We start from the raw sequence: 140,000 nt of genomic DNA, 5'->3' as shown, positions 1-140,000 counted from the left end.
TCTCTCTCTCTCTCTCTCTCTCTGTGTTGTGTATATGTGTGTTTGTGTATGTGTGTGTGTATGATAGCTAGAGAGAGAGAGAAAGAGAGAGAGGGTCTCAGTGGGGTTTGAAACCTAGCGCTTCCAGGGGAAAAGAAACATATTGTCAACATTGTAAAACCTCCTTCTCCTCTCACACAGATTAAGTCATCTGGGTGAATGTGGTGTGTGTGTGTCTGTGTGTGTGTGTGGGTGTGTGTGTGTGTGTGTGTGTGTGTGTGTGGAGGGGGGATGTTTTTAGAGTCAGCCCATGCCCTGTAACCTACACCAGCGGCGATGGGGGACAACCGCCTTGGCTTCCTAAACAAGCTTGTGCATTTCCTGTTGCTATGTGTGTGTGTGTGTGTGTGTGTGTGTGTGTGTGTGTGTGTGTGTGTGTGTGTGTGTGTGTGGCTGGCACACACAGGGCAGGCCACTGTCATTCGTTTTCTGCTTCATTCAGAGAGATGATTGCCTGGCGTCTCCGTGGGACGGCCTACCTGACACGCGGGACATAAATACTGCCGCCGCTGCCACCGCACCGTCCCGCACGGAGAGCGAGCCGCTGTCATCTCATCTCGCCACAGCCCAGCGCCCGCACACCACATGCTGATTACTGAGGGAGGACCCCCCACGGCTTCCTCGTTCGTCTTCGGAGACGTGACCTAATTCTTGGGAGCCGTCTTTAATAACGGCACAGCGCGGGACGTCTAAACAGAACAATAAATACGAGACCCGCGGCCGCTGATGCTCTAATCTGCTGCGGTCCAGGCCCAGTCGAAGCCAGAACAGGGTCAGCGCAGTCCCAGAGTGGTCTGCTATCTGACCATCTGTTTTACTGTGGATTCATCGTAATGTATTACATGCATCAGAATGGAATCTATACATGCTGCACTGTATGATCTGTGTGTTGTGGCTCCGGTCTGATTACATAGAGACATACTGCAATACCTTTTAGGAATACAAATAGAACTGGAACTTTATAAATAAAAGTAACTGTTATTTAGAGTAAAATTTGGTTTATTTGTTTTTGTAAGATATACAGTGGTACCCAAGCAGTTTACAGAAAAGCAGGATTTATATTCAGAGAGCTATGTTTGCCGATGTGTCTGATTGCAGTGAGATTTAAGTTCTCACTCAGTTTGCAAGCAGGACAGTTGTTTCGAGATGAGTGTAAAAACAGCATGGCGATGTGTATGGACCCTTTCAAGAGAATTCCATTATCAGCATCATAGTTGGCCCCACAAGACTTCCTTTTTAACATTCCATATGTTATCTTAATGCAGAGGAAGTAGATTGGGGCCCAAATAGAACGTTCAAGCATTGTTTTTGTTTTTATTGTTGAAAGGGTCTATAGGCACTGTGTACTGTCGATAGAACATCATCTGCTGAGTGAAACATGTGGTCGCAGGTTCTGTTCCCAGCGCCGGCCTGAGATGACCCCTGCAGAGTGAGACCATTACTATATAAACAGCTCCATGTGTGCAGGCCCAAGGTCAAGAGGGATGTGTACTGCCAGTGGGTGGCAGTTTGTGGATGGAAGTAGGCAGGAGTTTAGTGTCAGGTTGGTGGAAGTGAGAGGCCCAGGGAGTGAGATCTTTGTAGCCCACACCTGCACCAGTGTGAGGTAACATGGCCAGGATCCCTACAGAGACTCACCTGTACACCCTTGTAAAAAAAACTGTGTAAAACAAGTATTCGGAGCGTACGGTCAAGTGACCTATACCTCTGTCGCCTGTGGCGTTGCTCATGAGAAAGTCCCGATGACCATCGAAGAGAAGTGAGGGTAGTTACCACTTAACCTCTGAGCTGCCTCCCGCAATGTATGGCCTCACAACAGGGAGACAATGGGTCGTAACACCGCCATAAACAAGTCTGCAGGGCATCAAAGCCACTGGTTCATGGATTTCAGAGTAAATGTCCTGGCTGACATGCTAGTATATGGGATTCTGCTGCTGAGAACATGGAGGGAATCAGTAGAGCATGTTTTCTCCCTTCACCCTCACCCACACTCCCTCCTCCCATCCCATCTCATCCCACTCCACTCCAAGCCGACCCGGCCCCAGCCCAGGGTGAGAAATGGCTCCTGTCATCCGCTGAGACAGAGACACTCCGCCTCAACACACAGATCAATCTCAGATCACCTCAGGCTGCACAGACTGAGAACAGCTCACCGTGCGTGGACACAGGGCAATGGTGACCATGCTGGACAGCAAAGGGAGTGGTGCTGTCTGTTGCTAAAATGATGTGAGACACATATAGACCCTTTCAACAAGATAAACAAAAACAATGCTTGAACAATCTATTTTCTTCCCAATCTACTTCCGCTTCATTAAGATAACATGGAATGTTAAAACAGAAGCCTTGCGGGAACAACTATGATGCTGATAATGGAACTCTCTTGAAACGGTAACAGAACTATCACATACAATACATCTCATTTTAAACAGGAAGCACACAAAAAATAGAAATAATTAATCAAACAGAGACAAAACCAATTGTCTTACATCAGGATCTGTTGCTTGGGATTACATTTGTGCTTCTATTTCAGTATCTTGAGTCCTCTATACAGAGCCTGTCTATCCATTGCAGAGGCTGGACAGGGGTATGCATTGTGAGTGCATACTGTGAGACATTAATGTCAAGCTGTAGTGTCATAACAATATGCAGAATGAAACAGAAACAGTCTTTACAATTAGGACCCCCTGCTTGGAATTTAAATGTGGATCTTTTCTCTTTCCATACCTCATACTGTCACCAAGCTGTGAGTCTTCTCATGCAGACTGTGCTCCTTAATGAACACAAATGTAAATTTATCTCTGGCAAGCCAGGAACTTTCTTTATTTTTTTTTAATACGCTGTGTTTTCAAACAGACTCTGAGCTCCGTGCTCACAGGCCCTTTCTCTCGGGCCCTCGATGTCGTGGCGTGATTAATGATCGCGCTCACACCCAACATTAAACACTTTGGGGATTTCCAAAAGAAAATAGATTACCTTTAACAAGAGAAAGATGGCTTTGGAGAGGAGAGCAATGATCAAGCATCTGCTTGCAACGCTCCGTGATTGTAATTGCCAGGAAAAGTAATCACTGCCTATGGTCCAGCAAAACATTGTTGTTTTAATGCTCCTTCTGAATCACATGGGCAACCATGAAACCCCTCAGTAGTACTGTGTAATTTGTGAGATATTGTTGAAAAATATTTAATTGACAGTCCATTTATTACTCACAATAAATAGTCCTCATGATTCAACATTAAAGTATGAGTCATATAGATAATATACTGCCAGCAGGGCTATTTATAATCTGATTGGCTTGTTTCATTTGACTGCACAAAACATATCTTCAAGGAAGGATTTTAACAGGCAAGCATAAGGATCATTTGTGACATTTTTACTTTTTACCGCAGTGACACCAGAGTATGAACAGAGTATCTTTTCAATAATGACACAATTGATAAAAAAATACTATGTAAACTGTAGCCTCTCAGTGTACTCAATACATATTGTGGCATTCTAATAACTGTATAAAATGTGACTGCTTTCAATGGCAACAGATTTTGTGCTTTTGATTGATGTCTTTCATATCATTCCGCGAGTAGTCCGCAAGTCGCAAGTAATATGTTGCTACGCAACACCTGAAACTTTCAAACTCTATAGGTACCTTCTGAGCCTACATCATTACATTCACTGGAGGCAAAACAAACAATCACCTCAGCTGGGAAGCTAAACGAACAGTCATATTCGGGAGGCTAAAGGTTATCATGGTCTCATCTTGCTGTGCTGTCGGGTGCCAGAACCGAAAAAGTTATCGGTTAAATTTGAAATAAGTAGGCTACAGTTTCCAGTGAGAACTAGTTGTTCGTTTGACTCACGATAACCCAAGCCTTGTATCGGAACGTCACATATTAGCCTACCAATCGTCCTGTATTTCTAACCTCTTTACATGTAGGCTATGTCACATATTCATTTCTATACAGACTCTAAAGACTGCTGATTCCTAAAGAAACGCAAGCGCCCACACCATAAGTGTATCTAAATTAGCTATGTAGCCTACCAAAAATTAAATTTTACCGTGACTCGAAGAGCTAAACCAAAGATCCTTGATTACTAGCTACTAGGCTACTACTGTGTAAGGCCCAGCACTAAACTCCGAGCGTGGTAAACAAAATTAGATATTTCAGGCAGTAAAAGCCCCGGTAAGAAACAAACTAGATTTTGTTCCAATCTAGACACCTATGACTACTGAAAAATGTGAGGTTCATTTATCAAATGTTATTTTGAAGTATTAAAAAACATTGTTGTTTTAGAATTTTCAAACGAAATGGTTGGTAATTAGCACGTTTGCAATAGCAGCTACATCTTTGCCTTGTGACATTGGCGCTGGCTCGTAAAATTTCGGTTCAGCAAACACAAAACTCATCCGATACGTTATTGTAGGCCTATTGTAAGTCTTGGACATGACCATTTAGGAGATAGTTATATGCATTCAATGATTTATACACCCTCAGCTTCTCCTTACTGTAGAAACTCAGTTTTTCAATAATGTCCGGCCATTCAACTGATGGCAAACCTGTCTTTCCAATCACTGACGGTATTGGGTCTGTCAGGATGGTCAAGTAGCCGTGTAATAAGCGGGATAATGTATTGTCCGCCGGTAATTATCAGAAAATAAGTCCCTTCAGGTCGAAGCAAAACCCCTCCACTGCGCGTCGGGGTTCGGTTCTCCCTGTCGGGACTTATTTTCTGATAATTACCGGCGGACAATACATTATCCCTTACATATTATACATATAATATCATAAATTACAATAGAAAATATTGTCCATTATATCTGCCACAAAACAATATATTACTGTAAATGTATAACATTTTATACAGAATTGTTTATAGAAACAGCTATTTTAGGACTCATTATTCCACAGTGCATGGTATATGATGCAGGCATGCATTGCATTGGAGGAAAAACAGATTCCTCAGATTTCTTCTGGCTGTCGGTACACAAATCCTTCCAGCCAAGAAAAACTACCCTCTTTACCCCTGAGAAATATTCCCCTTTAACTCCACCAATTAAATCTATCGCCTCGCTAACGAGAGTTTGATCACAAACCCATTTCTATTTTTACATTTATTTTTCTTCTTCTATTTTGCCCCTGAGAGTAAAAAAAAAACCCATCTGCAAACTTACAGGAAATGGTGAATTAATCAGACATTTGCAGAGGCTGCACTTTAAGGCAGGTATAAAGCACAGAGTCCATGCAAATGAAGGTTACGGTCGAATCACAGGATCCAGCCCCTGTGTTTAATATTCTGCCCAGTGACGCCCCGTGCACTGATAACCACGCCGATGTTTCATCAAACTTCTGCTTTGACAAATGACTTTGGTCTGCATTCATTAAAAGGCAGATAAGGATCGTGAGAGAGAGAGAGAGAGAGAGTGTGTGTGTGTGTGTGTGTGTGTGTTTGTGTGTGAGGGAGAGAAAAAGAAAGTGTGTGTGTGTGTGTGTGTCTGTGTGTGTGTCTGCAAGAAACACACACACAGTATTGGTGTGTGTGTATGTGTGTATGTGTGTGTGTTTGTGTGTGTGAGGAAGAGAAAGACAGAGATTAAAAAAAAGCCCTGTCTATGCTGAAAGAAGGTCTGTGCAAACACAGAGGGCATTCCCATGCCTGCTCCACATCCCTCTGGGTATTATTCATCATCATTACCATCAAGTGAATTAGCAAGTCAACACGCCAGTCTGGTAAACATCACCCTTAACCCTAAAGAGCTTACACAAGGTGAGGAGAGCACCACTGCTCCCAGATCAGTGTGGCCCAAGGCAAAAATACAGTATTAATGCCAGAGAGAATGAGCTGGTGAGTGTCAGCCTCAAAGCGGAGACAGGAATCTCTGAGTGATGGACCTAATTAAGAAGGTGTCTTATCCTCTGATTGCTAGCATCAACTTTACCAGACCTCCCTGGAAAAAGGGCACCCTGGACTTAATTGAATTCATCTACATTAATGTCCTTGTACATTAGGCTGAAAACATGGCCATTGACTGGTTTAAGGTGCTCTGCGTTTGGCTCAGTGCAGGTTCCGAAATGGAATGCGGGTTTCTTTGCTGAAATGATGGCTGTTGAATGTTTTGTTGACATTCGTGGCTAGCCATAAATGCAAGGTGAGCACCATCTAATTTTTCCTCTGTGAAATAGAGCTATTCATATAACCTCTGTGTGTGTTGTGTGTGTGTGTGTGTGTGTGTGCAGTTCTATTCCTGGTTAATAGTGTGGGTTTCCTTTTGTCGGGGGCCCGAAAAATGCTACTGCTTCCCCCTGCACTTTCTCAGCTCGGCTGTGGTTTCCTTGCAGCGCGGCTCTCTTTCAAGGTCTCTTCTTGTTCCATTTATTTTATTATTTTTCTCCTTTCGGAAGGGTGGATTTCTTGGAGAATTAAAAGCTATCCCCAGTACAAATTGAGTTGCCCTGTTCTTGTGGTTCCGCACCACTCGCTTTCTCAGCCTGAAAAGTACAGCGCTGACTCCTCAGTATTTCTCTCCCCCCGCCCCCCCACTAACAATGGGCTTTCATGCCCATGAGCGTGGCACTGTTGAGGTGTGTGTGTGTGTGTGTGTGTGTGTGTCTGTCTGTCTGTGCCCAGGAGGGCTGAACTGACCATATGGGATGACACTAAAATGCCAGATAGAACAGCAGCACAGACAGCAGGTGTTATCCACTAAAATCACACATCAATCATCTCCTGAATTCTCTTACATCTCTATCTATCTATCTATCTATCTATCTATCTATCTATCTATAATAATCTCATGCCATCTCAATTTCTTTCCCTTCACATCTTCTCTCTATCCCTTTATTTCTGCCTCTCTTTGGCTCTACGTGTCCCTCACTCTCCCTCTCCATGTTTGTTCTCTCACCCTGTCCTTTTCACACTTTCAGTCTCACTCTCCCACACTTTCAGATTGATCGTGTGTGTGTGTGTGTGTGTGTGTGTGTGTGTGTGTGTGTGTGTGTGTGTGTGTGCGTATGTGTGCGTGTGTGTGCATGCGTGTGTGTGTGTGTGTGTGTGTGTGTGTGTGTGTGTGTGTGTGTGTGCGAGTGTGTGAGTGTGTATTTCATGCAGTTTTTCTCTCTCACTCTCAGTCTCTTGCTCTCCCTCTCTATCTATCTTATCTGAACCCCCTCTCACCCCCCCCCCCCCCCTTCTCAGGATGGACAGGTTGATTAGGGTGCTGAAAAAGCGCCTTTAGAAAGCCCCATCTCCTCTCTCTCTCTCTCTCTCTCTCTCTCTCTCTGTGTCTTTCTCCTCCGAGCAGCTGAAACTCTTTGTTTTAGGGCCAGTCTGCAACAGTGAGGAGAGGAGAGAAGAAGAGAAGAGAGGAGAGGAGAAGAGAGGAGAGAGAGGACAACATGAGAAATGAGAGGAGAAGTTAGTAGAGTAGAGTTGCTGAGTTTGGCTTAGGCTTAGCTTTGGTCTCTCTGAGATAAACGAGAGAAGACCCAATGTTTTTGCTTTCTTATAAACTTCTTTTAAAAGAGCACCACCCTGATGTGAAGTTTTTTTTCTGTAATAGTGAAGGAGAAACCACACCAGTGGAGGTCAGCAGCGCAGAGGCTGATTTCTGCACACTCATCCTCCAGAGCCTTTAATTGAAGTCGACCTTTGTTGATATGGCGCAAAATTGCAAAAATAGAGTCCTTCCACGAATGACCCCATCACACGCTCTCTCTACCAGATATGGCTGACACGCAAACACACAAACAAACACACATGCATGCACGCACACACACACACACACACACATTACACATTACACACACACACACACACACACACACACACACACACACACACACACACACACACACACACACACACACATCTGTAGTACTGCAGAGATTAGGTTATTTGATTGCTTTAAAGCTGCAGTTGGCAAGATTTTTTTATCATATTCACTGAAACCGCCACTATGCTCAGACAGAACAACATAAATCAGCTGGTTTTAGAAAAAACCCGCACTTCTACCTCCACCTAGAGCCTGTTATTTGTTTTGCAAAAATCCACAGCTCCCGGTTCTTCTGGTCCAATCAGAGCAGGGCTGTGCACAGTCTGGTGCAGTCTGGTGCGCACTGATGAGCACAAACTTGATGAGAGGGTGCTCGGTGGTAGTGGGAGAGGGGCATGAGAGTTGTAAACATTTACAATTTTGGCTAAGTCCCCTCAATCTGTCAGACTTGCCAACTGCAGCTTTAAAGTAACATGTCCTTTGTCTTTGGTATGACATCTCATTGCCCCACCTGACAGTTTATTTATGATTATTATACGGCTCTTCAGAATGCTGCTGGAAATTCCATTACAGTTTTTCTCAGTCGCTTTGGTGCTTTTTTCAGATCAGAATGAAAATTCTCATAACTATTAGTTCAACCTCCTCAACATTTAGTCATTTGTGCACATCATAGTAGCAATTTCTCCTTCCTCTGAACAAATTGCAAATGCTTTTGGACATGTATCAGTTGCTTTCATACAATTCTCTGCTGTTTTTTAACATTATCATTTGCTTATGTCATGTCAGTCAAAATTAACTATACTTATGGATACTGAATAGTCGTTCCCAATAAAACTAATAGTCTTCATTTCATTGCTTGAGTCATTACATACAAAATTGGTGAACTAGCTATCAAATTCTGTCACGATGCTGTAGAATTACAAAGAGCATACAGTAAAAATGTACGTATTCAGTGTCTTGTACTCACTTACTCCCTTAACTACAACAATGTGTAACTTTACTGTAGTTTTCAAATGGCTGTACAAGTACTGTATAGTGCTGTCTTGAGCATGTTCAGGTAGTGTCACCGAGTTCTGACCTTTTTTTTGCATTGGAAAATACTGAGAGAACTGTCATAATGAAAACATGACAAAGCCATTTGACTATCTTGTTCATAAACGATGGTGTCAAGACTTCTCATTTTGATGACACTGACAGTTTCATTGACATGAATACCTGCTTTTGAGGAATATCCATTTTGAGCAAGTGATGTGCTTTTGCAGGTCATCCACTAGGTTTTGCAGTTTGCACTAATTGTTTTGAGAAATGCACTAACTGCTGTGCAAATGTTAATAGTGATGTGAGAATAGCACCAAAGCGACTGAGAAAAACTGTAACATGAACATGCCTTCTCAATGTTCAGACACCCGATAAATCTGTGTAATGATTGCTGCAAAAAAAATAATGACAGCTGTCAATGGCAACAGGTTTTGAATCTCTGATTCACATCTTTTATATAATTCCTCATGTAGTCTGTTTACTTATCACAATGGAATTTAATTGAAAGTGTAAGTCAGCATGTAATATGTTGCTATGCAACATCTGAAACTTTCAAGTTCTATTTGTGTGGCAAGCTATTTGTTTGTCCGCTTTACATCCGGGTCCAGTTTGCCCTGACAGGACTATCAAATACTTTACTTGAGACACTTCAAAATACATTTGCTATAAAATAGTGTAAGTGGCCCTTGAATTAAATCCTCTTATCATACTCTTTTAAGGCAGTATCAACAAGTAGCAGTCCACCCCCACAGTGCTCTCATACTAATAATCATGCAATTTCAAGTCTTTTCAAGGCTTTTCCTCCATCCATGTTTAAAATGAGTTATAAAAGCTTAATGACCAAAGAGCACATTTCTCTTGGTATTGCACAGAAAATAATCACTTTAAAATTGAGCCTGGAACTATTGCCTCACTTTGAAGACACTACACTGCAAGTTGTAAGGCATAAATATGTAAAAGATCGGCCAGAGTGACCAGTTATGTGTATAGAAAAAAAATCTATAGGAGCAGATTCTGCTTGTTGAAATAGTGAAAGATCTTTCGGGACATCTTCATCCTTTGAATAGTGGGAGAACATTACTGTGAAGAATTGACTCAATTATCCACTATACTTAGATCTTCTTCCTTTTTTTGTCTTTTTTTCTTTCTTCCTTTATTTTTGTTGGAACAATTTGTCCTTATTTTAGTCACTCTGTCATCCGAAGCCTGGATGCCAGGGGAGAGAAAGTGTCTGAATCCTCTTTTTTCTCTCTTTCTGTTTTGCTCTTTTTATAGTCTTTTTTTTCCCTCCTGCGTCAGAAAGGGAAATGCATCTCGTGGCAGAATGAAATGCCACCCAAATGAGAACAGATTGTCAGGCCAGCCATGCAACACCTTGGGCCCCCATTACTGGGCAGACCGGCTGCACAGGGAAGACGGATGGGCCGATTCATTTCCGCCATGCTGCAAAGCCTCACTGCTTAGCTGAGAATTCTCTCTCTCTCTCTCTCTCTCTCTCACACTCTCTCTCTCTCTCTCTCACACACACACACACACACACACATACACATACACAGCTTTTAACATCATCGGAAGCAGAGAGTGATTCATACATGCCACTATACTGTCATTTTCAGAATTAATCAAGAAACACATCTGGTTAAGACATGCATGAAAATGACACGTTTTCCCTGGTGCAGCAGAGAAAATAGATGGCCTGCACCTCAGAGTGTGAGACCCTGAGACACATCAGGTTACCATTTCTCAGTAACACTTCTGATATTCTAATCTAAATATTGAACAAAAATAAATTGTACAGGCAAAAGTGCAACCTATATAAACTCCATTCCGTAATGAACTTCTCACGCTCCCAGTAGGAATGGATCATCTGTGATTACATTGATTGAGTCAAGGCCCCACGTCAGATTAATCTGGGTAAGCTACAGTCTTATATAAACTGTGAGTTTCTCTCTTTGTGCACCATGCCAATGAAACCCAGAGTGTTTACATTGCCCCCCAACCAATAGGTTTGAAACATAAGAGGCAGGTCTGCAGTCAGTCATGGTGACATTCACAGCTACGTATAGAACCTTTAGTATAGCACAGAAGTTGGCACTGGCATTTAAACACAAATACAAATCTGAACCAGGGAGAAGTAATGTGATTGATTGAGAGCGTAGGACACATAGCAGACCCCATTTCCCACAACAAGACCATTTTAATTATCATCTCCTTCAGTCTCTAAAGGGAGCAACCAGGGTCTCAGGAGTGAAACCTACGGTTCAGTCAGGGCTTCTGGAGGAGATGCAGATGTATTTGTAGTGTTGAGTTTCGGCCCCGTTCACCTTTCCAGTGCTTTTGCACAAAGTGATATTGTAAACTGACATAGTGCAACGTCAGCAAAATGAGGGGGAGCTCAGTATAGACAAGAATATGCCTGATTGAATTTCATTGAGCTTTTTGAAATGTGTTATTCCTCTAATTGAGGCACCGGCTTTGGCAGGTTGTGCTTTTTTAGGTGAATGGGGGTATACATTTCAAAGGGATCTCAGAGTGCTTTTGGCGTTTCTCTGCTGTTTTTTCACTAAATGATTTGCAATATCTAGGCCTCGTTTGTGGTTCTTGTAGGCTGACTTCCTCCAGATAACATTAATGCAAGGTGCTGCTGACTGAAATGTTGAGGCTAATCAAAAGAAAGTCATTTTTTTCTGTCAAATAACAAACCTGTAAGAGACAAAAAGCAGACATCAAAATAACATCAGTTTTACATGTGAATATGTCAGGAGCATGAAGAAAGTTAAAAAATACAGTTAGTGCATCACTGTATTGTATACAAATAAATACTTGTACACAACACATACAGTGCACTTATAGTAAAGGTAATCTTGAAGAGTTATTGCATTTAGGTGCAGCTCCAATAAAGTCATTATCTATAGAGCGTTATCAGCAATTTCAGTCTTTTGGACAGGTTTTTTTTTTAAGCACACTGTATTAGAGACCCATTACTCCTTAACGGCCATAAACTTTCATTTTATGGGGCATGACTTGAGTAGGTCTGACCCTAGTTTCCTGTCGATTGTGGCCATCAATAACAGAGTTGGTCTGCAGAGAGACTCAGCTATGGTCGATTTATTGTCCATGGTGAGAGGGCGGGCCGCTAAGTGAGGATAAACAGGCAGGAGAATGGGGGTGGAATAGAGAGCTGCGGTTGATTTAGGACGAACGTCTGGTATCTTGTCCCTGAGATCTCATCTGTGTTCTCCAAAAGAGAGACATGTCACTAATTCTGAGTCTATTAATGCCTATAAAAACCTATCCAAGAGGAAGATGTGGCACAAGAGACAGTTTCCCAACTGCATGCAGGTCCGAATGCCAACTGTCCCAACCCCATCTCCTTCTCCAACTCGCTCTCCATCATTCTTCACTGTCCAAATAAAAAAAAAAGCAAAAACCCCCAGAAATGCTCATAAAAAGCACCTATCCAGTTTGGTGTGACTCACCTTGTTTGCCCCAGACAGAATTACCTGCACTAAGAGAGGTGCTCTCACATTGCATTGGGGGATCGAAAACACTAACCTTGGCCATTAGGGGAAAGTGAGCAAGCTGGATGAACACCCACGAGCACCCTACACTCAGGCCTCTGTTCCTGCCTCACCTCCATTACGTCAGCACCCAGAGGGAGACATCATTTGGATATGTAACCAAGATCGAATGAGCTGTATGCACCTCAAGCCCAATGGCATACATACTCAAAGTTTGTGAGGCACTCACTGCTCGAGGCAAGTATGTAACTAAGACATAATGATTCAGGATTGTGAGGCTAGTCTAAAATCAATCAGACTGTCTCTATAGTTTTGTGTTATGTCTGCTTCCGCTATGCTATAAGTTATCATCAGCAGGCATCCGATTTTTGATTTCTTTGCGGAGTAAAGTTATATACTGTAACTAACAAGGAAGACAAGAATGGTACAACTAAATGGTTTCAAATGGAATGCTTAATTGTGTGTGTGTGTGTGTGTGTGTGTGTGTGTGTGTGTGTGTGTGTGTAGAAAGAAAGAAAGAAAGAAAGAAGAGAGAGATTATAAACCTCCCATGGTAACGCAATTGTTTCTCCCCTGGTTTCTTCCCCTGGGGCTTCCATACCATAGATGTGTTTTAATCACAATCGCATTAAGAAGAGCTGAAAACAAACATGATTTGATTTAGTGTGATCGCATGCCGTTCAATTACATCTCCCCGCACTCTCTGGTTCACACAGGGTCACCCTGACTTTGTAGTTGTCGCCAATCTGACACACAGCTTTTTCAAAGGCGACGTCATGCCACCATCTGCACGGTTCTCTCTGATTCTCACGTTAGTGAAGACTACTAAGTTGAGCCAGGTTGCATCATCCTTGCGCCTGTTGCATGCTCTACATGTGTTTGTCATCAAAGAATCTACAGTCACAGAATCAAACTCCCTAGTGAGGTCTACACCAGCCCCATTCAACCCCAACCACCAGCGTGTGTCTGTGGCACTGAGAAGTTTCCCCTCCCATCCAATCAATTTTACAGAGGCCCCGGAGATGCTTTAAAAATGAAGCGTCTATTTTTCACTAGCAGTTGTTTGTGTTGTTTGCAGACACTCGGTGGTGAGTGACAGGAAGACACTGGTGGGTGTGTGTGTGTGTGTGTGTGTGTGTGTGTGTGTGTGTGTGAGAGAGAGAGAGAGAGAGAGAGAGAGAGAGAGAGAGTGCATATGAGTGTGTGAGTGAATGTGTGTGTTTCAGAGGACTGAAAGGACTAGGTATCAACTTGGAGTGCCAGTAACAATATATATACAAACAATATACAAAGCATTCACACATCAAACACACACACACCCCTATGTCCACATAACAGATACATGAACTTACTCACACAAGCACAACTCAACTTTCAACACAAATGCAATGCATGCACAATTCCCATTGTGAAAATCATAAACCCTATTATGTGAAACTCATATGATACTTTGCTTTGTGTTAACTAAACAAAGCATGGCTCTCCATTGATTCTCCTACCCACCTAGAACAGACGAGGAATGAGCACAAGTTTGAAACGAACCGGTAAACTAACCTGAAGCTATGTGATTTATCCAGCTAGCAGCAGGCTAATGCGCTAGCTCCCCAAAGGTCATTCTCATACCTCAGCAGCCTAATCAGGGGAGTCGTCCTTCCAATTAGACCCAGAGCGTAATTAATTACTCAGTCCAATCACTCCGGACGCACGGCTAATTTAACTCACTGTCTCTCCCCTTCCTCTAGCCTTCGCTAGGCCCTTTTTGCCACAAGGGTGAGAGGTAAGGAGACTGCTTCTGTGTGTATGTGTGTGTGTGTGTGTGTGTGAGAGAGAGAAAGTTGTTGGAATGTATGTGTGCATGCGGGAATGTGTGTGAGAGTGTGTGTGTGTGCATGTGTGTAGTTATGAATGTGAGTGGCTATGTGGGGTGTGTGTGCATGTCCATATTGGTGTGTGTGTGTGTGTGTGTGTGAGAGAGAGAGAGAGAGAGAGAGAGAGAGAGAGAGAGAAAGTTGTTGGAGTGTATGTGTGCATGCAGGAATGTGTGTGAGAGTGTGTGTGTGTGCATGTGTGTATCTATGAATGTGAGTGGCGGTGTGTGTGGGGTGTGTGTGGGGTGTGTGTGCATGTCCATATTGGTGTGTGTGTGTGTGTGTGTGTGTGTGTGTGTGTGTGTGTGTGTGTGTGTGTGTGTGTGTGTGTGTGTGTGTGTGTGTGTGTGTGTGTGTGTGCGCGCAGTGGGGGTCTCTTCATTGGTACACAATATAGATAGAAGAAATGTTTCCTTTAATTGCTAATTTAACATCCACACCCTCGTCTTCTTCCTTGCATTGATTGTAAGTCAGGACAGCACATGTCATCCACAGCCAAGGGCGTCGTAGTGGGGGGACAAGTGGGAATAAATTACCCGGGCCCCAAGTGTGGGGAGGGCCCCTAAGGAGTTGAATTTTATTTTCCTTAATAATAAATAATTTCCTTAATTTAAAGATCTTAATAAATGTTATTAACTAATATAGATGCAAATATTTCTGGTAAATGCATCAGTTGATTGATGTATTAAATTGTGTCCAAGCCAACATTGTTTGAGGGCAGGTAACGTTCGAAGTTGTTTGAAGTAATTCTGCCGAAGCAGCAACGCAGACGGTCACGGTGTGAAGATGTTTAAGTCTAAAAAAGCTAAATCCGGTTCCCAGAAAAGAAAAGAGAGGCAAGAAAGGGAGAAAAAAAGAAATGATGGAAAACAAGTGTTAACAGCCTTCTTTCCCAAGAAAGGTGAGCCCAATGTGAAAGCAATAGTCTACAAATGAAATAAACTCCTGAAGGTTACAAAACACTTCAATACCACCGCGAATCCGCGATTATCAGTGCTAAAACAGCATTAACACAAAATTAGAAATAACATGATGCCTGATTTATAGCCTACCACAACATTTCAATAGCCTACTAATTCGAAAATTATTATGAGCTAATAGCTTAACTTAGTAGGCTCAATGTTATATAGGTTCATGAGGAAAGGCTCTGTTATACAGTACATATAAGAGTTGTTAGATTAATTCAATGTGTGATTAGATGGTAGGCCTAGTTAGTTGTGAACCTCATGCTTCATGCTTACAGCTGGTGGTTGGTTGGTTGGGGGGGGGCCCATGGCCACCACTTGTGCATAGGGCCCAGAATTTGGTGCTACGCCCCTGTCCACAGCTGAACAAGCTCCTCAGTGCCTGCCTGTCTGCCTAAGTGTGAGGAGGTGATGTCCCTTCATCATTATCTGTCATTAGTATTTGTTCCCAGAAGTCTATCACCAGGTTTTCTCCCCAGCAGTAACCTAACAGAGGATAACTACCTACCAGTACCAGCTACCAGACATGGATTGTATCGATGCACACTTTTTATTTTACCAAAGAGCTTAATTATTCTAATTTTACTTTGCTTTAGCTGAGCTCAAATTCCTCTGCAGAGTGTGCAGTGAGATCATTTATCTAGCAGCCGTAGTTTGGCCAAGGGTGGGCGATACTGTCATTAGCCCAATTAGTGCCGTGCCCACGGTGTGGTGGGCCTCACAGAGGAAGGGCATCTTCATTAACCATGCGGTGATCAGCGCTCCCTGGCCAACACACAACTCTCATGGCTTACTGCTCATTATTAAATCCTATAAGGTTTAAGGATTTAAAAAGTGGATTTCCAGGATTTAAAGTGCATGCTTGCACCGGATGTGATAAGTATACTGAATATGAAGGATGCAAACATTTACAAAAATACTTTATGTGCAAAGAGCAAAGAGTTTTAAAATCTGTTGCATAATGTTGTTAGCGTTCAACACTGATAGATGTTGCCCATGAAAGCTCATTTTTTACCTCCCTCCTATTCAGAGGAAGAGAAATTAGATTACATTAACATTGTACCCATATAGTCGTCTAACAAAGAACCCAATGATGATATTAGCAAGGCGAAATCTGCAGTATGGTGTATCTGAATACATACGCTGTCACTTCCAATAGAGACAGGGATTGAGCTCTGACTAATGTTCATGGCTCAGTGAAACACACATCCTGCTCAGATCCTGTCATCAACCATTTTCTCCACTATAAAGGCAAGTCAGGTAGATGAATGGGATGATTCGCTTCAGGCCTGCAGATAGATAGGTGCCCTGTAGAGGAAATCAATAGCACAAAAAGAAGACAAACATGGGCGCAGACATGGCAGAGGGGCCCTTTGTGGATATTGCCACTCTCCAGGGGAAAGTTCAAAGTTTCTCACACTTTATTTCTTTCCTCTTCAAAAGACAAAAAAAAAAAAAAAACATGAAGAAAAAAAATAAAGTGCTGCGTACTAGCACGATCTCGCCTGTCCCCTGAGACAGTGAAGGCAAGGAAGGGCTTGCAATTTATCTGCGCCGTTGTCGTCGGCAGTTGATTCGCACTGGTGATGCATATGCGGCACTGCCGCTTGCCCGTAAACAAATAAATTCCCTGCTCGCCCAAATCAGCTTAATGCATAACAACAAAAGTGCACTTGAAAGTGTCCGCAGAGACTTCTCGCCCACCCCAGCTCAAATGGGCTTACAAGGATGTTTAGGAGCCCTGTGTGTGTTTGTTTGCCGCTCCCTCTCTGTGCTCAGCAGAAAAACTCAATAGAAGGATCTCATCCCCATTAAACAGCAATTAGTGCGTTTGAATTCCCCTCGCTGAAGTGGATGCGCGCTGTTAAGAGCAGGAAGGCGTTGCCACGGAGACAGATGTATGGATGGGCTCGCTGGGAGTGGATGATGCCGCATCCTCTGGGCAGTGCGAGAACGCAGGTGTGGAATTGCTGAAGCAATGTGACTTTTGTGCTTGCACTATAGTGGATAAGGGAAATCAAATACATGGTGCTTTGAGATCAGTATTCTCTATTAGCTAAGGTCTCCTGAAGTTAGTGTGATGTATTTTCAAATGAGAGCTACATGGACAAATAAAACAATACAACGGCATTTAGGTCTTGTGATGACAGCCATCTGCTCCAATGAAAACTATGAGACTATACAATATTTGAGTGACTAGTATATAAGAGCTCTTCATATGTTTACACTTAAGGTTTAATAACATTTAGATTCTAGTGTAATAGGCTACTGTTTTTTAGTTGTGTATAATCACAGTGCCTAATATTATATAACTGTAAGCGAAGTCTAGACAGTATCAGTAATGGTTAAGTACATGCACTTAATGGGGCATAACCGTTTGAATAATGCCCAACTGAAGCAGTGAAGGATTGTGCATGCTCACAGCAATTCGAGTTTTCAAAGTAATCCTGCACTCCTTGTCCACAGTTTATTTGCTTACGTAGAGGTTTCTTTTGTTCAAAGCTACTTACAATGACACCAATAAACATTAAATTAACATTCAAATTATCAGTGTGAACCTAAATAAAAAAACATTAGTAATAGACTGAATTAAATCTCACAGAATAATAACAATAACCATAATCACATGATTATTAAATCTAAAAGAATTAATTAGCTTTAGATTAATTCTGTCAAGAGTAACAATGTTAAGGTTACTCAGAGGCAGACAGGAGGAAAGGATCAGAACACACACACATATATATGATCTGTGACAAGAAAAAGCCCAATGCTGGTCTAAGTAACAACTCCTTTTAACAATGTCATCTCTATCAACATGATTAAAAAACAACAGCAATAGAAAATAAGCACAAATTTGGTGGTGTTAGTATCCCCCTGTTGAGCATATGCTCAGAACATGGATCGGATGATTGCTTGCTGCCAAACAACACTGATTAAGAATGGTCTCATTAATGTTACAGATCTGCGTAATGAAAAATTGATTGGAATGGATTGTCAAATTAGCTTTTTATGCTGGCATGTGAAATTTGAGCTGAAATTATTTGTGTAAGGAAGAAAACAATGTTATTTGCTTACATCTAAACAAGGTTCATGGTTTGCAGACACACAAACCAAAAAAAAAAACTGTTTTGAAGCTCAGGGTACCCCGTCTGTTTCTTTTAACTTGCATGATGTGAAACAAGTACAACTAACATTTTCCAGGCACAATCAATAGTATTGTACAGCTTGCAAAATAAAAGTTTAAATTGCACATGATGTGAGGTAGCACATAATATGAACAAGGAAAGTCATTTAAAGTTTGTGTAGAGCTTTGGTTGGCTGAATATATAGGAGATATTCAACCATCTAAGATGTGGCAAGAGCAAGGCCAGACTAGTTTCAGAGCGTCATGGCAGAGTAGTAATAGGCCTACATCCAGGGATGGATTACCTACCGGGCCCAGGGGCCCAAGGGGTCAGGGGGCCCTGAAGCACAAGCCTTTGCATGGAATCATTGCCTCAAAATCAACAAATCAGGATGTAGGCTATGAATCTGATTGAATTTAGTATTGGCCATCAAAATGCACCAGAATACAGGAAATCACATCAAACAAATTAAAAAAATTCTGGGGGAGGACCCCCAAACCCCCCCTCCCACATATACGACAATTAGTGGGGGGCCCTTAATACATCTGGGCCCAGGGGCCCAAAAGTTCATAATCCGCCCATGCCTACATCATCCTAATAAAGTAATATTTCAGCATTCACTCAAATGTCTCTGATGTTGAGGTTGTGTAAGAAAAAATAGGAAAGGTTTTCTCTTCTTCGGATTGATACAGCAGCAAAGTGGTTTATTCCAGTACAAAATGAAAGGTTCACAAAAGGTCACAAAGGTTCAACCTATGCCTGCCCTTGGCATATTCTCTGGAGTTCTCTCTCCTTCGTCCTGTCTGGGTCAACTACTTTGTCCTGTCTGCGTGAACTACTAAAAGTTACCAACTCAAGTCATTATATGCTGGTCTCAATGCAAATTAATCTGGCTTCTACCCAGATAGCCTTTTGCCATAATGATTGAGTTAACCTCACACCTTTGGCTGGGATGGTTTTCAATGGCTTACCCCCAAAACCCATTCTATGATCATTGGTGTTTCACACCTCACCTGGCGCCAAACCGTCTGGCCTGCCATCTGAACTTTATCTTGGTTGGAGAAATGATATCACTCATACAATTCGGCAGGATTCATTTCTTACAAGTGGCAGTGAATTTTATTCAGACAGGTTGATTTTGTAAACGTTCCTCGTATGGCTGCTCTATTGGCACAGATCTCAGCAGTCCGTGCATCGATCTGTGATATTTATGTCCTATTGATTGATTGTCATCCGGTGACCTTCAGAGGGCAAAATGCTAATATCCCTATGCATGCTTTGGGCATCCAACCACAATATGACAAACCCAATATGAATGAGTTGAGCGGGGACAGAGAGCCCAGGCACTGTGTCCAGGACTGCAGTGTGCTGTGAGCAACAGCCAGCAATGCCATTAAGGATCACAAAGCATTTTAATCACACGCTGTGGGCTCCACCGCCATACACGTCACCTTGACCTGTGATGGGCAATGGAGCCAGAGAGAGGCTATTAACGTTAAATCACATTAACAGAGTCCGAAATCACATTTCCTGTCCGCGTAACAATATCCGCCAAAGGGCATATGCAAAAATGCTTGATCTATTTGGAAGGAAAGGATTTCTTTAGGCTCAGGAGAGTGTTGTGGAGGGGCATGACAGGAATGTCGACGCGGAGCATGTAAATGTCCCTCTTAGCGATTAGACTGGACACACTCGACTTGGTGAACCACTAAGAGTGATTGTTAACTCTCTCTCTCCATTATTAATATCTATGTTATGGGTGCTAATGCATTATACATCCTACCTTTAGCCATATGCTCTATCCACACACGTACATCAATTATCCTGCTCATAAATACTCTGCTGAGAAAGTCCCACACACTTACGACTGCGTGTAAGAGCAGGTGTCTTGTATAGTATAAAACTACTGACTATTAAAGCAGCATATTTTTGAAGCACCGTGCTGACAGTATATTATCTTCCTTTTTATTTCCCAAGCTGCCTTAGTGAGAACTACATATCAGTTCATGTGTCATGAATATGTAAACTAAATGATAAAGTAATGCATCGTCACTATTATTAATGATATTTATATACTGACATTCCTTCATACGGCGATTTCATAGACATATGCCTAGTGATATGTATAGATAGGAGGAGAGATGGCCAGGAAGAAAAGTAGAGAGAGAGAGAGGGAGGGAGGGAAGGAGAGAGGAATAGGAGTTGGTGAGGGTGAACACAGCTAATGGATGACACTGTTGATGGTGTGGAGGAGGGCAAGGTGAAGAGGAAACTGAATGAGAGGAAAAGGAGAAAAAATGAATGTCATGTCTATCCACAGATGAGGAACCTCATTATGGAGGAGAAGCTGACAGCCAAGGAGATGGACGTGAGAGAACAGATGATCAGTGGGACACTGATGGAGACAGATAGGAAGGAATGGCCGTGGAGGACTATGAGGAGATGATCAAGGGCAATGATGATGAAGATGCTCTGGCACAAACAGAGAGGGATGGATGAAGGACGCACCCTCCAACCATCCATGTCAGCTTCATGCCCAAAATAGCATGCCTTCATATACATAAAAGAACAAATTAAGTAGAGAGATAGGCCAACATATATATATATATAAAGAAACAAGGCCAAAAGCACAATATCAGTGCAATGGTAAGTGAATGTGAATATGGATGACTTAAAAGGAAGGACTAACCTTCATTTTGAAGCCAACTAAGGACAATGAAGATGAAGACAGAGGATGTGTATGAGGAGAGGAGGGCCGCAGGAGAGGAGATGGAGGAAGATGACTAAATGAAGATGTGGATAAAGTCACTGATGACATCACTACAGGAGCACAGAGAACAGAGAGGATGAGAGCACCTTGTTGTTATTTACTGATAATGATAGATATTAAAAAGTACTATGGACGTTACAGTAAGTATGAGAGGAACTGATTCACCTGGGAGTAGTGTGCTTAAGTATTTCAGACTTAACATGCAGGTGGAGGCTCACAGAGACACAGGAGGAACTCATTTAGGGAGAGAAAGATTGGAGGAAAAACAAATGATGAAGATGGGGAAAAAACTTATAATGGATGATGATGATGGTGATTGACACTGCTGCAAGGATTTGGGAGAGAGAAAATGAATTACATGAATCAATTATTCATCCATCAACATCTCCTCACAAATTTGCAATATCAGTCATTCTAGATTGAGTAAATAAGTGACCCCACAGTGGCTGAGACAGAGGCCCTTCTGCTGAGGATGCGTATCTGTCTCAACCGACCCATGGAGGGGTCAGGCTGAGTCGCCTCAGGTGTAGCGAGGTAGGGAGGATGAGAGTGAGGAAGTCTATTGTGTAAGAGGAGAACAGCATTCGGTCGTTACTTTCCAATGAGAATCATTATTTTACGGTTCATGTTAGGCCTTATTAGGCATGATCATGATGCCCTGTGTGAGGGACTGTTTGAAAAAATTAAAGAAGTCTTCTAAAATGTTTTTATCTCTCTCAAACGGAACGCTTCAGTTACGCATCCAGTGTAGCCCCCTTGTTACAGAACAAACTGTTGTTAATGGATGGTTTCTGTATTATTAGTTACATACCTCCTGTTGCTAAGCTAGACATCTCAGCAATCTGTAGGGCCTTAGGTTTGTTACATAAATCACAGTGACATTTTGTCCAAATGCTGTGTAATTAGAATAAAAGCATGATGCTACTCTCTGTATTTACGCTACATAACTAATTTGAAACTCTGTCACAAAGCAAGTTCATTTAAATTTCAAATTGGTGCATTGATTCAATCGTATGGTAAAGAAACAGGGACGAGGATATTTCAGGTGTACAAACCATAATCATATTGTATCAATGTTACAATAATCAGATTAGTTGACATTCTAAAATTCATATCACACCACATTCCAACTGTGCTGTGTTACTCCAGATGAGGGTCAGTGAAGGTCAGTGGACAGGTGAGAGGGGGAGACAGAAGGAAAGTGACCAATTACAAGGTAACACTTTATAATAACTACACACAATTCATCATTTGTTAAGCATTTGTAAAATATTAGTAAATGGTTTGTTCATCATTTGTAAAGTATAGCTATACATTATGTATCATTAGTAAAGCATTTGTACACAGTTATATATGGTTTGTTCATAGTAAATAATAAAAAATATGTTTGTAAATAGATGTTTTATACTTAATAAATAATTCAGCAACCATTTATGACATAAGTTTCCCATTATAAACCAGTTACAAACTGTTACTAAATACTTTGTTCATCATTTGTAAAGTATTACTCATATGTTAATTCTCATCAATAAAGCATTTGTACACACAGTTATAAATGGTTTGTTCATAGTAGATAAGCCTATATCTAAAATATGTTTATACATTATTGTCAATACTTAATAAATTATGCAATAATATTTTGTTGATGAAGTAATATTTCCATTATTTAACAGTTATTACATACACATGCACTAATGATTAGTTAGGGTGTGGATACATATTTTACGAACCACTTACTAATACTATAATTCATGATTAACTCAAGAGTTACAAGTGGTTAATTAATTATATTTTGTGAGCTTATCTAAAGTGATGTGTTTGGTAAAATTTACAAAATTAAGTTATTGTACTCACACAAACGGCCATAAACTAAGCTTTCCAACTATATGTATATCGAGGGTATTGCAAAAAGTATCGCTAAGATAACCGCATCCAAAGTTGGCATGGTTCTCCTGTCACGATACGCCAGAAGAGGAGAAAAAAACTCTTTTAAAGGGGTGGTTCAGGATTTTGGACATAAGACCTCATTTCCAAGTAAGCAAGTGTGATATTTATCAGTGGAGACCGTTTTCAACACGTTTCATCCAGTCCTTGTAATTGCAGAGTTCGCAGGTGCTAGGCTAGCGCAAGTCAACGGTATGTGCTAGCCTGCCACTAAAGACAGTCTTACCCACTCCAAAGTACACCCGAGGCAAATTCCAGACAATCGATGTAAATCTCTGTGTTGATAGAATAGTGTAAGAAATACAACTACCCTCGCATCGCGTTGCAATAGTTATACTTTGGTCCCTGAAGTTGGTAGTAGTCATTTTGCATCTCAGCAGCGGACTGATATTACCAAGGCTACTACTAAGTATCCCCATTGGAGTGCGCTTTACTGTTTACTTTTCGGCGCAGTACTACTAACCGGAGCTAGTATAATTCCGTCGTGGTAAGAAACTAGTCCCTCAAAATGTAATGCGATCGTTGAAATGCAAGGATAGAATAACGTTAGAAATAACAGTATCAAAACAGACATTTACATCGATAGTCTGGCGTTATAATTTATTTGCCTCGGGTGTACTGTGGAGTGGGTAAGACTGTTTTTAGTGGCAGGCTAGCACATACCGTTGACTTGCGCTAGCCTAGCACCTGCGAACTCTGCAATTAGAAGGACTGGATGAAACGTGTTGAAAACGGTCTCCACTGATAAATATCACACTTGCTTACTTGGAAATGAGGTCTTATGTCCAAAATCCTGAACCACCCCTTTAAGTAAATTGTCACGTGCGATAGTGTGAGGGCACAGCTATGATTAGCCTTACGGAATGTCTAATATAGCCTAGCCTACTTCAATGGAAAACTTCTCCCTAAAATGACGCCAGGATATTTCTAAAAGTTCGTGCTTTTGACCGTTCGTTCCCTGAAAGGCAAGTCTTTCACATTCATATTCGGTTACATCTGCCAAGAACGATATAGAGCTGACACATTGAGTAACGAGTAATGAGTAGCCTAATAAGTAAATTAGCTCTACCGTACCCTAACGTAAAACCTTATAGCGGCGTGGACAAAGGGAATGACTGCTAATGTGTTGAATCTTCACCTAAATAAAGTAAGGGTTTAAAAGTCAAAACGTATGTTTATCCGTGAAATTTGTTCACAATATGAAAGTGTAGACTGTATACTGTCGAATTATGCCAAAACGTGAAATTCGACATTTTAACCTGTACCTGTAATCATGGATTTTCTCAAAATAGCACCGTGCGCAAAACGACTGGTTTCGCCTTGCAGGGTCACATTTGCATTTATTAATTTAGCAGACAATTTTATCCAAAGTGACTTATGTCAGTGAAATTAAAGGGCAAGGCCACAATGGGGGAAGCCAGGACTTGAACCTCCAACATTTTGGGTTACTGTATGCTATGCTAGCCCTGCTCTTTATCCACTACACTACCTCTGCCCAGTGCTACAACAATCAATTTAGAAATACATGATTACACATGATTTACAGATGAGAATTAATGTAGGAATAATGCTTTTCAAACGAACACACATAATTTAATAATAGTTTAAAAAATGTTTTATAATTGCTTAACAGTGTGTAGGCTAGTAGAAGAAAATAGAAACTCTTGCATGGTTGTAGGTGCTTTTAACTGGGTGGTGGTGTATAGTGGATAAGGAACTGGGCTAGTATGCAGTAGCTTGAAAAGTTGGGGGTTTGATTCCCGGCTTCCACTGTTGTGTCAGTGGCCTTTAATTTAATAGACATGTGTAAGTCACTTTGGATAAAATTGTCTGCTAAATGAATGAAGGTAAAATGTGTTGAAAGGCATAGAAAGTCCTCAGTTTAGATGAGCTCACAAAATATCATTAACTAACCACTTGTAACTCCTGAGTTAATCATGAATATACTATTAGGAAGTGGTTTATAAAACATTTATCCACATCCTAACTAATAATAAGTGTCTATGTATGTAACAACTGTTAAATAATAGAAATATTACATCATCAACAAATTATTATTGTATAATTTATTAAGTATTAAAATGAACAAACAATTTATAACTGTGTGTACAAATGCTTTACTGATGAGAAATAATGTATGAGCAATATTTTACAAATGATGAACAAGCCATTTACTAATAGTTTGCAAATGCTTAAAACGATGTATTGTGATATAAAGTGTAGAGGAAGAACAACGGAAAAACAGAAGTGATCTAATTTTCTGTTGGTCTATAAAACCCTTTCTGTGGGCTATCTGGAATAGGTTTCACTTTCACACAGTCTCTCACATACATTACACACACACACACGTACAGTACACCCATACACAGACAGACCCCCACCCCAGCCCCTGTTGCTTAACAGAGCACGGCGAGCATCACTCTCGTAATCACAGCCCTCCCGCTCTCCTTCATTAAAGTTGTTTGTTTTTCATCCGATCTCATCATCCCGTACAAACGGAGACGACGTGGACGTTGTGTGTGGTGAGGGCTTTGGCTCCCTAAAGATGGAAGCCTTCACTATGCTAACGCCTCTCGCAGAGGAGCCGCCTGTTAACACAAGTAATTGCCTGTGCCGAAAAATGACAGCTTTTTACACATGCAAATACAGGCTTAAATCTCATCTGACAAAGTTTTGTGCTTCGCTGTGGAGCGTGAAGAAAAGATAGTCGAACAGAAGGGGGAGCGTGTGTGTGTGTGTGTGTCTGACATACAGTCATGTCATGTCATGGAAAATATATGTTGATTGATTTGACTTTCAATTGGGAACAAAGTGAGCATATGTGTGCAATATTGTGAGTTTCTCTATAATCTTTCCACTCAAATAGCGTGCACTGAAGCCATCTCCTGCTTTGTTCAGTGGAGAGTAATAGAGCAAATGATGATATCAAATGGCTCTAAAAAAAGCCCGCTCAAATGCATTGTTGTCCTATTACATCTTGCAACAAATGGCTGTAATTACGATAATTACAAAGCCAGCCCAGTTATAATGAAAGCATGTCTGGGGGACATTCTAGAGCTCAGCAGCACCACCCTTATTCTGGTTGAACCTGTATTTTGCAAAATTAATAATATTGGGCTGAGATTTTGGGGCACAACATAAGACTTTTTTTTTTTTTTGTAATTGTATTACATGTGTTACGATACACCAAACTAACTCTATCTATGTTGGCAGGAAGGGGTCAATGGAATACTCTTCATTATTTTATTGCAAGGATGTTGCATTTGCCATGCACACCTTACTCCTGTGGATAGCCTACTGTTGGACCATCTTCAGATTGCCTGGGAAGAATTAGGCACTGATGGAAGATGCCCTGCATATTACAAGCTCCATGTAACACTTTTATTTGAAAAGAAAGGGCTAGTGTAGCAATTTCACTAATCATGACCATGTAGGCTATGTTGTAAAGAGTGACATCTCAAGTCAATTACCCCTACTGCATTGGAGGTATGTAAGAAATGTCCAGCCTTTTCTGGACATAATCATGTCAGGGTTGACTCATATTCCATTTATTTCTTGACATACTGTCAAACAGATGTCTGTCTTAGGTGTTTCATAAGACAAAAAAGAAAGAAAAGAGCCCCACATACTTGTGAGCTCTGAGCTTCTTGCAGGCCAAGATTGTACTTCATGTTGCACAATGATGATATTTTTTAGAAGGGGGGGGTGAATATTTATTCATATGGTGCTATAATTTCTTATGATGTTTTGTACTTTATAAAAAGTCACAAAAGTGTAGGCAGACTTTTAGTCACCCTAGGGGACTTCCACTAGAGGTGCAAAAAATAATTGCAAAATTAATTCCTCTAATTAAAATGATGTTTTCCTTACTTTAATTTATTCTGTTTCCAATACGCAGCATAACATATAATGATAATGGAACAGCAGAATAGGACTAAGCAGGTGGGAGACGATGTCATCGAGGTCTGAAATGAGAGGAATGTGGAAGAAGTGTCTGCCAGACGGGTCATCACACACGATCGTGGTCAGGTGTCTGGGGTGGGAGGAGGGGGTTAGACATTTCTGGTTGGGTTGTTGGGAAGAGGGTGCTTTGACCGGAAAAATATATTTTCTTTTCTTATTGACAAAAAGAAGCTCAGAAAGAAAGACAGGAAGAAAGAAAGAAAGACAGCTGGAGGTATGGCTGGAGAGAGAGTGAATGTCCATTGTTAGAAGAAGATACATCAATAAACTTAAAAACATAATATACTTGCAACAAACAGTTGAATATTAAGCACCCATCCATCCGTCAAGTAAAAGTTAAGTCGATTACCTCTCAATGACTAATATCCAATGAAGTGACAAGCCAACATATCCCTGGACATGGTGGCTGGTGACTAATCAAGTAGAAACACCCACTGACAGTCAGTGTGCATACTACAGACAAGTGGAGTTAACATGATGCAAGGATCTCATCAAACAAATGAGAGAATTAGAACTACTTAAAGTGTTTACAAAAGCACCTCATGAAAACTAAGCTCGGAAAGGAAAACTAATCTAGAATCCCTGTGACCCTAAAGTGGATCTCAGTGTTTTGCTGAACAGTGGGGGGGGGGGGGGGGGGGGGGTGTTCTGTTCCAAATTAATGAAGACCTGATCGTGGCTGGGTTGGACAGGTCATCTGTGTGTGTGTGTGTGTGTGTGTGTGTGTGTGTGTGTGTGTGTGTGATTTTGTATAATGAGGTGTGTGAGAGAAGGTTGGCGTGGCCCAGATTCCTTCCTGTCTCGCCTCTCTCTCTCTGCCCCCACAGTGACTTGGAAGAATATTCTGGAACTAGACTAAATAGCGTCGACCATTTAAAAAACGCCTCTGCAATCCCCCCTGGCACTCGCGCTTAATGAGTAAATTATTTCAGGGACGATGGAGGACAAAAAAATGCAAAGAAAAAGAGAGAGAAATAGACAGAGAGAGGAGTCACACACACAGAGAGAGAGAGAGAAAGAGAGAGGGAAAGTCAGAGAGAGAGAAAGAGAGAAATAGACAGAGAGAGAGAGAAAGAGTCATACACACAGAGAGTCAGAGAGAAAGAGAAAGAGGGAAAGTCAGGGAGAGGAAGAGTCAGAGAGTGAGGGGGACAGCGTAAGAAAGACACAGAGAGGGAGAGGGAGAGGGTGGGTAGAAAATATTCAATAATGTAGAAGAGGGTGCGCACATCTGAATGTTAAAAAGTAGGTGCTGGACTCAAAAAGCGACAATAAAAATGACAGAAAAGTCCGCACACTAGAGCTCCAATAATTTTTTTCTTTTTATTCACCACATGTGACGTTTCGGGATACACGTCACATGTGGTGAATAAAAAGAAAAAATGATTGGAGCTCTAGTGTGTGGACTTTTCTGTCATTTTTTTGGGTAGAAAAGATTGTAATCTAATTTCCCAGCCTTTTGCCTGAAACAAAGTTGAGCGCAGAGTGCTTCCTGAATCGATCGATACAAGCTCCTGTGTGATGGCGTCGACCTCCATCTGTGCTGCCACCCTGGATTCCAAGAGCCTTGCCGTCCACACAGGCAGGGGTCACTTTCAGCGGCCAGAGCAAAGGGCTGTTGGCTCAGCTAAAAGAAAAAAAAAAAAAAAAAACAAACAACAAACAGATTCCCCTTTTTCCTCTGTCAGTCAAGGCCACAGGATGCCACGTCTCTGCGACAGCAAAAACTTTTTGAATTAAACTCCTCACAACTTCAGCCTCCATCTTGGCAGGTCTCCCATTCATATCTGCTGTAGGGATGGGGCCGTGCTTTCGAAAGCAGTGCCTCTTCTTGACACAGCACTCAAACCTGCAAGATATGTCACAGCACAGCAGTCATTTCCTCTTTGCCCTGATAAAGGTGAAAAACGCTCTCTCTCTATGACAAAGCCACACTGACTCAGAGGACCATGGAGACTTCATCATTTGAACCATTTGTTTATGTGAATGAAGATTTCCATGAAGGTCTTCTTTGCTATACACCCACTAACTGTTCTCTCACTTTTGCTTATGACCTTCATTCTTCGAAATGGCTGTATATGCTTTTATTTTATTTATTTATTTATTTATTTATTTATTTATTTATTTATTTTTTTTTTTCACAAAAGCTGCCTTCAGTCCACTCTTATGCCATACAGTAATAGCATATTACACAATACATTTTACACAGAATACACGGTGAGGACGAGAGGAATCAAGAGTTCTTCTTGGCATTCACTTAATGGAGGACAGCTGATGACAATACAGGGAAGGGCTCAGGGTCTTTGCAAGATTCCAGATGTCAGATTCACTGTGTTGTTGTACAATAATCGAAATTTGTTGTAGGCTTCTTCCACCCATGCTGCATCCCACATAAAAGGGATACAGGGAAAAACTGTAGGATCAACTGATCATTAAATAATTATGTTTAGTTGTTTATACAATTAAACTTAATACCACATTGTTCTCTACTACTGTGCTGGACATAGGCAACATTTTTTACACACACACACACACACACACACACACACACACACACACACACACACACACACTCACTCACTCACTCACTCACACAAAAAATGTCTTTCATGCCAGTTAATTACAAATGTACAAGGCTGACTTGGAGATGCTAAATGCTATATCAGGACTTTGCTTGTAATAGTGTTCTATGGTCAGATGAAATGAAAATTTAGCATTTTGGCAACAAACAAGGTCAGTTTGGCAAACAAAGTCCTGACTGTCCTGAAAAGAACCACATGTCTGCTGATGGTGGAGTGTCTGTGATGTTGTTGGGCGGTTTTTATTCCAAGGGCCCATAAGAACTTATTGTTAGAGTACATGATATCATGAATTCCAAAACAAATCTGGCCATTTTAAATCAAAATCTAATCAAAATCTGTCTGTCTCAGCCAAGACAGGATCATTCAATACGTCAATGAACCAAAACAGATCAATACAAAATTGACTTACTTAACACAAAATCAAGCTTCTGCCACGGCTATCTCAGTTATCTGACTCGGACACCACAGAAAATCAGTATGGTAAAATTGAGAGGGCCTAGGAGTCTGGAAACTCTGGAGAGTTTCTGAAAGAGGAATGGTTTCAAATCCCTTGCTTTACATTCTCCAATTCCATGGCATGTCATGAGGATTTCTCCTCATTATTGTCATTGTGAGACTATGATAAATTAAGAACAGATGATTTTTTATTCCTCTTTCATTCCTCATTCCTCCAACTCAATTGTACCAGGGGTGCCAATAAATGTGGAGGGTGCTGACTTACACATATGTTGTTAAGCTGCTCCAATATGTTTGTTCTTGGGCTTAGAGACTGGTTGCTCTGGGATGTTAACTGGCCTTCCACTGGTTCTCCTTCCCTCTGTTTCTGCAATGTGGGTATTTTAAAATCGACACACATTACCTGAGAAAGAATTACCTGGTTCATTCATCTGTGTCTGACCATTGTGCTAGTACTGCTGAAACCGATTGGGAAGGATAATGCCAGCCTTACTGAGGTGCTCTTATTACATGGCTACCATCCAGCTCCACCCTGCTTAGATAAGATACCATAACGTTAGTGAGTGGAATAAGTATTTCTTACTCCATTTTGCTCCATTACTTTGCCACCTGAGGTATTCAACCTCGAGCTAATGGCTCGGAGATAACACACTGGATGGACCAAGGCTCCACATTTCCTGTGCTCCAATGGGGTTTGTACTATAGACGTGTGGTGAGATGAGTGCTCTCTGTTTCCTGAGAGATCATTCCTCTTCGGAAGACTGACGTAAAGAAAGGATCTACCCTTAGAACTAGGAGAACTGTACATCATTACAACTGATTTAATATAAAATGAATAAACAATTATTATTCTGTTGTTCAGTTAGCATTGCTTGTGAGATGTCATAGTTTCACTTAATTGAAGTAAATCTACCAACAAAGTTGGTTAGCAATGTTTTTTCCTTCATACAGTATATCCTCACTTCAGATTCAGTTAATTTCAGTGAAGAACTTCATTGTTCTTTCTTCTATGATATATTACATTGTATGCACAAAGCTATTCAAATAAATGGCAAGGACAGTGCATTTTAAAATCACACCTTTCATATAAAAGGTGTTTAACTCAAACATTTCAGTGAGTAAAAAGACATTATGGCGTTAACAAGAAGAACACTTCTTGCCAAAGCAATATTCCCTTTCTCGCAATGTTAATGAAAGTCGAATTCGAATGTGATTTTCCTTGGCCCATGCTACATCAAAATTGCAGACTGTTAGTGATTTGCAATTCTACCGACAGACAGACAAACAGACTAAGAGACAAACAGACCTGACAGACAACTTCTCCTTGGCAGAAGTAATAATAGAATAAGGATAGGTACACAAGTAATAACAGAATAAGGATAGGTATAGCCTATAAAATAAGTATAATAAGTAGAGAAAGAATGTGTATGATTCATCAATGTATGTTGCACCACGACAGTATCTTATTTATTTATTTATCTATTTATTTATTTATTAGGGGGGGGGGTCATTGTTTCTTCTTCTTCTTTTTCTTCTTCTTCTTAAAGTAAGTAAATTGAAGATTCTTTTTAATTCAGCACGGGTGGGAGGGTTGGCCGAGTGCCATTTGGATTGTGGTCTCAGTTTATGGAGAGGGTAAAATCGATTTTTTTCCCCACAATGTGCTCACTGTTTTCAGAGCTCTCCCTTTCACAAATCATTTCGCCAGGCATAAACGGATGAACAAGCGGTCTCAGCATTTCGGGTAATGTATTATCACTTCATGAAAGGCATGCTATGCTGCACAATAATGGACAGAAATATGATTACCTGCTCTCTCCCTGTGCCCATCAGACACCGATTAATAATTAACGTACATTAATTAAAGTCTGCATTATCATCACGGCCATGCCACGGCGTACAACAATAGCCCAGTGGCTTGATGTTTGGTGAAGAGAAAGCCCATCTGTCAGGCTGGTGATAATTACCTTGCATTAGTCAGTGGGATTTGGAGTTGGAGACAAAGGCCATTGTTTTTCCATGCAGTGATTTTCCGTGACATTTTGACCATGACATTACTCTGGCGGCCTTCATTTTTACTCATGCAGTGACATGCAATTTGTTGGCTCACGTACGGCTCATGTGAGTTTGAGTGAAATGTGTGAAACCGTGGAAATGTACTTATTTTTCTCTGCTTTTACCAGCTCTGTTTTACTATGGCAGCATTTTCTGACAGTGCGACATGTGACATGAACAGGCTAAAAGGATTTTATTCTCCTTCTTCTTTAAGATTGTGCTTTTTAAATCCATCATCTGGTCTGGTCATGGTGGCTCGGACTATGGAAAAAAATATTGAAAAGAAAATAAGGAAATATCTGCCCTGGAAAAAGCTTCCCCAGATGATGCATTGTCAGATGTAGTCTACCAGACATGTATCTTCATTCATTCCTCAAAGTAAAGAGAAGTAAAGAGAGAGAGGGGGGGGATGCTCATCTTTATATACTCAGAATGTTCATAAAGACATTCAGAATGTTCTTATTGGGATTTTTAGGAACACTAGCCCTGTGGTCAGTAACGATACAACCCCTACTTGGACAATACTCCACACACACACCCCCCCCCCCCCAACTCTAGCACAGCCCATCTCCTACTTCACAGAGGCGTTTGGAGGTGGAGGAAGAGAAATCTTCCTATAAGTCACTGACAGCCTTTCAGCCAGACCATGTCAGCGGGTGTGCATGGCAGGGAGTCAAATACTTAAAGTGTGATGGGAAGGGACAGCGAACAGAGAAAAGAAGAGAGGAGGAGGAGGAGAGGAGAAACAGACAAGAGAAGAGAAGAAAGTAGGAGGAGAGGAGAAACAGAGGAGAGAAGAGAAGAGAGGAGAGGAGGAGGAGAGGCAAGGAGGAGAAACAGAGAAGAGGAGGAGGAGAGTAGAAACAGGAGAAGTGAGGAAGAGGTGAAGTGAGGAGGAGGAGTGGACTCTGGAGCAACAGCATGAAGACAACGAAGTGGAAGGAGGAGTGGGCGGTGGATGGAGAGGCATTGTTGGCGTGGCAACAGCGAGGCTGGAGAGCGAATGTGAGTTGTGTTAACACACTCCCTGTTTTCAAATGACAGGTAGCATAGAGGCACAGTCTCTTGCACACAGCCCTCCTGGTGACAGGAATCAGCCATGAACAGCCTCAAATCAGCCATGAACGCACACACACACATACCCTGGACCTCCCAGCAGCAGGTAACAGAATCAGTGCAAACAAGCGTACACAGAAAAAGCACTCTCACACACACACACACACACACACACACACACACACACACACACACACACACATACACACACACACACACTGTCTCTACTTGATCAGTCACAGTGCATTCTTCGTTGCTTAGCACATTTGCCACACCTCTTCCACAAATCCAATTAATCAATCATTTGCATAAGCCATTACGGTTGTCAGAGCTGCAGAGATCATAAATCCAAGGGACTCTGAATCTGTCAGTGGAAGTGTTTTAGAGGTAAACAATTTGTTTGGCTTTTGTCTGACTAACAAGGATTGAGTGGGTCTGCGACGTCCTTACACAATGAGCCTCATGTTTGCTGAGCTGGGATTTTCTTCATTGTCCATTCACACATAGCACTGATATGAATGAGCTGTATGTGCATAAAAGTGTGTGTGTGAGTGTGTGTTTGTTGTATGTGTGTTTTTGTGTATGTTTATGCTTGTCTGTGCATGCAATATTTATTATAGTTTATGGTATGTGTGTGGGTGTTTGTTTGTCATGTAAGTGTGTATTTTTTTGGGTAATGTATCAACATTTCATGAAAGGAATGCTTTGCTGCACAATAATGGACAGAAATAGGATTACCTGCTGTCTCCTCATGCCCATCAGACAGTCATTAATAATTAATGCACATTAATTAACATACATACTGTACAGTATTTGTATTTTTCCCCCCTCTAATATACCCCATAACCATTTGAAACTGACCGGCAGAAGGCAGAAATGATGTCTCTACAGGCCTATGTCTCATTTGTTAGGACAGCCACTAGGGGACAGCCATTGTCTGGGGGTTTGGGAGCGATGTCCCCAAAACCACGGCTTCATTGTGAGGCAAAGTCACCCCGCCGTTGGTGGTGGTGGCGCCTCGTGTCTCGTTTTTGCATCTGCAACGCAGCTCTATTTTCGGACTCAGTTTCCTCTGTGTGGAGGTATCGATGGGAAAATAGGTTACCTCAATAGGAAGGTGGCATGTGTTCCACACAATGCGTTAGTCTTTAAGTCGAGGCAAGGTGAAGGCGAGGCCAAGAGCATCTCTCAGACCTTCAGAGACCTGATGTCCTGACTTATTAGGGGTCTGTAGGTCATGCTATTTGAGACTTGTAATCTATTCAATACAATTTCAGAAAAACAAACAACTTTGAATAAAGGTGGAATAGAGGTTATCACATCAAAATGAATAGGTTGTGCTATGATCTTGATTTTAAATGTGTGTTTTAACTCAGTAATTGTGAAGAAACAATATAAATCCAGTGTTTGTACAGGCAGTCACATACCTCTGATTCCCTTGGTTGCTTCCTGTAAAGTCCAAACACTGGATTGATGTTGCTTCTTCACAATTACTATGTTAAACACTCATAGTGGTGACTCGTAAGGATCCTGTTCATTATCAGCACTTGTAATGATATGAGTCTATTAAAAGGCACAAACACAGTCTAAATTATGCCCCTATGAGACAGCTATGTAGCCGCCTAGTTGTGCTAGCCACTAGCAGGACCTGGGAAACATAGGACCCGGGGAACATAGGGATGACCCCAGCAGTATAACTGGACTGGAACCACAAGGCTCTATGCTGTGATCGGCCAGAGTTCTCCTTTAAGCACAATGCATTTCACTCAGAGAAGAGTGGAAAACTACTGACAAACGAGAGGATGCAGAGGATGCTCAACAGGCTAACATAAAACTGACAAAAGGATTCGTCAAGGAACCAGTCATGCAATATACTGTAATGAAGGCTCATAACCAGCTTGGCTCCTTTAGAGGTGATTACAGTAAAGCTCTGAGACCAATTAAAAGACATCAACAAATCAGTTTTGCACATGGCCAAGTTTGATGAATGACTGAAATATGTGCTGATGTGATTGTTTGCTAGATGAGATAGTTCTGGCAGATGACTTTTGTCACATACACACAGTAAGAACCAGATGGAGGCCTAACAGAGAGATATGTTTGCTAAACTGAATGAGATAGGTTCACTAATGCCCCAAAGATAGGCTGGACTTCAGTGGTGTCAGTGTTTTTTCCTTGTGTCCAGTTGTGTTTGGCTCAGAGGTTGTTTGTGTGGTCCTTTGTCTGGGTAGTGGTCAGGAAAACATTTTTTTTCGAGCCCTTAGCACTTTAAACCTCTCACTCTCTTTGTTAAAAAGTAGTTTGTCGAGGGTCTTAGGGTTTGGCACAAATGGCAGAAGTCAGGCAGAAATGGCATGAATATTGACCTTTATTTTTCCATCACCTAAAGTATGAGTCATCCAGGGATGGATTACTGCACGGGCCTACCGGGCCCAGGCCCAAGGGCCCAAGGGGTCAGGGGGCCCTGAAGCCCAAGCCTTTGCATGGAATCATTGCCTCAATATCAACAAATCAGGATGTAGGCTATGAATCTGAATGAATTTAGTATTGGCCATCCCCAAAATGCACCAGAATACAGGAAATCACATCAAACAAATTAAAACATTTCAGGGGGAGGACCCCCAAACCCCCCCTCCCACATATACGACAATAAGTGGGGGGGCCCTTAATACATCTGGGCACAGGGGCCCAAAAGTTCATAATCCGCCCATGGAGTCATCCACTGCAAACTTATAGGAAAAAATACGAAAATAAAAATAAAAACGAAAATAAAAATAAAATAGAAACAAAAAATACTTGATAAACGAAACAAAAAGGCTATGGCTATATTCAGCCAGAAATAACAGCACTAGATTCAACAACACTAGGCTTTTAGGCTTAGTAAGGTTTTACACAATACCTTGAGCTATAAGCAACAGCAAGCAGTTCTGTTCCTTGAGAGGCTCCCTTCCAAATGACACACACACATTTTTATGCCTTGGCAAAACCCACACCTAATTGGTAACTACCATTAGTCTATACACAGGCAGGGGTGTTTACTCATAATATCATAAATTCACATCAAACACAGTTAAAAGAGTACCGGTACACGATAAGAACACATAAGGCCTACTTAATAATATCAATGCATGGACACATGCCATTACATACAAAGTACAGAGTCGACTAACAATAATGGATTTTGCAAGGACGCAAGTGCGTCGTTCGCGAACGCACCCTTCCATATAGCCATCCCGTATCGGGAGCGCGCTTCCTAGAAGCCCCAGGAAATCACTGGCCATATAGCGACGGTAAGAAGTTGCACTTTTGAAACATCAAATACACAAACACCGTACAACACTCACATATTTTCTCATTACAGAAAATGTATACAGGCTTTGCAGTTTCTAAATCGATGCTTATTTTACCGTAACAAAACTGAGTTTTGCCGTGAGTGAATGAAATAGAAATGAATGAAATGAGCGTGAATGCGTGGGAAAATGTTTGGTGTGATTCAACGTACGTCATGTATGCATCCATCGGCTAAACACACACAAACTCAACCTAACGCAACACAGTCCATGGCAATGAATATTAATAGTTTGACCACATGTACATTATGAACACAAGTAATTACACAAGGAATAGATGTTCTCAGGGCAGACAGCGTGCCTAAAGGCAACTCCACAAGCCAAAGCTTTTATGATAAGGAATTAAGGCCAGAGAAAATACAAGCACAAAACCTCACTCTGCCCAGTGCCTTGCCCACAAACAACCCTCTGAAAAGGGTTAACTTCTTCAACGAATGCTGTCTCTAATCACTATTAACTTGAGATCACAAGTTAATGTTGTAATAAAGTTTTAGATTCACCTTAACCCGAACCCACACACTCAAATTCACCACAGATTTATCCTGGGGACCATCTATCTGCACACCATGATTTATTACTTCTTAAATTCCCAGTAGTCCCACATGAATCATATACATTTGTGAATGCTTTGTGATAACTCATAGACTGACGTTTGCAGTGTCAGTCTTGTGTGCAGTCAGTGCAGTGTCAGTACCTTTGTAACTTTTGTGCTTAATTAACAGTGCATGCACACGTTAGAAGCTGTAGTAGACAAGGAAGAGCTATGAGGAGCATTCCCGCCACAGCTGTGATGGATCTAGACTCAATACGCTTCTCAGACACTCTGAACATTGTAATTAATAACACCCCAAACAAGATAATCACACATGCCAGTCTATCAAGAAAAGTGTGGATTTTTTTGTTGTTGTTTCCATTAGGAAATCTGTTATATCTTGTTGCTTTCTAAACAAAGTAATATGATATAATGTAGGCCTATAATATGATACACATGTGTACTTAATGCGTAATATATTCCAGCTGTCATCAGATGAATTTGCAGCACATCTAGCTCAATACTCATACAGCCTTGATGTTCAGGCCAAAAGACAACATGGCACATTGCCCTTGACCTTTTGTCCCAAGTGTCATCATTCACATCAAGAGCCAGGCTGCCCCACATTAATCGCAGTTCCATATCAATGCTTATGAATGGTAACTATAACAATGATAGTAGGACGACGGTTGAGCCTGGAGGCAGGCTTCGCAACAATGGAATCAACTGTAAACAAGCTAACTGTCCATGCTATTGCTGTTATAGGGCCAACGAAAGTTGTACAACAAGCTGAACTAGTGAGCTTCTTTTTAAACGGAACCGCGTGTTTTCTTTGTTTTACAGTGGCAACCAGTGTTGGGCAAGTTACTTCAAAATTGTAATGTACTATGCATTACTTATTACTGTCATTTCAAAGTAATTTGTTACATTATAATATTACTGTCTCTGAATTGTAAGGCATTACACTACTACTGCATTACTTTTAAGTTACTTTCACCAAAATATCTAGAAATATGGATTTGCCATTCTAAATGCAGTTTATTATGCTCAATGCAGCTCATTGCTCTTCCAATGGAGGGAGATGTGGTATAGCATAATGACTGAGCTAGGCTTAAGGCTAACAACATACAGTAAGTCTGGTAAATTGTGATATAAATACTGTAACTTTAAGGCCTAGGCCTGCTCAATAGAGAGCTTAAATCAAAGCTTAATAAAGACATGTCAAGATGGTGGCCTACTGACCATTTCGGTGCCCTAAGTGAGTGGCTTTGAGTGAGTGACATTTAAATGGTAACTCAAACACCTAAAGTAAAATAAAAGGCCTATTATACAGACTATTACTGTGTGTTTTTTTAACATTAATTTCTGAAGAAATGCTGTTTTCTTATAAATGGTGCACGGTCACTTTAAGAGCATTAATCTTTACGTTCTCATAATGCCCTTTTGCCAGCTCTTGTTTACAAGTCTTGTTTGTTGAGTTACATTGATAGCACAATATTAACAATAATATGCACAATGTTAAGTTGTTTTAAGCAGCCTTCATTGCTTTGGAAAGTATGCAATGACATGTTGCTTCACATTTCGTTTTGCAAATAAAAGTGAATTATGAGCCTGGTATCCACCTAGCTATCTGAATGGATTTTTTGTCGACTTGGCATATCATGTGCTTCATGTAGCCTAAATGCTTGGGAAACGAATTATTGAAGACCCACCAATTCCATTCTACTAGTACTACGTGGTGGAGATTGAGAGAACCCGAAAAGTATCAAACTTCCATGTACCATGGTGTTAGTGCATTCTGACATTGTAAACGTTATTGATGAAGAGTGAAACGCAGTTTGCAGTAAAGCTACTATTCATTGGTTACATTTGGGTGCCCCCTCTGTCCTTTGGTGCCCTATACGCAAAGTGCGTGATGCGCGTGGTGGGAGCGGTGGCACTGCCAGGCTACACAATCTTTTTCTGCATTTCTATCCCTTTATTCTCTTTAATTCAAGTTCACAGCTCAAAGCTGTCATGCACTAGAAGAACATAGTTTGTGTTTTATCAAGAATAAAAAAGATTAGCGTGGCACCACTTTAGATGTTTCATTAATTGACTTGTGCTATTTCGCGAGGCATAGTGAGATCTTTTGGTTTCGCACACAAAGTGCACTACCTATTATGTTCTTCATATCCTTGTCTCTGACAAGCTAAAAATAATGAGCGTAGGCTTATGTCCATCCCGCAAATAGAGTCCGACTTTGAGTCTGCTGCAGCCACAGTCATCTTCAACCAGTATCAGAAGATACGTTCTACTATTTTGCGCGGATCTTTTCTCGTCTGTTGTTCTCGCGGTGGTGTTTGCGAATATGTATACATTACCGCGTTACCGCAAACAGCAATACATTACAGTAATTACATTACTTTTGTAACGCATTACTCCCAACACTGGTGGCAACCGTGTGATAAGCGGGATAACGGCCTTTGAGGTGTGTCCAGTTTTATACGGAATTAATGGACTCAGGAGTTCTTTGCCCCTCGCCCTCGTCCACTAATTCCGTATAACAGGACACCTCGGCGGCCGTTATCTCTTACTTAGTTATTCTACTGCTTGATTCAGTTTCCCATTGTGAAGGTTCTTTAGAACGTGCAATTAAAAATCGGTTATTTGCACGGCTATGAAATTTGCACGGCTATGAAGTAGTAATTTTTTTGACCTTCTTAGGCCTACACAGAGCCATATAAAGGTACCTTTATATGCCTCTGGGCCTACATATTTTGTATCAATTCGCCCGTTCTTTAGAATGTTCAGTGAAAATTACCGTTAATTTGAAACATTGTATCAAGGAAAAACAGCAAAGAAACACTGCTGCGCTGAATATGTCTGATTACGGCCTACCAGAATTACTTTCAATAAACGTTTCCATTATCTGCAGCATAGTTGTTCCCACAAGGCTTCCGTTTTAACATTCCATATGTGAAGCGGAAGTAGATTGGGAACAAAATAGAACGTTCAAGCATTATTTTTGTTTTTCTTGTTGAAAGGGTCGAGCTCAACAGCCAACATGCCTAAATGTTGTGCTCTTGAATTCAGCATGCGGATTGGCCTGAAAGTGTGCATGATAGGTAAAGTCAATTGTATCATCCATTCCTTGTGTTACCACTGCCATAAGGACTACAGTGCAACTATGTGTAAATTTCAACCCTACACATGAGCTTACGACTCCTGAGCTATAAGGCTTTCGTCTAATGACTGTCATTATCTTCTGCATAGATCTCTCTGGTTCATTTGCAGCCTTCCCACCAGGAGAATATATCACCCAAACAACAGCGGACGTAGCGGCCCCAGCTTGTGAGGTGCGGTGATTTGATTCATTTAGATTACTGCTACAGCACGTCTTCACGCAGCCAAGAAAGGCACCTTGAACCCTTTTAATTAGGGAACTGTAATTTAACACTTAATCCATCCTTAATGTTTGGCATCCATTATAGGCGCCGTGGCTGCACACACACACACACACACACAGTGCTGCTTCTCATAGGAGCCAGGTGAGTAAAAACTGCTAACCAGATGAAGGCTCTCATGCAGCAAATGTAAATGTATGTATGCATATGTACCTGTGTGTCATCGAAACATCCAGCATGATGTCAGAGAGAGACATGGACAAATATACTTTGTGTTTGACTTTTGTGTGTTATTGCATTTAAATATGTAATTGTGTTGACTATTCTAACGAAACTGCTTTCCAAAGCTTTTACATTTCAGTCAATAGAAATTCAGCTCAATTCATGAAATTCAGTAATTGAATTCTGTACTCTTAATGTTTGGCATCCATTACCAGTGTGTAGATAGTGTATCTCTCTACACACTGCTTTGAATGCAGCAGTGACTACTCAGGAGGGGGAGGACCATAAAGTAAATGTACCCACTAAAAAAGGGCCCAGCACTCACAGGAAGAATAAAAAAGTGGCCAATTGTAATGTAGAATGTAAAAAGAGGGGGCATTTCCAAATGTTACTTTGACAATGGCAATCCTTTTATAAGCGCCATTGTAATTTATCGTGGCCAGTTCTGTCGTTGTGAGTGTAGATGCCTCAGGCACTGGTGCCTATCCCTACCCACCGCTTGCTCCACTTTATGTGATAAAAATGGGGTTTTATATCTATCTACCAAGGCAAGGCTTGAGTGGGCAGCCATTTCTTATCGCTGTGGTTTTTTGTGGGTCCCAGCATATATTGGTCACAGGTCAGATTTCATTGCAGGGCTTGTGCTGACTGCGGGCTTATTGTAACTGCAATCAGTACAATATATTTATTTGTTGCTGAATAATTTATAAGCGGAAATTTCTCTTCCTTATCAAACTTGGCTCCTTTGGTCTCCTGCGCAAGCTTGAATGGTCCACACAAAGCTTACTGGTGGAAAAAGAATCTCTGTTCAAATTTTTATATGAAGTATGGCATTTGTCCAGCCTTGACCACCAGGACATTCTGTCCTACTGGGGCAACTATTATATTCAAGTGATCCTCCTTCAACGGTCTCATAAGAGTACCTGCATGTGTATGATACCAGAAACAGTCACTTTTAATTTAAAAACTAAAACATCATTTATATTTCAATCAATTATCCTATGTTGTGTCTTCCATGACAGTTATGCAGGTAGACATTACTATAGAGCAGTATTAGCATTGGTGCCTGAGAATTGCTGACTGTGGAATTAAGTCCATGGCCCTTTGGATAAAAGTACCTGCTTCTAAATAGCACACACTTTATAAATATACAATATTCATATGCATATGTATTATTATTATTATTATTATACAGTAATACATAATAGACACAGTCCACTTAAAACTGATATATACATTCACAATGCATCATTTTAGTATAGTCCATTTTGTTTACATTTCTATTATTCTACTCAAAACAAGTGTGTTGTGTCAAACTGATGTGCTTAATTAACATAATAAGAAAACATCTTGTTAGAGCTTACAGAGTTGAAAAACCTCTAGCACTCCTCCTGTCCCTCAGCACGCTAATGGGGGTTATAACATGGCAGTGATATGAGGACCATGCAGCAGACCTGCGCTTGTGAACTCCATTGCCTGCGGGGGTTTGGGATTAGATGCTTATTTGTTCATGATGAACACCTCTCATTACTGCTTTGACCCACTGAAATACTGTCGCAGTGAATCATCCCCTCCTGTCCAGGGCCTTCCCAATGTGCTCAGTGCCCGGTCAGACACTGCAGGTGGATGTGTGAACGGGCAGACTGAGTAGTCCACTGCATGCAGAGCAGCCGAGAGGCTTTTGGATGACAGCTCATTTCTTGTGTGTTGTGTGAATGAGGTGGGATTTACGATCCCTGCACCATTAATTGTACATATCAAAGCTCTATGAAAAAGATTGATTTAATCAAAGCTGAAGTCGAGTGTTTGAACTTAATTTTGCTTTCAGTTCAAATATAGACAGCAGCAGCACCAAAACAAACACCACAACAAAACATCTCGAAGATCAATGCTCTGATGAAGGGGAAAGTAAAGAAGCAAAGTCGCACACTGTGGAAACAGGAAAAAGGAAATGACAGATGAGGAAATTATTCTCTTAAGAAGGGGCCACATTTAAGGGAATAAATAGACTTGCGTCGAGAGGTCTGTTTTTCATGTCAATTCTTGACATTGTGAAATGAACACGAAAAGCACTGTCAAGATATAACCAGAATTCTCCACCTCTGGAGTAGGTCCACCACAAGATGTCAAAACCTCATGTGAAAAGGGAGGGAGAAAGAGAATCTACCTATTCTGTGATTGAAGATCATTAATGCTCATTGACACATGAACTCTTTCACAGCCTGCCTTTTGAAAGGTAACATTTATTTGAGATTTTAGGGCATTTATTGTACAGAGATTCTGCAAATAATTCACTAAACTGTGATGGCCTGCCAAAGTTCAGTTTATACTGGTAAGGACATTATATATTGCATGTGTGGCAGTGACATTACTGCTATCAACTGTAGCCTACTAACCAATATCAATGTCCTTTTCGCTTGCACACTGAAGCCTCTGGCCTGGAGAATAGTCTTCTCACCATGAATTCTGTGTCATACATTACAGTTTATGGATGCAAGGCACAAGTTTGTTGTGTGTGTGTGTGGCACCTTAGTGTGTGTGTGTGTGTGTGTGTGTGTGTGTGCGAGCGATATGCACATGCACATTAATTCTGGCACAAACAAATTCTTGAGTAAAATTCTTCAAGTTTCAAGTCCAGTTTGCTGGAGATCATTATTTCAAACCACTCAACTGATGCATCTGTCTAAGTCATACAGTATGTGCAGTCTTTGAAAGGCAGGAGGTGAGGGAGACAGTGACTGACATCTCGGCCCTTTAAAACTGGTAATCCGTGCAGGCAGTCTTAGGTCAGCACTCTGGGGAGATGTCTCTGGACGCGGCTCAGCTCCATATGTCCTGCAGGTAACGTTTCTCCTCCCTCAGAATGGCTATAGTCTTCATAGCCTCCAGTTTGTCCACCTCCATCTCGGCCACAATAATGTCTACCAGGACATCATTAACATCTTTGGCCATGTTTTTAGCATCCCTGCAAGACAAGACACACACACACACACACAGACACAGACAGGCAGGCAGGCAGGCAGGCAGACAGACAGACAGACAGACAGACAGACAGACAGACAGACACACACACACACATTAGGACTTTAAGTAGGGGTAAAGCAGTGTTAACACTACAGTAGTAGATCTTGAGATTTTGGTTCAATACATGCCCCTTGGATAATCAATTCAGTGTATTCAGGGATTTTCACAATAGTCAGTCACTCACTTCATACTCATCAGCTTAAGCTCTGGTAGGAATCAATGTCAACAGTGCTTGAACAAAGCAAAGCCTGGGTCAGTAAATTACTTTGGGATGGCTACCTATCAGACATACATAATCAAAATCCTTAAACTCACAACAACAGTGAATCTTTGAAAAGGAAGCAGCAATCAGGGACAGTGGTGCTGCAGGCCTAATAATCATAGAGCTCTCTAGTATAATCCCTCAATTGGTCCAGGCTAACTGGACCAATTGAAACACCGTCATCCTGGAAAAGTGCGAGGGTATCTCCTCTTCATAAACACCTCTGATGTTAATAACTATAGACCAATATCGATTATTAATAGCATAGCAAAAATATTTGAAAAACTTATATTTAATCAATTATCATCATATCTTACAGAAAACAACATTTTATCTCAACACCAATCAGGTTTTCGACCAGGCCACTCAACTACTACTGCCCTCCTAAAATTTACAAATGACATTCTGTCAGCAGCTGATAATAACATGCCCACAGGTGCCATATTTATCGACTTATCAAAAGCCTTTGATATGGTCAACCCATACATTCTGCTAGACAAACTATACACTATAGGGCTTTCTACTAATGCTTTATTTTTCTTTAATTCATTTGTTCACCATAGAACTCAATGTGTCTCCTTTCAGGGAAGTCAATCAGAGTATAAGATTATTGATAAGGGTGTTCCACAAGGCTCATCACTGGGCCCTCTGTTGTTCTCAATATTCATTAATGATCTCCCGCAAGTCTGTTCTGATTGTCTTATCCACTTATATGCTGACGATACAGTTCTGTATGCGTCTGGAGCCGATGTCTCCCAAATACAAGATACTTTGCAATTTAATTTCTCCCGGATTCAGTCATGGTTCTCATCAAATAAGCTTCTCTTAAATAAGAAAAAATCATACAATATGTTGTTTTCCACCCGACCTGACTCAATGATGTCAAGTAACTGGTCAATTACCCTGAATGATGGTTCAGTACTCGAACAAACTGAGGAATTTAAATATCTAGGTATTTGGCTTGATTCACGGCTATCCTTTAAATCACATATTAATTATATAACAAAAAAAATACTTGGCTCCCTGAAATCTCTTTATCGTTCCATTGATTGTTTTTCACAAGATGTTAGGAAAAGAATTGTGATGCAATTATTATTCCCGATACTGGACTATGGTGATGTTATCTATGGCAGTACCTTTGATACAAATCTTCGTCCTCTTAATGTATTATACCATAGTCTCTGTAGGTTTGTGCTCCGGTGCCCCTACAGAACCCACCACTGTACAATGTATGAGGCCTTGAACTGGCCAAGTCTCAAAAACAGGAGGCAGCTCCACTGGTTAACTTTTGTTTTTAAATGTATTTACCTTAAGTGCCCGCTATACCTGAAAGAACTATTAATTCCCTTCAGTTCCCAATACAGTCTCCGGCACACAGACCACTTATTCCTAGTTACCCCACGGCTCAATAAGGAAATTGGGTGTCGGGCCTTTAAATTTAGAGCACCGGCAGACTGGAATGCACTTCTTTCCTCTCTAAGGTCTATCACATCTCTCCAAATTTTCAAATCAGCTATAATGATGCATATTGAAACTCCCTGCTCATGTTTTTAAATTATTATTATTTTATTTTTTATTATTATTTGTTTTTATTATTATTTTTATTTTCTTAATTATATCTCTCTCTTGTCTTTTCATGCTCAGAGTGAAGAGAAGGGTATAAATTGTGATTATTTTATTTTATTTTATTCAAGTGCTATGTATAGTTCGCAGGCGTGCTAATGTACCCTATGTTTCTGTTTACATGCCTATGTGCTGGAAACTTAGTGGTTGGTGAGGAATGGGGTTGGGGGCTGGTCTGGGGTACAATGTTTGTTGTGTTGAGTGTGAATGTGTTTGTGAGTCCTGTCTAGTATGTATTTTGTTATTATTTCAAAAAAGGGCATGTAATGTATTGATGGACCCCCTTGAAAACGAGATGATTCATCTCAAGGGGCTATCCTTAATAAAATTGAAATTGAAAATTGAAATTAACTCACCCGCAGACATAGAAGTAGCCCTTCTCTTTGAGAAGGATGTTGGCAACCTCTTTAGCATGAAGGAGCAGGTTGTGCTGGACATATCTGGGGCTGGACTGGGACTGGGCCCCCTCGGAGGTGTCTCTGGAGAAGCTGACTTTCAGGCAGGTCAGGGTGCCGTTGTCCACAAACCGCTCCAGCTCCTCTCTGAGGAGAGAACAGCAAACAGCAGCCTATTGTCTTAGAAACAATGGGGGAATGGAGAACTGAGGTCAAGGTGACTTATTGTCCTTTCTTTGTGTGTGTGTGTATGTGTGTGTGTGTTACTGGGTTACCAAGTATCTGTTGACTGGCTGCCCATGGACAGCAAGGAATATAACTATGCTTCAGTTTAATTATGGATAGGAATATAACTATGCTTCAATTTAATTATGGATAGGTAGATATATTTGAGAGGCATAGCTTGTACACAAGTTATTGACTACATGCTAAATAGTTTAATCAGTGTGATTTTAATTTGTCGATATTGATACCACATACACAGTCACCCTTAATATTTATGCAATATTAACTAATATTATATTTGTAGAAGCATTGTAAACACACAACAGAACGCAATACTATTAAAGTCAAACGTTCTACATGAAGTAAGGAAGAGCATTCATATATGCAGGTTTACAAAAAAGGGTTTTGTATTAAGTTTGACATGAATAGCCATGGTTGGCAGATCTTTGTTCATCTCGGATGACAAAGCAGTATAGATTTTGAGGGCAAGGTTAAATGACTCACTTGGCTCATCTTCTCACAATGCATCATCCACTCTTTTTGTTAAGCCAGTGGTCTGGGAGCAAGAGGAGCATTTGCCAAGCTTTGCCAAGGAGCATTTGCTCCCTCCCTGTTCCTACTGAAGCTTGCAGAAGTAATCAAGCTGAGCTGAAGCAAAGTGGTGTTTGCGAGTTTCAATTATAGAACTGTTTATGAGTTTGTGGTGCACACACACATACACACACCTGCTTCTGTTGTCTCATGGAGTCCAGGGCTAATCATTCAAATGAAAGTTTACTGGGTATGCGATGTGAGGGGCCCAGTCTTTTCTTGAGTTCCCTGTTTAGTGCTTGTGTGCTTGGCTCAAACGGTATGGGTATTTATTTACGGTTGGATATTTACACACAAAACAACATCAAGTGATCCGCAGCACTCCTTGACAAAATGTCTGCACTCTGCTGCAGCTCCCCAAAGCGCCTCTTCCACTCCTTCAGGTGCCCCACCCTTCCATCTGAGCACGGAGCAGCAAAGAAGATCTGGCAGCAGAAAGGCTTTGAATGTCTGTTTGTGTTTTACTGACACAGAGTAGATGGATCCCCCCCCCCACACACACACCCTCCCCCAACCTCACACACATATGTTAAGTGTTGAGTCAGATTAGGAATTATGACCTGTTGTCTTCCCGGGTTGGCTGTGAGTGAAGAATTTTACCCGTCAAAAAATGGGCGGACTGTTTTTCTTTCTTTCGTAACATCAAAGACTAAAATGTTCTTGCATTCCTCTTTTAAGCCTGTGTGCTGTAGATACAAGGCAGTCCTTCTTTGACCCCCCCACCCCCCCCACACACACACACACATAAAAGTGAAGAAGAAAAAAAAACACTGTCAAAGACCAAAAATCCAAGCCCGATAAAAACAGCATGAAATAAAGTAACCAGCTCCCCTTGCAAGGGAGCTCAAACCCCTAAACAATAACCCCCCCCCCCGTCCCCCATTCCAAACATGTCTTCCCTTCCCTCCATGCACGTGGGCAGGACGAACAGCTGCAGCGGGGGGCCTGGGACCTGGCCTTGAATCATGAGGCGTGCGGATGATAACTTGCTGGTGTCGGTGGATTAGCGTGTAGCGCGCGGCCCCCGCCCCACCCCTCCTGCCCACTGCCCGTGTAGTCGTGTCATTACTCAGTCCTGCGCCGAGGTGAGTTATGGGCCCAGAGCCGCCCAGCGCCACATCACCGCATGGAATGTCTTGTTTTGTGTGTGTGTGTGTGTCTGTGCTTGTTTCATGTGTGTGTGCATGTGCCTGTTCTATGTGTGTGTGTGTGTGTGCGCCACGTTCTCCGAGGGGAGCGCTTTAATTTCATGGTCATCTCCATCATCAGCTTCAAGGACGGGCTGGTGCTGTGAGAGGGGCCGGGGGAGCGAGGGTGCCAGGGGGGCCCTCTACATGCTTCTCACATGAGGGAACGCCACCAGCACGGCCCGCTGCTGTTTGTCATCTACACTCAAGGAGGTCCAGAGTGTAGAGAGAACAAAGTGATCACATGCAATTCATTTGTGTGTGTGTGTGTGTGTTAGGGTGTAAGTGTCAATGTGTTGGTGGTACTCTTTAGGAATTGTCAGTGTGTGAGTCAACTGAGAGATGATTTAGATTCACACACCTGAAGAGAAAGTCTCGATCTTTGTGGCGGCAGCCAAAGAATAGCCATGTTTCCCCAAAACAACAGTCTGGATTATTCACCCTCTCCTTCTCCCTGAAAGACAAATGGACAGGTAAATGAAAGAGGGACACACACACACAGCAGGATGCATAGAAATATTTTCCTGACAGCAGCAGCCTTTTCCCAAATGATTTGAAACGCATATCACTAGAAATAGGCTATTTTAACAGTGAAAACCAGTAATTCACAAATGTAATTCACAAATGCACCGAAATGTACACCAACGGGCCGCGCTGTGGATGCTCACACTCTGGAGATTACACTTGATTACTTTTCCCGGCAAACTTAAGAAAACGGAGTAATGCCTTCAACCAGGCAAGCTCCACACCTAAAGCCTGTGTGGATGGATTCAATTAATGTGATTTTCCATGCCTGGCGGGGATCCCAGATCTCGGAAGTGGATGTGTGGGCAGGCGGAGTGCTGTCCGCTATCGGAATGACACACCTGTTTGAGGTGCCAGCTCGGCTCTGATCAGAGTGCAGGATGGGACTGACCCGATATGCTATTGGTACAAGCCAACCTCTGACCCTGTGATGAGTTTGCACTGGCCGCAACATCAGACTCACTCACTCACCTCAATCACTCAGTCACTTACACACACACACACACACACACACACAAACAAACACACACACGTACACACACAAAGCCAAAGCCCGACACTTCTTGCTCCAAATCTCCTACATGAGATGCTAAATCAAATTGGCGCATCAGCGAAGTTAAATCAAATTCCGCAGATTTTCTTCAACTCGGGAACAAAAGACAGAGGAACTCTCCTCTAATCACGGACACCAATAATAACTGGCCTTTGAGAGTGTATGTCTGATAGGGGTCTGACAGAAGCCCATACTAATCCGGTTTGATGAGAGCACAGATTGCTCTCTCTAATTGCAATTAGCATATTGACGAGCCACAACACACACACACACACCCACACACCACTCTACACCACACACACACACGCACACACAGTGACCACCAAGGACTCAGCAACTAGTCTGGTGTTTGCAATCTGTTCTTTCGATCCCTGGATATCATACACCAACTCATCACACTCTCAGCTGTTAATTCACCAGAGAGAGAGAGAGAGGGAGAGAAAGGGCATCAGCAGAGCAGAGACAGAGCTTTGGACCTGGAATCATCTAGAACACCACAGCATGGTCTTAAAACTGACCCAGTCCATCATATCTACCCAGTCTTTGCCCAGATATTATGCAATCTGCATTATGCTGACAGAAGTGTTCAGGTCTGCACTGGCCAGAGCTCGAACCTGTGAAATTGCTGCATCTCGCACTGGGTGGCAGACGAGCTAACAGGAAGGTTAAAAACCCATGGGTGCTAGCATCTGTCGCTAGCACATCTCTTGAGCTGTCATAGAGAGGTTTATTCACTGCAGAGCTACTGTATCCTCAGGCTACTGTTACAAAGACATTTGAGAATGCTTGAGAATCGAATTGCTCTAAGTTTCTCCCTGCTAAAGGTGAACTTTCAATAATCGATACTGATAGAATTTGGAGTATTGATAATCTAGCTTACAATCTTTGGTTGAATATGATTCATCTTTCTACTGTTCCTCTAGCTAGTCTGTAGAGGTTTCTTCCCCTTAAAGTTCCTATGTCAAATCCATGCAGTGTCTATTTTAGGCTGACAGTTTCCCTTTAGCATTTGGGAATCGGCATAAGCCTCTGATTACCAGAAAGAAAAAAAGGGCACTTTATTGATGTGCCTATAGCATTCAATCGCTTTCCATACAGTTTCTGGACAGTTCCTGGAGAGATCTGGACTAAGTATCCCACAGTGTCTGTCTTATTGGCTAAGGTCTGTGTGTCACATCCTATTCCCTACATGTGAAATCCCTGACAGTGACCACAGAGCCAACAACAAGAAAGGGCTGTTCAGCAGCATGATCTGAGCTGTGCTCTACCGGCTCTGGCATCGGCTCTATTGGTGTCTGACACTGGCTCTGCACGCAGCAGCACCATTAGCATCTGGAAGCCTAGCATCCAATCTGGAAATGGCCTTCAGCTTTAGCCCTGAAGGGATCAATACCAATATGAAAAACCTGGATTCCATTTTGCTATACCGCCCACTGTGGCACAGACGGGCACACACACGCACACACACACACACACACACAGACACACACACACACATACACCATAAGTGACTCCATACTGAATACAAATAGCTTGGAGCCAGCTGCACCCTGTAAAATATAACCCTTTAAACACATGCACACAGGGCTCAATCATAGGTTCTGTTTGGCCATGAGAAGACCTTGCCTCTTGGCTGGATGTGTTCTACGCCTCCTCTGACGAGTGACAAACAGTGAACCCTTCCACAGAATGGCAGTATTGGAAAGGAATCGCCTCGCCATCGACCCTCTCCCACCGTCCTGGGTTTGGCTTGGAATGAGGCTGCCTCTCCGCACATTGGCATCGCCCGTCAGTGCCATCCTGGGCACTCGTACACTGCGTACCTTCAGAGCACTGATAAACTACTACCAAAGATTCTATAGTTAACTAAGATGAATCATAAGACGATTCACCAATGGAACGAAATGGCACTAGTTCCGGACTCCTAAATAGGCGTGTCAAAACATAAACTTTTCTCTGAATAAGCAATAATAACATATACATATAGTTTTGTATACTATTTTACAGTCATTGTTTGTGTGTGATGCCAATAAAACACTCTTTCGGACACGGAATGAATAATTTTATTTTGCCCCGTTAACCGAGCTAGCTAGCTAGCTAGCTAGCTAACGTTAGCATAGTAAACGGAAAGTGAATGGGAATGTTCGCTAGCTAGCTAGCAGCTAAGAACTTTGGTTAAACTTATATATTGTTGAAAACAAACCTGAAATAACATATGTTCAGCAACTTTGTGGTAGTCTACTAGTTCTAGCAAAAAATATGTTAGGTTAGTTTATCAACCATCTCTGAGTCTAGAGCCTCTGAGAACAGGTGGCTGTGCACCAGAGCTTTGAGGAGACAGTGACAGATCACGAACAAAGCTATTTTTGTCTTTATTTGTTTCGTTGGAAAATACAATTTCAATGTCGGAATGTTAGGGAGACATGTGGCTTCTAGAAAATGGGTTCAAAACTTACATTGCTGAATGTAGGGCTAAGGGATTGGTCATATTCCGTGAAAATGTTCATTTCTCCCATAGGAATACATAGACACTGGACCTCCCGCTAGACTCATGGGCGTGACAGCTTCGAACCCCACGTCACAACGTGCCAGAATTTACCCTCTTATGAATCGTCTCGCTTTATCAACCGTCTCTGCTACTACCGTACTGAGTGCTGAAAATACTGCATGGCTACACTTACCACATTGTGCTGTGAGCTGTGCCTGACTTTTCCAGCATCTTCAACCTTGAAATGTTTGTGCGTGTGACAGAACAGGTTTATTGTTGGTGGCCTTTAACAATCTTTCATTTCAGGTTTCCATCTTAAGGTTTCCTCTCTTCGGCAGCCATGCATGTAGGCAGGTAAGATGCGTAGGTCCTGACTGACTCACTAACTGACCTGACTGAAGGTCTCTCGCTGTTTGCTCCTTCAAAGAAATCATTCATTTCTGCGTGACCCCGGCAGCATCCTGCTGACAGAACAGCGATTGTTATCTTTAACCAGTCTGATCAAAAGCAGTGCACTGGAGGCAGCACCGCTGGCAGAATCTCAAGTTGAAGGCCCATGTGCACCTCCCACATACAGACACCGCACCCCAGTGAGATGCTGCTGAGATCCAGCCAGCTAGAAGAAACAGGGGTGGGAACGGCAGGCATCCGGCCTGAAACCTCCTCCTAGCCCTCTGGGGGGTTAGTGGCCTGCTTTTGAGAAATAAACAACTTCAAAATGTTTTTTTTTTTTTATCTTCCAAGAAGACACACTCGAAAGCTGGAGGTACAGGAGCAACACTCTTCTGTGGCCACAGTGGTAGTTTGCAAGCTGACGGATGAATATGTATCTTTAATGTATGCAGCACACTGACATGGTGGACTGTTATTATTTTTATTTTTAACTGGGCATAAATTACAATCACAGAGGAGGAGCAAGACTCATAGTGATTCTAGAGCCATGGTCCTCTGTGTGACCAGTGACGGTGTTGTTGTGTTGCTGTCCGGCGCGGGGCGGAGCCGCTGTGATTAAAACCAGTTTCCAGCACTCCGGGCCGACGGAACAATTCGGCAGCGACTGTCGGACCGCTGCCATGACCTTGACAGTTTGGAAGCTGCAGTGGCGCCACGCAACTTTGTCAGCGCCTGACGTGGCCCATTCATCAGGGCTGTCACAGCACACAGGTGCTCGCGCTCACTCTCCCTCCCTCCCTCTCTCCAAATCTATCCCTGAACTACGTTCTGTCTAACTCTCTCGATCAGTCTCTCATTCCGTCTCCATAGCTCACTCACTCCATCCCACATTTCCTCCCTCCATTGCTCTGTGCTGCACTTCTCTTCCCCCCCCCCCCATAATCCATATAGAGCCACAGACATTCATCTACATCAACTCGCCATTCAGGTTTGACACAAGCCCCACTGATTAGTACCATGGCACCATCTGTGGTGTCTTATGTGTGTGTGTGAGTGAGAGAGAGAGAGACATAGAGAGACAGAAAGACAGAGAGAGTGCTTACAGTATGTGTGTGTATGGGGGTGGGGGGGTGTTTGAGAGAAAGTTGGTAGAAGGAAAGAATGAATCAAGATCCTTGTATGTTGTCTGTGTGTGTTGTTTTTTTCGGTCTTCTCTTGCTCTTTCAGCTCCATGCATCTCTCTTCCTCTTCTTCCCTCTGTCTCTCTCTCATCCAAGTATATATATGCTGTACAGGTATGTGTATTTGCATTGCAATGAATGTGTACAGGTATCACATTCATGGCAATGCAAACCCATCAGCTATTCCTCCTCCTCTCTATGCACCCACCCCCTCTCTCTCTCTCTGATTCATGTATCTCTCCTCCTTCTCCTCTTCTTTCCCTCTCTCCAAGGGAGAGGAAGGTAAAAGAGGTACGTGGGTCATAACTCCCTCCCCCTCCCCCTCTCTGTGGCATGTCCACCGCCCGTCATCCAGATGGACATCTGCGTCTGCGGATGCGGACAGCTTCATTCATATGCGGCTGCCCCTGCCTGGCTTGAGCCCCTGTGCCTCAGGGCCCTGGGCCTCTGAATCATCCTCTCAAATTTGACAGGGGCCTCAGTGAATAGCTCCTCCGCCTCGTTCACCCCCCCCCCCCCCCCCCCCGCATATTTCACACAGCCCACCTCCGCCTCCACCCCCGGCCAATCAGATGCAGGGGTCTGTGGGAGCTCTGGCAGGTTGCGCTGATGATGTGGGAGGCGGCCGGTCAATAGCGCATTTCTGCCTCCCCGGCATTTAACTCGCATGATTTATGATTTGCGCTCGTGAAAAACAGCGGCCGCGTCGCTCTCGCGCTCGCTTTGCCTTCCCCCCTTTTTTTCCCCTCCCAGTCAAATCGATCGTGCTCCCTCAACCCCACTCGCTCGCATGCTCGCTTCGCCTCGTAATGGCTTGGAACAGTCATAATCAAGAAGCAAGGCTTCAAAGGGCATTTCCATACCTGCACGGACTTGGAATGTCAGAGAAGTGAACAACACACTGTGAGACATTATGATAAATCTGAGTTTCAGGACTTTTTAACTTTTTGGCACTGTTTTCCCATGAAAGTCAGAAGTTTAGAACAACCTTTCATTGTTTCCATTTCATTGTTTCTTACTTATTATTATTATTATTATTACGTATTTTTCTTCTATCTATCTTTTATCAACAGAAAAATAAAAGTCTGCAACAAGCTACTTATTATAACTTGATGATTGACACCAGTCTACCCTTGCACCCTCACCTTTGCTGGAGGAAGCCGATGAAGGGAGCCACCCCTGTGCCAGGACCCACCATTACCATGGGAACGGAGAGGTCAGAGGGCAGGCGGAAAGTGTTACCTGGACGCAGACCCACGTGTATCTAGGGTAACACACACACACACACACACACACAAACAGACAAACAGAAAAGGCATGCAGTTAAGTTTTTGCCCCCCTGATGCACCACTACAATGAACAAGGGTTGCTTGCTGAGATAATAGTAAGTATGGAGAGAAAGCACATTCAGAAAAGCAGGCTGCAGGGGATGCAAAGAATGTTCCTACTCCTAGTGAGCTCTATTCATAGTGAGCAGTAATGCCCTATGAGTTATAATGTGGATGTACAGCTTCTTATACTAACCATAGGCGGTGAGGCACTAACGGTGGTTTCTACTGGGCCCTGCATGGCACTGTCGGACTGGAGGATGGGGGAGACCAGGCCGGACAGCCAGCCCGTGCACACACCTCTCCTGGCCACCAGTCTCTCAGGGCATGCTGGGAACTCTACGATGTTGAACACAAAGTGCAGCTTGCCTGGATGCCTCTGGCTGGAGCTGAGACGGAGGGGGAGAGGGGTGGGCAAGAGAGAGATGTTCCGTTGCTGTCACCGATAGGTATGAATTATGCAATGGCAGTTGCAGTGAGACCAACACAAACTGTTACTTTTGCTTACTTTTGTCTTCATTAATCCCATGAATACAAACACTTTTCATGAGAACTTTATTATTTTATAACCTAGAGTTCAATCATTGTACAATCCCTACTATGCATTACAAGTAAGAGACTCTGGGACACATGAGACAACAGGTCTGGTTGCTGTCTGTGTGTGTGTGTGTGTGTGTGTGTGTGTGTTGGTTTGTTCTCTTTCCTAGACATAAAAACATGTTATATGCATAATAGAGAAAAAAACCCTAAGGCTAAGCAGATATTTTATGGCATAACATATCATTTCATCACATTCAGTAGGCCTTTAGGACACACATACACACAGTTTGTTCTGGTAGTAAAATCTATGTACAAATAGATGCTGTTAGTTTACATCAGCTTTATATTTGGTACACTGTCTGCTGGTTGCAACATCAGCTCTCTAGGGACCCCTGCTGGCCACACCATTAATAATTTAAGTCTTAATGCATTTATGGCCTCTGATAATCGTATATGTTCATCATACTCTATATATTGAACAGATTGCAACCAAGGTCAGTAGGCCAATGAGAATACTGGAGAAAAAAAAAACAGCCCTGCTCCACCTCGAATTTGGTCATTTTCATGCTTAGTGTGTGCTTCCAGCACTAAACATATGCATCACAGTCTGAAACTAAAACTATGAAATCTTTTCCTGTGCAGGAGTGCATTGTGGACCGTAACCATAAGAGACTGTGGCATATAAATGAGTCTCAGCAGGGAAAACCTTCAGGGGGGATTTTTCATTAGAAAACAAAGTGTTGATGCAGCAAATGTAACAGAAAACATTTTACCTCGCTGCTGAGTAGGACCTTGGCTGCAGCTTCGGCAAGTGTTCTGCATGAGGAGGAGAAAAAAACGAACCCAGCACACAACACAGTGGTTACAATAGACTAGGCACACTTCATATACGTATACATACAGTACATATATACGTATACATACAGTACATATATTCATGTTGAGTACGAGTCCTGAACCATTCACGTAGTATTCAATTCCCTCTGTGAGCGAGTAGTCCATTTCTCTTCTTCGCTAGCGTCACTTTTTCTTGTGTGGTGTGCACTCATTAATTCACTAGCCCAAATCCCCTGTTTCTAAAATTCCCCCACCAGAGGGACAGGGGCTACCTCTATCGCTAGCTGAGTGCACAACCTCCCTCTGTGTCTCATCTCTCTTCCAAACAGAAAAGGAACTGGCCAAACTATTATGTTGTATATTTACAGCATCTGAAATAGGTGAGAATTTAAATTTTTATATGCATGTCAGGATATCGGTTGTCTGTATATCACCAGCATGCCAGTTATTTTTCATAAATCTATATCAATATTCATTTAAAAATGTATATATTTTTTATCTCTATACAATAAAGCAAGAGACAAGTGAAGTGTGTGTGTGCGTGTGTGTCACGATAACTTTTGCAGATCGCGATTACATAATTATCATGGTCCCCAAATGTGACCCCAGAGTTCTCAGAAGTATCCACTTTATTTTCATGAATAGCATATGTGTTTTTCTCTGACTTTGTCTTAAACAATAGACAATACAACTAACTTTAAAGTTCATCTGAAACATCACTACACCATCCAGTTCTCTTAGCTAGGACTAGAGCACAAGCAAAGCTGCAGGTAGAGGGGCCTTGTACTTATTTACGCATTATTATGTGCTTACATTAACATTAGGCTATAATAAAAAGGCTATATCAATAGAAAAGGCTATATTAACAAAAATGCTATATTAAAAACTTAAGATGGACTATATTAATAAAAAGGCTATATTAATAGCATAAGATGGACTAAAATGACAATAACATTGTTTTTCACAATATTTTCTGAGACAATATCTCGTTCAACAAAAATAGCTATTGTGACAGGCGTGTGTGTGTGTGTGTGTGTGTGTGTGTGTGTGTGTGAGAATGTGTGTGTGTGTGTGTGTGTGAGAGAGAGAGAGAGAGAGAAAGAGAGAAAGAGAAAGAGAGAGATAGAGAGAGAAAGAGGCACAGTGAGTGAGTGAGTGATTGAGAGAGAGCAAGAGAGAAAAAGAGAGATAGAGAGAGAACGATGCAACTAATCATGATCAACGAGCCATTCAAGCCGTTTGAGAATTCAATCAAGACACTTCCATTTGATTTAGGATGGAACCTGCGCTGTGGCAGATGGCATGCTGACCATGCAACAAGAGTCTCAGACCATCCATATGCACTGAACATGTCCTTAGTGTCAGTCATGGAGTCTACAACAAGCTCCATTAATTTCACTGCCTCAGTGAGGGGGCGCGGGGAGACAGGGAGAGGCTGAATGACATCACGCTCAGCGTGTTGGAATAAAGCAGCGCATGAACCGCAGTAATAAAGGGGTTGTCTTCTTGCTGTCAAAAAGTGACATTAAAATGGCAGGCTGCTTCTTACAGCAGCTCAACAACAAAATAAACTATTTTACAGGTGTTCAAACTCTTAGCCAAACATTTTTTTTTTGCTTTTAAAGCTTCCTTCTCTACTCCCCTTCTTCATTTCATCTTTTCAATGGATTACCTTTATTTCTCTGGCTTATTTTTTCCATCTTAAATGGAAACCACCACTCTAGTGTGGTTATGAACAAAATATTTTTAGATATACAAATACCTCCAGAATTTTTTACAAAAGCTCTTCCTGACTGTGTATTAATACAACACATATTTTTCTATAACACCTGCCTAATTATATTCATAATATCTACTGATGTTTACATAACTGCCACTATAGTTAGCATGTGAACAGGTATTCATGCATAGAAAGCATAGCCTTTGGGACACAGACTATGTCTGCATCAGTCATCTGAGTGCATGATGTGCTGAACTTGTGCAGGAATGCACCTTTCCCTCAGGGTCCAACACTGCTATGGGCTATTAGAGACAGCTGCTCCACCAGACTCTGCTTTGCATATTTTGCAGATTTGGGGAAATGATTGCCAATTTTCATCATGACCCTCAACTCTCCTCAGCCCAGAGAGGGTCACTGCTCAGCAGACCCAAAAATAACTCTGACATTGGAGATGCTCTTAACGCAGCATTTTTCAGGACCACAAACGCATACAAAAAGAACCTGTCATGCAAAATATGAAAGGCTTTCCCTTTAGAGGTCTCTTTGTCAACATTCAGAGTTATAGGAGAGTAACCAATAGATACAAATGTGTTTACACACACAAAAGTTATTCTCCTGCATTGGATTCTGAGCCTTCAAATTCAATCTTTCATTTCCAGATGTTTATTGCCCCCTAGTGGTATGACAACATGTTGCAGTTATACTTGATGTTTTTGGGGACTTTAAACATCAGTCATATTTCCAGAATGAACGCTACACATAATTCCTCCCTGAAGTAATGTCCCTAACTAAGGACCCACTTTTTTTTATTATAATTCATGTTATCTGTTTTGAGTTTCATTTGACCTTAGGTTTCATTCTTTGTCAAGTTCTCAAGAACAGGCTATAATTGTGTAACTGAGTGTTATATTCACTCTGGATGCCAATCGTGCTGTAATCTCACTGACCTATGAGTAGGCTCAGAGGCGGATGACATGATGGGAAGGCTAGCAGGAGGTCCAGCAGACAGAAGCTGGTGTCCCTGATGAAGCGGTTGTAGTCGGCCGTGCCTTGCTTGCTGCACAGCTCCTGCAGGCGTCTCTTCTCAGGGGCTGCGCTGGTGCACTCCACTAGCGCCCTCAGGAAGGCCTGGGGGGTACAGGGACCGGGGAGACACAGATGGAGCATAAGCATGGATATCAACTCATTTTTCACAATTGCTAAAGCACATTTTTTGAAACCTTTCACCCGTTTATCAATACTCTAAACACAAACCCTCAATCTCAAACTAGATTCACAAAACCTCTGCAAAACTGAACAATCGCCTCAAAACAGTTGTACCTGTGCTCAAAACCAAACAATGTCTTCAGATCATTCACAAAGCAGTCAAAATGAAAATACTTCTGTCATTACACACTACATCATGAGAATGAAAAAATTTGAATACTTCAGTCATTACACACTATATCAAAAAAATGGAAAACACAGTGTTCAGGGCAGGGCACATAGCCACAGGAGAAACATTCATTGTTTACAATTCAGTAAATGCATTTTGCATTTCATACCTCAGTAGGGCTGTAACGATTTACAATTCGAAACCGAAACCGAAATCGCGACATTCATATCCACGATACTGTGTCGCGGTGTGAAAAGGCAGAATCGCGACACACCCTTTCTAGTGTTTCACGCAGTGCTTTGCAGCTTATGCGGCCGCAAAAGCAACCCACAACTCCCGCTTTACTTATCGGTAGCCTAGCCTACGTTGTCCAAAAACAAATAAATAAATAAATAATCATTTCATACCTCTCCTTGCTTTCATTGTAGACTATGTGTGCAACTTTACCAAACAGTATAGAAGTAAACCCCCTCTCCTTGCCCCGCTCTCTCTCGCGCTCCCTCCCTCTCACTCTCCCTCCCTCTCCTGCTCAATGAACACGCGCGACTTAAATAAAACATTCACAATTAGGCTTATTCGATCTACGTAATAATCAGGTAATAACGTTCGCAGCGGCCATTTTGTTGATATAGAAAATGCATAGGTAGGTCTATTTAATGCAGCTGTCAATTGACAAGCGCGACAGCGCCGGTATGATCGCTGTAGGCTATTTATTTATTTGTACAAAATTTAACGTGATGGTAGGCCTATGTTGTGCAATAGGCCTAGGCTACAGGGCAGGCCGTTCTAACAACAGCAATACAGGCCGTTCTAACAGCAAATAGCTCTAGATTCACCCACTGTCAGAAACATAGCCTACCTGTCAACTTTTTCCCAGCTGTCTTCCTGTTTTAATATTTTCCCGTAAAATATCCCATATTTTATTACTTTCATAACATTAGCCCCATCGGACTTGGCCGTCTCTTTACTGTTGTCCTGTACCCCCTGCCCTTCCAGCGAAAATATGTTTTTAAAGCATCGTTTTGCTTGAGAGTGATCAGAACAGTGTGGGAGAGAGCACGATTTGATGCCAATCTCTAGCTTAGCTTCACACCTCGTTTAATTAGTGCAGCAGTTTTGTAGTAGGCCTACGACTTCTTGCTCTCAGCAGAGGGATAGCAACAGAAAGACGAATGTTGAAATGCCCCTGTATTTTGGGTGAGTAACCCGGAAAATCTCCCTTATTTTCGTTGCTCAATGTTGACATGGTCAGAAAACGAGAAGAGAATGAGACTGAGAAGTAGTCAGCGCAGGAGAGACTTGTGGCTACATAGGATAAATAGCCTAGGCTAAACTTACAGCCAACTCCTCACATCGCCATTATTATATTTGTATTATTAATACTATATTATATTGTCCTCTGTGGGCTTAAGTTAAATACGTTTTAGACAGCGCAGACAGCTGCCCCTATGCAATGCGGAGAGATCAGCAGTAGCCTGATGTAGTCGCCTACCATAGATTACCTTTGGACATAATTGCATTTGCATAGATAGCATTGCTAGGTAGGCAATGTTAGCCAACGTTTACAGTAGCCTAAAGGCTAATATATTTATTCATGATGCGCCCTTTTCAGCTTGTCTTAGTGGAACGGCAAGTGGCAGATAGTAGGAACAAACTCAGCGGAGAAAGATATCAGTAGATACTTCTGATTTGTATAGTGTTTTGTTCACTTGGATTTTGGAAATGTTACAGAGAATATGTTAGGCCTTTCTGCCAGACATGTAGTTGCATCATAGATCCTCCTGTAGAAGTTATCAGACAAAAACGATCACTGGCTAACCCACTTTAAACTAGGCCTACTTTAGCAAAGTCCTTGGCTGCAGGTTGTGAGCAACAGGCAAACGCAAGATACAATTGCAGTCCAATGAGATGCAACTTTATTCTCTGCGATCATGGCAATGTTAGACGATGTCGTTGGTGGAACAAATACAAGTTCGCCGACCTTGACTCAGGCGACTTGAACGCTTGTCCCCTTCAGCTGCGACGTGTGCCGATGTATGAACAAGACAGTTAGGCTATAAATAAATATCGGGGTAATTTACAGTTGACAATAATCGATAATAAGCGATTGTCACATAGAATATAGCCTATAGAACTGGAATGTCATATCAACAATATGGCCGCGGCGGTGTTTGCGAATAAGCCCTATAGTGAACGCAAGGACGCATAGACGACTAGCTAAATTACTATTAAATCCGCTTAGCATCATTAGCATGCTGCACATATTTGTTTAAAACTCTTGCATTGAAGTTGACTGATCATCTCAATACCAACGTTTCCCAAAAGGGCCTGTCCCAAGTAGAACAAGTAGCCTATTACCTTGAAACTTAAACACACATGGGGAAACTGAACAGTCCAATCAGTAGACTATGATAGGCTAAGCTATATGCTACTTTGTTTACAATATTTCCAGGCTTCAACCAGACAGCTGAATTAAAGAGGTAGAGTTGTAATAAAAAATAGTAGGCCTAGGCTATAGGCTAATCTGCATAAAGTGTGCTGTCATAAATATCAGTCATTCAGAAAAATATTTTTATATCAGGATATAAAATAATAGATATATTATATTGTAATCCTCTGGTGTTCTAAGGGAGGATATTAAAATGTTATTTAATAAAATGTCTAGCCCCCCCCCCCAAAAAAAAAAAAAAAAAAGAAAAATCGATATTCGTATCGAACCGTGGGTCAAAAATCGTGATACAAACCGAATCGAGAGGTTGGTGTATCGTTACAGCCCTATACCTCAGTGAAGTATTGAGAATGGGGGTTTGTGTTTACAGTTTTGAGAAAAGGGTGGCAGGTTTTTAAAAAATGTGTTTTAGTAATTGTGAAAAATGTCATACTGGCAAAAGACAGGCATTTCAGTACTGCAAATGAGAAGTACATTACAATCTACAGCCTTCAATGCACTCTATTGCCTCACTAGTTTCTGTGCATTGTTGATACGAGCCTGCACTGTTCAGCAACCTGTTTACACTCTGAACTTGCTTATATATTGGTTGTCATATCATTTGAAAGTGTGATCAATTTTGAGTCGTGTTTAACATATGACATCTGTGTTTTCTTGTTTACCTTTTAACATTATGCATTACAAGTGTATCACAGTGCAAAATTAGTTTTATTGCATGAGAATGTGTTTTGAGTTTTTGTTCAGGCAACTGAGCATTTGGTTCAGAGAATGGGGTTTAGTGTTTCAGCAGTTGTGAAAAACTGTTAACAGTGTGGAAACAATTCATAAGTTCCATAAAGAGCTTCATGAGCGGGAACTCTCTTTTACAAACACACACACACACACACCATATGGGACAAGCCGTACATTCAGAGCACTACATTTTATATTTAGACATCCACATTGGGCACAGGCATAGTTCTTTTTTTGATGCAGTGAGAGCCATTATTAAAGATGGTCATTTCAAACCAAATCATACCTTCTTCGGAACACTTCTGATCTCCAAACACCAGGTGAGCAGATACAGCAGGGTGCAGGCCACTGGAACGTACGGGGGAAGCTGGGCAGCTGTGAAGACAGAGGACACAAGCTCTCAACTCCAGTGGATCTGATACTAGCAGAGTGACACGCAAGCTCTGTGAGGGATATGAGGAGGGGGAAGAAAGCACACACATCCCACACACAGGTGCTGGAGCAAAAATAAGTACAGAATCATATCAAAGGCATTTTGAATCCTGGCTGAACTTACTCGCTCATGCCTTCTGAGGTGAATGAACGAAGACAGAGGGTCTGCCCACCATCAAATGCTGTTGCAAAAAGATTAATACACGTTTCAGCTGGTGGCCTTATTCAAGCTGAAGTAAAAAGTGCATTTGTCCAAACACCTGGGGGGTATTCCAAGTACTTGGTTTAGTGTCAAACCTGGGTAAGTTAACTCAGAGTAAGTGGTAAACCTACAAAAAGAGCCCATTGGCATTGTTTTGTTAGGAGAATGAAGCCATACAGCTCAGGTTTAAAACTTACTATGAGTTAACTTACCCAGGTTTGTCACTAAACCACGTATTGGAATACCCCCTGATGAAAGCTGGTGGACACATTGTGCATTAAACTTTTTGTAAGGTGATTTGGCAGTGTGCAAATCCTCGGTCTCCACTCTAGTCACCTCAGATGACAGGACAGTGAGTTCAGCCAGGAAAGTGCCTTTCATAAGTAGCCACTCTCTCCCTGTCTGGTCAAGCACATTCTAATGGGGAGCAGTCTGTTTAAATAAGCTCTAGGCTGGTAGGTCTGTGAGTCTGCACATTGCTACATCTTTGTTTTCAAGAAGCTTAATTCTCCACTGTAAGTTATTCTTTAGTGTATTCTTGAAAGCACACTGTAAATATAGACTCACTCTCTCTCAAATACAAATGGAATTGAGTTGTCTTGAACGCAGCCACACTGCACTCATCTATTGACTTGTATTTACGTTTTTTCTAAGTCATTTTGGTGTATTCTCAAACAATGTGTACAAACTGCACCACGCAGTGGATTACCTGCAAAAGTACATACCGTAAAACTTCAAATAATCGCCGAGTCCCTCAGGCGCGCGGGAACCTATTTTTGACCAGGGGTGCTGAATAACAAAAATAATGGATGTCCGACGATTTCTCCCCTCCTGGACATGTTTCAGATTTTGACTGCTAAATACGTCATTTTAGCGCGGTGTGCGGGTGATAGAGAGAAGTTTTAGAAAAGTCCTGGGCAGCCACAAATTCCAATGTTCCGCGACAGCAATCCAAAGCCACCTCGCCCACCCTAACCCCACAGAGGCGCACTTGACATCATTAGCCTATTTCAGTATAGCTAAGGAAAATTACTTTTCTGATCGTCAAAACCACACCTGAGATGTTTGGCTTTAAATATAGGCTAATAATCAGGCTGCAATGATCTTGCAAATAATTTCTGAATAGCCTAAAGTGTGTCGTCTCAACAGCAAGTGTCCTAATAATTTCTATCTTAGCGACTAGGATAGTGAAATGATTTCACTAGCTATACATTTATTAATTTAGCAAAACCGTAAAACACAATTAAAGTTTCTTTCAGCTTATCCATGCTTTGTTGAACGTGTAAATCGCATAGAATATGTAGACCTATATCAACCGTAGATCGCTATCACATAGGCCTAGCTGAAACCACGCTACGGTTATTACAGTAACTGACTCACGTTCATGTTGATCTCTATAACTATTCATTTTTAGTAGCCTATATTCGAACCTATCCATAACCCTTTTTTGTTATTTGACTCATCATTTCACATACAAAAATATAAATAATGTCAGACAGCGAATTAGTAATTATTTACAAATCTATCTCCTGCCAGCAGGGGGTGCTGCAGCACCCTCAGCACCCCCCTTCCCGCGCCCTTGGAGTCCCTAAGAGACGCCTGTCTCTTTTAAACGCCTGGCGTGGCTACAGGTTTGGGTTAAAGGCCGGTCTCCAGGTCTGTTTTTTAGTTTCGGGTTGTATCTAATGTTCTAAAACCCGTCAGATCGTCTGTTTAAAGATTCGCAATGACACGAAACCGTTACAGAAAGGAGGTTACATCAGTGTGAATTAGATGTTGCACGTAGTTACAAGCCGTCGCATAGCATTCACATGTCTGGTCACAGTTGCAAGGTTTTAGAATGTTGCATCAAGTTGCTGCTCATCTCGTTGCGACTGCGCACGTTATGATTAGATGGCATTAAAAGACTACGGCGGGGAAAAGCTAGAGTTCCAAATTGTATACCTTTTTTTCCCTGAACTATGCCTATATGTCCGACTTCGTCATCGTTCAATTCATCCCTTGTGTTAATTTGCGGATAGGCCGATGGTAAGCTTGTTTTTATGCTGGCAACAAAACCAGAACGGTTCGCGAACGTTATTCTTTATTCTAAATGCCATGGCGATAAAGAGAAAGAAGTCAGAAAAGGAATTTACCTAGGCTATATCAGAGCCCGTCTACGGACATTATCTGGCTATACTGAAATAGATTAATGATGTAAAGTCAAGTGCGCTTCTATGGGACTGGTGTGTGCGCGCACAGTTTTTATTGATGAGTCGGAGTGGCAAGTGCTGCGAATAGTTGCAGTGGAATGTGGCTGCCCAGGGCATTATAAAACTTCTCACTCTTAGACCTACTCATACACGGCGGTGAAATGGCGTATTTAGCTGTCTAAATTCGAATCATATGCTGGGGTCGTCGGACATACATGATTTTTTGTGATTTTGTTATTCAGCACCCCTGGTCAAAAATATGTTCCCGTGCGCCTGGAAGTAGGCTATGATTTGAATGTAGACTGTTGTCAAATTTGGCAAATACAAAACGGGAGAAACAGTATGGTCAGTGTTGGGGAGTAACGGAATACATGTACCGGCGTTACGTATTCAGAATACAAATTATGAGTAACTGTATTCCGATACAGTTACAAGTTAAATAGTTGGTATTTAGAATACAGTTACATTGTTGAAATCAATGGATTACATGACGATACTTCTCTGTTTCATAAGTTTATTCACTCTCTAAATAAATTAAGGCAACTCCATTTCCCAGAAGCTCCTGAAAGCACACTCTAAAAAATACTGGGTTATTTTCTCAACCCAAACGTTGGGTTGAGGCTGTCAGGGCATTTTGTGGGGTTGTTTTTACTCATGTTGGGTTATTTTCTGTAACCCAGCTTGTTGGGTTGATAGTTTAGGACAGCGCCCCTCCTCTCTCCCACCTGACGTGGAGTACACTACCCAGCCCCTGGGTGACTTTAACACAGCTGCATAGTTATTTGAGAGTTCGAAAAAACATCGTTATTCTTCCAACCGTCCAGTCCACCAGCTGTCAGCATGCAATGGAAATCAGGCGATTTCGTAAGGTATGTATCTTTAACTTTTTTTAAAAAATGACTGATTTTAAAAGTCCACCCAGAGATGTAGAAGCTACCCTTCATGATATGAATGGATATTCTGCCTGCCAATTTCGTTCAGCCTCAAACAGGTTAACAATTGTGTCATTCATGCTAACTAACGTTAGCTAACATTAACTTACAATTACTGTTCATGTTAAATATACACAAAGACAGACTCATAAAAACATAGTTCTTTGTTCACTGGGTATGAACTGCTGACAGAAACAAAACTAACTTTTACAACGAACTAAAATGAGCATACCAAGCTGGTTGACATTAGCAGACCATATAGCTAGCATCAATGCTAATTAAATATGCTTTGTGGTGGTTGTAGCCTAGACTATGGTTGCAGCTAACGTTTGTCAGCTAATATTAGCCAACACAGTTGAAGTAATGTTAGTCTCTTCACAAGCCACACATACGGTAATAATAATGGCAAACAACATCTTATTAATTCATTCAGGGTAGCTTCATATTATAGCCATGTAACTTAACATTACTGGGTGTTTTTGGTTGTAGCAGAGAAGACGGGTTCTGGTTGTAGTAGCACTATCAGACAGTCTTTTAGATAACGTTACCCGGTAACGTTAGCATCTAGAACTAGAAACTACAAGTTATTATAACTGCATAGGTGGTCATGGTTTCCGAGTGTGTTGCGCTAATTTGTCTCCTGGTGAATTTTTAATGTTTGTCAACATCATTCAATGATAATGGTTCATGAAAATCTTGAGATAAAGTTCTGTAAATAACAGTGATTAATATTTTTCTTTGATTCACAGGGGTGATCCCCAAAACGGACGGTGGAATCTGCCTGCCTTCATGGAAGTATCACAAGCTTTTTCTAGCTATCTGTTCAAAAAATAAACTGCCAAATAAATAAATGTCGAACTGTTTTATTTCATTGCATGGCTATTGTTGCCCATTGGATGGATTTTAAAACATTATATTGTAACATTAATGATTTGCAAACATTTATTTGAATTATTATAAATTAATAGTGATTGGATTAAGGAGAAAAATAAGATACTTAGAATAACCCATAAATTAGGTCAGCATAACCCAGAGATGACAGTGAAAATAATATAAATCCTGGGTTGTATAAGATAGCCTACCCAACAATTATGTAGGTTTAACCTAACAGTTTTGTTACGATAACCCAATGTTTGGGTTAGACTATCAACCCAACTCATTGGGTTGACCGAACAACCCAATTTTCGGGGCTAATATAACTCAGTGCTGGGCTCGACCACTATTTACCCAGTGGATGGGTTGAAATTGGGTTGTTTTTAACCCAATGTTTTTTAGAGTGCAATCTATGATGAAATTGTTTACATGATTAAATCCAAGCCCCGCCGTCTTGCACTAGCATCAAAACGCAGTCAGCACGCATTATGGACGCGTCATCGGAGACCCTGAAATGACTGTTTGCACAGCAAATTAGGAGTAGCCTAAAGTAAGTGGAGGTAACTCCTGTTCCTCACTGATCGTGGTTCCTGATGTCTGTTCAAAGGATATTTTCCCAAGTATTAACAGCTCAAGCTACTTCGACCAATCGGTTACACAGTTTGCTAATCAATAAACAAAGCCTAGTTCACGTGTTGATTTAGACCTAGGCCTACAATAAAACCAATCTCTAAAATAGGCACTGCATTCTAAGTTTTTTATTCTAACTTAAAATAGATTTATGGATTATTTTTTTTCTAATTAGATCTACATTTACGTTTTAAAAAGAATTATATGGTGCAGCCTCTGAAGAATTATTCTTGCGAGTAGGCCTAGCATATTAGCGTGCGGTTTTTGATTGTCATTACGCGATCACGTTCATTTTGAGAGCCCTGATATACAGTAGCCTATAGTGTTTACATTTACAGGCCATTTGCGTTCCACCTGCATATGCGCCCCTCACTTGTACTGGGTTGATGCCACCGGCACATCTTAATTATAATTTCTGGCTACCCCCTTAAAGTAGCCTATTTATTTTGTTTGTTTTAATTAGCCTAGTCGCCTGCTGTAGTTTTAGTGGTCACCTTGCTATTTTAAAGTTGTATCAGGTAGCTATGTGGGCCTAACACTTCAGCCATTTACAGACGAACACACCAGAATAGGCCTTGATGGCCGCATTCCTACACTTATAAAATGCAATTCAATGCGGAAGTAATCTAAGTATTCAGAATACGTTACTCAGATTGAGTAACGTAACGGAATACGTTACAAATTACATTTTTGGGCATGTATTCTGTATTCTGTAACGGAATACGTTTTGAAAGTAACCCTCCCAACACTGAGTATGGTTCATGCTCTCTCATGCTGTTTCATTCCTGCCGAAAAGGAGGGAGAATGAAACATTAAGCACGTTCCACTTTTGCATAAATAATTCTTGAACGGTTTTGGTCAGGGCTGATAATGCAACTGTATTTGACAAAGGACCGATATAGGCTATTTGCTAGTGACAAAATATGAGCTTTCAGTGTGATACTATCTCTTTGTAGATTACTAAAACGTGTTTCATCTGTTCTGGCTATCCCAGCTATTTGGATCTTACTGTATCTCACTCAATGAACAACATCTCAACACTAAATGAATGATGATCCGTAATTGTCATCAGATAGCCTAGTCATATAGGTAGACATTCAGTGTGTTTGAAATAATTAATTCGATAATCTTTGCAGAGGAAAAGTTTTGTGTAAAGGGAATTAAAGGCCTGTCTCATATAGACGCCTGTCTCTAATACTAGCCGGTGCAGTTTGGCGATTTGGGAAAATAAAAGCCCGGGCTATTATTTGGAGTTTTACGGTAGCTTACCCAAACTGAAAGGCGATATACAGTATAGGTAGTGGGAAGCTACGTCAAGGCGGGGACTTTGAAATGGGCGTGTGGGGAAATTTTTCAGTAATTAGACAACACTTTAGCTGTTAAATTGCTACTGGGTGGTTGTTGTCCAATTGGCTACACTTTAAAGAAATGTAGACATTACAAGGATATAAGTTATTTTGGTTTTCTCTTAGATGTGACCTCTAAGGTCAACCTCCCTTGGGAGTCTGGAGTGATTCTCTTGTCCATGACCTCTGAGGTCAACCGCCTTAGAGAGTCTGGAGTAGTACCAGCTTTTCTTTTAATTCGTTTTTTTCTTTATGATGACAGCTCTTTTTTCTTTATTTTGCGTAATCTATCAAGAATACCCTGTTTAGTTCTATAAATAACAGTAAGACTTTGTCTATGACAGACTTGTTGCTCTCATGCTTGCCTAGGATGCTTGTGTGTTTGTAACTTATCTCCGGCGTTGTGAATAAAGCTTTGTACACTACCGTACGGTCGGCTTGCCTGTGCGTTACTTTTTGCCTCTCTGTGGATTAATACTTTATTTTTACCACAGGCGAGACCTCTCTGGTGAAGTTAAAATTGAATATACCAATCACATGCAACCAGTGTTAAAATTCTGATCTATCTATTTCTTTTATTAATTAGCTTCGGCCTGACTTCGCTCGGGCCACAGTGTGCATAGTCATACCTGTCGGCAAGATAGGCTGTCAAACTCGCACCCCTTGTCTCAAAAGAAAACATTTATGGCATTCAACATGTCAAGTACTTGTGCTATTGTTTAAGAACAAGATAATCAAATAATGATTGATGTATGTATATGTTGTCCATATAAAAGTTTACTCAGTAAGTATTTTATAATGCAATAAATGTCTGAGGTTTTGATGACAATAACTAAAATTGCACATGGTTACTCTTTTTTGTAACTACAGTAGAACTATACATGCAGTACTACTCTATATGTACTTGACTATTGAAGGTTCATGATATGCATTTACACTTACATGTATTTGTAGTGTAAAAAATAACCAACTACCGGTACATAACAAAGTGGAGACCAAACCGAGCAGTGGCAAAGACAAAAAACTCGAGGTTTATTAACGAATCCGGGAGTTGATATAGAACGTAGGCCATCCCAGCGTCACAACCGTACCAACTCAAAAACAAAATACAAATTGTCTTGCTTAAATACATTTCTAGTGATTCCCCTTCCGTCGCCTCACTTGAGCTCTCTCTCCGGTCATACCTTGTCTTGTGAGGCGCAAGCATTATGTTAAAGCAAGTAGCACTCTTCAATGATTGCGTTAAAAAAAAACAATGATTAATCGCCCCCCATCATGTGGCGTGACAAAGGTCACGCATGCATGCGATTTGCGTTGGCTTAATCAACAGGCCTTGGGTGGCGATGATCAAAACAAATGTTAAAATACATACACTCTGGAATGTTAAAATACATACACTTTGGAATTTCTCACTACATATTCATTTGGCGGACACGTTTATCCAAAAGCGACTTACAGCAATAGAATAATATTTCAGCTATGACCATTTAAGCATTTTACCATTTAAGGTACAGAACTTGCAATTGCCACTGCATCTGTCAATACTAGTACTAGAGGATAGGAGTGCCTACATATTAAGTACTAGTCAAAGTATGGTAGGAGGAGAAGTGGTAGAAGAGGAGAAGTGGTAGTAGAGGAGGTAGATATGCACTTGTGAACTTAGAGAATTGATTGATCAAAATTGACTTGGTGGATGCAGAATTGTTACCTTTCTTCTTGGTGTCTTTCCTGAGCTCCAGCTGAACGCGGTGATGGCTTTGCTGCTCCAGCCTCAGTGTCTCGAGAAGCTTCAGTACCTCGCTGGCATCATTCGGACACAAGACGTCAAAAGAGTCTCCTGGCTGATAAGGCATGTCCTTCCCCTGCACACACAATGGAACTACATTACATCTCCAAAAATGACAGGAACACACCATGGTAGAAAGAATTTTAATAATAAACAAAATGTTTCTTTGCATGCTTTTAAATAGTGTAAACAAAATGACATTTTGACAAATCTGTAGCTTGCTATAATAACTTACTGAAATGTCCAGCTCTAACATGATGGCTGTTTTGACTGCATCGTCCCGAGTAAGCTGTACTGTCTTTGAAATGGACACTTCTTGATGGTGGTCCAGACGCACTGGGCCAGACAACTGTAGAATGAGAGGAGAGGAAGGACTGTCTGCAAATCAATCTATGAAGGACACTACAAAGTATGATATAGAACAGTGTACTATCAGTCTACTGCATGACATCTTCAATAAAAAACATGCAAATTCTTGATTCTGGAATCCTGAATATTGAGATTACCAGAATAACATGGAAAATGAAAAATGGCTATGGTTATGCTTCATACTGCACAAAAACATTCAAATGAACAGCTGTTCACAACCACCACAATGTTTACACAAAACTCATGTCATCAAGACACATCTACAGGCAGAATGTCTGGACATCCAGCACTGATTACAACAACATGGAAAGACAGACTACCTCTTGGGCAGGTGCATCCTCTAGAGAGACATTGAGAAATGGAGGGGGAAGAGAAGGCACATTCAGCGCGGATTCTGACAGTGGCGGCAGAGACTGTGTCAACGACACTTCCAGCACAACAGGTTTAGGCTCTCCCTTCTCCACCTCAGAAGTGGACTTTGGCACTTCTGATGCCTGGGCTGGCTTGTCCTTGAGTGTTAGAGAGGCTACACCAACATCTAATCCAGATGCCCGTGTGTTCTCCTGGCTCGCAGCAGCAGTAAGATCAGTGGTGTGCAAGCTCCTAGCAGAATCAGTGTCCTGTTGTCCTGGGGTGGCCATCTCTGCTACGGATTTCTTGATTGCCTCCCACACTCCTTCAATCCACGGATCAATGACTATTTCAAGCCTGGCAAGAAACAAAAAGTGGTTGCTATCTGATCTGATTTAAACATCAATTTAGGACATGACTCAAAGACCTTTGTTGTGAGCATTCAGTTGATGGCTATACATGTAGTCTGTAGTGAATGTCCTCACAAAATGTCATATCTTTTGTGAGAACATTTGTAATAAAAAAAAGATCAATTTTAATCCAAAAAGTTCAATTAAATTGTCTAAAGGCAACAGAATGATGACAACAGCCTTCATACCCAACACCATCATCTGCATATCCTGTGGAGTAGAAATGTTTGGCTCCTAGTTCCTCTAGACGGCCATCAATGGTCTTCCCACAGTTACAGAAGTTTGCGTAATTTGTGTCTCCCAAAGCTAAATGGGACAATAGAAGAATCACATACTGTAAATTCATCATATTTATTAAGAAGAGCAAAATAACATCTTTTCATGGTGCCTTACCTAAGACTGCATAGTTAAGATGAGCAAAGTAGTCTCGGGGCAGGTTCTTATTCTTGATTGTTTTCACAAAGGACAAGGCAGTGTCAGGAGGCTCCCCATCTCCAGTTGTAGAAACAATGAAAACCACTGGAGCAGTTTCCTTCTCCAAGTTGTACTGGAAAATTAAATATTACAGAATCATCTGTTTAGTAAGATATTAGTTATCTTAGCATTGAGATAACTATAACTAGATGAATATCTCAATAGTTACAGACAACACAACACAATTCAGCATATCACCTCAATCAAGTTTACGACAAATTTCTCCATTCATTTCTATGCCGTATATCCAACCAAAACCATTTGATGCATTATAATTTCTGATGCTTCAAATGTTACCTTCTCCTTCTTACTCAAACAAAACAAATCAGCTACTAATCCATGTTCTGCTGCCTGATCAGAAAGTTCTTCGGCGATAGCTTGTGCTTGTCCACGCTGAGATCCGTAGAGAAGTACGAACCTACGCTTCACCTCACAAGGCATGACATAGGTCCTGCGAATGAGAGGTGAGGTTGTTCATTTGACAACTTAAGAACCTTGGCTTCGGCCAGTGGCTAGGACACCAATTATCATAGTACTACTATGCCTATTATACTACTGCTACAAACCGTAGATATCAAGGGGTTTTATTAGCGAAGACGATTTCAACTTACCAAGTGAATGCATGCAGCGACCAGGGGGAGTAGTGTATCGTAGACTGTAAAACATGTAATGCGCTGCGATACAAGCAGAACACATGAGTGAGCCCACGAAGGTTCATTGACCGGACATTACATCACATCAGGAAGCTACTGCTAAAACCCAAGAACCATGACCCTAGATGGAAGACCCTGAACTGTTACTAGTGCCCCATTTCTGAAGATCTGCGGATGATGATCGTATAGTGAATATTAAATCATCAGATAAAGAGAATAAATAGTGATGTGGCTTGAAGTGTCCCTGACCTGTCTTTAGAGAAGAGTATTAGATTCGATAACTTCATACAAGAAAGTAAGGTGTGAATGCCTTAGAATCAAGTTCTTCGCTGACACAACGACTGCTTGACTGTCGATGTGTCACCGAAATGTTGCTCAGAAAGCACTGTGTCACTTAAATTAATGTAACCATGTTTCAAAAGTACTACCAGGGCGGTAGTTAAAACAGAGACATTTCTGACAATACACATCCTGTGCACGAATATTATGACAATAAAGCGAGATTTGGTGTATGATAACGCGATATTAGACTATACCATTTCTTCCAGAGTCAGTATGCACAATTTTAATTCAACCCAAAGGCTAGGAGCTGTTACGGTAACATAGTTAGAATATTTAGAAGATTTATTCAATTCGTTTTTTTCCATATTACACAATATAAGTCAAGATGTTCAGAAATAAAGTATAAAACGTCACCGGTCATATTACATGGTTTCGGCCACCCCGCCCCATGATCCTTCCAGAACTCGCCGGCAGATCAGCGAGGCCAGTTCTCTACTGCAGCATCAACTAACAACACTGAAATAATCATTTATACAAGTATTTGGACTGCGTACTTCTCCTGCAAAGATGTCCGCTTTGGGGACTCTCGCATTCGATGAATATGGCCGGCCTTTCATCATTATTAAAGACCAAGATACGAAAACTCGCTTGACGGGCCTGGATGCGCTGAAGGTAGGCTAAGCACAATGACTGGGTATGTTAGCCAGCGTTGCTAACATCACCATGAATGGGTGCATCGGTTTAGCCAATTTGGTAGCATATTAGCTATCAAGATAACGTTAGCCAGCTAACAAACGCAGTCTAATAAAATAAGAACAATCAAAGCATTAACTTAACGCAATGTCCGTAGTTATGCAACTAATCATATCGCGAACAGTGAAGTAGTTGGCATCTTTTCATAATCCTAGGCTAACTCTCATGTGCGTTAATTAACGTTAGCTTGTTGCTGCCGTTTGCCCATGTGCTTAGACCAGAGGAGGATGTAACGTTAGCTAGATGTAGGGGAAATCTCAGAAGATGAATGTGTTGCTGAAAGTAACTAAGAACTGAAGTGGCAGTTGCTTCTGTTTTACGACTACATAGCCTAACATACCCTGTGTGATGGGGCATCTGTTGATATAAATTACATTGACGAAAAGTCACCACTGTGTATTAATGTTAACCTCCAATGGAATGTTACGTTAATGTTATAACATTAACTGATTTCGTGAGAGCCGCTGTTGTGACATGATCATGATTATTGACACAAATTACGTTGTGCTAATTATGAGTAAATCCACTAAAAAATCTACTTTATGTTCTTGTAATCTTCTAATCAAAATTAAATTCGATTTATTTGCAGTCTCACATCATGGCTGCAAAGGCAGTGGCCACAACGCTGAGAACATCATTGGGCCCAAATGGTAATAACTTGCATTCTATCTTAACTTATTTTCTGTCTTTTCCACCCCAGTAAGGTTTTTGCATACCTTAAATATTACATATTTTAAATATTACTCATTTCTGGTTTTCAGGACTTGATAAGATGATGGTTGACAGGGATGGAGAGGTAACAGTAACAAATGATGGTGCCACCATCCTGAGTATGATGGATGTTGATCATCAGATTGCCAAACTCATGGTAGAGCTCTCCAAGTCTCAAGATGATGAAATTGGAGATGGAACCACAGGTGTTGTTGGTAAGTGATAGCAGGACATGTCACTCACCCCCTTTTCTCTCTCCAAGCACAGTCTCAAAGAAGTGCGGTTGCATCAGATTTTGTCCATTATTGTGAATAACGTTGTCTTATGTGTAAAATTCAAGTTACAGGCCTAGTTGTTAGAGTTGATGTACTACTTAAGTAGCCAATTATGCATGGATGTATCAATTCATTGCAAGAAGCTGCTTTGAATGGATTTAAACAAACATCTGGTACAGGTGTGCTCTGCTATGTGCAACAGGTGTCAGTGTCATGTAAGGTTATTACAGGTCTACATTTTATGTTTCTACTTCCTTCAGTACTGGCTGGTGCTCTTCTCGAGGAGGCCGAACAGCTGCTGGATCGCGGCATTCACCCCATTAGGATTGCCGATGGCTACGACCGCGCCGCACAGATTGCCATCGCACAGCTTGACAAGATCAGCGACAGCTTCCCTGTCGACCTCAACAACACAGAGCCCCTCATTCAGACAGCCATGACGACGCTAGGGTCCAAAGTGTGAGTCTGAGCATCCTCAGGTTTACCATCAGAATGTCATGTTTGTAAATTAAATTTGAAAGACATTCTTTGTTCTTGAGTAGATTTTGTAAAGAACTCTCTGAGAGTTTGAGAAATTTGACAGTTTGAGATAATTCAGGATCACACAAGAAATTAGAATGAAACTGTGCTTGGAATGTCCAGTGACAGTTATGCTATCAATTATTCATCCCCAATGAATTACATTATCACAATTTCAATCCATGTAATTTTTTTTCCGTCTATCCATCAGGATTAACCGTTGTCACAGACAGATGGCAGAAATTGCCGTCAATGCTGTCCTGACGGTGGCAGACATGGGAAGGAAAGACGTCGACTTTGAGCTCATCAAGGTGGAGGGCAAAGTCGGAGGCAAGCTGGAAGACACCCAGCTCATCAAGGGCGTGATTGTGGACAAGGAGTTCAGCCACCCTCAGATGCCCAAGGTATACAGGCTGATTCCTGCTGTTTGAGCTTTGCTAATTATCATGGAAAAGTTCTTATAATTTCATACAATTTAGATCCATTACACACAAAGTGAAATATTTCAAGCCTTTTTTTTTTGTTTGTTTTAATATGGATTATGCTTATCTTGATGATGACAGTTACAGCTCATGGAAATCAGAAATTCAGTGTCTCAAAATATTACAATAAAGAATTTTATAATGCAGAAATATCGACCAGGGGCTGTATTCACAAAGAATTTTAAGGCTAAAAGTAGCTCCTAAGTGGCGAATTTAGGAGCAACTCCTAAAAATAATGGGCGTGTCACTCCTAACTTTAGGACTCCTAATTTTTTTCACTAAAAGTAATTCACGAAGCATTTTAGACCTAAAAGTAGCACCTAAGTCTGGGACAGCCTAAAAGAAGTCGAGAGGACTCCTGACTCACTAAGACCTATTCACAAACAGCTTTTTGTGGCATTTCGCGTTGCGATGTTTTGGGTATACGCAACAGGAGCTTCCAATCGCGAGGGAACAATTTTTGCATAGGCATGAAAGGGATGCTATAAGCCACCAACAACAACCAAAACTAGGCTACTCATTGTCAACATGTAAATTAAATGTAACGTTTCATTGTGAATCAAATTAAAAGGTTCTCTTCTTTGCAAACGTAATAATGTTGCAAAGATAGGCCTACGGATTGATGCAGTAGGCTAGGCTATGTTTTATTAGGCTAATAGGCTATTTGTTTTGCCTTACTCTTTATCCATTTAGGCTAGGCCTTTTTATTCAGTTATTCATCATCTTCCGCCCTTCGCACTACTTGTGTAGCGCACGCATTCTCAGGCCTGTCACTCATCATCGTAAGGGAGGTGTTTGGAATCATTCCCGCGTTACAATCATCAGCCAATCAAGGTGGTCACTTCAGTCAAGCTCGTGCATGAGTAATGACGTCATCCATAGCAACGAAGACTCGCTCTTAGTTTAGGAGTTGTCATTTTTCCTTACTAAGAGTAGATCTGAAAGGCTTTGTGAATAGCTTTTAAGAGAAAACTCCTAGCTAAAATCTTTTAGTGCGATTTAGGAGTACTCCTAGTGGTAAGATAAAAGGCTTTGTGAATATGGCCCCTGATCAGCTAATTAAGTCAAAACATGAACAACAAACTTAAAGTATAAAGTATATCTATCTAAAACATCAGCAATGGTTTCCTTAGCCTTTAATCTCAGTCTGGGCAGGTCAATGGACTTTTCCACGATATTCTAATTTTTGAAATGCACCTGTAAGTGGAAAGATTTAGGGCAATATTAAAAATGTAAAAAATCTGCATCCTGAATCCTTTCAGTATGTCTCCACCCATGCAATGCTCCAGATGTAGTCAGTCATTTGTTTCATCAGGTGAATGCATGTTGGCCAACTTCAATGCCGACTGTGTATGATCCTTTAATGGGGACTGTCAGTGCTAGTTCACCATTCTTGCTCACTAAATACAGTGTGCAATATACCTACTTCTAATGAAGAAGTAGTCCTAAGTCTTTTGGTTTGGGAATAAATGAAAGCGGCTGAGGGGGAAAAAAGGGGAAACTGCTATTGGATCCAGTCATTCAGAGGCCAAACTTTAACTACCAAGATTGTATATCTCCTATGGGAATATCTGATGATTACACTTTGCTTCTTGGCAACAAACAAACAAGCTAAACAGCCAGTTAGAGCAACCATTTTTTAGATGGCTCTGACATCAATGCAACACATTAACCAGCCATAAACCAGTCGACAAAGGACCATCAGTAATGGTGGAACAGTGCACACTGCACTGATTAGAGCTACAGATGTTCAACGATCAGCCAGATGTTATCAGATGTCCAACCATCGGGTTTATCGACAGTTCCTATTTTTCAAAAGTCTACATTTTATGTAGTATTTTTGCTTCATGCGAATTTGTTAAACATTTAATTCTGAGCACAGAGCTTATGCTATCTGTCTTTTTCTAGGTCTTAAAGGACACAAAGATTGCCATCCTGACCTGTCCGTTTGAGCCCCCTAAGCCCAAGACCAAGCATAAGCTTGATGTGACCTCTGTGGAGGACTACAGAGCTCTTCAGAAGTACGAGAAGGATAAGTTCAAGGAGATGATCCATCAGGTCAGTGTGAAGAACTTTGATACATTTATAGAAGCGACGCATTTATCAGCAATTGTTGATAAGCACACATTTAATGCAAGCTTTTTACACATTTTTTGTGATGTAGAAATGTGCAGTCATGTGTGTGTGGAATAAGTCACAAATCATAGTCGATCATACATTTCGGTTCATGTTTGTGATTTCGCTCTTAACCTTGGACTAATGCATCATATGAAGCTTTGTGCCAGATATTTTAGAGTGCTGTGTGCAGTCTTTGTATCTTGTGATCTGAATAAATATAGTTATTAACTGTGTCTTACTGATTACTCAGATCAAGAACACTGGGGCCAATCTTGCCATCTGCCAGTGGGGATTTGATGACGAGGCAAACCACTTGCTGCTGCAGAGTGAACTCCCTGCCATCCGCTGGGTGGGCGGACCTGAAATTGAGGTTGGTGGGCCATGGCCCGACATCTAGTATTGTTACAGCGGAACATCCATAATGCTGCTCTCTTTTTTTTAGAATTGTCTTTATAGTTGCTTTTATTTTATTCCCTGCTCTTTGTTTTGTTTTTAATTGTTTGTTTAAAATGTGTGCATATTTTGAACTTGCAATTTTTCTGTCCAGCTCATCGCCATTGCAACCGGTGGGCGTATCGTGCCACGTTTCTCTGAGCTGACCCCAGAGAAGCTGGGCTCCGCTGGCCTTGTCAAGGAGATCTGCTTTGGTACAACCAAAGATAGGATGCTGGTCATCGAGGAGTGCAAAAATTCCAGAGCTGTTACGATTTTCATCCGTGGAGGAAACAAAATGGTAAGAGGGCCAAGTAATGGTGGATATTCTAGTGTTTTTCAAATTATGCGGTCTGCAACGAGGCTGCTGGTCCGTGGTGTCATTATGCCCGCTGCTTATGTCACTTGTCTGCTAAGTTGTGGCATAATTGATCATGAAATCATGCTGAGTAATGGAATGAAACCATTGTAATTGCGTTGGCAATTTTACATTTTAGTGAAGCAGTCCTCTGAAGAGCATGATTTCACTAAAAAACTTTTTGTGAACAATGTTTGCATTGAACACATTGATTGTTTTACTATTGTCTTGTCCGTATGTGTACAACAACTATATAGCTTAACAATGATGATCATTTTATTTATCCATGTATAGATAGATTTCTTGGCCTACCTTTAGGCTTGGGTGGGATACGGGGGAAACATGTGGGTTGGCCCTAAGTCTGACATGACGGCCTCAGGCCAAGAAGTTTGAGTCAGGCTGTTTGTTTTAGATTGATGTGGAGCCCATGTTGTTTGTCTCAGTCACATACTTATGACCAGTTCTGCTATGATTGCAGATTATTGAGGAGGCCAAGCGTGCCCTTCACGATGCCCTGTGCGTAATCCGTAACTTGGTCCGGGATAATCGTATTGTGTATGGTGGTGGTGCTTCAGAGATTGCCTGTTCTCTTGCTGTCAACGAGGCAGCTGATAAGGTAAGGCTAAGCTGTGCACATTGCACATATGTGGGGAACTAAAAAAATGTTTAACGTCTGTTATTGCTGTTGTGTGAAGGGAAGGGGACTTGTACATCTATATTTAAAGAAAACAAAAAATTAATTGCAGTGTAAATTGTCAAGCTCAATTGTCAAGTGTGTATATATTTTTTTTATTTTTTTTTATATTATTTTGTTTCATTTGTCAAGAGGACGTTAAGTTACTGACTCTGGTTATAAATGTTGGTTACTGTTGATTAGCTCACGCTCTATGCTCTTGACATGTTTCACTGAGCACACTGGTTGTTGTGTCTGCAGTGTCCCTCTCTGGAGCAGTACGCCATGAGGGCGTTTGCTGACGCTCTTGAGGTCATTCCCATGGCACTGGCTGAGAACAGTGGCCTGAACCCCATCCAGACTATGACTGAAGTCAGAGCCAAACAAGTGAAGGAGAACAACTCTGCGCTCGGCATCGACTGCCTCAACATGTCTACTAATGGTACGTTTCAGGCAGATGGGTCTTTGAATGTGTGTTGTGTATGAGTCTTTTCATTACATGCGTTAGCTCTCGCATCTTATTTCAACTTCTAATGTTATTTACCGTTTTGGATCTGCCACACGTGTTCAGTTGTGGGGCAGATCGTGGGGGCAAAAAACAAACTTGATGGAATTGGTCAGTTTATTGGCAACATGTACAGTTTTAGTAGCTGTTTGATTTCAGTAAAATTCAGAGCTGCCATGCAGTTTAATATGCATTCTTATTGCTTTACATGTATAGTTTTTCCAATGTGCCCTCTCATTGTTTTGCTCAGACATGAAGCAGCAGCACGTGATCGAGACACTGATTGGTAAGAAGCAGCAGATCTCCCTGGCAACCCAGGTGGTGAAGATGATCCTGAAGATCGATGACATCAGAAACCCGGGCGAGTCTGAGGATTGAGCGCTTTCTCACAAAAATGTGTAGTGAATCACCTTGTGCACTTGTATCGGGAGAAATGTGTCCAGTCTTTCAGTATGTTATTTATCCTTTGATACGTTGCTCTTAACAACTGTAGTGGGACCGAAGTCATTAAAGTCTTCATCTGTCACGTTTCGTACATTTGAATTCTTATTTGTTTCTAACCAGCATGCATAATTAAATTTAATCAACTTAATTATTCCAATGTTCAATAGTCAATATGATGGACTACGTACCATTGTATAGTACAACTTCCAGGTACATTGGACATTGTAAGGATTTAGCATATTTTAGTCATTAAGACTACCACTTTAGTGCACAGCATTTGGTCCTATGAATGAGTCAACTATACATTTGTAATGCATTCGATGCTAACTTGGTCTTGTTAACTTTTATGTGTAGGAAAATTCTACATATACTTTTTCAGCCAGTTTAACATGTCTGTTCTAGCCTCCTGAATGAATGGTTTGTCAGCTGGGTTGATGTCCTCTCTCTTGCGATGCACAAATCCATGTGTCTGTCCAGGGAAAATCTTCACTTGGAAATGAACTGTGCACTTCTCTTGCAAGTGTTCTTCTAGTACCTTCACCTACATTAACACAATTGTAGATAAGGACATTTGAGCCATGGTAAAAGGACTTTTTGTTTTTAGATTTTTGTGGAGACAGTTACTTGAAACAATGAAGTAAACACAGACATGCCCCACCTGATCAAGTGGGATGACCGCATCATTCTCCGCAAAAATGAAAAGAGTGGGACTTTTCAACTGGTATCGGTCCTCTCTCTCTCGGACGATTCCTGTTTTAAAATCATCGTCATCATGCAGATATCTCAGTTAACACAGCTCATGTGCATGAGTGGAACAAAAAGTGTGTGGGTGTGTGACTCCTACAACGTTCTACTTACAACATCAGAACATGATGTTCAGAATCATCTAGACCAGTGGTTCTTAACTGGTCTGGCTTTGGGACCCATAATTTCCCATGTTCATCAAGAAGTGACCCATATATTTTTTTTAGCATTCAAGACAACAGATAAGGTGAGCTACATGCTAAGACATGTTAAGTGCCTGTAGGCCTACATGCTGATGATGTTTGGCATTACATTTGTGAAGTCTTCAACTCCTGATGTAACCTTTCAAAGTAGGCTACAGGTTTGTTTTTGACAGGGGTGCTTGGTTTCCATGTGACATTTTAGTTTTCATGGTCATGCTTTCATGTGCCAGCAATTTACTGCACACCACACACTAGGGTTTCTGTGCCATTTTGTCCTCAATTCCAGTGAATCCATATCCTACTTCAAATATTCAGGGCCATAGCCTACTTGTGTTTACTGCTAAAATTATGTCTAACATGACCTGTCGCATAAACATTGTCTATGTCAGCAACTGACATACGAATTAATATCAAAATAAAGGTCCAATATTAGATATAATAAGGTAGAATTTTAAATGTTTTTAGATTTTTTGAACACAAGCTTCACGACCCACCAGTTAAACACTGATCTAGACCACAAACTAAGAGTTTACCATAGGTGGGGCTATGGTGTTGTCAGGGGCCTCCCATGTGTATTGCATCTAAGATAAACTGCAGAACACTATACAGAATATTTCATGCACATATTGTTGACTTGCCATAGACAGATACTCCAGCTTGGATGTCAGGGTACTGGAGAGCCAAGTAATGTGTTGCGACACCTCCCCAGCAGAAGCCCACTGATCCAATCCTAATTGCTCCACATTGCTCCCTCAGGTATTTCATGATGGCATCAACTTCTCTGAAAGAGGAAGTGGGGTAGTGGTCCTTCAGGGGGTCATTATGTTAAGAACTGCTCTAGACTTAAAAGTAAAGCGAAGTGAGTGAACTGGTTTTAAAACTACCAAATGTTGACCTGTTCAAAAATGGATCTATAACATGTCTGGAGACATTTGCTAGAATACTTTAGCATACTTGTTGATGTTTGTTGGCTTTTTATCCTCGAGCCATTCCTGAAACTTTGACCAGTCATGAGATGGACTCCAAGGCTCTTTACCCAAAAAGAAATCTGGGACAACGGCTCTGAAAGGAAGAAATATCTATCAGTGCAAAGGACATTTAAATAATAGAATCCAGAAATAATGTAATCACTGGAGACTTACATATATCCATTACTGGAAAGCATGTCAGCCATGTATCTTGTGTTGGGTAGTTGCCATCCATAGATATCTTGAATAACAATGACCGCCTTATCTGTTTTGACAGCTGGTTTTACAACATAAACCTTCACGTGCTCAATCTGCATCTCTTGACCCAGTCCCCCATATTCCATCCGGTCTCCTATGTCGCATGGACATGGCTTTTCTTCGTTTGCCATCTAAGATAAATGTTTTGGTACAATGAATTAACAATAGCATTTGTTGTGGTTAATTTATTATTTATTTTCTTACTTTTTTTTCTTATTGTTTTCTTACTCAAATGGCCATTTGTTTCCCCAGTAGGCCTAAAGTGACCAACGTTTTCCCTGTAACCACCCCTTGCAGTACTTCATCACGTGACCTTTTACATAACTTTCAGCTTTGAACTGTTGGTATGAAAATGTCTTTGCACCTTATGGCCTCATTACATCAAACAACTTTGACAAGATTTGGGAAAGATTCTTGAAAGATTGTAGTCTTTTAACTAATGCCCCCCCAGTCAAGCTTTCCTCAAAAGACTACGATCTTTCAAAAATCTTTCCCAAATCTTGTCAAAGTTGTTTGGTATAAGGAGACCATTACATAACTAATTTACAGGCACGTCTTTGGCATGTTAGTTCACATACAACAACGTAGGCTATAAGATGTGCGGCATGCTACTAACCTCTCACTTCGACTTGGATGCTTTTCACTTCTCGATAGCCTGCAGCCTACTTTTCGGTTTGGTTACCGACTGATGAAAGCGAGGAACATGCTTCCAGTTCCCGATTGCAGCTCGCTGCTGTAAATGGTCAGCAAGGTTGACGCCCCTTTAATGAAACACGGAATCATTTTCAAATTCAGTGTTGTAGCTGCCAAGGCGTCCTGATCTATCGAGCACGCATATCAATCTTACAGCTTGCAATCCTTAGCCTACTGGAGCACGTTGTCCCCGCAGTCAGCAACATAGACTATATTAAATCCATACAAGTAAAATGCACCGCTGAGATTCAAAACCACGATCTCCCATGGGATCTCCTAGTCACTATAGGCTAAGCCAGTGGTTCTTAAACTTTTTGTCTGGCGACCCTACAAAAAAGTATGACGAGGTCTGGCGACCCCACTTTCCCCAAACCCATTCTAAGTCCTTACTCAAATACCCCCCTCAAACGTTAGGCTAACAACTAAATCAAGCAAAACCTATGGGGTATACTACGAAGCACGTTAGACATTTAGGCTATGTAGACATAGCGAGGCTTGACAAAGCCTTGACTCAGGGGTATACGTTATAGTCTGAGCGAATTAGGGTTGAAGGTGGAAGTAAATACAGCAAAAGGATATTTGGTATCAATCGAACCGTAATTTCATGTAGATTAAGAATTTCAGGTGCCTACAGCGCAGAAAAAAGATATACAGCTTTGAATGGACCATAATGATTATTGGGCCAAAAACGTATATTATAACATATAGATATTAGCTGATATCTCCCATACTGATAAAAGGATCTTTACCAAACTTGGTGTACTTACTCACCATAAGTTCTTGATTAAAATTAGTAGGTGTTTAATGTCTTGGGGTCAAAGGTCAAGGTCACATGAGGTCATACTTGACATGCAATGTTTGTTTTATACCTCTCAAGCAGATTGAAGGATCCTCATTAAACCCAACACAGTTAATTAAGCCTAAATTAACTGATAAGGCATTAAAGATCATGGGGTCACTGGTAGAGGTTAAAGGTCATGAGGCTATAGCTGGCTGAGGCATAGAATCAACTATCTGAATTGACATTAAAAAAGATTAAGACATTCATTAAAGCAAAACAAACTTTATTTTCTGTATAAAAACAGTTGTTTCAACCTCCACATCGTATTTTAGTATTGTAGTAATAGCCTCTCTGAAATCAGGGGAAATCTAAATAATTTGCTGTTTTAAAAATGCAAACATCTGTGTGAATACCTGTTTTAAAATAACTGTTTTAGTTCATAAATGATATTGGAGTAAAAACAAAGTACCATTACATAACATTCAGTACATCAATAACAACATTGTAGTTCATTTAGACAAGCTGAATAGCAGAAGTTTTAGATTAAATCCAAACCATTTCTGTCAAACTTCTGATAAACATTGTCATCTTGAGCTATTTCCTTCAACTTAAATTATAACGCCAGACAGTAGAAGCGCTTCAGCCTGGTTGGTGCTCACGGAACAGGACGCAGAAGTCAAAAAGGGAGATCCAAGGTCTAACAGGAGCCAAGGAGCAGGACCGGAGCACTCAATGCTTTAACGTGTTTTTATTTGTGCAAACTGACTGAACGTTTCGACGCCCATGCGTCTTCTTCAGAGTCAAAACGCCAGACAATCGATGTAAATGTCTATCTTGATAGAATAGTGTTAGAAATAAAAACTACCCTTGCATCGCATTGCAATAGTTATACTTTGTTCCCTGAAGTTGGTAGTAGGTATATAAGCAACGGCAGCAGTGGACTGATATTACCTAGGATTGTACTAGGTATTATGGTGGGTTTTCAGGATGTGAAGAGATGTAATCATGGGTTTCATAAGGGTTTATACTATTGCATGGGTTTTCATGTTTTAGAAGAATGTAGTCATGAGTGTCATAAGTCTTAATGCCACTGCATTTGCTGTGAGCAGTGTGAGGTCATTGTATCTTGTGTAGGCCAGACCGACTGTCAGCGGAGTGGGGTGAGTGGAAAAGTACTGGGGGTACCAGGATGAGAGGATCTCCTCCTTATATGGTTAAGGGAGAGGGGGTGTTATCAAGCTGGTGAGGACTGGACAGGACAGGGATGAGGAGGCCACTGTGCCTGTCTAGCTAGGAAAAGAATAAGATAAGAAGGCCTTATTTCACCAAACTGGAAGGAAACAGAAAAACTTAGGGTTACACTATTTTACATATGTTACCTATGCTTTACATAGGTTTGCATATCGTTTTATGCATGATGGGAAGATGGTTTCCACCAATGTAAGCGACCCTGCTTGGTACTGATTGGTGAAGGGTGTTGAGGGAGAGGGGGTGTTATCAAGCTGGTGAGGACTGGGCAGGACAGGGATGAGGAGGCCACTGTGCCTTATGAGTTAGGGCCTGTCCAGCTAGGAAGAGAATAAGATAAGAAAGGCCTTATTTCACCAAACTGGAAGGAACCAGAAAAACTTAGGGTTACACTATTTTACATATGTTATCTATGCATTACATAGGATGCATGATGGGAAGATGGTTTCCACCAATGTAAGCGACCCTGCTTGATACTAATTGGTGAAGGGTGTTGATGGAGATGGCGTGAGAGGGTGGCACTTCTCAAGGGCTGAGGAGTATAAAATATAGTGTATAGCCATCCGTAGGGGAGATCTTGTCGGGGGCCCCAGCTGATGACATCTCCTCCCTATTGCTTTGATGGTTGGTCTGGACTTTGGTTGGGCTGTACTATCATTGCAATACGGTGAATAAAGATCAACAGTCTTCGGAAAATCTTCTATCTACATTGTCTCCTTCGGACGCCTTGTTCCAGAGTGCTAAATTACTAAATAGTCATGTGGTAATTGTTAATTGGATTTGGAAGTGGACATTTTCTAGCCTGGAAAATCCAGACCCTGGTAATCTCAAAAGATTAAGGGTCTGGCCACGAACAATGTATTGGCCCAACTCGAGCGGCGGCACCAAGCATGCATTTGAAAATCTCACTGCAAGCAATTGGATAACACTAGACCAATGTTTACTCTGAATGATTCCGGACTTCGACACAATTGGATAACACTATGACCAATGTTTACTGACCTCCAACGTTGCAGCGTTGTCGTCATCAATTTAGCTCGCCTCTGGCCCGCATATATCAAATACGCCGATTTGATTGGCTCCCCGTGATGCAAGGGGTAAAAGTAACGTGCATCAATGCTCATTCCATTGTGCTCTCGCGAGAACTCTGGATTTCCAGGGTAGACATTTTCCACGACAGTATCCTGATTGGAGTGCGCTTGTCTGTTTACTTTTCGACGCAGTACTACTAACCGCTGCTAAAAAAATAGTCCCTTAAAATGTTATGCGATCATTGAAATGCAAGGATAGAATAATGTTAGAAATAAAATGATCAACACAGACATTTACATTGAGTCTGCCGTTAGAATTTATTTGTCTGCCGTTATAATGTATTTGCCTGGGTGTACTGTGGAGTGGGTAAGACTGTTTTTAGTGGCAGGCTGACACATACTGATGACTTGCGCTAGCTTAGCACCTGCGAACTCTGCAACTATAAGGACTGGATCAAACGTGTTGAAAACGGTCTCCACTGATTAATATCACACATGCTAACTTGGAAATGAGGTCCTATGTCCAAAATCCTGAACCACCCCTTTAAAAATGTGTTGTTGCCTATAGCAATGCTATAGTAAATCAGCTTTTGCAAGCCAGTGCTACAAGATGACAGCTCACCTCCACATTGGCAGATAACACAAAGATCTGCGCATATGCCAGGTTCCTCTTGAAGTGCTGTCTCATCATCCATTGCAAATAACAGACATGCCACATTACTAACATCAAAACTGGAAGACAATGCTGTCTTCAGGGTCACAGAAATTACCAGGAGAAAGTGGACCTTGTCCACGAAGGGAAAAATAGCAAGGGCCACAGTTAACAGTCATACTAACGTATGGAAAGTCACAACAGCACAGAAAGCTATAATTTACAGCTGGAAGTAGCACTGCTTGTACTGTGGAAAGGACTGCAAGGGCAATATTGAAAGAGATATTGGTCAGGTCATGACTATGCTAGTGGACGTATTTCACTGTTACTGTATGTAACTGCTAAGCACATTTGCCTAGTAATTGCAATCAGATTATTGATTCTTATATACAAAGAAGGGGTATTAAACTCATTGTGCTGTAGATAGGGACTCCCCATGTCAAAAACAACCAAGTCTATGTTGTGCAACATAAAAAAAAGAAATCACTATATTTACAGTAATTGAATTGAACATGGCATGTTGATTAGCATGTCTCCACCGTCTATAACATTGTATGTCAGGGGATAAAACTGACCTTAACCTTTGACCCCATGGCCCTGAGTCCCTAAGTTCATCTAACTTGTATAGACAATAAATGTACTAGAGTTAATGAAGATCCAACAGTCTGCTTTGGAGATATGAACCAAATACTGCATGTGAGTTATTTGTGTGACCCCTTGTAACCTTGACCTTTGACCTCAAGACCTAAATTGTCTTGCCAGTTCTTTGACAACTTATAGTGGGAAAGTAGACCAAGTTTGATGAATATCTTTCAATTGGCTTAAGAGATATCAGCTATAATATCAAGATGTACTAACATAAGTTTTTGGCCCAAAAATCATTGTGCCATGCTCCATTCAAAGCCCTATATATTTTTTTCGGTACAAATCTGCGCTGTAGGCACCACAAATTCTTAATCTACAGAAAATTATGATTCAAATGATACCAAATATGCTTTTGCTGTATTTACTTTCACCTTTGACCCTTTTCTAGGCTAATTCGCTCAGACTATTAAGTGATACTGTTTTGTTATGTGTACAATATATTTGTCAAACTAGGCTTTCAGCTCAGATCTGTGCGCGTTCTCGGTGTTGGGATGACTTTGGCCAATCGTGTAACATGGAGACGCACAAGACCGCCTCTATTTAAAAACAATTACTTCGAGCTCCAAAATGTTAGTAGAGGCGCGGAGCTCCACCTGTAAGATATATGACAGAATCCTACACGTGAGATAACTTCGTTTTTAAGACAATTGATTGGTCAGTGTGCGGTAGATTACACGATTTGAGCTATAATTTAGCACATAACCTCCTCCCGACCAGGTTTGGTTGACAGCATAAGATACCATGGTGATATAGCGACACTAAAACAGATCCACTTTCGTGTCACAGCATAGCCTGGCTTTGAGCGCAACATACCTCGCTAACCCACTAATCGAGATTCGTAGTACACCCCACTAGAAAGCAAAGTCATTTGTTTTATTTACTCCATATGCACAAGAACCGAAAAAAAAAACAATCACGATTAAACAAGTGTAGGCTGCCGCCATATCAGTGGGGTGTACTACGAATAATGCTATAATTTGTTAGTCTAGCTAGGACTACATTATCATTCCTGTCAACCCTCCTGTTTTTCCCTGGGAGTCGCCAGGCTACCAATACTCTAGAAAAATCCAAACAGTGCTATCCCAGTTTTGAGTGACAATGTAAAGAATTATAAACCAAATATGCAAATTGTCCAGAACAGTTAATTATTATTTTGACAACAAATAAAATGTGCAAAAGGGCGTTTTGCCCCAGCGGTGGGGTAAAATACCCCCACCCTGTCAAAGCAATGCCCCTCATGCATTAAAGGTTGTATCAGCGATTTCAGGCCCAAAAATGGGCCAAACATAAATGATCGCATTCATAATCTTTCCTAACGATCCGCTAGCTGCCTGCCCCATAAGCAGGCCGTCAAAAAACGTGTCTCTGTAGGCAGCCTCCGAGATCTGTACACAAAAAGAATTGCTACCAACAAGAGTTGGCAACCCCTCAAAAGCAAAACAAAGTGTGTCAACCAATAACCGACGAGATGCGCGTTTTAGAGGGAGAGCAGATAGCTAACAAACGTTCAGAAAAAGTCCTGTTGGCAAATTTGAGGAAAAGTCGGTAAAGGGGCTATTTCACACAATTTGAGGGTGCTGAATTCAAATATTTTGTTTACCAAGCTCAATTTTGAGTTTTAAGCTTGCTAATTAGCATCATTTGCATAATTCACATACTTTTTGGTTTTGCTATCAGATATCATAGGAATTGCAGAAAATAAGGCATTCATATACTCTTTATGTATCAGATATGTTGTGGGACAGGACAGGAATTACCCCAATGACCCTCAAGTAGCAAATGAAAATAAGCTAAAATTAAAATATAAATTGAAATAATAGCTAAAATTCAGTATGACGGTTAGAAGCAAAATAGATTCCTTGATAATAAATTGATAGAATAGTAGGTGACTGCTCATTTTTCTGTAGAAAGTACTTTGTCACTAACTATTATGAACAGTTGTCAGTCTTTACAGAGGATTTACACTGTATTTTTTTTACTGTAAAGGCGACTGTGCTTGTCTAGTTAAAACATCTCACTGGTGCTCTTTCCTATCATTCAAATCCCAGCCATGCAAAAAAATGGAAGAGTGTGCATGTTTGAGGGTTGCCGAAGAGTGCTATGGAGATTGCATTATTTGCAAATAAAAATAAAATTTAGACAAGATATCCTTTATAGTGCAACAAAAAGAAACATTCTCCAGTGCATCATTACTGCATATGATGCTGAAAGGGAAGTGGACCTAGGACAAATCCTCAGCTATGAACTGATTAATGTCCCTGTACTGTAGCTATTGCAGATAGCGATGGTTATTTGTGAAGTGGAAATAAGTCATCCTCACTCAAGTGCTGTCTAGCAATGTGGAATGTCCAGTAGTGATCACTACAAAAACTGCTCATTCAACATGGTAATAGATGCTCAAGATCTAGTTATGTCTTTAGGACACCCATCTGACTGCAGCACATTTAAGAAGTATGCAGGAAAGTTTGTAAGAAACGTTTGTATTGTTATTTGGTATTTGTTATGTGGTAGCAAATGATGTTGACTATCAAAGAAATAGACCTAATGTAGGAATGCACATAGATATTGCAACAGATATGCTCAGGCCAATCCAAACTTTTCTCATCTGTTGTTCCTCGTTGGTGGAACACACTGCCAGTTCCTACAAGGGCAGGGTCATCCCTCTCCATTTTCAAAAAACTCCTGAAGACCCAGCTCTTTAGAGAACATCTCCTCTCATAGCACCACTTACAACAAGTCTTGCTGATCCTAGCACTTACCATCCATCTTGAACTCACACTCAACTGTTTAAAAACAGCACTCAATGATGCACTTATCTTACTGTACTGTACTGTACCGTTTTTAAATTGTCCTAAAATTGTTGAGAGAATTGCTTTAAAACTTAACTGTTACCATGTTGTTAGTCGCTTTGGTTAAAAATGCGTCAGCCAAATGTAATGTAATGTAATGTAATAATGGTGTAGGCCTATCTGATTAAGACCCAAAGAGTGGTTGAAACATACTTATTAAATTACACTGGAGCAAAGAAGACCATCATCACTTTTTTCCCTTTGCAACTGTCAAAGAAATCCCATAAAAACAGGAAGGCCTAGGGTAGCCTACATCAGATGGCCTAAAGATTAGGCTCTTCTGCATAGCATTAAGTGATTTGCATGCAGTAATTTGAACATTGACCATGATCTAGCCTACTTTGGCTATTTAAAGGTAATTTATTGCCAAAACATCACACAATATAAATGAGCTATAACAATAAAGGACTTAATCACACACAAACTACTATTTTATCTGACTACAAAAATAATAATTATGTAGGAAGTTTAGAAGTTTGAAACCCAAAATTGACCAAAAGTGCACCAAATTCAACACAAATGACTCAATACACTTGGAGGAGGCCTGCGTCCTTTCTTTTCCAGATATTTTAGGGTTTCGATATCGCTTCAGTATCGAGTATCAAGATATTTATGGCAGATATTGTATCGAAGTCATCATTTTGGTATCATGACAACACTATGCCAGAGCCACTCTGTTTTCTAGATGTTGAGGATCGGAGGCTCTAGCACCAACAAGTGATGCTGCTCAATGGCATATTAGAAGAGCACATTATCAAGCTCTAGTATGGAGGCAAGCACACATACCAAATCCAGTGTTACTAGAAGTAAAATGTTTTTTACTTGACGGTTGTTGCTGACGGTATGCTGTTCTGCATTAGGCTTATTCCCGCTATCTAAGTTCATATGTACTGTAGGATATATTCTGAGTTGAAGGTTTCTGTGCAATTTGTTATTGTGATGAAATGCATTAAACACCACGAGTGACTCATTAGAATTCCAGAGTCAGACAGTAACGGAGTACATTTACTTGAGTACAGTAGTTGAGTACAATTTTGAGGGATCTGTACTTTACTCGAGTATCATTTTTGGGGAGTACTAATGACTTTACTCAAGTACATTTGAGAGGCAAATATTGTACTCTCTACTACACTACATTTCTATCCATAACCGTGAGTACCCGTTACTACTTCTAAAAAAAAAGGAAAAAAGAAAAATCTCGGAAACCCTCAAATTGTTGTTTCCCTCTCAAACGTGATTGGATTGTGCAGGCGCCACTGATTGGGACAGCCTATCAGCAATCACCTTCAGCTTTCCGGCAAAGTCAACTCCATGGTCAGATTTAGATAATAGACGAAACCATGGACGAAACAATGGATGAAGACGCAGCAGGTCCATCCCGGGAATGTGTCAACCTGTGGCCCCACCTCGCCAGACTGTTTCAATTTTCTGAACAAGTTAATGATAGTTTTTGCTTCATAGTATTTTGTATTTGAAATACGTATTTTAAATACATGTATTACAAATACTGTCCACCCCTGGCAACATGGTAAAAAGATGAAACTGACTTGATTTTACTTCCAATTCCTTTTACATTCTCCAAGGTATTAACATTAACATTTTTCATAACTCCATGTAGGACGTTTCTGTACATAAATGTAAGCACTGTGGCAGTAGTAATGCAATATTTAGAAAATGTAGGCTACTCTTGTACTCTTGATACTCAAGTACTTTTAAAAACAAGTACTTCAGTACTTTAACTTAAGTAGACATCTGACTGTTGTACTTTTACTTGTACTTGAGTAAAATTTAGCAAAGGGTATCTTTTACTTTTACTCAAGTAATGAAGTTGTGTACTCTGTCCGCCTCTGTAGAATTCTGATTAGAATTTCCGAGTTTATTACATGTTAACTGTAATCATGTTCCCATTAAATACGTTAATAAACTATAGTATGGCTTCTTTAATGCTCAAACATTTATTTAGAGAACACTTTTATTTGGTTTTAGTGATTACTTTTGAAATCAACCCAATTTAGGGAAAAATAAGCAAAAATAATCGCTATTTTATGTTAAAATGCTGATTATGCAGCTTAGAACTCAGAATTGAGCTTGGTAAACAAAATATTCGGAATCAGCACCCTCAAATTAGGTAAGAAGGGCGGTTTACCAACTTTTCCTCAAATTTGCCATCAGAAGTTCTCTTCTGTGAAGCTGCTCTCCCTCTATTTAGGAGAGTTTTAATTGCACAGGAGGGAGGAGGGAGTAGCAAGCTAGCTCAATGTTTTGTTTGAACATCAACAGAAGTGACGTCCCCGCTATCACTGATACAACCTTTAATAGCAAAATCAAAAGTAAATAACTAAAGTAAACAAAATCTATTGTGGAGCAATAACATATAATCAATAAATTCATAACAACTATATTTGATCAATATATTGACAATAGCCAACTATTTTTTAGCGACTATTGCCTAACTATTGCCTAACACTTGCCTAAAAATTCTTCCATTGTCGACATGGTGCATTAAAATAATAACAGCAACACTCATCTAGTGATTAGTTTGTGAAATATAGGAAGGGGGGGGGCATTTTTACCCCACTCTACCCTAACAAATGGATGTATTTACCCAAAAAGAATGGGACAATCTGCCTGGCGTGTATGTGTATTTGAATGCAGTAATGCAATTCGTTCATTACTTCCTGACACTGAAGCCGTCGGCCCGCCGGCCCACAGTTGCAAGGGTGGTTTTTCCCCTCACAGGCGCTAGGGGGAAGCGAGACGGCCACCATTCAACCCGAAAAAAGTCATATAACCATTCCAATGACTCTGAAGCTGTTAAATGAAGGTAAATTAAGCTAAAAAACTTGCATATTAAGCTAAAAAACCTGCAAATTTGAACCCATGATCTTTTTCTCCATGACGAATCGAACAACCCCTCAAGAGCTAGATTCATAGGCTAGATAACGTTGGTCGAAGGAGTAACGAGTTTGGCCTATACATCCTTTGGTTGGTTGGTCACTAGCACTGGGTTCACCCAATTTGCGTACTTCTGTACTTATTATACCTAATTTTAATGCATAAGTACGTGCACTGTGTTGGTACCCGGATGGTGCACTCATAATGGTCAGAAAGTAGTGTGGATCGCTGGACACTTTTCTTTCAGTGGAAAACAGACATACCAGCAAGTTATAACATTAAAGGTACACTATGCAAGATTTTCACCTTTACGAAGCCAATTTGATGGTAAACAAACTTGTAATAGGCAAATCGTTCACCTAGCATAACTATACAACATAGACGTAACGAGTCCCTACCAAGAAAACCAGCCATGCAACTTCCAAGAACGGTGGCCCGCCAAATCTCGCGAGAATCGTGAAACGAGCCCGTCTCCCTTATTAGACCTTATGAGAAAAAGTTTTTCTACCGCTCTGCTCTGATATAGCTCTTTGGAGGTCGTTTTTGCCTGTTGTTAATCTTTCACCTCCACAACAAAACCAATTACATTGTGCACAGGGGGGATAATTTGCGAGAAGTTTGCTATTTACAATAGCAGAGTAACATAAATACATCGCGACCTTAGATAAAGCTCTTGAATAGAGGACACCAGTAATGTTGCGATCGTCATTTCATGTTAAGTGCACAGAGTTGGTGTTCGACACTAGCCTATACCCTGTTGAAATTCACATACTGAATACTGTGCAAGTACATAGTGCACTGTATTCACGTTATTCATTCTATGTTTACAAATCTAAAGCATTTTCACCGCCAAATTGGATAATCAATTACCTCACACAAACACACACATAAACACTTGCAAAGCAAACACTCCCACAGAAACAAGCACACACATTGTACACACACACTGTAAGTACACATATAGCCTATAGGCCTACTCAAACCATACACATTAATTAAGTACATTTACTGTCCGGCTCTGCACTAACCTCTCAACCTCACAGTTCCACGTCGATGCTTCCTACTTCTCAATGTACTTATCGGTTTGGTTACCGATTGAATGAAAGCGAGGAACATGCCTCTCAGTTTAAATGTTTGGCAAGGTTGATGCCTTGATTACACTGAATCATATCTATGTTGAAGGTGTCCTTATCAATTAAATTCATTGTGCTTTGTTGGCATGACTGCATTCAATTCACTGTGCTTTGTTGGCATGACTGTGCATTCAATTCAGTGTGCTATTGGCATGATTGTGTATGAACAATATTGCCAAAGCATTACAAAGAGTAAAATAAATAATAGAAGCAATAATGGTCATGTTAATAATAGTAATAATAACATATGATTATCAATAATAATAATAATAATAATAATGATGATGATGAAAAAAGCCAAAGAATTCACAAAGAATTAAATAAATTGATGATGAAAGGCTAAAACAAACATGAGTGGGGTGGCCACACTGGTTTGAGGTCTTCTTTTGTGGCATTCTGATAGGCCTATATATTTTGCTGCTTTTAGTGGAAGTTCTCCTAAGATACATTTCAGTTGTCCTTCATTTGTTATCCTTCTAAGCAGTTGAAGTCCCCACAATCAGCATCATACAAGTAAAAGGCACCGCTGGGATTCGAACCCAGGATCTCCTGTTTACTAGACAGGCGCTTTAACCATCTAAGCCACGGCGCCACGTGCATCGACAGGAAAACTTCACTATTAGGCCTACACTACAGTCTCTTGTAGTTTTCTTCCCTCTGTTATTTTGAAAGTAAGCCTACTATCCTACAATTGTTTGCACCGTGATTCTATAATTTACACATACTAATAACGCAATGTCATATTGCGTGCCTCTCCATTGACTTTAGAATTCATCTTTCAACTCTCTACAGGAGATGAGACGCGTTATCCTGTGGACCTATAGTGCAAATGTAAGCTTGCCAGCTCTTCAAAATATTTTAACTCTTCATATGCATAGACCTATGCATTATTTAAAAAAATGTTAACACCCCATATGGTCCCCTAAAACTTATCGGTGCCCACGCTGTAACCGTAACGTTAGGTAGACACGGCATTTATTTATTTAAGAGTAGGCCTAACGTTAAGCTCTTATTTTTCAACCAATCTTGGTTTAGCATTATACGAAATGTTTGCTCAAAATTAGCACAATTGTAAAAGATGGTTAATCATTACGTAATACTAAATAACTCATGTAACCGTTTAGGCTACTACAGTTTCCATCCACGCAACGTTTTGTTCACAGACAAACCAACAAATGATAGAAACTGTCGCAATGTGCTGTTACTGCCGTATGTTGTACTAAACTGCCGACACTGACTGTGAGCATTCAGTGCTATGCGATGGATCCACCCTGACTGATGTGATTTGGATAGAGAGGATTAATTATCACCCGCACATATTGTGGAGACTTTTCACGTGATTCATGACTTGGATAACACACTAATTTACGCATATACAAATGTTATGACTACTGATGGATTTCTGATTTGACGCAACAGCAAACAGTATCGAGAGGAAGGCGTTATCGTGTAAGATGGACACGGCAGAGGAAGGTAACGTTAACAGTTAACAGTTGGCTAATGCTAGCTTGCTAATGTTACACCTTAACCTCAGCAAACTCGTACAATAATGGCATGCCATGACATATTTGCAGTTTTTAGTCTATAATTAACGCACGTAATATCAGTTGTAAACATGGCTCTGCATTCCTTGACCAAAGTGATGGAATTGGTATCACTGCAGTGACTAGCTAAACGTTAGCTGACGTTAGCTTTTCAACTTGTTGAAACCTATTGCGAACTGACATTAGGGGAATGTCAGCTAGCGAGAAATCTAGGATACATAACGTTAGATTAATGTATGTCAAGAGTTGACAACCCGAAGATATCGTCTAAATAATCCCAACGTTAACCTATTTTACCAGGAACGGTCTGCTTGGTTAACTATCTGTCTGTGTGGATGCGGTATACTAAGGAGAAAACAGATGCTAGAATTGAATGTCTTTGCACAGTCTGTCACTGTACAGTCCCTGTAATATATATAAAGTGTTTCAGTGCCATAATGAGTGCACATTATCAAAAGGCACACGTGATGTTAACGGAAACGTGAAGTTATTGTGGTTGTCTATTTGCTCTCGCGTGAGCAGCCAAAAATTCGCCTTTCAACTGTTAATTGATTCTCCTTGTCATTTCCCTCTACATTATCAGAGTTTAGACTCGGTTGAAAATGACCAATCTCTACTGTCTTCTCCATTAGCTGATATATGCCGGGTGTGCCGCTCCGAGGGAACTCCTGACAAACCTCTGTACCATCCATGTGTCTGCACTGGCAGCATTAAATTCATTCATCAAGAGTGGTATGTTTGTTGACATATATCTTTACACTTGAACATCCAGTTCCAGACATTCACACTCATTGAAAAAATGAACAGTAGATGGATTATGTATGGTTGTTACAGTTACTGTTAATTAATATGATGGTAACTTTTGTAACTCTTTCAACAGCTTGGTTCAGTGGCTGAAGCACAGTAGGAAAGAATATTGTGAATTGTGCAAGCACAGATTTGCTTTCACACCAAGTAAGTATTAATTGGATGTCCTATGTAGTGTTTTCTTATGACATGATCACAGTATAGTCAAGTAGCAGTAGATGTTATGTATTGTACAGAGTTCTAGACTAATAATATTTGCATTTATAATATGATTGATTACAATCTAACCCACAAACGGACTGTGTTTTCCTTTTAAAGTCTACTCGCCGGACATGCCATCTCGGCTTCCGGTACAGGACATATTTGCAGGACTGGTCACAAGTATTGGCACGGCTATACGCTACTGGTTTCACTACACACTTGTTGCGTTTGCATGGCTGGGGGTTGTGCCTCTCACAGCATGTAAGTATAAATATAATACAGCACACTTAAATGCGTATCAACAATACAAAAAACAATATTCACCAGTGCAGAAAAGCACTAAAGAAGGGAAAAAGAGGCCAGACACTTTGCCTTGAAGCCTCTGACAGTTGACACTGACGCTCATGTTTCCCTGTCTTTGATGGTCTGTCTTCCAGGTCGAATATACAAGTGTCTGTTTACAGGCTCTGTGAGCTCTCTCCTCACCCTGCCTCTCGATATGCTGTCCACGTAAGTCATGTCCTGGTCACCGCCTGGTCACCGTCTGATCTGGTCATTGTCATAGTCAGCAGAACACAAGTACATATTCACACACGCACATTAATACACACAAGCATTTTGGCTTAATTTGGAAAGTGCACAGCAGTCATAAGTCAAAAGATACAGACTGTCACAGTTTGTATCCATCTCTATTCTCAGATTTGTGCTGAAAATATGACACCTGGGTCATAGTATAAAGCACCAGTGTTGCAAAAATATCCTGATGCTTTGAACTGCTGTGAGGCATTAATGCATAGCCATCAATGTTGATGCCTGAGGCCCATGTTAACTCAGTTTTTCCTTGCCAGCTCAACTGTAATGAACAAACAATTATAGATCCACCTGCTCCTCTGTTGACTAGTGTCCATACTGTAATTTTGTGTCTCAATCCAATGACTGAAATGTGGTCCCCGTGGTGATGTGACCCCTGGTGATCCCTGTTCAGCACCCAAGTGTGTGATTAGTCCCGCTTTACAAAGCTAGTGGAGGTGCTGACATAACTTAATGACGTGTGTGTGTGTGTGTGTGTGTGTGTGTGTGTGTGTTTTGTGTTGATATTTTCCAGGGAGAACTTGCTGGCGGATTGCTTGCAGGGTTGTTTTGTGGTGACGTGCACCCTGTGTGCCTTCATTAGCCTGGTGTGGTTGAGGGAGCAGATCATACATGGTGGCGCTCCCCAGTGGCTGGAGCAGAATCTGCAGGCAGCAGCCAACATGGCCGCACAAGCCAATGAGGTAAACCAAAGTCCTTTTAGACAAGTCCCTCCACTCGGCAGCCATATTGCAACGCATTTTGGGCACTTATCGGGTCATCTATTTCGAGCAGAACTGTTCGCAAGTCTTCACAACACCAACCTTGTGGGATATGTGTAAACAACTGCCATATTGGTGTTATGAACTAAACCCATGCCTTTCTATGGAGGATTTTTTGAGTGCTGTGTCTCCTCATTAGAAAGTCTCTGGGTAAATATGGTGATTTAATATAGCCTGCATTTTCTTGCAGGCATCTGTGGCTATGCAGTGCAACACTTATCCGGGACAGACACTACACCAAACACTTAAAATACCAGGGTGTCTGCTAGTAACACTATGAATGCAAGAGGGAAAAATGGCAAAGATTAGATCGTATAAATTGGGTATATAATGTTAGAGAATGGTTGAGAACGCTGACCTCAAAGCACTAAAGATTAAGTCAATATCACTATTTATAACTGAGTTTTGAAGTTAATCTCCTCATCCCTTATGTGTGTGCTTGTTGCTTGTGACTAAGCATGTGTATGAGTGTGTCGTCATCATGTGTGTATATGAATATAACATGTCAACATATTTTCTGTGCGTGTCTGTCTGTCTGTCTGCATTATTATGCTGTGACATATGAACCCATGTTTGTCCTGGTCTGATCAGGCCCCGGCTGCGGCAGCTGGCCCTGGTGACCCAGACCCACAGGCTGAGGAGGCTCCCGCGGAGCATCCTCCCGAGGAAGAGGATGAGGCGGACGAAGAGCGAGCAGCAGACGACCCCGAGCAGCAGGAGGACCCAGCCGAAGACCTGGAAGCTGACAACGAGGATGAAGAAGAGGCAGGGGCCGAAGATGCTGAGGCCAACAACGGAGGCCAAGGTAACTCTATCCCAAGGCTTATATTTGATGCATAGGGACTACTTTGCTAATATTTGAAGAAATAAGCTTACATTTTATTTCTATATTTCATACAAATGATCAAATTGGCAGGTACACATATTGAATAGATTTTTTGCAGATTCAGGACACATTGAATTTGTTGCTAATTGCCTTTTATAGGGGTGTTACAGTACACAAAAACCACAATTCGGTTTGTACCTCGGTTTTGAAGTCATGGTTCGGTTAATTTTCGATTAATAAAGCATGTAGGTAACCTAAAATTCACTGACAATATTTTTGATGCACAATGGGAATGGTATTTTTAAAGGTTTCAAAGATTTTATGACGTTAATGGACTAAACTGACATATGTCTAACAGTCTGCTGTTGACTGCATTCAGTACATTCGGTACACATCTGTACTGAACCTAACATCCTGTAACTAAACGGTTCAGTACGAATATGTATACCTTTATACCCCTAGTTGTGTATATTGTTTTTTTTTTTATGGAGTGTCAAGCGTGAAAGAGAAGTTGTCATCATGATTATGTAAACAGTAGCCTGTGCTGGCTGACATGATCTTGTCTACACAGATGATATGAACTGGAATGCTCTGGAGTGGGATCGGGCAGCAGAGGAACTGACCTGGGAAAGGGTGAGTGTGCCAACTCATTTGCTTATGGAGCAGAAGCTACTCACTGTTGTCCACTGTGAAATGCAGGGCAGAATGAAGACCTGTGATTTGCATTTATTTGCATTGTGTTTTCTGTAATGGTTCACTGTAATGTGTTCACTATAAAACAAGAAGCTTTCTAAAAAGACACTAAAATGCAACTTTCTTTCTCCAGATGCTTGGACTTGATGGGTCCCTAGTGTTTTTGGTATGCAAATGTGGATGTTTTTATACTTCATTGTGAAACAGCATATTAAAAATGGGCACATTTGTGCTACTTGTACAATCGTTCAGAGTGTTTATAATTGGGGCCTGTGTGCTTCTGTATTTCCCAGGAGCATGTCTTTTGGGTGGTGTCCCTGAACACACTCTTCATCCTGGTTTTTGGTATGTGGACAGATATTTTTCTACGTTTCTTCTCTGGACTAGTGGCTTCCAACACTATTCATCATGTAAACCGTATTTGATATTTGTCTGAACTGTATATATTTGCTTTCCCAGCATTTTGCCCATATCATATTGGACACTTTTCCGTTGTGGGTCTTGGCTTTGAGGAATATGTGAGTATACAGTTTCTTATGATTTGGTCTGTCAGCATGTAAATTCAGGCAACCATGAAATTTGAGAGGCAAGGAAATGCACTCATCAGGCTGACATTTTAATGAAAATGGAAAAAAAATGTAAGTATTGTTTTATTTCCCTCTGATTCAGGTCCAGGCCTCACATTTTGAAGGTCTCATAACCACCATCGTTGGCTACATACTGCTGGCCATGACCTTAATTTTGTGCCATGTATCCTTCAACTTTTGTTGAACGACCACTGTGTATTGTAATTGTTTCTCAGATTGATTTATTTTCTGATTTATTTATTATGAAATGTTGACACTCATTTTCCTGAACGATTGATGCCCAGGGCATAGCAGCACTAGTGAGATTCCAGAGATCCCGACGTCTCTTAGGAGTTTGCTACATAGTGGTGAAGGTGAAACACGTTTTATTTCCCATGTTTCTTTCTGTTTGCATCGGTTGATACAGCCATAGCAAAGCTAACTATGTATTCTCGTCAGTTCAGCTCTCGTCGGTTCAACCAACGTGAAAATAAGCTGTATTCTGCCTCCCACAGGTGTCCTTGCTGGTTGTAGTTGAAATTGGTGTTTTCCCCCTCATTTGTGGCTGGTGGCTCGACATTTGCTCATTGGTATGAGTCATGTCTGGTCCTACTTTTTAATTGTTTATTTTTTTATTTAATTTACCGGTAACTGTTATGATGCATGTTACTTTCTTTTAATCTCTTACTTTTCTCTGTTCTTTTTGTCTAGTTATTCATAAAGCATGTGTGTTTGAATTGTGCTATGTATATACATCAACTTGCATTGCCTGTCTTTATTTATGGTATGGTTGTACATGGCAGACTGTCAGTCTCAGATGTAATGATGAGGGTTATTTTTTTTGCAGGAAATGTTCGACGCCTCGCTGAAAGACAGGGAGCTGAGCTTCAAGTCAGCCCCTGGGACGACCATGTTCCTGCACTGGCTTGTGGGGATGGTTTACGTCTTCTATTTTGCTTCGTTTATCCTTCTGCTGCGAGAGGTGAACATGTCATTTCATTTGAGAACTTCATGTCTGTTATGGGTTTGAGAAAGAATTCCCTGATTTTAATTAGTTGATTTATGTGAAAATGCTTTTAATTATAATGCCTCTGTCTGTTTCAGGTTTTGAGACCTGGTGTCTTGTGGTTTCTAAGAAATCTGAACGATCCTGACTTCAATCCAGTCCAGGAGATGATTCATCTGCCAATTTACAGACATCTCAGGAGGTTTATTCTCTCAGTGGTAAGTGCTGCATCAGATCCCTGAGTGATCAGATCGCTGCTTGATCACATACCTTGTTTTTGCTTTGGCTGCACATTTTCACAGTCCTTTTGTTTGTTTGTCTGTGCTGTTTTGTAGGTGGTGTTTGGTTCTATCGTGCTTCTTATGCTGTGGCTGCCCATCAGAATGATCAAACTCATTCTCCCAAGCTTTCTACCTTACAATGTCATGCTGTACAGGTAAAGTAATCTTCTTCTCTAAGAGCTTGTCACACTCTGCCAAGAAAAAAAAGCAGAAGGATGTTTCCCTCCATGTTGGCTGTGTGGAATTGAATGAAATATTGTTAAAAATCATTCATAAGTTTAATTTAGTATCAAGTCACCTCGATGCTGTTAATGATCGGACATTTTTTGAGTTACATTTACCTAGCCAAATAAAGCAGTTCTCTAGGATTTAAGGCACCATTATCCATCCACACAACCACTCTGTAGTCCAGAGTCAAAGTGGCTCCCTCCGTGCTGGAGTGCATTTCCCAAAACCATAGTTGCTAACCTGGTAGCAACTTAGCTTGTTGGTTGCAATGCAATTTCGCATTGCCAACCAAGTTTGCTAACTTAGTTAGCAACTATGGTTTTGGGAAACGTGCCCCTGTCTGTGATGGGTTAGACGAGTCAGTTTTTAACTGTGCCTCCCCCCTGTGGCCTGCTGCAGTGACGCCCCGGTGAGTGAGCTGTCCCTGGAGCTGCTGCTGCTGCAGGTGGTGCTGCCTGCTCTGCTGGAACAGGGACACACGCGCCAGTGGCTCAAGGGCCTGGTCCGCGCCTGGACAGTCACTGCTGGATACCTGTTGTAAGTCCTCCTCACATGTGTCTGATGTGACCAGTGTGCATATAGACGTATTAAACCAATAACATTTGAAGCAAGTGCAATAGTGGCATGATGTTATTGTTGTGTGGCAGTTCTACTGTGAGGGCTCTAAATAAACTGAAGAAGTGTTTGTAGTTTTTGTGGCGATGTGTTGTGTATGCACACAAAAGGGATTTATATTCTGTGTAGTTTCTTTATTCTTAACCAAGTGAGTGTGCTATGCCAAGCTATTGCTAGAGGCTACAAGTGGAAGGCTTCATTTAAGAGCAGCCATGCTGTTTAAATTGTCAGTGTGTCTGAATGCTGTTGAACTATCCTCACCCCAGAGACCTCCATTCATACTTACTGGGAGACCAGGAAGAGAGTGAGGCCGACCAGCAGCCTGCTGCTGCTGCTGCCGCCGGCAACAACAACAACAACCAGGCACCACGCAACAACAACAACGCGAACGCCATCCCTGCGGTGGGAGAGGGGCTCCACGCGGCCCACCAGGCCATCCTGCAGCAAGGGGGGCCCGTGGGCTTCCAGCCCTATCACCGGCCTCTCCGCTTCCCTTTTAGGGTAAGGCTGCTGTCACCACCACGCTTTCATGTAGTGCCTTTCAGACAACCAACAGGGAAACAAACAGGTTTTCACGATTCTCAGAACCTTGGTGCCGTCTAGTGAGCCAGCCTGTCTGAGCAGAACCATTTTCCGGGTTCTGGAGGCACTTTTGGAACTGAAAACTGCCAATCACTTGGTCGGTAGCCAATGAGTTACTAGATTACGTCCTCCAGCATCCAGAAATACATCCCACCCTCCTCCCATACAGCCATTCAGCATAGGTTTTATGGAACTATTGATTGCATGGCGGCGACATGAAAGAGTGTCGCAACTCTCTTTCTATGGATCTGAGTAAAAGTACATATGTAATATGTCTCCTAAATGAGAATGCACATGTTTAGTGAGGATTTCCATAGTATTTATAAAGATGATTCCAGTAGATGCTGCATGTTTCATTTTTCCTGTCTTCTGTTTCCAGATTGGTCTTCTGATTGCACTGATGTGCATCACGCTGTTAGTGGCCAGTCTGGTCTGCCTCACCTTACCAGGTGAGCTTTCCTCACAGTTACTCTACACAGCAGCCAACCTCCTGTTTTTCTGTATTTCAGTAGCTTTTGGCGAAAGACAATATCCCAAGTATTTGTACGAAATAATCTGAAATGTTACCTGAAGACCAAAAGGTTTATACCCATATAGCATTGGCATAACCATTCATACATGGTAAGGAAGTATGCCTCATAATAATTTACATAGCCTAAATAAAAATGTACTCTGAAAGTTTGAACACTATGCTATGCTTTATAGTAGGGCAACCCCGGGCGTGCAACTGAAGCGTACCGTTTGCGTAGCATATGCAGCAACAACTAAGTTCCACTAGAATCAATAGAACTTGCTACACCAGACATGAGTCTTGCGCACATTCGAAAAAATTAGACTGGTCCTGTAAAACAATTTTTACGTTCTGTGAATGTAGCGCTGCAGATGCGCTTCTGGTATAGCCCAGCTGTTACCGCTTGAATATCATAATGCTTAATAAAGCTTCTTTTAACTCTATACAATGGCAATGAAGACATCAATGAGGAATCAGTGATTACTGTTGTTTGTGCTAAAAGCTTCAGATGATCATGGTCTCAACTCAACCGTCTGTTTCTTTCCGTCTCGCATGGGTCAGTCTTTGCCGGGCGCTATCTGATGTCCTTTTGGACGGGCAGCTCGAAGATTCACGAGCTGTACACTGCGGCGTGTGGCCTGTACGTGTGCTGGCTGTCCATCCGGGGCATCACCCTCCTCCTGGCGTGGATGCCCCAGGGCCGCCGGGTCATTCTGCAGAAGGCGCACGAGTGGTCCCTCATGGTAACCGGCCATTTACTTTCAGTCAAATTAAAATCCTTTACATTTTAATTTGGTTTAAATTTGTTCTTCATTATTTATTCTTTGCTAGAATAGGAGCATAGCATAGTCTTTATGAGTAAAATCACTGCGATAGATGTGTTTTATATCTTCCAGTGGTGGAATATGTGAAATGAGCTGTGTATAAAATGAAATAAAAAAGACATAAAATACTAACCAGTTTGTCTCTGTAAGTTGTAATGAACACTTTATTTATTTTGATGTTTTGCTTGCAGATTGTGAAAACTGTGGTTGTGGCTGTACTGGTGGCAGGGGTCATTCCCCTACTGCTAGGTCTACTATTTCAGCTGGTGATTGTGGCTCCACTTCGGGTTCCACTGGATCAAACGCCTCTCTTCTACCCCTGGCAGGTGTGTGGGTGTGTGTGGGGGTGGGTGCATGTATTATGTATGTACATGTATGTATGTATGTATGTATGTATGTATGTATTGTACGTATGTGTCTGTGTGTGAGTATATACCTATGTTTATCTGTTTACTTGCACACATGAACACCACTCTACGGTGCTGAAGTCAAAGTCTGTATGTGCAACGTCCACACCATAAAGCCAACTGAACAGATGACGTGCTGGATCTGCCAACTTGGATAGTTTCCACACTGACCTTTCCTTTCATAGCTCTTAGGTAACTAGGTTAGACTTCAACCATGGTCACAACATGGCTGACTTTAGTTATTACAAAGCAGTATTGCTTGGTCTGTGTAAACAGCTAGTGAAAACTGTGTAAACAACTAGCGAAAAATACCAGTATACTGTTTTTTTTTAGTGATCTCTGTTAATATGTCATAGCATTGAACAGTATTATTCCTGCAAGTTGTATGTTGTCCATGAAAAAATGTAAAACTCTAAAGGTCAACATAGCTGCATTAGCTACGTAATGCATGTAGGCTGGCGTTTTCAGGACAAAGGTGGAAGCTAAAATCGCTTTTATATTGACTTGAATCGACTTTGTATTGCCTTTTCCAATGTTACTTTCAGATGGTCAGGTTAAAAAGCCAACACTTAAGTCACCTAAACAAGGCAAAGAAATGGAAGGCCCTAATTTCATCTGGCAACAAGCAAAGTCTGGCTAAATATTTTTGCTAATTTAACACCATGAGCAAGATGCTCAGCGCAAACATGAGTAAGTCCGCACAGTGCTCCCAAATACCATTTAGTTAATGTGTGACGGACCTGGCTTGTTGCTTTGACTGTTGCTTCTCACCAGCCTTACAAGCCAATGAAATGAAGGCCCAGTATGTTCTAAAGACTCCCTGTATTGCTTTGTAATATGCCCTTGCTTGACTGCTTTGCTCGTTTGTGCCACAGGACTGGGCCCTTGGGGTGCTCCACGCCAAAATAATAGCTGCCATTACCCTGATGGGCCCCCAGTGGTGGCTGAAAACTGTGATCGAGCAGGTGGGTTCAAACAGGCTCCTCTGCTGTTCATTAACCTCCAGTCCCTGTGCCAACATATTTTGTAGAGAGGAAGGTTGGGATTAGTTCTGTGGCTCACAGTTGGGCACCCGTGAGCTTTTGCTGGGAGGTCTTCCTGAATCACATCAAACACTGCCCAGGTCTTGCATAGACAGATGTATATTAGCACATGTCCATCGTTGGATGGTAGCGATTACACTGCTAATGGCATTTGAAATGTCCAGACATATCCTGAAGGCAGGTCATACAGGAGTATTAAGAGCCCATGCCAAATTTGGCAACATTGGCAAGTCAGACTTGCAGCCACTCCAAATATTAATGTTTTTTGTCTCTAGCCCATGCTACCTCTGCATCAAGTTTCATCAAAATCAGGCTAGTTGATTTTATGTAATCCTGATTTTATGTAATCCTGCTCATAGACAAAAATACAAGCAGCTTCAACAACATAACCTTGTGAACTGCCTCCACACTGTGGTCTCTTGTTATGTCACGCCACCTGATCCCATGAGACTAATCAATTGCCTGAGTCACTACTGTAATTGTATAAATGCCACTCTATCTTTTAGCCGTTTGTTAATTCGTTTTGTGTATTTTGTGTTTACAAAGGTGTATGCCAATGGCATCCGCAACATTGATCTACATTTCATAATCCGGAAGCTGGCGGCTCCAGTCATTTCAGTTTTGCTGCTCTCTCTTGCTGTGCCCTATGTGATTGCAGTCGGGATTACTCCCCTCATTGGTAAGTTCGGCAACTTTAAATTGCAGTTAATTAAGAAATTAGCATTGCATTTTTTCATAGACTTGTCTTATACTGAAACTGTAACAATATGGGTTTGAGTAACACAATACTGAAGATGAGTGCGTCAGTTGTACTAAAATGTGTGCTCTGGCACCAAAAATCCTATTTTGTTCAGCCACTGTGCACGTACACTGGCATTTTCAGGAAAAAGTTGGAAGCTAAAATCACTTTTATATTGACTTGAAGCCGAGCAGAGGGGCACACAGCAGTGCTCTTTAGAGCCACACACCGAAGCTTAAGAGTCGCGTACATTGTATTTCTTGTTTTGGTACAACTGAAGCACTCGTCTTCAGGTGCTTGTTGACAGTGATTTCAACAAACAGGAAACTGGTTTACCAACTTCAAGACAAAGACAAGTTTGTCACTACGCTGGTGGCTAGTGTACAGAGCTCATTAGCTGTGTGACTACATCTGAGTGAGTGAGTTGTTGAGTTATGGCTAAGGTGCTAATGGCAAAAAGTAAGACCAAAATCCACAACCTGGTGGATAGGTGCACTGAAGTTGTAGGGAGGACATAATAATATAACACTGATGGCCGAAAACCTGTCCTTGTACAAATGTAATGTAACGTATAAGCAAATGATGTGCAGCATCTATGAGTATGTAAGCTGTATGAGGTCTGAGTGGATGGGTTTATTGCTGTGCAGGAGTGACCCCTGAGATGCGCATCCTGGTCCAGAGGAGGATCTACCCCTTCCTGCTCATGGTGGTCTCGCTGCTGGGGATCCTCACCTTCCAAATCCGCCAGTTCAAGCGGCTTTATGAACACATCAAAAATGACAAGTGAGTCGAACAATTTGTTCCATTTCATGTAAACGTAATGTGCAATACGTCATGCTCTCCGTATTCTGTAACGCTGTTTTTTGTTTGTTTGTTTCACTCCAGGTATCTTGTGGGGCAACGTCTGGTGAATTATGAGAGAAAGGCAAACAGAGTTAGTGCTGCTCCTCCACCAGTCTACCCGCCCCAAGACTAGCATGCATAAGATGTCAATCATGAAATTGTACAGCTAATTTGCCATTTGGTTGTCGTGACAATTGTATGTGGGTGTGTGAACGTGTGTGTGCGCGCATTGTGTGTATGTGTGTGTGTGTGTTGTCATTGCCTTGCAACGTACTGAGGACTGTACATATGTAAATACCTCACACACATTGATTAATAGAACAACCATTGTACATTTCTAAAAATGTATATTAATTTATTAAAGCAAATTGTCACTATTTTGTGTTAAAGGGCTAATATACTGCAATTCAAAATGTGTACCACCATCATACACACATAATTTACTTGAATATGTCATGATATAAAAGTCAGTGAGCCAGGTGAAAGTTAATACAATTATTAATTAAATTGCTTAAAAATCAGGGATTGGGGGGGGGGGGGGATCACAGATTTATTTAACTTCATACGATCTTAATACATAGTTAGCCTCATGTGGCTTGCATAGGTAAAATACGGTAGACTTAATAGTGCATTCTTTTAGAAGTTCAAATAGTCTATTAAGTAAACTTGAATAAGAAAAATTAGGCACTCCTGATAAATATAAAAAGCCTTTAATCAAAATTGGCTACATGCCAATGCGTTTCAACTATACAGTTTTCATCAGGGCAGTATTTTCAAAGCCAATTCAGTCTATAATAAAATACAGTCCAAACACAGCTTCATTCCATAAACTGATGCTTGCTAAGAGCTTCTGGCATGAAAGGGGGAACCACCCATTGTCAAGCTCTGAATGTGAAAGTATGAGCAGGAGAGCCAGTCAGCCAGAACTGGAGTGATAGTGGGTGGCACTGCCTACCAAGGTAATGAGTTGTCTGTAGCATTGGAATGTATATGGGCAGGGATGTAGTGGAGGCTAAACACAAGTAAACACAGTTTACCCACCTCAGAAGTTTATCCACCTCTTATTAGAGTTTATCCACCTCTCAAAAGAGTTTATTCACCAATTGCAACTTTTTTTAAAACTTTTTTTTTTGCAACTGTATTATCCACAATCACAATATGTACACTCATCAACACTCTAGGAACCATTTAATACCACTTCATTTAACCTCCACCATCATCAAACATGTTCTGAATGCCTTTTCTAAAGATCCGATACCACATAGCATAGTGCAGTCCACTTTACCGTGATCACAGAATTCATAGTTTACCCACTTCTTATTTTACCACTACATCCCTGTATATTGGCATGTTGTGATACAGAAAGCTCAATGCCAAACTTGTCTTTTAACATGTGTGGTATCTCATCATCAGTTAGATCTTGTGTGGTTTTTACCACAGGGCGTCCGTCTTCTGTCGGGTAAGTGGTGACTATTATTTTATGACCCATGTATGTGATCCTGCCATGGGGCAAAAGGAGAGAGCAGAGAGACTTGCAGTAGAAGAGAGAGCTGGGGGAGGTCTGGTGATATTCACACATATTTCTGAAATCCTCCAACTGTCGAGGCTGGAGGGTGAACTTGTAGAGCTCTGTCCAACTTATCTCACTTCCCAGAGTTGTATCTTTTACTTCACCTTGCACACCATCACCTTGTGCTTCTGCACTGCTCTCCAGAAAGATCATATCTCCTTGATGTCTCAGCCTAAAGACTCCATGAACCTGCTTTTGAGAACTGAGTGTTTCAAGAGAGAGGGGTAGCTCATAGCAAGCCCCGAAGCCCACATCACATAGCCACCTGTGTCCCTCGAGGGTCACCATTATGACAATGTGATCAAAAGGGGGACCGTACAAACATGTGAATCGGTTTCTCACATGGGCTGCGAGTATGGTTACTTGGAATCCCAACTCAGCCAAAAGCCAGGAAAACAGTCCGTTGTTTTCGAAACAAAAACCTCCTCGACGCTGTACGACTATTTTTTCATAGATCCAGGGAAGTTCCAATTTAATTTTTCCACCACTATGAATGGTGAGGTTCTCAAAAGGCACCGCTAACATATGGCAGCGGTGTATCTCCTGCAAAGTTCCTAACCTTGGCACGACTGGCCCAGAGTAACCAATGCGTTTTAGATATATCTGCACATCCATTTCAATAAGACGCTGCACTGCCAGGTTAGCGTACTTTTGCTTCAGCAGACTGTGATATTCAGGCAAACTTCGTGTTGACAAGAGCACTGACGCAAGTCCGAATAAGTTATGATAACGTTATGATACGAGAAAATAAAGAGGGTTATCAACAAACTGACATACCAGAGCGCTGAATTAACATGTTACGTTAGCCTATGCTATCCGGAAATTACTTTAGCTTAGTTTAGGTCAAACTTACTTTCACTTTGTTTACGGTCTATGGTCAATTCTAAACCGCGTGTGTCAAGCAACAGCAAATGCAATCTAAAATGTTAAAAATGTTAATCTGCTGTACACTGACATTCCTGTATTTACTGACACTGACAGCAACAATTTATGCAACCCTCATACAACGTGGACAAAACAAATGAAATATGCTAGCACTACATTTTAGCAAGTACAGCAAACGCCAGAATACAGTTGCCAGATTTTGCATTTGTATTTTGCATTTTTTGCATGACGTTACTTACCTTTGATATGTAGTTAAGTGAAATGCAAGCAACAATAATAGGTTTATTTGAAGAAATTGTGTCAATAACTAAGGCATACTAATCTTGTTTTTAAGGAGGACTTTCAGTTTTGACTAGCAAGCAGTCATTGGAAGCCTATTTCGAGTTTAATCAGAAGAGGTGAAAAACTAACTGATTTTTAAAAAAAATATTTATAAACTAAATTATCTGCTGTAATCCATTTATAGTGTACAGTATGTGTCTTGCACTCGTTTTAGAGCTGAATCTAAATATTTGGCGACCTAACACGTGACTAGACTTTTATCTTTGGTTGCTATGTGACGTAAGGTCAAACAATGGTTGCTAGGAAATTGAAAAGTCGGCTAGGTTGATTTTTGATTCTGGAAATTTCCATTTGTTTCACGATTAGAAATATCTTTGCTGGTACTTTGGATGTTTTTGCTCTAAGAGCGTCACTCCGTTTCTATTCACGGTAAGTCTACATATAACGTTAACTAGTAAGCTGTTGCTAAAAACACTTGTCAGCTTGCAATGGTATTAGGCTACTTAGAATCTACTGCTATTTCTCCAAATTCAGAGAGCAAAGGATATTTTCGGTGGTGAATTCAAAATTTAAAACTAAAGATCACACATTGTGTTGATGCATCCTCTACAAGAATAACATTTAGTCTTGCCTAACAACATTTTGTATTCTTTACTTTTGTTTGTTGTTTCAGGACAATTGTACTTCAAAATTACTGTGCCACAATGCCGCCACCTGATACCATGTACTGTGCTCAACAAATTAACATTCCTCCTGAATTGCCTGATATTTTGAAACAGTTTACCAAAGCAGCTATAAAAACACAGCCAGATGATGTGCTTAAATGGTCTGCTGCGTAAGTACCATTAGGACCATATATCGTTTCACTATAACACAAAATTCATAGCCTTTGCATTTGCCTCCATCACTGATGGAGATTCTCCTCGTTATAGTTACTTTTCAGCTTTATCAAAAGGTGAAATTCTTCCAGCCAAAGAGAGGTTAGAATTAGACCTACCATCCACAGCAACGACACAAACCTCTGGACTCTCCCCAGCTCTTCTCAAAGTCCTTCACAAACAAGTAAGCAGAAAATGTTTAAATACATAATGAAATACATGCTTCTTTCTGGGAAGAGAATATGTAAAAATGTACCCCGTGCGTGCACCATTGAAAGCTGTGTAATACAGATATGTGTGTGTTATTTTCTTTTAAAAGCTTTCCCCCCAAAAGTCTGTGAGCAGAGCAGAGTTGCAGGAGAAGTGGAGAGGGCTCTGCCTGCCCTCAGACCAACTGGATTCACTCTTTTCTCTGGGCAATTTCGGTGATGTGGTTGATTGGATGGAGTTCTTTGCTCTTGGATGCAGTGCACTGGGTGGGGTGAGTAGGATATTTGGCAAATGTAACATCGACAGCTATTGCTCTCCTTTTTTAAAGGTACAAAGAGCGATTCTGGCATCTTGTCCGTTGTTATTTGAATGACGTCATGCCCGTTGCTATTTGTACCAAGACACCAACAAAACACTGGAAAGCTAACCAATCCCCTCCACAAACTCCCCTTTATGTTAATGTTATATTTGGGGGACAGGCTTGCCCCACTTTGTTGAAGTTCACGGAGCCAGGGCTGTTTATATATATTTTAACACTTGATTCACAGAATAGAGAGCTAGCGGATCATGAGGAGATATTCTTTGAATGTGTCAAAAAAGTGTTACGGGTTAGAAATCGCTTAGAATCTCTGATGGTACCTTGAATGTCTGTTTGTCTCTAGCCTATAATGTGAAGTTAGTACCAGTATGCAGTTCCTCTTTGTAATGTCTAGGTGGCAGCATTGAGCCTTTAATTGCTCAGAATCCCACTTATAACAGCGGCTTTTAATGTTCTTGGCTGTAGGCTTATGCATGTTTCACAGTTGATTTTTTTTTATTTTAATTTTATGTAACTTAAATGTATCATGGAATATATAAAATCTATGAATCGATAAATCTGTAGCACAACTGCTGTACATTGTGCTACAGATGCTGCCCATAACATTTTGACAACAAAAAAATGGTATAGAAACCGTTTTTCTTCTCCCATAGTCCATCATAAGTGCTCTGAAGTGTGCGTGTGAGATCCTCACTGACGACCCAGAGGGCAGTGCTGCTCATATTCCCTATGAGACGTTTGTGAGTCTGTACACATATTTGGCCCGCCTGGATGGAGATCTCCCACAGGACCAGATCAACAGCTTCATACAGAATCTACAGGAAGTTGCGTAAGTAGATACACACACACACACACACACACACACACACACACACACACACACAGGGCTATGTATGTTCTTCTAAACTTATATACATGCGTGCCCACACACACACACACATACACATCATTTTAATAACAACATTTCCTTCTAAGTAACGGCCATTCCTGCTGTCATAGGTGCTGTCTTGGGAAGGCTCAGTAGAGTTGCTGTGATTCTGTATCAGTTGGAAGTAGAACAGTATATGAATTTGAATCATTTCAGTTCATGTTTGAGAGCCCTCTCTTAAATGTCAGTCAGTCAAGATTAATTTCTGCTTGACTGTGAAAAATGTCAAATGAATTTGACAACGAACCTTGCAGAATATCTGAGAATAGACGCAGGCGTGTTTGCATATTCTGTGGCCACAAAGGTCAGTTCTAAAGCCACACCTCATTAACCATCAAGCACAGCTGTGCAGGGCTGTAAGAATGCTAATTCTGAGAGAGAGAGAGTAGTAACGGACTGCAGATTGATACTTACAGTTTACTCTTAGGACAGTTTAATTATCATTAAACTGTATAGTTATCAGTAATCAGAAGTTATCATGCTTGTTATCATAGGAAACCTGTATGTGTTGTTCATGGAATATTTCCTTACCAGTAAAAGGGTGCTATGATTCTTAGTTAAGGCTGTCTTTACAAGGCACTTTGCTTCACAAACTTTAGCCAAATGAGCTCTCCAACATAAGAGAAAGCCAGCTTTTGTAAAACATTTCCAAGGATTGTGTAATTCATGCTCTCATGTATTTGTTTTTATGTGACTTGCAGAGCCAAACAAGAAGGCATGATTCAATTGTCCAATTTCTCCACCACCCGCAAAAAGTAACTAAGACTTGGGCCTAGTGTAGCTAGCGCACATGGACGAGGAGAGGCCCAGGAGGAGAGAGCTGAGAGGCATAATGAAAAGTGTTACTACAGTATATAAATATACATAAAGTGTTAGAAACATTAAACGTTAAATATTTGTAGTGTAGTTTGTGTTGACATAATTTAGGGTAGGTAGGTAGGTAAGGTAACTTTATTTATATAGCACGTTTTAATGCACAGAGTGCAACCCAAAGCGCTCCAACACAAACAGCATGCGGCGAAGTCGCCAGCGTACCCATTAAATAAGCGTGATAGGCTACATAAAACACACGTCACACACAGAGACATAACATATCGACAATTAATTAAGTCCATGGTCAATGGTGACTCAAAACAGCAGCAGCACATAGGATCTTTAAAAAAATCCAAACCACAAGTTACACTGGCTGGACTGTAGCTTGATGCTCTTGACTTGAACACATGTTGCTCGAACAAATCAGTAGAGCTTCGGAAACACAAATCAGTCCTCCGCAGGGATTTTGTGTGGTCCAGTTTTCTGCCTGTGATGCAATTTTGTAATATGATTTTTGTAATATGATGTGGTGTAGTTTTAAAATTAAAACATCAATTTTTAGATAAATCTAAATTTTTTGAATAAAAAAAGTCTAGTCATTAATCATAACAGGGCGCTATCCAACATAATGACATATTTTAAGGCACAAACACATGTATGTGGTTATAATGTCAAGGGCTTACCCTGATCGTGAAGCGTGTTCTTTCATTTGTTTTTACAGTTTTGACTCAGCCTTACTGTCTCATATGCTAATGTTCTGTTGACATAGTAATAGTTGTTGAGTAATGCGATGATGTGCTGTAGATTGCTGGTGTCACGGGGTGGACACAGTTCCCATGCACCCTCTTAATGTTGCCTGTGAGATCTGTCACCTCTTGACCGCGTGTGTCGAGCTCATGTTCTGATCACTCTTTTGAAACTGAAATGTAAAACAGATGCTGGCAACAGCGTCCCTCACACAAACACACACACATACAAACACACACCACCGATGGCGTCATGACATACTATAACTCAGTGTGGTGAACACAAACTTCATGCTCCATGCGCAAGCACCAGACTCAGACCATAAGGTCGCAATCAGTCTTTTTGACACTCAGCACTTTCATCTCCATTGACTTTGCTGTGTTCCATGAGTTGCTGGGATTCGTGCTGCCTCATCTCTGTAATCCCTGATGGGACTTTGCCAGACTTCCAGTTTAGTGTTCCGCAAGCCCCTTTCTGATTGGCAGGCTCACTACTCTGTGTTAGGAAGTCAGCATCTCATGTTTTTGCTTGACTCCCTTTTTATGTCAAGATGGCTATTTATCTTGTAGCCATTAAATCCCTTCTCTGCATTTCGCACTATGTTAACAATTGCAGCATAAAACTTTCAAAACTCAAGACCTAAACCTTCACATTGTGAGAATGACATTGCAACTGACAGATATGAAAATGGTAAACCCAAGAACTTTAGTATTTGTAAATGGTTTAGTGTTTTATATGCAGTTCACAAATGTTAAGTAATAAAATATTAGTAACTCCAAAATATCACCAGTAAATTATGAATTACTTTTTATTGTCAGTAGCATGTCCATATGTCCATTTTATGGCTAGTAGTAGCTGTAGAGGAGGTGGTAACAATAAGCAGATGGCATGTTTTGTTTTGTGGGTGAGGAGTGACGTGAAAGGAAATGAGGTCAGGAGATATTGTGTTTCCTGTATTTGTGGTGGGGGCCAAGTTTATGCCACCCTCCACCACCTTTGCACACAGACACACACACACACACAAACAACCCACGTTTTTGTATACACACCATGAAGCCCACTGTAATTTCCTACAATCACCAGTGTTTCTTGTTAAAATTATTCCATATTTTCTGTTGGATCGATTGGCCTGCACTTACATCATTGAGCAGCTCTCTGCACTTTCTACATCTCCTGACAGAAGGGTGTTACTTTATGGAAATCTGCCCATCTACTCTCAGTGGTATTCTCAGTTGTCACCTAGATATAAAATCTTGGCAGGATGCTCGACAGATATTGTAAAGAACATCACTCCTGGGAATGCATGCCTGATAGTTACCGGATACCGAAGTTTGTCTGTAAGAGCAGCTGAGGAGAAAATCAGACCAGGACCATACAGTACGTCATGATAGGAAGTAGGTGGGACAAGACCCCCTTAAAGCCCCATGGAGTTTATGGTATGTCCTTAACATGGTACAGTACAAGACAGTCGATGAATATTCATGCAGTGTCGTAGAGCCAGGACATGGAACAAAACATGACATGAGAGCCATTTCCTTTGTAATGCCTCGGGATCAGGGTACACATGATACCAATTTGCCACTTTGTTTAATTCTCCCCCTCCTCTTTCAGGGGACACAGAGGAGGCATGGTTCTGCCCTCGGACTTTACAAGCCTCTCTGGTGAAAACGCTGAGTAGAGCCTGGTCCTGATTGGTTGCAGATGGTCACTGGGTGTAATGTTTGCCGGCCTGAGGCCACCGCAGAACTCAATGGTTGAACTGAATGTGTGGAAGATGGATTATGTTTCATGTTGTGGGCATTGTGATAAATGCACCCCCCCCCCCCCCCACACACACACACACACTCACACACTTTACTGTATGAATTAAAATATGGTCCGCTAATTACTGATGTTGTAGTCTCTCTTCCTGTTTTTGCAGAAAGTCGAACTTCCCCTCTGTCTTGCTCTCTCTCCCCTGTCCTTTTACCGCAATAGAGGTCATGGGTACTTCTTAACAACAATGACACAAGCAAGTGACTCATTCATTTTTGTTTTGTATTCGTTTTGTTTAGCAATTGGGAAATCCAACTCTCCCATGGGCTGCCAGGCAGATTGCAAATCCACTTCAGCAAATCCCCCCCCAAAACTCCACATATCAAGAGCCTCATGTTAGCTGTGTTTAATCACAACACATAATCAGACAAGAATATTGACAAGCACTGCACATAAACACACAATCTCACTTTGATTTGCTGAATAGGAGGTTAACGCGGGGTCCCAGCTAGATTAGAAGAAAGAAGAGGGAGAAATGATTAGGTCGCGTTAATTGCAATTTGGAGGGCTGGGTGAAGCTGGCAAATTATTTTCATTCAATAGGGCCTCCTATGTTTGTTTAGGTTTCCCCAAGAAGGTCACTTGCAATAGTACATCTCCTCTCTTGTTCTCCAAGTACTTTGTAATTAGCTGATTGACCCGCAGTGCCAAGTGGCATTAATTAGACTAGAAATGCCCTGCATGCTGGTTTTCCTTTTTTCAGCCATAGAAAGTCCTTGCATCAAGGATGCCATATTTAATCTGATAATGGGACATAGACATTAGTGGTCGCAGTAAATGTTTGTGGCCAGGGCACACAAATTAACTTTTATACCCGACAGGCTGCACTTGCCATGGGTCTTGTTGATAATTAAATGAAATGAAACTGAAGAAAATTTGAGAAGATGAAACTGCTTGCGAATTTGTGAAACACGATAGGCATTCAAACACAGGAAATGTACTTCCTGGAAATAACACACTAAGTTAATAACAAAATTAAATGAAGTTTAAAAAAAAATACACCTCAGTGGCAGTGTAAGTAATTCTGCCATATAGGTTATATAAGGAGTTGAGCAATATCAAAACTTTTTATTTTCAATCATGAATGCACATCTTTTGAACCAATGTTTGATGGTAGAGTTTGCTATAGACTTTGGGCTAATTTACGAGCTGCCCCTGACACTGTGCACTACATCCTCCCAACTGACAAACCACACCTTTAACCTGGCCATGAGGCTCAAGGTTCTCAGTGAGGCTGGTTATAACGCTGCAGAGATCCACTTCCTGATAGCCCTGAGAGTGGCCTTGGCTGGACTGAGAGCACCGCCAACTCCAGTTACTAAATGTCTTCACTCTTCCCTCTTGACATGCATGTGTTCTCAACACTCAAGACCTTCATGTGCAGACACTCTCACACACATGCACACACACACACACACACACACACAGTGAGTTAGTTAAATCACAAAATGCAGTAGCAAATTTGTTGAAATCTTGAAGCCCGACTCTGAATTCACTGCACTATTAGACCTATATTGTTCTCTGCTCTCTGTGACTCTGTGGGGGATTTTGTGAGTGCTAGTGAGAGATAATGTGTGGATGACTGAGTGAGTTAGAGTGAGTGAGTGAGCAAGCGAGCGAACTATGAATGAGTGATTGGGTGAGTATTGTTCTGTGCTGCTGTGACTGAGGGACATTTGTGAGTGAGTGAGTGAGAGACAGAGTTGATGAATGAGTTGGTGAATGAGTGATAGAGTCAGAGTGAGTGAGCAAGCCAGCGAGCAAACTATTCACAGCTGCAGTCTAGTTCACAGCTGTCCTGGCACTGAGCAAATAGCTAATTATCCACAGCAATTACAACCCTTATCTGTCCGCTGTACACTGAGGTAATGGGGGTCTGGTGGCAAAGGGTGGGCTTGGGGGTTACAAGAAGGGGACCGGGTCACTGTCTGTGTTGTATGGTCAGTCATGAATACATATATTACTTCATCTAACAGACAAGTAATAAATCACAGATACATTGAATGGCTTGAACTACAGCTGCATGGGCATGCATTTTATCAGTCAACCTATTCAGTGGCCTATAGCCATTTGGAAGAAAGGAACAAATGTTCATTTAGATGGATAGATGGATAAATAGAAGTATGTGAGAGATGCAATCGACTCACTGGGCAATAGGCAGTTGTGGCTTTTGTGCATTTGGACACATTTGTCTAGCTTTAATTCGCCTCTTAACAAATAGAGAGACAGTAATAGTCAGTGTTGAGACGTATTCCACTACAGATTAGAATACATGGCATAAAATGTATTTTACAACGCATCCCGATAGGTTACTCAGGCCAATAACGAATTACATCAGCAATGTCTTATATTTTATTAGCTGTGGATATGGCAGGTAATGAAGCTGTAAGATGCGACATCAGTACTAGCTTCAGAGTGAAGGGAAACCTCACTAACCACCACCAATGTGTAGCACCCACCTGGGTGATGCACGGCAGCCATTATGCGCCAGAACACTTACCACACACCAGCTTGAGGTGGAGAGTGTGGGAAGTTATAGCCTACATTAACTTCCCCAACACATGGGGTAATACATGCCTTTTTATAAAACACTATCAAGAAACTTGAACCTGTTCCTAAAACATACTATAGGCTGGATATGCTCTATTGGCCTACAACAAAACATTCAACCGAGGCATCTCTCTCTCTCTCTCTCTCTCTCTCTGTGTGTGTGTGTGTGTGTGAGTGAGTGTAAGTGTGTGTGTGTGTTTGAGAGAGAGAGAGAAAGAGAGAGAGAGAGATAATTACAGTGTGGGAAACCAGGATGAGATCAGTCATTAGCAGACCTAAAACCAGTCATATTGTCCACACCTGAGACACTGGACTTCCACAACAGCCTCTGTGTGATTGTCTTTGAAATGGCTTCTGAGACCGAATGTAGTTAATAAAAGAACATTACAAGTAACAATGTTTGTGTGATGGGCTACAAATGATTTCTTCTCATAATCCCTATCCAAATAGAGGCAGATTGTGCCATTGGAATATTTAGGTCAAATGCACCTCACAATAGATTTATAAATATACAATATTTCTGGTTTAGGCTTATGACATTATGCCCTAATAATATTGGAACAATAACAATATGAATAGCAATATTTATCTTGAAATAGCCTAGGATTATCTAGTGCAACTAGATCTCTTAAAAAAGTGTACATGTCAACATATGGCAAAGGGATCAAATTACATACAATAAACAAATATGTCCTCGGGACATATGCAAATTCTTTGTTTGCTTTGTTTTAGGCTACTAGGAAACGAGGGATTTCCCCATCAGCAATAACGAAACGACTTTAGTTTCTTATTTCAAATCAAAAGATGATGACGAATCCACCGACACCGACCGATGGATAAAAGTGTTAACCAACGGCAAATGATGTGAAATAGGAAGTGATGAGTTCAACAGCATGTGGCAGTAGACGAAGACGCGGGTTGAACAGGCTAGAACACCGTCCATATTAACTTTAGTCGGGAAAAGTAATCTTGTCTGGGGACGGGGCCGGCTGAGAGACTGAATGAGCAAGAGATGGGGGATTGAGGGAGGGGGGATTTAATCGGATTATGGCGCTACATTTTAGAAAACGCCTACTTCTCCACTGGAGTCTAGCCTGCATCATTCTTACTAACCCACTTGCCCGATAGCTTGTCCATGGAACGTCCCGGTCAGCGCGCAGAGAAGGTTCGCCAACTTTGTCCTTGAAGATGACATTCCAGAAGAGCAGCACTGTTCGGAAGAAACTTTTCTAACCATTGCGCCTAATGTGAAGACTTGTGTCAATTTCCTCTTGGAGTTTCACATTACTCTGGGATTGTTAAACTACGTAGTTTCCCAGGATGGAGCAGTACGTGCTATTGACGTTTTGGAATATCTGTCTTTTTACACGTACAGGGTATTTTTTAATAGTTTATATGGTGTGAAGCTAAACAATGACTGTCCCCCCAAATGCCCACGATTCTGGAAATACGACGTGGTCCAATAATAGAATTAGGCTATAGCCTTGCTGGAGTAGTATAAGTTTCACAAAGTGTTTTTTCTCTCTTTATTGGCATAATAGAGTTGTCTTAATACCTTCATGTTGGAAGACCAGTCAAAATCGTATTTGGAACCAACGCACGTTTTTATTCCCTCAGGCTTTTCCCAAAGGGTTAAATGGTGCTGATAACAGAGGACAGGGATGGAGGGGGATCTCCACTTAGAAGCAAACAAGTTCAGCTGGGTAGAACTGTCGGTGTAGCTCAAGTACATCCCGTAGCAGACACGCAAGTCGTTTTGTCAGAAAATGACCATCTCGGTTCCTATGAATCCGAAGGTTATGACGATGGGGATTTTGAAGAGTATGATGAGTTTTCGGAACTACCAGACACCAGAAGCATCGCCTCGGATGACTCTTTTTACCCACTGGTCGCATATGATGACACTGAAGGATCCCCTGAGAGTCCGGAACCTCTATCGTTGTTTCAGGCATGTTGTACCAACAACCCTGCGATGGTCAAACTTATGATAAGACAAGGGGTGGTAGAGGAGGATGTCAAAGAGACTGACCAGAACAATCGGGTGAGTGAGTTCAGAAGCAGTTAAACACAGACGTTCTGCCCAAAAGAATAACCCGCAAACATATGAGTGACATGCTATAGGCTACTATTTCTGAAATCGAAAGTGAGGTTTCTGAAATCGAAAGTGAGATGGAAATGTAGTTTCATTCAGGTTTGTAGCCTATGCGCACGTGTTCTATCTGTGGTGATAAACAGCACAGTATAACAAGGGTTATGCTGCGAAAGCTAATTGCTTGAGATCAGCTAGAGAGCTTGAAAACGTGTGTGATGAAATGATAGTTTAAAGGCAAATAATATACTTCTGCTTCCATCGCGCATAAATTATGAGAGTGCGCACAAGCGCAAAAGTAAGGGAGGCCAAGAGTCGGCTGACATCAAACGTGTGTTTGGCTACACCATTCTGAGTAGGGAATGCAAACCCCCAACCCACGGAGGGTGAACTTGCAACTTGTTATAGATCAGTTGTAGCCTACAGAGTTTACCCAGACATTATCCGCATGCATCTTTGAATCTTGATACAGTTGGATGTACTAGGTACAGTTGGTTGTACCAGGTAGGTCATTCAGAGCCATTCAGAGGCATTGTTCATTACTGTAGGCTATATGCCTGTTTGAAACATTTACCTCCCAGTGACAGTTCTACAGTTTATGTAATAACAGCAGGGCTCCAGACTAACTTTTTGCACTGGTGCGCCTAACTTTTTTTCTTAGGTGCACCAGCACAAAAGTTAGGTGCACCCAAATTTTCAACCACATCGCATTTAACACCGCAGCAGGTTCACTTTTTTCCCTTAATTACTGTCCTATATAGGTTGTCCTATGACTTATGATTTACAATTCTACAAGAAAAGTAACTTAATGAAGTGTTGGTGGTGCTTTAAGTGCTTCACTGAGCTGAAATTTAAACTTAAAACATCTCAAGATGAATTAAATAAAAATAACAGTGAGTAAATTAACAGTGCACGTCTTTTAAGGGCTTCAAACTGCACATCTCATGGCTCAATGTCTTACATACTATCCTTCATGATCTTTAGGCCTTGGCTAAACCAGCTCGCCATAGCATCTTCCATAGAAATGTATATGAGCACAATTTAAAGAGGGATTTTTATGTGATTTTGCAATGATGATTGCAATAATCATTTGACAGCCCCACAATGCAATTTACTTTTTAATTTTAGTATTTTTAAATGTTCAATAAGAACATCACTATGGTTAATGCAGTAACGAAATGGTAGGCCTATTATTATAGGCTATTGCAATGACTTGCCATGCTCGATCTAAATGTGTCCATTCAATTCACCGTACACAATGACCAGTTATACATGCAGGGAATATTCGGGCTTTAAATGTAGCAGCGATATTCGGTTTGCGCCAAATACCGGATTAATTTGACTGATGCCATCAGAATGAGTTTACACAACTCGCGCGCAAAACAAATATTGCTGTTGAAAACCGGGTTACTCCCTGCATGTAACTGCGGTCAATGACACACTCCTTTTCGGCGATATCTGTATCTGTCGTTCGGGAAGGCCTTGTATGCATTGTTCACAATTTTAAGACGTCTTTTCATCTGCAATGACTCATATAGATTTGGCGCAAGTGGCATTCCTGTACATCGGGTTTACGTTCAAACTATTTTTCTGGTGAATAATTATTTCGGACTGAACTTGGTGAAGGGAAGTTTTACTAGGCCTATCGTAGGCAACGATAAACTTGATCATCAGCTCGGGCTCGGGCTCGTTTGCTGCTGCCAGCCGCCGAAAGGCAGTGGGGAGAGGGGACATTTATCTCGACCTATGTGACCACACTGTAATGCAACTACATCCACTCTGTTTATCTGACGGGTCTCTGACTTCTGTCTCTCTATCTGCAGCACACGCATTTTCAAATTTACACACAGGCACTGGGCCACAGCCAATCAGAGGGGAGGTCCAGCCCTTCACTATCTGTGATTTGTTTAAACCACGAAATTGGCCAAATATGTGTCTGTTATTGAACCAAAGGTAGAGTTTCAATGCGGACACTTTTTCCTCTCTTGAATAGCTGGTTGCACCGGTTTGTTTTTAGTCGCACTTTTGAAAAATTAGGTCGCATATGCGACCAAATTGGTCGCACTCTGGAGCCCTGTAACAACAATAATAATATGGGAATTCTAGACTATGTAACTTCATAAACATGTGTAGGCTATTTATGGTAACATCGTACCAGTTTTGGCCCAACTTTGTAGACCCATAGATCTGTTGATTTATGTAGAGTGAGAAGGAGAAAGCAATGTGTGCCTTACCATGAATATCTAATGACTGAGTCTGTGTGAGCCTATGTGGCAAAGCTTGATGGAGCATTACTTTTAATAACAGGGTGGAAAACAGAGGTGCACAGTTTCAGGAACAAGCAATCCTTGTGTGTGTGTGTTAGCAAGAGGGGTGGAGTTGAAAGTGTGTGTGTGTGTGTGTGTGTGTGTTAGCTGAGGGGGGAGGAGAGTTTTAAGATTTTGTGTTTGTATATTTGTGGTGTGTGCCAGCCATGTTTAAGTATAGGCTACTCCTCAGGTGATCTTAGCAACTTAAATTGAAGCCCTGAAGGCTGAGAGATTTGCCAACACCTATGTTTTACAACAGAACCCTTTATGTTCTACATATAATTTATTATAGAACAAATATAGGCAACTTTGATTCATTTGATATACTTCATTCTCTTATCTCAAGGTTGTCCACATTATGTAACAAAAAACACATATGATTTAATAATTACAAGTGCTGACATTGGCACATGTTGCACATAGTTGATTGCTGTGTGATTAATGATAAAAGACTACATGTTTGGCAGAGGGCTGCATTGCATCAGTCCACTCTCTGGCAGGCCAAAGGAATGTGTTCTAAGGTATGCCCTTAATCTTATCTTGGTCCCCTCAGTGCCTGGTGGATTATGGCTAAGTTTTAGTCTGGATGATGATGTACTACTGTACAGTATATACACACATTTGCTGAAAGAATAGGCCAATTCCTCTAAACAAAATGGATTGTATATGTAACGGAGGCAGAGGCCCGTGAGTGGCAAACGAACTGACCTTGTGACATTGGTGCCATGACCTGGATGGGAGTGAGGATTTAGGGAGGTGAGTGTAACGGAGGCAGACTGAGCTAGCGTGCTAGTTGCTCGTGTAAATCCTCACAGCCCTAACCTTAAGAACGCTTCTAACCGCTGAGTTGGAAGCTGAGTTGGAAGCCTGGGCTTTTAGCTCAGTGGTTAGAGCGTTCGTCTCCCATGCCGGTGTGTGTGTCAAGGTGGTGGGCTCGAGGCCCGTGAGCGGCGAACGAACCGACCTTGTGACTAGATAGATATTGAACATCCATTACAACATCTTAAAGACTAGTCCAATTACAGTATCAACAATGATAGCACTGCTGTAGTGTCAGCATAACACATGCAGACTATAGATTAGGTCATCATGTTTAGGTTAAAGTAACCTTCCCATAGTGTAATATATATGGTTTCATGAAGAACATCTGAATAAAATAGTTGATGGGTTTATATTGTCCATTGTTATGTAATAGATGATGTAGTATGAGATTAAATTGTTTACAAATTCACAGTTTTAAATAATCAAACACAAAAACTAAATTTCATTTTAAACCATATCTAGTTTCACATTATTGTCAGTGAAAGCTACTGTATCTCTCTTCAGCAAGCCACTGAGCTTATGTAGTTGATGGAGGGGCAGGTCTGTCTGTCGAGGGTATTGCACACACATAATTAAAATGGATGGTCTCATCAGCTGCAAATGTAGACCTAGTCAATGGCAATCTCACACTATGCCTAAAGGCAGAAACAGTGCCACATGGAGTAACTGTATCAGGTCCCCATACACCCAGCCTTTAGTTTCTTTTGGTCCATACTTTTGTACTTCTTTGTGACCCATGAAGAAGGACTTTCTAACTGCTGTTTAAAAGACCTTTAAGTGCTTTCTGGTAACATAATTAAAACAAGACAACACAATGTTGAATTATTTGATTCATCATCTCAATTGCTTGGGTAGGTTTCTCAGAGCTTAGTGGAACATGTACAGCATAAAACAAGATACAATTCATCAAGGATTAATAATATTTAGTGTAAGCATGCAATAAAGTTACACAGTGTGAGATAGGAGAAAGAAGGTTTTGTTTTGAAGTTTAATACACAAGGCTCTTAAGGAAAATGGCAAATAATGGTTTCATTTGTTAGATTGTCGAGTTCCACATCATAGTTCATTCTTTCCTTTGCTAAATAAATAAAAATAAAATTAGATCTGGACACACTAAGGAGTGAACTGGCAGGCCCCTGGGTGCCTCAAAAGCTTCTTCGTTCCGCTCAAGAACACAAGACAATGCCTCCACTGAGAGACGACAGTATTTCCTCAGGTCATTGGCCAGTATGTGGTCTGTGCATTTCCAGAAGTTATCCAGCATTTTGCTTCAGTACCAAGAATAATGTTTCATCTTTCTGCAGAAATAAAAAGATCAGTGAGATTTCGCCGATAGTCCCTATGAGTTCTGGATCTAGATGTAGTGTTATAGTCGTCTTCATGAGTTATGCTCAAGCTGTTTGTATGCCAGAATAGCTATCCCATAATTCCCATGAGAAAAGGAATATCCCTCCCTGGTATTTGTCATAAAAGGGGTTATGAATTGCATTACGTTTTAATTCAGTGGCAACAGTCATATTAGCAGTAATTGTCCAGAGGGTTTGTTTGTTTCGTTTAAAAATGTGACTTGTATCCTGGAGCTCTGTGCTATCTCATCATTCCCATAAGGAGATGCGTCATCTTCCCTTCAATAGCGTATATTTCATGTAGGTGTCAGGAATGTAAATATTAGACGTTTGCCATTTGCAAGGAATCACATGCTTGCACCATAGACAGATTTATTGCAGTGGCTGTTGTTTTCCTCAGGAATGACCACATATTGCATCACCGTAACCATCCAGTGAATTCTTTCTGTCTGTATCCTCTTTTCAATCATTTAGCAGTCAGTCAATAATTTACTCACTAATACCAAAGGCATACACAACGACCAAAACCTGAATGATGCCTTCACTTTTAGCGATATGAGTAAAATCTCTTTTTTTTTTAATCCAGTTGCCATGACCATAACTGTTAAAGCACCATTGAATTTGAGTGGGGGCAGATGTCATTCTCATCTGGCTGCTATGTGTTTTGAGTTATTTTGAAGTCCGCCTTAGATATACAAAAGTTAGAGTTGCTGCGTCTTCGCAACCATTCTGATATGAAAATATATATATCTCGGCGGAAGAATGATGATCTATGAATAAATCAGTACATTTGTCATTGCTGTTCCTTTAATTTATGAAATCTTGTCAGATTTGTGGAAACGGGTGCGCACGTCCAGAATATGTTTTAACATGGGGCCAGACAAAACGTGAGAGAGAGAGAAGGAAATGGTCTGCACACTGTATATGAGCTCCAAGAAACACTTTATTTATTCTAAAAAGGCAACGTTTTGGTCTCAACAGATCTTCATCAGGCAAATAAGAACTAAGAAATAAGAAGTTCTTATTTGCCTGATGAAGATCTGTTGAGATCGGAACGTTGCCTTTTTAGAATAAATAAAATATTTCTTGGAGCTCATATACAGTGTGCAGATATATCTAGTAACCATTTTAGGAAAGCAATAGTTCCAGTGATTTCAGAGTAGACTAGGTAAGGGGGACTTTAGAACACACAGTACAGTACACATTAATGTGTTTACCACTGAGCTTATCTTACCCATATTCTATAAAGTTACATGTCACAATGTGCGCCAAGAAAAAACTGCACTGGCAGTTAAGAATAGTAAGGCTACTGCTTTGCTAAGCAGTAAGAGTATTACTAGATAAATATATTGTCTCCTCTCCTCTAAAGAATGAGATTGAGAGATGTGCCCTTAAAACCTTTCACCTCCTTGCCAGACTACTAGACTAGAAAGTGAAAGAGAGAAAGTGTGTGTGAGAGAGAGAGAGGGAGAAAGAGAGAGAGAGTACTCTGCTCTGACAGTGGCTCATGAAGGCTTATCCGTTCTATTTTAAGAGCTGAATTGGCCCCAGATTACCCTAACATAAAGCATCTATCAACACCCACACACTACAGCGAGATGCAGCTGAGCAGATTTGATAGGGCTTCGTCCAAAACACTTGGCCAGATGACCAGTTGGACGGCTGGACACACAGAGCCTTTCAGAGTCTGCCTGCCAAATTGAAATGTACGACACAAACACTCGATGAAGCGCTTCTCTTCAGCCAAGAATGTGCCCCATGGCAGAGAGCCATATTATATTGTCTGATGTAACATTTTAATCACGATGTCAACTGGACAAGGAAAATAGGTTATGTTACTGTATGATTTTAATGCGCAAAGGATGATGCAAGTGGTGCTTATCCTTTTAAAGATATGAACATATGTTATAATGTTAAAAAGTTATTTCTGGCGTATTATACTATACTATACACATTCGTCCGATACGGCTGCGGAGCAAAATGAGTTCGGGGTCTCCAGCGGATCCAAATTACTCCACTTCGGATACGCTGATCTGATAGTCTAGTGTGGAAGGGAGGGTGAATCATAACAAAAGTACGTCGGATACATTTGTATCCAACATAGTGTACATGTAGCCATAGATTTGGGAGTATGTGAGCATCTGGCCTAGAAGTGACTCAGTATTATGTACTTACTTAGTATTCGTATTATCTAATAGGATGCTCTCAGGTTCAAGGTTAGGACAAGGATAATATTAGTGTTAGATAGTACAGTACACTGCTACAATGAACGTAATATGTGACCTGTTTTCTGTAGGCTTTCCTCTCTGTCATTCAATTATAGACGGTTGTGTCAGTGCTAGTAAGGTGCAACTCATTCAAAGGACTGCAAGGACACTAAACATGTGTCCACCAATTTGATTTGCGTTTGCTCCCATCCTGTTTGTCAAACTATAACAGGTTGCACAACCCCTTGCTCAGGACAGAGCTCTCTTGTTGATTTTTGAAGGCCTGTGTGTGTGTGTGTGCATGCGTGCGTGTGTGTGTGTCTGTGCCTGTTGTTGAGCGTGTGTGCAGCAGAGTGGGGTAGTGAAGGGTAGCGCAGTGCAGCGCGGCGTGCTGTTGTGTTGTGTGGAGCGGCGTTGTCTGGGGTTATTTTTAGCCGTACGCCTCCAGCTTTGTGTCAGCCTGATGAGGGAGTTTGGTAATGCTGTGCTGGGCTGGGCTGGGCTGGGCTCCATTGGGTTGGGGGACGCAGCTGAGCGGCACAGCAGGACAGACAGGCGGAGAGCCGCGGGGTGGAGAGTGCCGGTCTGTCACACACATGTGCATACACGGAACAGATGGACACAACTCACATGGACAGAGCTAAACACAAACACAAACACACACACAGAAACACACAAATACACATGAAAACACACATACAAACGTAAACAATGACATAAATACACAACAAACACACACATACTGTAAATGCATTTTTAAAACTTAACAAATAGCAATAACAATAACTGAAAAAACAAACAAACCATAAAGCATGTCCCTAGGCCAGCACCTTTTACAGTAAGAAGCATACCATAAAAAAGAAAAAGGATTATACCATTGATAAAAATCTCCCCTTGGTCCTTATGTAATGAATGGTAAAGCCCTGTGTCCGCTGATGCTCCTCTTCACTGGGATCTCTGTCCCGCCTCCTGCTGTTGTCCTCAGAGCAGAACAATACCGTAATGGGCTTTGTGAAGTGGCGGTGGGGAGCCATGTGACTTGGCCCGGGCGCAGTGGGAGCGGCGGGGCGGGTCCGCAGACCCTGGAACAGACAGATGGGCCGCGCCGGTGAAGGGTTTAAGCGGGAGCAGCACATTAGGTCCACACACCACTCGACCTGCGGAGCCCATACGGCTTTGAACTTCACCCTCAATCACCCCGGTCAGCAGGTCAACTAGGTCAACAGGGAGCTCAGGGAGTGTGTGTTTGTGTGTGTGTGTGTGGGGGGGGGGGTGTTAGGAAAGCCACATACGTAGGGGAAAGCTGACTGTAATGAGGGTGGATGTATGGGACATGTATATAGACATGAGACCAGATGCTGGAGGAGCCAGTATAATCAACCTGTCTCAGGCCACGCTTTCCACACACTGAACAGAATGCACTTTCATAAAGGACTGGCTGCTGCACAGTTGATTCGGTGCTCAAATTTCATAACCTACGTGTATCCCAGACGTACAGTAAAGCACATTTTGCAGTTATAGTATGTGATTACTAAATTAAAAACATTTGGACTGTGGTAAATCTAGGTGTGCTATGATATACCAAAACAGGTGGTTATAATGCTCAACATCTGTAGGTGTTGCAGACCGGGGGTTTGGGGGGCTGTATGTGTGTGTGTGGAACTATTTTGATAAATGCCCTGCTGTCCACACACTGAAAACAGATGGTGGTCCAGAGTGAAGGTGAATAATGACTAGAAGACAGAAAATACAGCATTCAGCAGAGCACAGTCATAAATAACTGTCAGAAACTCAAACTGAAAGTGTTTGCAGTCTCTAAAAGGCAATGCATGGCCCTGCAGTGCACGCCCCTACAGTCACAACGGCAAATCCCCAGTCGGGGGGCACACGTATCGCCCTGACCTGAGTAAATACTCAATACTAAAATTATTTCACTGAGGCTTTGCCCAGACCCGACAAACACCTTTTCAAAGTTTGTTCCTCTCTCTGTCCATGTCCTTCATGGCCCGCACCGGTGCTGCTGTGTTTACTTTGGCTAACATAAAGAGAGAGAGAGAGAGAGAGAGAGAGAGAGAGATGGGAGGGAGGGACAGAGTACAATTTTTTAGAGAGGTTTTGAGTGCACACGTCTTTTGGCAGAACAGTTTGAAAATATATGGATCTCAAACAGTTTTCAGCAGTCTTCTGTGTTGGCCTTCACTTGTAGGATTCCTGTAGAAAGCAGTCATTTACTTCCAGAACTAAATCCTCCACCAACATACAGTATGATCAGTAATAATAAATGTATGAGAACTGCAATACGCATCTGTTATTATCTGTAATTATTTAGACTCAACAATTATTCATACTTGTAAAAAATATATATAGTGGTTGGAAATGAGAAATGCAATGAAGTATCCTTATTCTCTTGCACTGGAATAAGTATACTCTATAATCAGCCTTGGGTCCACACTGGTCACAGACTGGACTGTCCAGCTTTTCCTTTCCTCACAGGCCAGGCTGGCCTGAGGTGTACAGAAGGCTGCAGTGGAAAAAGCCGACGTGTTCCACACAGCACAGCACAGTATAGTCCAGCACAGTGAGGCTCTTGTGTGAGCATGTCTCTGTCCACTCCTCTCTCCACAGACGGGCTTGATGGTGGCGTGCTACCAAGGCTATGTGGACGTGGTCATCGCCCTCTCGCAGTGTCCGCACCTGGATGTGAACTGGCAGGACAAGGAGGGCAACACAGCGCTCATTACGGCATCCCAAGCAGGTACAAACACCTCTCTCTTTCTCTCTCTCTCCCTCCCTCATCATGGTGTCACTAGCCAATACACTCTCAATACAGTACATACTCTCTCTTTCTCTCTTCTATCTCCCTCCCTCCCTTTATCATGGCATCTTATATCTCCCTCCCTCCCTTTATCATGGATTCACAAACAGGCACAAACATCTCTCTCCCTTCATCATGCCATGACAAAACGTCTTCTCTCTCTCCCTCACCATAGCGTCACAAGCTGGTATATACCCCTAACCCCTCACTCCTTCTTCAGCCACTTGGAAGCCGTTAAATTGCAGTTCATTCTTGTTCTTATTTATGAAGTGCCTTTAAAATGAACAGCGTGTCTTTAGTTTACAGAAAGCAATATTACACACCACAGAACAGAATGAACCGGGCAATACTGTATCGCTACACTGCATAAACTAGCTTTGATTGTATTTTCCCCCCTTTTAAATGACTTGACAAACCATTACAGTAGAATATTTGCTGTTCATTCCATAAGCAATCATGTGCCCAGCTGGGATTTCGTGATAACTGTAGTGTAGCAGGTGTCACAGCTGAACAGTACTCAACTTGGCACTTTCCAGTGTGGTGAGGGAAATGGAGTGGGCCCACTGCCAACAGGCACTCACTGACATTTACACTTTACTTATTTATTTAGCTGATGCTTCATACAAAAGCAATTTGCACCACGCACGTGAAGTGTAGTATGTGGTGAACCTATGATCTATGTCATGTTAGCACTTTGTTCCATCAGCTCATCCAAAAGGGCTCTGGCTTGGCTGTGTGTTGGGGTCTTCCCCAACAGTGCTCTACTAGATCATCTGGTGTAGATAGCTCTGGAGAAGAGCGTCTGCCTGTCAAATGAGTCCATGACGTGTGCAGCACATGTAACCCAGATGGTGATTATGATGGTGCGTGACAGCTGGTAGAGTGACTCCTGGAGCAAGGTGCTCCCAACACCAGGATCATGGCTTTGAGCCTCAGGGATCACGTAGGCCCACTGATAGGAATGTATCTGTTGGCTACAATTGATAGAAGCATCTACTAAATGAATACATTTACAGAAAGCAAATACGTGGTTTCTGTAGAACAATCTGTTAATGATGTCAAGATCAAGCCAACACGACTTTGATTCCAAGGGAGGATTCAAAGCATACACATAGACGTGTAACCCAGGTGATGTTAACTTGTGGTTGTGTATGAACAGACAATATCCAGTGGGTTATGGGCATGAAACATCACTCTGGAAAAAGATAAATAAACCAAATCATATGGGAGCTATATGGTGTGCAGTTGATCTTCATGAAGTTTTTTTGAACCAGCGGCAAGTTCCTTTAAGATTTGGTTGGCGCGTGATTTCACTTGCATTCCCGTTGCATTCCCAGGGCACATCACCATCACTAACTACCTGCTGAACTACTTCCCGGGGCTGGACCTGGAGCGGAAGAACGTCCACGGCTTCACGGCACTGATGAAGGCCGCCATGCAGGGACGAGTGGAGTGTGTGCGCGCCCTCATGCTGGCAGGTGCTCAGCAGGAATTCACACACACGCCAGGAGAACTCACATACACACACACTTAGGACTGCAGAAAGCCCATATGGTGGAGTGCGGCTGAGGGATGGGGGTATGAGGCAGGAAGGGAAGATTATTAGAATTCAGTTCAATCACACTTTATTTCAGTTTTAATTCAGATGGGTGTCCTGGTCTGGACCTAACGTTTGAGGCAGAAATCATGAGTTTTGCTATTTATTTTCCTTCACTTTTGTATGATAAAAGAAAATGAAGGCCATATGGCCAATTATTTCTGTATTTTTTTCTGTGTGTGCCTACTGTTTTTGTAAGATATCTGTTTTAGGCCAGACTAATTATTAGTTGTTTATACTATATAAAGGAGCTAAAACACACATAATTTAGCCCGTATGCCCCCAAGGAAATATAATGCGGGAACTGTTGTGTAAATGTTTTGTAAATGTTGTGTAAATGTTTTGATTATTCCCTGTCTTTCCTTTTGTGTCCCTTCGCAGGAGCCAACATGAAGGCCCGTGACCATGGACGCAAGCTGACGCCGCGGGAGTGGGCGCTGTTCACTGGCCGCTATGACACGGCCTACACCATGCTGCGCCTCCTGAGCCGGCCGTGCCCTGAGCAGGTGCGCAGCTCCTACCTGCCCGAGTGGCCACTGCTCTCCGCGCTGGTGGCCAAGGCCCAGGAGCCCAAGGGCTGCCTGCGGCGGCTGTCCGACTCCATCCGCGGCACCTTCACGCTGGCCAACGTCACCGACCCGGTGGAGGACGGCGCGCTGGACCACATGGTTCGCATCACCACGTCGCTCAGCAGCCCGTTCATCAGCACGGCGTGCCAGACGGTGTGCCCGGGCAGCCCGCCCTGCGTGGGCAAGCGCCGCCTCTCCGTGCCCGAGATCCTCAAGAAGCAGCGGGCCGAGCAGCTCAAGGGCCTGGGTCCCGAGCGGCTGGACAACTACAAAAAGCTCTTCCAGAACTCGCGCGTGGTGCTGGTGACCAGGCCCCGCGACCGCCGCACCAGCCTGCAGTCGCAGCTGCTCCTGAGGGAGAGCCCAGCGGCGGCGTCCGGCGGCGTGTCCCCGACCGAGGCCCTGCGGCGGGGGAGCCTGCTGCCGCTGCACATGGTGCGGAGGAGCAGCGTGCGGCCGGGCATGGGCGTGCCCAAGCTGCGCGTGTCCAAGGCGCCGGCGTCCGACTACGTGCCCGAGAAGAACCGCAGGAAGAGCAGCAGCAAGGACAACGGTCAGAACGGCCAGTTCCTGCAGATCCCCAAGTGGAGGTACAAGGAGATGAAGGAGGAGCGGAAGAAGGCCGAGGAGGCCGAGAAGAAGAGGCAGGAGGCAGCCTCGCGCAGACAGTCGCCCGCCAGGAAGAAGTGACACTTAGTGTTAAGGCCTATTCACACCAAGAACGATAACCATAACCATAACCATAACGATAAAAGCGTTCACACTGAACAATGATAAGCAAAGTCTTTCCTTGTGTTAATGAATGTGACGGTTAAAATTCAATTGGTTCTGATTGGCTATTAGCTTTTTATCGTTCTGAAAATCGCTCTGAAAGTGATCCCCAACGATATCGTTCTTCATGTCGTTATCGTTATAGTTTATGTGTGAACGTCGTCATTCATATTAACGAGAACGATATGTATTTATAGCTATCGTTATCGTTCTTGGTGTGAATGGGCCTTTAGGGTCTCCAGGTTCTTCCTTGTTTCTAGTGTTCCAGGTTCTTCCCTGGCTCTAGTACAGGTTGGGCTCTGGTTCCGCCCCAGATGAGCCTTTTACGATAGATTGTATTTAATACTTGAAATGTTTTACGTAATTTATTTTTATATTTGTGTTTATTTTTGAAATAGGCAAAACACTGAGAGTAAAGCTTTTTATTTCACTACAGGGCTTGACTAACAAATCCTGAGAAATATAGAGAGATGTAGAGAGTTGCCTTTGTGGATGTGGGTATTCATGTCCAGAATTAATCTGGGGGGTATTCCAAGTACGTGGTTTAGTGACAAACCTGGGTTAGTTAACTCAGAGTAGGTGGTAAACCTCGTAATAGAAGAACTGTATGGCTTCATTCTCCTAACAAAACAATACCATAGGGCTTTTGTTGTAGGAGGTTTACCACTTACTCTGAGTTAACTTACCTAGGTTTATCATTAAACCACGTACTTGGATACCCCCCAGTTCTTCTATTAGGAGTTTTATCACCTACTCTGAGTTAACTAACTCAGGTTTGTCATTAAACCACGTACTTGGAATACCCTCCTGGTTCATTTCCTCATTTACTAAATCCAGACAGTGCAGCCACTTAAGAGCAATCAGACTGCACAGCACAAGGAAAGAGAAGGAAATCAGGTGGGACACAAAACACTGTAGGGTTTTGCATATTGAAAATACTTTTTATGCTTGGCTTCATACAAGGCTAAACAATTAAAACTGTTAATATGTTCCTAGTTCTACAACAAAGAAACAATTTCTTGTTCTTATTTTTGTAATTATGACTACATGACTTCATCTCAGCGCTAAAAGTGTTTTATGAATGTAGCATTTTACAGTTAGAATATACCTCATTTTAGGTTTTATTTTATCAAAAGTTTTGTCAACTCGGACAACTTATTTCGTCAGTTTGGCGATATTGTGGTAGAGGTGTCCAGTGCATTCTGTATGTGGACAGTGGAATCAAGCACCAGTTTGGCACTGCACACTAGCGCACTGAGATGGAAATAAAACTGTGACTATAAAGACAAAGTAGCAGGCCAAGGTTTGTGCATTTCCAAGACAGATAAAGAAGAATTGTAGTAAGACATCCATTACTACCCAGATACTTACGAATGGCACTGCTTGTGGTTAGTGATATTTGTGTCCATCAAAGATGAGAGATGTATTTCTTTATTTTTTTTTTTTTTTTTTAGCTCAGCCCTGAAAGGGTGGTTATTCTTAGACATAATTACAGCCATGTTTGGCTCTTCCCACCTCCTATCAAGCATATCTCTGTGAAATAACGAATGTTTTCATGGCCAGATTGGCATTTTAAAAGAAATGTGTCCATTCAGAGGTAAAATGTAGAAATTGTTTTCCTTTTCTAATTTAACTTTTCAATATGAATGCCCATACTAAGAGAAAGTGCACTATCAGTGTTAAGAATGTTGTTCCAAGTCTATGCATAACTAAAGATTATACTGACAACATAATTGCCTTTGTAACAGACTTAGTCTTACAATAGGCATACTGCCCCAGACCCATATCTTTCTCTCTCAGGAAAGTGTTTGTGTTCCATTCCTATGTGTAGTCACTGAATTTATCTTGATGAGCCGGGGACAAGGTCTCCCCCTCATCCACCCACAGAGCAATAATGTCATTCCACACACCACTGTGCCTCTAGGTTACTAACAAAAGCCCTACTCACACACGCACTCACACACAGTGTAAGGCTCTCTACAGGTACACTACAGTTAAGGAATAACACCCTTATTACGGGCCAATCAAAGTAGTCCTTATGTTTACACTGAAGTTACAAACCAAAAAAACGGAACCAGCAGTATTCAAGACTTTGTTTCTGAAAATGGAAAAACAAAGATGAAAACAGTAAAATAGCAATGTCATTAATAAAAAATATGTTTTTGTATTGTGAGTATGTTGTATTTGTTTGTATTGTCTCTATGCCTCTTTTGAATATCCATCAACAATGCACACGTAAGCCCCCTTAAGAAGGTAACAAAGCTCTTGCAGCACATGTGGGTCTATGAAGGTCATTTGAAAGGCCAGACGCTTGCTGTCATCATCCGATTGCAGTCTTCTGCTGCAGTGTCAGCATTTTCTTTTGAGGCTAGCCATTGTGCTGCCTCGGGTGACACAAAGAGCACCCTCTGTTGGAGAGGAGGGGAACAGCATGTGGATTAATGAGGAACTGTGGCAGTGGTGGCAGTGAGTTAGTTAGTCAATGGTCTGGAGTCAGAGTCAGTGGGGTCACAGAGACCCGGCAAGCAGGTCAGCCAGACAGGGGCTTTACAACGCTGTGCTGACTCTGGCTGTGTGTAATTTTAGGCTTGCCTCTTGACTTTTGAGTCAGCACCAACTGCAACAAAAGAGCTTGTGCTACTGAAAGCACTACTGCAAATAAAGCCACACATACAACCTTGAAACTTTTACTCAGATTCTTTCACAGTTTTTCTGTGGAGTTATAGTGGAGATGGACAAACATAAGTCTTTAAAGTTGCCAAAAGTATAATATTTAGCTTGGCTACTTGGCCTGGTTTTTGTGTTGTTTGACCAGGCTGTCTCTGGACTTGTGTAAGGCTAATGACAGGCTGTGGTCTGTAATCTATGTGTGTGTGTGTGTGTGTGTTTCAGAAGTCAAGGACTCACATGGGGACTGGGAACAGCTGGCGAGCACACCTGAGTGCGCCCAGGACAGGTGACAGTGAGAACCAGGGTGGGCAAATCCTGACTGGCATTAACACCTGGCCAAGAGCGCCACAGACGGGGGGTGTGGGGGGGTAAGGGATGGGGTGGTGGGGCGCTGGGAGTGGAACGTGGACTGACAGGTATGGTGCAATGCCATGTCACAGCACAAGAAAGTAGGCCAGGGGCTTACTCAACCACCAAATAGGACTCCTCTCCATCAGCCAATCAGACTACACTAGGAGTGTTGAGGTTTGCATACACCTTTGTCCAAGTCTTGTTCCTTCATCAAGACTCCTTTCTGCCATGTTCTCTCTGTTTTTCTGTTTTTTGGTCTTATTTGTTACACTAGATTTCGAAAAGAACAAAGAGACGTTTATATGGCGTCAAATACCAGATGTATTTATCCAACACAATATATATTATAATGAAGGAATAGCAATCATCTGCGTTCAGTCTCAGGGGGGACTAAGCACATAGAAGCGCTGTAAGCACCACACTGTTAGTTAAGGGACATAGGTGCTCAGAATTGGCATTTTTTTTTTTGATCATGTTCTATTTTTATTCCAACAGCCACACGTAGACTAAAGCCTAACTCCTCTAACATCACAATCCTTTCACATGACATCACTTAGGATTTATACAATTTACACAATTCCAGAAAATAATGTGTCAAACAGGACAAAAAAAAAGAAATAAAAAAAAAAATATTCTAATTTTCTTATTAAATACATCCCCTTAACATTACAAGAATATGTTCAATCTAATAAAATTACTCTGATATTAAACCCTGAACAGTTTTAGTGTTCTCATCATCATCTTCATCATCATCATCATGGTCATCAATCTGCACGGAGACAGGAGAGTGTATCTGTTCTGGCTATGGTGATTGGACGAAGGCTAGTGTGTAGGCGGGGCTTAGGGCACGAGCGTGATCATAAGGAATGCCTGGCGAGGCGCAGTGATCCCTGGGTAACCTGAGCACTTGCGGGCAGGCAGGTGGTGGAGATGATTTGTTGGTTGGTTAGTCGAGTGACCTGGTTGGTTGTTTGTTCGGATTGGTGGATGGGTGCGATGGGTTTGTTGTGGGATTTGGTTGGGCAATTTGGTTTGTTTGTTGAGTGACTGGTTGGTTGTTTGGTTGAGTTGGGTCGGGTCGTTTGGACTGGTGAGTTATGGGGTCGGGTCGGGTTGACACATTGGTCGGGTCGTTTGGTTGGGTTAATGCATTGGTCGGGTTGTTTGATTGGGTTGGTGCGTTGGTTGATGTGACTGGGCTTTGGTGTGGTCCCATGCCGTCCCGCGGTGCAGTGCGGTGTGGCGTTCCTGCGTAGGGGCTCACTTGCGTGGCTGGTGGATGTGCTGGTTGATGTGGTGAGCCGAGGGCAGTTTCTGCACCCCTGGGACGGGCTTCTGGTGGGCCACCTGTGCCGCCTCCGGGGTGAAGTCCTTATCGCCCTGCCACAAACAAACAGAAAAACACACATCACACACAAGACAGCCACAAACACACACATGACATGTACAAGCACCCACACAGGCAAACTCACACATAGAGGCACAAACACACAGGCGCACACAGGCGCACACACACACACTAGCAAAACAATATAAAGCTTTTATGTGCATTTCACACACAAGAGAACCTTTTGTAACCAACAAGCACACAAGTCATAATACACACAAATCTGTATAGTTTCTAGGACGCGCGCACACAGACAGACAGACAGACACACACACACACACACACACACACACACACACACACACGCGCACACAGCCATTCATGCATTAATGTGCCTCTCTTGTTCAGATGCGCTGCAAATTTCCATGCAAATTACTATTGAAAAAAGGAAGTTTGTGGCGAACACGACCCACTTTCCACCTCCTGCCTGCGCCACTTCACAAAGTAGAACAAAGAGGAAATCCCAGCCCAGCGGACGTCCACTGAGATGCACATGTACTACCCCCAGGAAAGCACCAAAAATACACATCCCCTCGCCCCCACCCACTCCCCCTCAAATTCCAATCTGTTAGTGATGACACAATCTTCTCTTTAGAGTAAGATGGAAAAGCACACAGCGGCCTATCAAGTGCATTATCACAGGGAGCGCTCCTACAGGGCTTTAATGAGGGATGAGAATGACGGGGACTAGACTGGTGCGCTGCAGCCCTGTGTGTGTGTGTGTGTGTGTGTGTGTGTGTGTGTGTGTGTGTATATGCGTGTATGCGTGTGTGTGTGTGTGTGTGTGTGTGTGTGTGTCTGTGTGCGTCTGTGTGCGTGTGTGTGTGTGTATATGCGTGTATATGCGTGTGTGTTTGTGTGTGTGTGTGTGTGTATATGCGTGTGTGTGTGTGTCTGTGTGCGTGTGTGTGTGTATATGCGTGTATATGCGTGTGTGTTTGTGTGTGTGTGTGTGTGCGTGTTTGTGTGAGTGTGTTTCGTTTCCTGACTTGCTGGGCAGCATACGGATGACTAAGGCGGCTGAGTTACTGCAGTTTCTCGGCGAGACAAGCTGTATGGATGGAGGGGGGGTGGAGGCATTGCAGCAGCTCTGGAAGAGCGGAGAACAACCTCTATCTAACAGACTCAAACACGTCAGGCCAGTACACTTAGTTATAGAACTGAGCATCTGCTGTGTTGAATAAATGGAGAAATAAAGTTAGCAGTGTGATCTACAAATATTGCTGGCCTGGTATACTGGTGTATAGGTCCTTACAGGAAGAAAGATGTCTCTGTTTATGGCCCCTGACCACACACAGACACACACACACACACATTACGGGACGGACAGATGCCGAGGCCAGATGTTGCCACGGTAATGGGGGTCAGAGGTCAGAGGGGCAACTTGCCAGTTGCTGGAATTCTGCTGAGTTTCTCTTTCCCTTTATCTCTCTCCCTCTCTCTCTATCCCCCTTTGTCTGCCTTGATCTCTCTCTCTCTCCCCTATCAGTCTCTCCCCTACTCTCTCTCTCTCCATCCTCTCCTCTCTAACCCCCCCCCCCCCCACACCTCTCTACCTTTCCACCTCTCAGTGAGCCGCTCAAGAATTGGAAATTGTGTCCTCAGTAGAAGCAGAATCCTCAGTTGGGAGTTGGGCATTGCCTTTGAGATCCTACTTTTATAAATCAAAGTGAAAGAAAATCAAAGACTACCCCCCCCCCTTCCCTTCTTACACACACACACACACACACACACACACACACACACACACACACACACACACACACACACACACACACACACACACACACACACACACACACACACACACACACACACACACACACACACACACACACACACACACACACACACACACACACACACACACACACACACACACACACACACACACACACACACACACACACACACACACACACCCTTACGAACAGTCATTTTCAGGCTAATAAAAGTAACATATGCCAGTGTCATCAGGGCTATTAAAAGAGTTCAGTAGATGCCCTGATGGCCCTACTAACATTGGCTAACCTGGCTGGCACCAAACCGATTCTCAGAAGATAATGTTTAGGGATCCTTTGTTTACTTTCCATTTCCAAAGGGTGTAACCAGCAGTGAAATTAAACTTGAACTGTAACATTAAAGGTGCCATGTGTAATGTCCGCCAAAAAATCAATTCATACTCCACATTCCATAAAAGATGGGGGCAGTATACCTCCAGAAAGTGAGTTGGTCTACCCTAGAGTAACAACCGAGACACGTGTATTGCAGTTTGGCTGGCGGTTATGTTGCCCGCATACCGCCTCCCATGGCCGAATCTGGTATTATGACACCTGTCGGGCTGTGGCTAGTAATTTAACATGCTAATTCAGGTTGATATCTCTGCAGCACTATACCTTGTCATTCTTTTAATGACATCATCGCCCTTATTTCTTATTCTCATTCTTTTGATGCTTGTAGCTCATTTTTTGGATATTTTTACCTCAATTCTTACACATGGCACCTTTAAACTCTCACCTAATCTTTTCGGAAGTACTGCAAACACATCTTTCTTAAATGCAGTCATTTACTTAATTTCAAGATAATGTTGTTTAATACTGATGCAATCAGGGCAGCCATTGGTTGTGTTCAACAGTGT

General features: G+C 41.6%; 8 protein-coding genes, 1 long non-coding RNA gene and 1 other non-coding gene across 16 annotated transcripts in view; 5 read left to right on the top strand and 5 right to left on the bottom strand.

Annotated features, from left to right (window-relative positions):
- Nucleotides 1-42,857: 42,857 nt before the first annotated feature.
- On the bottom strand, nt 42,858-73,141 carry mtrr (5-methyltetrahydrofolate-homocysteine methyltransferase reductase). 2 transcript variants are annotated; one of them, XM_076290833.1, is made up of 16 exons: nt 72,962-73,141; nt 72,671-72,733; nt 72,357-72,510; nt 71,979-72,132; nt 71,774-71,891; nt 71,145-71,532; nt 70,691-70,804; nt 70,378-70,531; nt 62,349-62,437; nt 58,454-58,634; nt 55,723-55,765; nt 54,606-54,798; nt 54,227-54,345; nt 48,303-48,395; nt 45,900-46,085; nt 42,858-43,599 (listed from the first exon to the last, which is right to left on the bottom strand). In XM_076290833.1, exons 1-16 carry the CDS (start codon nt 72,997-72,999, stop codon nt 43,455-43,457), a joined length of 2,232 nt encoding a protein of 743 aa, XP_076146948.1. In that variant the 5' UTR covers nt 73,000-73,141; the 3' UTR covers nt 42,858-43,454. The 2 variants fall into 2 exon arrangements, with proteins under 2 accessions (XP_076146948.1, XP_076146947.1); XM_076290832.1 differs by having other exon boundaries at nt 72,671-73,037.
- On the top strand, nt 65,464-66,683 carry LOC143131742 (uncharacterized). Its single transcript, XR_012988200.1, has 2 exons — nt 65,464-65,757; nt 66,570-66,683. It is a non-coding gene; the product is annotated as an uncharacterized LOC143131742 (long non-coding RNA).
- Nucleotides 73,142-73,449: 308 nt separating the features above from the next.
- Nucleotides 73,450-80,346, top strand: cct5 (chaperonin containing TCP1, subunit 5 (epsilon)). Its single transcript, XM_076290828.1, has 11 exons — nt 73,450-73,666; nt 74,337-74,397; nt 74,509-74,673; nt 74,994-75,192; nt 75,464-75,656; nt 77,643-77,792; nt 78,103-78,222; nt 78,400-78,585; nt 79,121-79,258; nt 79,577-79,757; nt 80,071-80,346. Exons 1-11 carry the CDS (start codon nt 73,562-73,564, stop codon nt 80,196-80,198), a joined length of 1,626 nt encoding a protein of 541 aa, XP_076146943.1. The 5' UTR covers nt 73,450-73,561; the 3' UTR covers nt 80,199-80,346.
- Nucleotides 79,920-83,137, bottom strand: cmbl (carboxymethylenebutenolidase homolog (Pseudomonas)). Of its 2 annotated transcripts, none has more exons than XM_076290829.1 (6): nt 83,054-83,137; nt 82,354-82,568; nt 82,166-82,273; nt 81,850-81,992; nt 80,923-81,014; nt 79,920-80,805 (listed from the first exon to the last, which is right to left on the bottom strand). In XM_076290829.1, exons 2-6 carry the CDS (start codon nt 82,566-82,568, stop codon nt 80,626-80,628), a joined length of 738 nt encoding a protein of 245 aa, XP_076146944.1. In that variant the 5' UTR covers nt 83,054-83,137; the 3' UTR covers nt 79,920-80,625. The 2 variants fall into 2 exon arrangements, with proteins under 2 accessions (XP_076146944.1, XP_076146945.1); XM_076290830.1 differs by having other exon boundaries at nt 82,354-82,555.
- Nucleotides 83,138-94,882: 11,745 nt separating this feature from the next.
- trnat-agu (transfer RNA threonine (anticodon AGU)) lies at nt 94,883-94,956 on the bottom strand. Its single transcript has one exon. It is a non-coding gene; the product is annotated as a tRNA-Thr (tRNA).
- Nucleotides 94,957-95,611: 655 nt separating this feature from the next.
- LOC143131301 (E3 ubiquitin-protein ligase MARCHF6-like) lies at nt 95,612-107,809 on the top strand. The gene is made up of 26 exons (XM_076290827.1): nt 95,612-95,837; nt 96,541-96,640; nt 96,789-96,862; nt 97,034-97,177; nt 97,354-97,426; nt 98,022-98,190; nt 98,860-99,073; nt 99,666-99,727; nt 99,921-99,953; nt 100,081-100,132; nt 100,247-100,305; nt 100,457-100,537; nt 100,659-100,727; nt 100,869-100,943; nt 101,201-101,335; nt 101,458-101,577; nt 101,695-101,795; nt 102,268-102,405; nt 102,750-102,984; nt 103,445-103,514; nt 104,138-104,319; nt 104,592-104,726; nt 105,683-105,772; nt 106,397-106,529; nt 107,237-107,372; nt 107,475-107,809. The coding sequence occupies exons 1-26, from the start codon at nt 95,819-95,821 to the stop codon at nt 107,563-107,565; spliced, it is 2,790 nt and encodes a 929-aa protein (XP_076146942.1). The 5' UTR covers nt 95,612-95,818; the 3' UTR covers nt 107,566-107,809.
- A 317-nt stretch (nt 107,810-108,126) lies between these two features.
- Nucleotides 108,127-110,213, bottom strand: LOC143131299 (arylamine N-acetyltransferase, pineal gland isozyme NAT-3). The gene has a single exon (XM_076290821.1). The coding sequence runs from the start codon at nt 109,615-109,617 to the stop codon at nt 108,739-108,741; it is 879 nt and encodes a 292-aa protein (XP_076146936.1). The 5' UTR covers nt 109,618-110,213; the 3' UTR covers nt 108,127-108,738.
- On the top strand, nt 109,531-115,952 carry ropn1l (rhophilin associated tail protein 1-like). 5 transcript variants are annotated; one of them, XM_076290825.1, is made up of 8 exons: nt 109,621-109,641; nt 110,222-110,285; nt 110,536-110,598; nt 110,843-111,004; nt 111,102-111,231; nt 111,367-111,528; nt 112,230-112,405; nt 115,676-115,952. In XM_076290825.1, exons 4-8 carry the CDS (start codon nt 110,874-110,876, stop codon nt 115,740-115,742), a joined length of 666 nt encoding a protein of 221 aa, XP_076146940.1. In that variant the 5' UTR covers nt 109,621-109,641; nt 110,222-110,285; nt 110,536-110,598; nt 110,843-110,873; the 3' UTR covers nt 115,743-115,952. The 5 variants fall into 5 exon arrangements, with proteins under 5 accessions (XP_076146939.1, XP_076146937.1, XP_076146938.1 ...); XM_076290824.1 differs by lacking the exons at nt 110,222-110,285; nt 110,536-110,598 and having other exon boundaries at nt 109,531-109,641; nt 115,685-115,952; XM_076290822.1 differs by lacking the exons at nt 110,222-110,285; nt 110,536-110,598 and having other exon boundaries at nt 109,531-109,641.
- A 3,293-nt stretch (nt 115,953-119,245) lies between these two features.
- On the top strand, nt 119,246-133,089 carry ankrd33ba (ankyrin repeat domain 33ba). Its single transcript, XM_076290819.1, is given in 6 exon segments — nt 119,246-120,470; nt 129,828-129,957; nt 131,355-131,495; nt 131,996-132,402; nt 132,405-132,592; nt 132,594-133,089. Coding segments are annotated over 6 exon segments (1,551 nt in total). The 5' UTR covers nt 119,246-120,065; the 3' UTR covers nt 132,874-133,089.
- A 3,343-nt stretch (nt 133,090-136,432) lies between these two features.
- The window catches only part of dap (death-associated protein), a 19,490-nt gene continuing 15,922 nt past the window's right edge, over nt 136,433-140,000 (bottom strand). Inside the window, exon 4 of the mRNA XM_076290820.1 lies at nt 136,433-137,355. Coding sequence (XP_076146935.1) covers nt 137,236-137,355 — 120 coding nt within the window. The 3' untranslated portion in view covers nt 136,433-137,235. The remainder of the gene's footprint in view (nt 137,356-140,000) is intronic.

This window comes from Alosa pseudoharengus, unplaced genomic scaffold (assembly GCF_046254945.1).
Source record: "Alosa pseudoharengus isolate Yale_2024_CS ecotype anadromous, Long Island Sound unplaced genomic scaffold, YU_APseudo_1.1 YU_APseudo_1.1_scf_18, whole genome shotgun sequence".
NCBI classification, from domain to species: domain Eukaryota; kingdom Metazoa; phylum Chordata; class Actinopteri; order Clupeiformes; family Clupeidae; genus Alosa; species Alosa pseudoharengus.
Note: the sequence above shows the minus strand (reverse complement) of the source record. Positions and strands in the feature narration are given on the sequence as shown.

Coding starts and splice junctions, on each gene's coding strand:
- mtrr (XM_076290832.1), bottom strand. CDS start 72,777: ATGAACCTTCGTGGGCTCACTCATGTGTTCTGCTTGTATCGCAGCGCA. Junction 71,892..71,978: donor TCTTAACTATGCAGTCTTAG/GTAAGGCACCAT, acceptor TGTCCCATTTAG/CTTTGGGAGACACAAATTAC. Junction 62,438..70,377: donor GAAAGACACCAAGAAGAAAG/GTAACAATTCTG, acceptor CTGTCTTCACAG/CTGCCCAGCTTCCCCCGTAC.
- cct5 (XM_076290828.1), top strand. CDS start 73,562: ATGTCCGCTTTGGGGACTCTCGCATTCGATGAATATGGCCGGCCTTTC. Junction 75,657..77,642: donor GCCACCCTCAGATGCCCAAG/GTATACAGGCTG, acceptor GTCTTTTTCTAG/GTCTTAAAGGACACAAAGAT. Junction 78,223..78,399: donor TGGGCGGACCTGAAATTGAG/GTTGGTGGGCCA, acceptor TTTTCTGTCCAG/CTCATCGCCATTGCAACCGG.
- cmbl (XM_076290829.1), bottom strand. CDS start 82,568: ATGGCAAACGAAGAAAAGCCATGTCCATGCGACATAGGAGACCGGATG. Junction 82,274..82,353: donor CTTTCCAGTAATGGATATAT/GTAAGTCTCCAG, acceptor TCTTCCTTTCAG/AGCCGTTGTCCCAGATTTCT. Junction 81,993..82,165: donor AAGCCAACAAACATCAACAA/GTATGCTAAAGT, acceptor TTCCTCTTTCAG/AGAAGTTGATGCCATCATGA.
- LOC143131301 (XM_076290827.1), top strand. Junction 102,406..102,749: donor GTCACTGCTGGATACCTGTT/GTAAGTCCTCCT, acceptor TCCTCACCCCAG/AGACCTCCATTCATACTTAC. Junction 106,530..107,236: donor CGGGATTACTCCCCTCATTG/GTAAGTTCGGCA, acceptor ATTGCTGTGCAG/GAGTGACCCCTGAGATGCGC.
- ropn1l (XM_076290822.1), top strand. CDS start 109,589: ATGCGTTTTAGATATATCTGCACATCCATTTCAATAAGACGCTGCACT. Junction 111,232..111,366: donor TCAAAGTCCTTCACAAACAA/GTAAGCAGAAAA, acceptor TTCTTTTAAAAG/CTTTCCCCCCAAAAGTCTGT. Junction 111,529..112,229: donor GATGCAGTGCACTGGGTGGG/GTGAGTAGGATA, acceptor CTTCTCCCATAG/TCCATCATAAGTGCTCTGAA.
- LOC143131299 (XM_076290821.1), bottom strand. CDS start 109,617: ATGGATGTGCAGATATATCTAAAACGCATTGGTTACTCTGGGCCAGTC.